Source organism: Camarhynchus parvulus, chromosome 1 (genome assembly GCF_901933205.1).
Source record: "Camarhynchus parvulus chromosome 1, STF_HiC, whole genome shotgun sequence".
Classification (NCBI taxonomy): Eukaryota; Metazoa; Chordata; class Aves; order Passeriformes; family Thraupidae; genus Camarhynchus; species Camarhynchus parvulus.
In genome coordinates, this window is record NC_044571.1 from 73262330 (window position 1) to 73387668 (window position 125339).

General features: G+C 39.3%; 1 protein-coding gene across 1 annotated transcript; it reads right to left on the minus strand.

The window, feature by feature from the left end:
- Positions 1–18277: 18277 nt before the first annotated feature.
- LOC115903072 (probable ATP-dependent RNA helicase DDX10) lies at positions 18278–80108 on the minus strand. Its single transcript, XM_030947219.1, has 6 exons — positions 80037–80108; positions 76189–76302; positions 73835–73996; positions 59763–59819; positions 29585–29718; positions 18278–20184 (listed from the first exon to the last, which is right to left on the minus strand). The coding sequence occupies exons 1-6, from the start codon at positions 80106–80108 to the stop codon at positions 19995–19997; spliced, it is 729 nt and encodes a 242-aa protein (XP_030803079.1). The 3' UTR covers positions 18278–19994.
- Between the last annotated feature and the right edge of the window lie 45231 nt (positions 80109–125339).

Sequence of the window (125339 nt, forward strand, 5' to 3'; positions counted from 1 at the left end):
ACCTCTGCTTGTTTAATTGCCTAATCAGACAGATGCTTTCATTGTCTCATTTGTGCCAACATTGAGATTGAACTTAAGATTCACATCTCACAATTCCTAATTTTATCACATTAGGGCTCAAACAAGTTACAGCAGCCCAGACCCTTTCCAAATCATAGCCTGCAGGACTCCTTTATGAATTGGGTTAAAAAAGACTTTTGATACTTTCCTAATAGATGGCCTTCATTATTTACAGATTTCAGAATGACAAAAAGGATTCACTGCAGAGCTAAAGCAAGCTGACAGGCTACATTTGAGGTGTATTAATAGATGAGGAGACATTGCAGTACAATAGACTTTAAATATTTCCGCAGCTCTACTCTTCAACACATTTTTTAGCACATGGAGAATTTACCACCCTCCTCTGCTGGAATTTTGGTCATAAGGAGGGTATCTTCTGGGGCAATTCCTTTTCCCATGTACTCCAGACATGGTCTAGGGCTGAGGTGTTTTAAAATAATTGAGAAGGCGAAAACAGGAATTTAGTGAAATTGTCTTTTCTTCTGCTAGCTAACAAGGCAAGAACAACGGGGGCCTTGCAGGACTATTTTCTATTGAAACCCAGAGTGTCACATCCAGTCACAGCCCACTGCTCTTTTGATATGGCACAACATGCTGTCCAATGGACTGACAGCAAATACTGGACCACAGGTCAGAGGACATTTTTCCTACTTTTTCTTTTTCCATCAGGAGTGGTCATTAGCTATAATTAAGTGTGCAGTTATGCACTTTGCTGTTTCATGCTTCCTGGCAGGCTAATGTCATTTTATCTGGAGCAGAGGGTGCAAAGTGGGGAATTTAACTGCAGGGCCTTTGTCAAATAGTTGTCATCTCTTCCACATGCACAGTCTTTGGGATATAGTAAATCCAGTTAAATGAACAGGCAACAGGTTTTCTCTCCACATAAACCAGAGAATAAATGTAATCAATGCCATCTCTTCTGGTACTTAGGCACTAAAATTAGAGTTGGTAACCAAAAGCTGAAGAGGGATCTTTGCTTCATTAGCACCTGGAAACCTCAGCCAAAGTGCATGTGCCTCATGTGGGCGAGGCCCTCACCAAACAAATTAACAAACCTCAGTCAGTCTTCCAGCATAGACAGCTCAGACAGCCTGGACAGGGAACAGAAGGTAACTGGGACCAGAAAGTGGATGGCAAATACTTTCTATTTTGCTACACCTCCATCAGGCTCTCTGATTGCTCCTCTTGTATTGATTTCTTGCTCATTAAACGTGAAGGATACAATTTTCAAACACGTCCCTTTATCTAAGGTTCCCAAGTCCCGTTTATAAATGGGATTTTTGAGATACTTGTGGCAGACAGCTGTTTGCCCAGGCCACTGAGACACTTTGAACATTTTTACCCAGACACTTACTTAACCCAAGAGGTGCCACACTGACATTGCAGCCTCCCTCTGCTTCACCCTTCCTCTGGCCCTCAGGTTTTGATCAGAGAAGACCAGGCTCAGGTGCACAGCACCACAAGCACCACCAGAGAAGTACAGCTCAGGGCTACTAACCACAGAGGAGAGCATCAAACCGTGTCTGGGGCCACAAGGGTTGGTGGTAACCTGGGGTCTGGAGGGCAGCAAAACCAGAAGTGATGCTCAGACAGCTCAGGCTCTTGCTGACCTTCCCTTGGCTTGCTGGAGCAGGGCTCCTCTCACCTGGGGAGAACACTTCTCAGACAATATCTCCTCTGAAATAGTCATTGCCACTATTTTTCCTGGACACCTGGTTACTGTTTACCCACCAGCACAGTCAGGAGCTGTGTTAAGCCCCATTGCCTAACACATTTTTTAGTACAATACACTGATGGCCTTGCACCCTTCTCCTCTTTTAATTCCCAAAAGATATCAGGGCAGAGCACCAACACAAAAGAAAAAGATCCTAGCAGGGCAAACAGAAGCTGGCAAGACACAAGCTGAATATCCCTGGAGTCCTTTTCCCTGCTTCTGTAGGAGAAACCAAGCAAACTCTTCCTCATCCATCCCCTTTGTGCCATTGCACAGGCAGCCTGGCTCACCAGAGCAGGTCACATTCACACCTGTGCTGCCATGCTCTAAAAACTTGGGCTTTACTGTGTCCAAGAAGTGGGGAAAGAAGCCTGTTAGGTCCTTGTGCATAAAGTCACAAGAAATGGTTAGGTGAACTACAGCCACCCTGTGGAACACCTTTGATAATCAGGAGGGGGTCTACTCCTGGCAGCTCTGCTCTGAGGTTGCACAGTGGTCATTACTGTCACAGGCATGTGCAGTGGGAACAAGGGGATAAAAGTACACATAACCTCCATTTCCCATTGCTCCCCATGTCTCAGGAATCCTCAGAGAGCTGCCCTGCACTGTGCTTTGCAGGAATCAAAAGAGCTATCTCGTTCTTAACCTACGTGTCACAGCTTGGCTCTTGCATACATCATGGTGTTATCTGTCTCCTTGTGAAAGGACAGAGATAACATCCTCCTCCAGCTCATCAGCACCAGTGTGTCCCCAGATAAATTAACCACAGCAGCCACTTTTGGTTTTCTCAAACAAATTAAGATTTTGTTCTTAAACTAGGCTAAAGGAAGAACATGTACAACATAGGGACAGAGAGATTATGGGCTTCATTCTCAGGCTGCTTATTGCTGCTCTGCTCCAATGTCATTTCAAAGGATTTTCTCTCAATTTCCAACAACATGACAGTGATCAGAATCTCAATGTGCCCCAGTTCTCCTCCTGGAGAAGGTCAATGAGTTTCTGTCCTAACCTCCGCTACACAAGAAAGAAGATGATGCTTCACTCCTGTGATGATAAATTGTTCCTATAGAGTCATTCAGGGTTTGATCCTTAGAGCCAGAGCTGGCATTAATTTCCTCAGATACAGATTATGACCCTCACCCTTAGTTGTGCAAACATGAGACCTCTATTTAGTAGAGATGACACAGTGGTTAAATATTTGAAATCCACTTCTAAATAAGGCTGCCTAAAGCAGCCATGCTTTCCTGTTAGTTCAGTAGCATAAGGAAATAATGCTCCTGGGTTAAATGGAGTGCTTTGTGTCACTAAGAACTAGATAAGTGAAATATTTATGGTGGCTGTTATCCTGAGGTCACTGCTCACTGCACTGTCCTGTTGTTGTGAGGTGTTTTTCACTTCTCTATGTGTATGCTTTTGCCTGCTGCCTTTCCTTGAATAGTGAAGCTGGGCAATCTCCATCCTTGGAGATGCCTGAAACTCAGCTGGACTGAGCAACCTAACCTAACTGGAACCACTTCAAGAAGGGGATAGGACTGGCTGTTCTCCAGAGGCCCCTTTTAAATTATTCTCTGATTTGTTCGCAAGCATGTGGAGCAAGAGTTGCCAGTTCTTTAATTTGTCAACACTCAGCTAACTGGCCATTTATTGACCCCAAAGTCAGGTAGCTTTCTTTCCCTGACTCAATGTCATGGGTGTAAGAACAAAAAAGTAAATGAAAGGGTCTTTTCAGGGAAGACACGCTGCACAGTACATAAAGCAAACAATACATACCAGTATTACTGACATTAGAAACAATAAGGCTCATAGAAGAAAGAAAATTATGGACTATGAAAATGGATTCCATCTGCCAAACCCAATAATTTTGTTGAACACATTACCTGCAGCACTAGACACTGTTCCCAGTTTTGCCAAAAGGCAAATCTTCACCTGAGGCAGAGCACTGGGTCAGCACTGTGGAAAGTAAAGGGCAATCTTCCTCCAGGTGAATGCTGAGCTACAAATGATGGAATGCTGAGTCCTGCATTGTTGTTTCCACCTTTGCAGAGCTGTCCTGTGTGTCCTTGTACTCAGATTGATTCACCTCCGCTAACTTCAGATATCTAAATTTAGTCCCGTATGTCCAGGCTCTACCTGTACCAAATGGAGAGTAAAACACCTCCAGATTCCTCCCTCTGTTTGGCTGATTCCTCCCTCGGTTTCCCACTGATGGTGCCCACCTCTCACCCTTCACCCTCCTTATTTCTGCACTGGCTATGGAAGGTGTGTGCTCACCCTGCCCACTGTGCTTGCAGCCCCCTGTACTGACCATTTCATGTCCAGTTTCAGTCTGGCACACAGAGGAGCCTTTGTCCTTGGCTGGACACAGCAGGCACACAGCCCTGCCATGACCATGAGCAGTGACCAGACCCACAGCACTGTCAGCTCTGTCAGCAGCAGCACAAATCCCCAGAGGAGGCACCAGGAGACCCAGCAAGGGGAGGAGGCACACACCCAGCATCCCACAGCTCCTGGGCCTGCACCCTTGTGCTGTAGAAGTGAGAGCTAGCTAAAGCTTTACTGGCAAAAGGACTGGTCTGATTCTATTTTATGTTCAATTACTTTGCTCTTAAAAAAAAAAAAAAAAAAAGCTGGAGTAGAAGACATTTTGGTGTTCAGCCTGAAATGGTGCTTTATCATAAATTCCCTGCACAGTACCAGAAATGTGGGATCTGCACTTTGAATAAATATTTAACACCTAAAATGGAGACTCCAACTTTGATCAGGGACCACACTTGGGAATAAATTGTCATTGCTTTTAAATTGCTGCAGTTTAGCTATAACAGGTTATATACAGCAGTTATATAAAGCTATATACAAGGAACAGTTTCTATGCCACCACACCAGGAGCAGAGTATGAGTTATACAACACTTAAACTGAGGCACTCTGTCCAAGGGAAACCATATTGCTCACTGTGGGATTTCATACTGGACATTTATACCCTGGCTAAGAAATATTTTCATGGAAATATATATTTGTAATCTTATATTCTTGTTCAAACAGAACATAAAAATGTACAAAGTATTTTTAAAGCCAAATTAGAATTTAATTGCCTTAACTGTTCTGTTTCTCTGAAAAACCCAAACATATCCATGATATTGTGGGGTTTCAAATGTTCCAATTAATCCACTGCTTTTAATTGTGGATATGCCAAAGTAGCCATAGTGTCTGTTATTTAAAGAGCACTGGCGACTGGTAATGAATACCAACAACATGGTTGCTGACTCTAGGTCCTTTCATGACAGTAACTCCCAGGAAAACCTCCTTTCAAACTCTCTTACGCATGTGTGAAAATAACCACTGGGAAGAAAAAAACAAAACAACTGTGATGTTGCATCAAAACAACAGAGTTGTGCATCACAGAACTCCTACATGCGTTGGCAGTCCTACCTCCCCAACCTGCCCTAGCACCATTTCTCCTGGAAAACTTCAAGGAGGAGAGAAAGAAATGAATAAACGTACTTCCCTCCCTGTCCTAACAGAAAATAGGCACTAACTGAGGGCACAATGCTAGTTGGTACCTAGCAGATCTGGAGTGACAGAAATCCCTCAAGACATTTCCAGTGGGGGAGATGGAGGCATGATTCAGTCACACCTGCCCCCATTCCAGGGACACAGCCCCACGGCACCCAAAGTCACCTCACTGGGACTGGCTGGGGCACCTTGCTCACCTCCAGGCTTTCCTCTGGCAGGGGCTTCCTTGAGTCCCATCAGCCAAGGAGGATGGAGCCATTTGGGAGTGCACTGGTACCATATTCCAGCTCAGGAGCTGCAAGGATAAGAGGAGCCCCAGGTCTCAGAGGACTTTGGAAAGACTCAGGCTGAGAAGCTGAAAAGCTTTTCATCCCCAGGCTGAAAAGGAGGAAACCCCCCAGGTTACACACACCAGGAACTTGTCAAAGCTGCATGGCTGTAAGTCTGTGCTCATGGTAACATGGGAAGCCACTGAGAAAGGAATTATAGTATTGGCTTCATGAAGATTTACCAAAAGAGAGCATTTCCAGGAAAAAACATAAATTCAGTTTCACAAACAAATTCCTTGCCCAGACAAACAAAACCAAAATCTTTTCTTAATGGCTTTTTGCTGTTGGGCAGAAACAGAAAATCTTTCTGTAAACATTGAGGAGATTCTCTCTCCTCTTGCAGCTGCTCAATTGTCAGAGTGATGAGATTACATGTGAGAGGGAGAAGAGGTTAAGTATTAGCAGCAACCAAGGAGCAATGTCTCAGGAGGATGCTGCAGCTACCTGTCAGAGTATGGGACTGATGCCAGCCGTCAGTGATGCCCTCTGCAAGACAGTTCTGCTCTTTCAGACTCCCCCTCCAACAGTAACTCCTGGAGGCACAACTGGAATTTATCAAAACAGGGCTACAGCAGAAGCAACCCTGAAATGTAGATAAGCTCAGCTCCTAGGAAGGTAGCCAAGCTTGCAGGAGCCAGTGAGCACTTCCTTGGGTAAGAGATGCAGAAGATCACCCTGGGGGGAGCCTGGAATTACCTGCTGCAGGTGAGCTGGCTGCAAACTGAGACTCTCCTCCAGTGTCAGGCACTTGCAGGCTCTCCAGTCTGCCCAGGTGCTGCTTGCCCCCAGCACAGGAGCAAGGCAGGACGGTACAAAATGGAATGCAGGAATCCCAGCGCAGCTGGCATGGTGCACAGCACAAGGGTGTCCCAGGGAGCAGAGGAAGCACAGGCTGTGGCCAGGATGCTGCTGGCAGCTGCTGCACAGGCAGAGCTCCAGCGACTGCAGACACTGACAGAGCTCTGCAGAGCACAGAGCTCATCCGAAGGCAGGTGGGGAGAAATAAGAACAGGAATCAATTACAGAAAAACAGACAGAGCTCATACCTGCCACAAATGAAAGAAAATTGGAAAACAGTCACAGCCTTCAATAGTAATAAAAAGAAAATAGTCTGGTCTCTGGATAAGAGGCTGAGAGCAAACCTTGCAGAAGCACACAAGGATAAGGCAGGGCTGCTTGACTTTGCTCTTTGCAGGAGAATGGACATGCTGTGGGTAAAACTCACCTGCAATTTTCAATGAAATCCTTTAACCTTGTCATCAAGAACACCTCCTCTCTAGAGAAATCAAATAAAAGCTCCAACATAATAAACTGAAAATACAGGGAATTCTTTGCCAGAGTCATCCAAAGCACTGGAGGAAATTTGGAAAGATAATTCTTCATATAGCAAATTGGGAGGCAGATATCAGACAGCACAAAATTAGTGTTTGGATCCATCTGAGGAGATGCAGATGTCTACACCTGAGCTAATCATCCCAGGTGCTCTGTGTGCTCACTGGTGCGTTTTCATGGCAACAGGTTCCTCCTGTCATTCCCTCTTTCCCTCCCCTGTGAGCAGTGCAAAGCATATGCACAGAGATTACACATATGAGTTATAGGAAAAAAATGGATGTTTTATTTTATAAGGTGAGAAACATGATCATATCAGAAAAGATATGCACTGTAAGATACCATGAGTGGAAGAGTTTAGGTTCCCTGATACACTTGTACTTCTTTGTGGCACTTTAATAATTCCTTCTGCAGAGTTTCCAGACGAGGCTGCACATGGCACATGCACACACACGTGTCTGTGCTGGTTAGAGGGTGATTGACACTGAATAATTAAAGTGCTGCAGCCTCTCTCCAGACACTTCACTGGCTGACAGATAGAGAGAGGTGTGTGTATGTGACAGAGCACAAAGGGATTACACACATCTAGGTCTTCACTCTTTCTGGTCTCGGCTCCTTGGCAGTCTCCTCAAGTAGCCTATGTCTGTAGCCAAGTTTTAATCACTGTTAAATCACACCATATGACTTGTGCTTTGGAGCACTTTGTCAACATCAAAAATAAATATTATTCCCCCAAGGAATCCAGCTGGCCTCTAATTAGCTTTCAGAATATATCAATTAAAGTATAATGTGCTGTCCAGTGATGAAAGCCTCTGTCTCACCAGCTTCTGCAAGATCAATACAACTGTATTATATGAAATATCCACCAATTTATTTTCATGGCAAATGAATCAATATGGCAATTTTAATGGGACCAGTCATCAAATAAATATTATCAGTCCTGAATGAGTCCCAAAACCGAACAACATCACTTGTATACATTCAAGCAATATTTTTCTTTCTGGTACTTATTATTGAAGAAAAATTACACTTGTCTTAGCAGCAGCAAAAGCACTAAAGTTGATAATCACTGTCCTGAGCTGCAATCTATGCAATGCATGGCAAAGCTATTTTTCTGAGAAACTCTCTTCCAGTGCTAGTTTGATGCCAAAGAGATCTGTTTGTAATACCAGGGAAAAAAAGGAAAATGACAAAAATTTGCATCTGCCCACAATCCCTTTGCATCTGCCCCACTTCCCTCGAGGAGTAACCATACTTCTGCTAAGAGAGTGGCTATTAAAGTTCACTTTGTAGAATTCCGTGTACTTCATGGCCATCTGAGCAGCATCTGAAACTCCTTGAAGCCAGGTTTGCAGGATTTGCACTTTGTTTTGAGGCTCACCTGGGTCTGTTCCAGATGTCTGTTCCTGTCAGAGCAGGCATGAGCTCAGCACAGAAGAGCCTTGCTCTCAGAGTGACACTGTCCAGGATGTGCAATTTGAGATCAGCCAAGAGGTTGGTTCCCCATAAAAATATCTCACAGAAATGTTTCTACCACTAAAGGGAAATCCTGGAAAAATCTCTCATCAGCCTCAAAAACGGATCACGAGTCAGCTCAGCTAAACTGAGTCAAAACACTGCAGCAGCGAGTTGGCTGTGTCAGGGCCTGTTATCACCTGCTATGAAGTACTTGTCAAACCAAAAGAAAAGCTGAGACAACAGCAGATTTCTCATTTTTCTGGTAAGAACACATTTGCATTACTGCTACCAATGAAGTATCATTAGTGTGAAGTGTTTGGATACATGCTGAGAAACAGCAACAAGCACACAGGCACGGCAGTAACATCACAGATCACAGGAATCAGAGGGCTTCAGAGTGTGCAAATCCCAGCATCCACTACAGGGCATCCCCTTCCCCATCTCTCCTTGCTCCCTGGTCATCTGGTCTCCTGCCAATCTGTTTTGATTTCAGTCCCTTCATCTCCTGCATGGAAGGCTCCAGGTTTTTCCTAATGTTTCACATTAACATATTGAGCAGAAAAACCCATGTCTGGTCTAAACTGACACGGCTCCATTTGGGGTGATGATGGTAGACACCAGGTCCACTTCTGGATGGAGAAGAAACAACACAGAAGTCTCCTGGCCCAGGCAAATGGGATTTATTCCTTTGTCAGTCTTTTCAAATGTCCTCCTTAGCAGCCTATTCCTCAGAGGTTGGAAATACCCCTCTGGGACATGGCCACCAGTGCCACCTGCCCTGCAACTTTCATCTAGGTGGAGAATGAGCCCAGAAACAGCCTGACTGGATTCATGTCTCCTGTTTGGCAGAGCCTCTCTTATGTTTAATATATAAAAATTAAGACCAGCAGCAGAATGGGGATTAAGATGGGTTTTTCACATCTGAGCTCAGGTTTTTCAAAGGCAAAATCAATCCCTTGTCTCATTCCAAGAGTTTCTGCATCCTAGTCTTGCTAGGCACCAGCTTCAATGATAAACCTGCTGTTTGCTCCAGAAGAGAAAGAAAAATTAACTTGGAGTGAGCTCAGGGTCTACATTCAACTCTAATGTAGGCTGGTACTCCCCTACAGTAGCTTCAGAGCAAGGTCCTGTTATGAATATTTTCAGACCATGAGCTAATCTGCCTCAAAAACAAAGAAACTTTCTGTTTTCTCTCCTGAATATAAGGCACCTCTGAATAGCTTCTCATTTTTAACATTACAATGAGTTATAACCCCTTTGTGATTGCATGTAATTACTTTTGCACTTGAATTGCATATGTATTAAGTGTAAGTTCCTGAAAGAATAACAAATACAGAAACTGTTCCTAAACAAAAGGTACAGGCAGGTAAATTTAACCAGTCAACTTCACAATTGCATTTCCAAGGTACAGTCAGCGTGTGCCAGAAAACAGCCAAGTACTTTTCCCTCATTTAAAAACCATTTTTCCACCAAATTCAGAAAATTACTTTGACAGGTCACCAATAAGTGATGAGAAAGAAATCAATAGTGTCCCTAATGATTTACAGGTTATTTTTGTCACTGGCCATATATTGCTGAATTCTTGCAAGGCATTGACAAACTTCAAAGCATTTCAGCACACAGCTTGACCTGAGCACACTCACCTCCTAATTTGTTTTACACAGCAAATGGTTTCCTTCCCAATAGCCTTCAAACAGCCTATCACAATCTGGCTGATGCTGCTGCTCAATCAATATATTAAACTGAGAAGTGTTATTCAAGCAGAATTTGGTTTATAAAATAAAATTCTTGTAATGAAAGCTGAAATCCTGCTCCCTCCTCCATCTGGGCCTTCCCACCATTGCTGATACAACTGAACCCCTGCCAAGAAAACAAAATCAGTTCCCCAAAGCTGCCCCCTAGACAGCTTCACTGGCTGTTTTTTCACTAACATTTCACTAAAATGTTTTGGCTAAATATAGATCCTTGAAGGCAGCTCAAACCAGTAAGTGCTGCTCCTCGTGAGCACAGGTGACAGGTCACAAGCTGGGAGATCATTTCTATGGAACTGGGGTCAAAAGTGAAGTCTTTTTTTCAGCAACATCAGCCCTGAGGCCACCTCTGCTCTTAACAAATCAGCAGGAATTTTATCACTGACCCTGAGGCACAGAAAGTACCAAACATTTCAGAGGTGACCCAGTCCCTTTCAGATGCTCCAAGCTGTAGTTGAAGCACTATTTAAATACACAGAGAGTTCCTCCTTCATCCTGCAGGTTCAAACAAGGGTACTAGGCTGATGCCAGCACTTCTCCATGCATGATGTGCCCAAGAGGGAATTGCAGGCAGACTCTCCCAAGGCAACAGACGTGATGTCTTCTTTTGGAAGAAAAGCCAGAGGCCCCTGCAGGTTGTGCACCTAAAAGACCACAGCACAAAGATCCATGTTCTCTTCCCAACTCTGTCACCAGCTCAGCATTCACTTAGGGACAACAGCCCTGCCCATACCATCCGTAAAACCCTCAGCAGAGACACAGAGTGCACTTTCATTAGCCACAGCTGAATCCCAGATTGGCAAATAGCATCTGAAACGCCTATTTTTAATTGAAATGATGTGGCAACTCAAACACATTTCATAAAGTGAAAACTTTCTCTTCTTTATCCAAGTGAGTGGCTGCTCATTTCCATTCTCTGTCATCTTTCTCACACTGTGCATAACATCAGCCTCTTAAGGATGCAGGTCATTTTCTTGAGGCTTGTCCAGGAGTCTCGGCATCCCTGTAGGGCACCACTTGTCTGAGAGCACCTGTTGCACCAGGGATACACTGTGGGGCTGCAAAATAAAACCAGGATGTTCTCTTAACAGTTCTCACAGCAGACCAGAGATCACCTAAGGACAGTGGTGCTGCTGGAGGGGACACTGTATGCAAGGGAGCACATCTGCTCCTCTGCTCATTAGCTGCTGCTTCACTGAGTCTTACACACTTTTCAGATGACACATGATGGGCAAGAGTGAGAGCTGGCAGCGAAGAGGTGACACATTTCTCACTTCAAGCACACATGAACCATGATGAGCCTGCAAAGTTTTATGTTGTTATAAATTGAACACACAAATAACCAAAGCCACTGTCCACAGACAGCAAATTAACCCTTTGCAGACAGACCATGAGCTGCCTGGAGACTGATCCTGTCCTGAAGCATGCAAGGACTAAAGTGGGGGAAGATTTGCCTCTGGTGAAAGGAGAATTCACACCCCTGACCTGGGAGGCAGCAACCCCACATTTCAGAAAAGGTCATCCTTGCACAGGCACACATATACAGGAGCACTGCAGAGGTTTGCAGCATCATCCTCTGCCCTGCACAGCTCCAGTCATTCTCAGAGGAACCCCTCAGCCTGGCCTGGATGGTTGCACTTGGACAGGGACCCAGCACTTCCTCAGGGAACAAATCCAGACAGCCAAAAGGAGCCAGGGCAGTGGCAAACACGCTGGGGAGGGTGGACAGGCAGCACCAGCCCCTCACTGGGGAGAACCATAGGCAATTTTTTGGGCTGTCACTGAGCAGATATTTCCTGTCAAATGCGCAGTAATGCTCAATAACATATATAAGATTATAAAATGGGGAGATAGGGGGCTGAGAAGAGGGGAGGGGGTATTTTAGAAGACTTAACATAGGGGATCAAACACTGAGCTTTGCATTTCCCTAATAAAACACTCAGCATGTGATTTTGTGGAGCTGCTTGTTCCAGCAAAATCTGTGCCTGCTGCAGCCACATACATTAACTGAACACAGAATGAATGCTAACATCTCTGCAGAGCTAAATAGACAAGCTCATATTTTCACTTAGTGGAGAAAAACTGCCCCTCTTAATGCTTTATGACTTGAGTGACAGAAAGGAAATTTTAGTGTCTGTGCAGGCAGACAGGAATAGATGGGAAAAATAATGAATATTTACAATATAGAGGAGAGTATTTAGGTGAGCTATTGAATATTATCCAACAGAAATGTGAGTGGAATTGTTGTTAAATGTATAAAATCTTACATTACCACAGAGGGAGTTGTATTTTGAAAATTCAAAACAATTCTGAAGAGCTAATTCAATAAAAGAGCTTTTGCAAATGGCATAGCTGGCCAATCACACTCATCAAAAAACCAGAGAGGATTAGATTGAATTTTGGAAAAGACTAAGTGACCGTATTGGCACTGGTCACCATGGCAGCCCTGTGGGATAATTGCACAGCCTGTCCCCATGGCTGCATCCACAGCTACAGCCACCCCAGAGCAGGCAATCCCTGACAGCCAGGAGACGAATGTTCCCATGGCCAAACCTATTCAAATCATCTCTTAGGGGCCCAGTCAGGTTCCTGCAGGCAGGAGACAAGAGGCCACCTCCCACCCCAACATTCCCTGCTTCCAGCTTCCCTGTCCTTGGTGTTTCCACTCTTTGACCCCCCAGGGGTTTTCCCTGTGCTGTTTGTCTGTGTGCAGACCCCACACTGCTGCCAACACCACTGGTGGGAGCTTGGGCATGTGCCTGGTGCCATCCCTTGGCAGAGCAGCGCTGCTGCCAAGGTCCCACCACAGTGGGATTGTGGAGCTGCTCACTCCTGGGCAGAGTGGGTTGGCAGCAGGCTGAAGGTGGCCAAGATCTGCACTCCTTTGCTTCCACATCAAACAGAGATGTGGAACTGCAACCTCAGATGCTTGGCAGGAAAAAAAGAGAGCTGAATGCAGAATTTCACCCTCCCCTGATTCTATTTAGCAAGTTTATGGAGGAGAGCTGTTCTTTTAGCCAAGGGAATTCTGCATCACTAACAGATTGGCATTGTTTATGCTGAAATTGGGTGCTGAAGAAGCAAATCAGTTTGCAAAAAAAAAGTATCAGCATCTACAAGAAACAACAGAAAGAGTAAATGGGCTTAATTAGTCATTAGACAAGGAACTGGATTAGCGTGTTCTCACATACATTTAAGAAATACAAGCTCTTAATCCTACCCAGTGCACTTTATTCCTTGTGCTGGATAACTCATCTTTATAAAGAGGACTCTTTGAACAGCTGTGTGAGTCAAGGACCATCTCTCCCAGCAGCCACAGCCACTGAGCAGATGCTGGACACGAGCTTAGCCTGAGGGAAGGCAGCAGTGGAACTCTGTCCTGCACACCAAGCTTCCCCTGCACGCTGCTCCTTTGCAATCCACTGCCTCTCTGCTAGGCACTGCAACAGGAAAACAAATTACAGAGTTTTTTTTTAAAAAAAGCTGTCAGTGAGAGGCTTGGAAAAAAGGCTCCTGGGCCAGCCCCTGACAGCTGACATCCTCATGTCACCTCATCACTGCCTTACACTGCAGCACACGGGTTTGCCAAGGGACATCAGCCAGAGCACTGTGCTTCTGCCTGGGACTGCTCCTCCCCTGTGACAGGCGAGGAAAGGTTTTGGCAAGAGAATGACAAACCCAAGCTTGGTAGCTCCCGATATGTTCTTTTGAATGTTATTTCCCTGATGGAGGATGGAGAGATTTACAAAGGAAAAGTAAAAAAATAGACAAAGAGAAGTATCATTCTTTATCTCTTGGAGGACAAAAAGGGCTCATGGGCACTGCCCTGTGCATTCCAGACAGTCAGAGTGAAACAGGATGATTGCTGCTCACTGTAACCTCACAGCTAATTCAATATTCTGACTCTCAACAATGTCCCAGGTCTTCACCAACCAACCATCTCCAAAGTCAGGACTACTGAGGACAAGCTTAGCAGCATCCATGCAGAAATTGTGCCATTTACCGTGACTTGGGATTTGAGAGCAGGACATCTGGTTTCCCTTTGGAAACAGGGTCCACCTGCAAGCTGACCTGCCATCATTTGAGTGTCTGATATTGAGTGGAGTGACACCAAATAATTTATTTAATTACAAGAATTTCTTTGCTTTCTCTTCACACAGTAATGAGCATTTCAGTCAAATAGATCAGGTTAGGTTTGCACAGACACTCTGGGCGTTTGATTAAAGAAAAAACACCCTAAATTTTTGGGAAACAGGTGCAGGTAACACTCAAATGAGGAATCACATCTCCCAACTGGATGATTATCCGCTTTCTAGTGACAACAAGTGTCTCCATTGCAAAGGTCCTTGTGGCAGCCTCTTCCCACCCATGAGGAGCTTTTATTGGCAAGCAGGGCACCAGTTTGAAGCACACTGGCACCTTTCTGAGTGCAACTGAGAGTGTACTGGAGTAGACTCTCCTCATTGCTAGGGAAAGGATTCACGTTAGTATCTACTTCAAGAAGAGGAAAAAGTCCTCTCAAAACCAAATTCCACAAAGGACTGGTAGCCTCTTCAAATAGATAAGAGCTGTACTCAGAGAAATGGCATAAAAAGCCTGTAACCTGCTGAAGTGTGATTTGTTGAGACATTTGTGATAACTAGCAAGCTCAAATTAGTTCCTAAGCCATACTCATTAGCTTTCACTGAGCTCATGGGATAAAAACAAGTTGCATTTCAGTACAATCAAATGCATTTGGTGGGAGGGATCACATGAGTATGGCCATTAACCTTCCAGACTAGAGGAACTGTTTCACTTCCTTAGGGAGTGCAGCACAATGTATATATGATGGACTTGCAAAAACTGGGCTATATTCAATATCACCTTAAGTGTGACAAGCTCAAGTACATCAACGTGCTTAACAGCAAGTTCAATTTATAGCAAGTTCAATTTACAGCCTGTACTTACACGTTGCCTTTTTTTTTTTGTAGAAGCTTAGGTTTAGCATCAGAAGGACAAGCTGTGCATGACAGAGAAGACTCCTGTAGTCCCAGAGAGGCCATAGCCAGGAATATTATCTTCCTCCAGGACCCCATATGTGATTAGGAGAACAATGCTCATTAGTTTCTTCTTAACAGTTCTCTGTTTTTCTGAAATCTCAGCACAGCTACATCTCAGCATGAAAGGATTTCAAAAACTGCTCAACAAAACTAATGTAGTTTAATTAAACTTATCTACATTTTAGAGACCAAGCACATCTCAGACAATGTGTAAAACTTATAGATAGCATTGGCCCAAGAGATTCCACTCCTGGGTAAAGCTGCTAGCTGATAGCCCAGTGTAATTTAAGCAATCATTTTTACATGACTGAATCTGATGAATAGTTTTCTTTGTGAAAAATGGCTTCTGGCCAGACATGGACAAAAATAGACAATGAACAAGGCATTCTTGGAACAGATCAACTTCTTTCTACTGATTTAATCATAGCAATACCTCCTAACAGACCTGAAAGAATGTTCTTCTGCATTAGGCTTTCTAATTCCTTGATGGTTTTGACTGACTGATTTGCCTTTGAAGTTGAGGGAGCATTTCATTATAAAAGTGTGCACTACTTTATAATGAAATGTCCACATGGTATAAACTAATGCCTTGATAGCAATTTTTATGACTTACAGAGATGATGGCAATGCATTTTTCTGGCATCTACTTCCACCTTTAAAGATAAAATTTGCAGATCCTTCTGAGAATAAACCACCAATTTGGAAAGGTGAGACTAAATTCAGAGGAGCTAGGAACACCAGAGAAGAGAGTAGTATAACAAAACAAATCTAATGAAATGTGGTTCAAAAGTGAAGGTAATAGTCTTTTCTCACTAGAACTGTTTATTGCAAATTGTGTGTCTCTTGGAGTTACCTTAACTGTGTTCTGGATCTTGTAGCTTGAAGCAGGCTGGGTGCAAGGTTTGACTCCACTCTGCACAGGGTCTCTATCAAATTAGCAACAGAAGTGGCTGCTGCACAAGTGTTACTGTCCTTCAGCTGCCTATCACAAGCCTTCTGCCCAATTCCCAAAATGAGCAGCGTAAGGAGTCATCTCTTCCAGGACAGAACCAACCAGCATATTTTAAACCTCAGGTTATTTGCCACAGGAAGGTTACAGCTGGGGCAGTGACCTGCAGCATAAAGCAGGAGCACCCTGAGCCACAGTGGCCATTTCTGCAGCAGCTGCAGCCTACCACAGCTCAGCATCCCTGCTCCAAGGCATACTCCATCTCTCACAGGATATAAGCATCAATCAGGTCAAACCAGAGAGCAGCACGATAAAGAAAAATACCCATTAGCAGCCTTTACTAAGAGACATTTTCTTCTTGTATTTAGTAGCCGTTTAGTCATATATATCCAGGATTACAGGAACCCACAGGGTCACTTCAGTATCTTCAGATCTTGTACTATGTTTTATAGCCTGAAATGAATGTTCTCTACCACAGCTCTCTGGTTTTTAATGTGTTGCTTCAGGCATTTCTCTCTCTTTATGAGTATGGCCAGACGGCAGGACACACCAATCAATGCTCCCGCTGAACTCAGTCAGTGGCAGGAGAAATTATTTTTTATTTCTATTCATTTAATATTTAAGGAAAAATACCCATGTAAAATTTTTAATATTAATTTGCAATGCCTTATGTTAGAGCCTAAATTTCTTATACTCTTCACACAATTAAATGTGCAGCATCAATAAGGTTAAGGTCTTTACAAAGTGAATGCTGAACAGAAACTTCTATGATGCTGCGGTTAATACTGCCTCTGCCATGACACACTTTATGTGCCTCATGAAAATACTGCAAGCTGGGGGTCTTCAGTAGCTAGCACATCTAGTGTCAGTCCATTTAACCCATCTAAAAAACCCAAACTCTTCAATGCTCTCCTGACTTTTACCTGACTTCCAGTTTTCATCCAAAGAGGCTTCAAACAAATTGCAATAAATTATCTGGCAAACAAAAAGCTTCATTATTTTGTAGACAACAAAGAGAAAAGTTGATTCTGAATAAAAGCTGACCAAACTATGTCATTACACAAATGCCTAATGTATATCTTGAGAATTAGCTACATGTACTAGATCTTAATAAATACTATATCCAGCTATAAATCAACACACTAGAGCCATTCTAGCAGCAGAAGGAAATCAACCACTATTAAGATAATACAAAAATGCAAACTGATCTGAAAATGCATTAATTAAAACAAGACTTCCTGCTTGGCAGTTTAAGAATGTCTCCTGGCCACTGGCCTTGGAAAATACTCAGCACCTTACTCAGACTCTTCCACCCCTCCTGAAGAAGTCTCCAAAGGGGATTTTCCATAGGTTGCAGTTACAGGGGTGAAGAAGCCTAAAACCCATCCCAGCAGACACTGCAACACCTGAAGGTTACAATTCTGAACAGAAGGCAGTTCAGATGCCAAGTGGGAGGGTGCTCTTGGTAAACCACAAGTGATTTAGGAGGTGCAGATCAACTACATAAAGTTATCAAGGAAGCCTTTGGCTATGATTTCCCCACTTCCACTTCTCCTGTGTAAGCTGGGACTATAATGCTATGAAGTACAACCTTGCGAGAGCCTGGGATTTATTCTGATACTACAGTGGCATGCCTGGGACCAGGAAAAAAGGAAATAGATGATGGGTGGCATGCCCAGCCAGCCTTGCTCCACCTGCCCATTAGCCCTGGACACACATGCCAGGTTTTTTGGCATCAGACTGAGAGGTCCCCAGGTGCGAACTGAAACAAGCTCCCTGGAAAAAGTCCTTCAGTCAAGTCAGTCCTGAGACTGGTATTTGTTTTGTCTATTTGTGCTTCTTTGCTTAGACCAGAAAAACACTGCTAAAAGCAGGGCTGGTGAGGAGCCCCTTAAAGCAGACCTACAGCTGACAGGAATGACAACCCAGAACCACAGCTGCTTCCCAAAAATGCTGAATTTTTTCGTCTTAGCATTTCTAGCATATGCAGCAGTTACCTGTTCTTACATACACTCGTGGCATGGAGCATCTGCCTTAAGCCCCTTCCCTCTTCTTTTTCATTCTTTATATACACACCAAAGGATGGACACATTTGAAGTAGATGGGCAAATTCATAAGGATTCAAGAAACAGTGGCTTTATATCAAACAACACAAATACATTAGAAATTTCATTATATAGAAATACAAAAGTAAAAGCACTTGAAACAATTATTTTTATGCAGACAATTAAAACACCATCACAAGATGTGCACCACAATACTTCCAGTATGTATAATTTAAATTGTAGTCTTATTGTTTAGTAGGTAAGAACATCTCTCTCCCACTTCGGCATACAAGAATGTTCTAGTCAGAAACATTACGTCTTTTGGTTTTTTACTTGCTTGCCTCAACCACAACTGTTCATGCTTCTTAGAGAAAAGCTTTGATTTGAGAGACATCAGGTGATGTACAAGACAACTGACCACCACCAAGTACACTATGGATCTCTGAATATCTCCAGGAAGTACACACCACTGTATGTGTTGTCATCCATACCTAAATGATCTTTGAGCAGCTTTCTGCTGGTGGAGCTCTCTGCACTGCAGTTCTCTGTCTTCCTCCACAGCTACAGGAGCAGGAGCTCTGCTATCCCAGCACAGACAGATATTTTGCTGAGGCTGCTCATTACATTCAGTGCAACCATTCACAGGATGGCACACGGGACACGTGGACCAGTCACAGCAGCACCACAGCAGATCCTTCTTCATTAACAGATTCATCAGTGATGCTGGTCCCAGATCACAACATTTTCCAGGCCCACTGTGGCACTGTAGACTAAACAAACACTGTGCATCAGCTGCCAAGCAGGTCCCATCTTTCATGTTTAGCTGTTTGTGAAACTCAGTCATTTCTTCTCATTCCACATTGTCAGGAAGGAGCAGATGGCAGATGTGCTCTGCCTATAATATTGTTTTTATGATACCCTGCCTGCTGGCAGAACAGTGGAAGAAACATTTGGAGGCAAGAATTTGCAGTATATTTTCAGTTTTGGGTAACTGAGCTAAAAGATAAAGTATAGGGAGAGGCGGAAAGGGTTGTACTGAATAGGTGATGATAGATTCCTATGACAAAAAAAGAGTGTTATTGACAAAAATGGAGTATTTAATATGTTCATATGGACATATGGAAAGACCAAACAGATACTACTATGAGACAATGTGTTCTCACTCATATGGGATTCAAAGACAAGACTCAGTTTTAGCTTCTAAATGTTGTTTTCTGAATTGCCTAACACCAGTGACAGAATCATAACAGAAGTGATACCTGAGGGATAAATATAAGCTTTCATAACAAAGCTGAAAGAGACAGTTAAGTTTACATCAAGGCTCTAGAAATTTTTATTAAAATATTCTTAAAACATGTGCCTTATACACAGAAGAAAGTACATACTTCATTTTTAAGTAATATGATCTGAGCTGCCAACAGCATTTCTTCCTTAAAAATTTTAGTACACATATATCTTCCAGAATAACAAACTTGGCATGGTCAAGAAAGGAACATCCTGTTTTCATTTAAAGCAAGATGAAAATAAAAGAAGGTAATTGTTTCAAAACTTGGAGATTTAAAATTATGAACAGGCTACTGCAAAATGACACCTGGGGATTCAGGATGAAAAGTTCATTTAGAAAGCCTTATAAATCAAACTAAACGTTGTCTATAACCTATGAGCCAATCTAAGGCAATCCCATTGCACGTGGAACCCATTTATCTACATTCACGGGGATCCAGCTGCCCAGATGCCAAATTCATTTTGTGTAAACTACTGACAAAATTGTGGAAATGTCCCAGAGAAGAAAACCTGCAGAAAAAATAATTAGTTGTGACTGTTGAGCAGATGCAGTACAAGCTCTTCATCCTCTGCCAGAGAAAGCCCAGTATCTAAGGGCAAACAGGGGTCCTCCTCGTGGCTGAAATGCATCTTTTTTCTTTTCAGTGGCATTTCTTCTGCTGTGGCAGTGTTGCTATAGCTTCTCTTCTTTCTTCCAGTCTCCTCCTCAAGTTCACTGCAGAAAAAAATCAATTAGTCTTTTTAACAACTGTGGTAATCAATATCATCATGTAATCTAACAATTCCTTTTAAACAAGGCAAATTTGTGTCAAGATAAGAGCAAACAAAATTACAATTCAAAAGGGTGAAGAAATGGAAGCTGATGAACTCTGAATGCCTAAGTTAGAGCTGCTCTCAGACCGAAGTGGTGGTGGATGTTCTGCTGTCTTAATTGATTACAGTGTATCAGGATATTGCTATAAGTCTTATCTAATATGTGCTGCCTAATACAGCAACAGACAACTTGACAAAACTGATTTCGTGATGTGCCAGTGGACCTTGACCTGCATTCAAGATATTGCCAACAGTAAATATGCACCAAAAATAAAAATATAAGAACTGTCCTTTCATTGACAAATCCTACACTTAATAGAGTTTTGATCTGAGACTATCTCATTTGATCACTCTTTCCCATTCTTTCAGACATTTTCCTTGGAAGCTACTAAACACCTCTTTGCCATGAGAGGAAGAGGAAAACCCAGTAATTTTCCCAGGTGAATTCCTATTTCTTCTGCTGTTTTAAAAGACTTGAATGAACTGCCTTTTGCAGCCTTCAATCTGGATGAAACAGCTGCCAATCTGTTTTATCACCCTGGCTTCTACCACATGCCATGTGACAACAATGGGAGGAAAGACAGAGCTTTCATGTATCTTCATGTGTTTTTTGTCCAAAACATTCTAAAAATGCTATAAATCTTCTTATCTAAATTTAAAACAATTGAATAAAATCTATTCTAAGATATATCTGTGAACAGATGTATACTGTAGGGTAGCATTCATACCCCAAAACTAGTAAAATGCAAACCTCCACACCCCAAATCATTCCATCCAAACAAACTAACTGGAACAAAACAGCATTCTCAGCTTTTTGTGTTTGTATTTTTTAAAATATAACAAAAATTGAAATGGAGCTTCAGAAACGGAGTTAAGGCTTTTCTAAAAAAGTTGGTTAAATTCAGATTTTCAATTAAAATTTGTCAAATTTCTACTCAGAAAATTCAGTTTACTTAAAAATGTTTCAACAACATTTCATTTTTTCATGTCCATAGTTTTTACAATGGCTTAAATGTAAATGTAATGCTTGTGAACAGTTCCATTCAGAAATACTGTTTAGACATTTAACAATTAGAAACAGCAGTTACAACAAATAGCTCTTTCTGGGGAATACTGTCCTTAGAATCAACACAGCAAAGGAACCCAAAGCCCAACTCAACCCACCTTCAGCTGCCCACTTAATTTTTTCCCATTAATAGGGCTAGTTAACAGTCTGTGAAATGCTGGTTTCACCACTCACTAGAAACCAGCCTAACCCAAACATCAACCTCAAACACAGCAGTTTTCAGCGAATTCCCAAATGCTCTCTGAGAGGGATCAGCAGCACAATGCAGCTTGTACACTGTGCTTTCTGGCTGCCCCTCCACAGAGATGAAGGAATTGTTACAGGAGATCTGATGGCCTTGTACTGATGGGCTGCACAAGTATGACCTGCCTCCATCTTTGATCCATCCCACCTTGCACAGAAGAACTGTGCCATCTCCTGCCTACTCATTACAGCCCAGAGGAAGGAGGGAAATCCTATAAGAAACACCCTGCATTTCCACAATTAAGGCAAATGAAATACCCTACCTTTATATTGTTCTTCCTTGCCTACCCAAGAGAAAGGAGTGTAAAGAAACGTGGCCTAGTGAAGGGTGTCCTTGCCCACGGCAGGGACTGCTGGACCTGGATGATGTAGAAGGTCCCCTCCAACCAAAAACATTCAGTGATGATTCATGAATAGATGATGACTGCTCCAAATACTCACTCTTCCTGCAATTCACAGGATATAACAACTTTGCTGTCTTTGAGCTGTCATTTGCATGGGGGTGGCTTTTCAGGGCTTGCTACCAACATTTTATTCCTTTTCTGGGGAAAGGAATATTTCTCTCATATTTCTCTCTGTAGTGCATAAGATATCCCATAAATGCTGAAGCTATACTGACAGGATATGAAAATATACTGAAGCAGAAAGAATTCTCACTTTTCCAAGTGGACAGTGTGGGTCTGGGCTGGAGTTTCATGGTGTTCACTTTGATCAGGACAGACTGTAGGGGTTCACTTTAAAAGCTCAAGAAAGGCCTCATTAAGTAAAAGCATTTTAGCTTGTTTGCAAAAGAGCCAATTATTTCCAGTCTTTGAACGGACTCTGAAGCCCAGTTTGCATTCATAATTGACTAATGCTTCATCTAGGACATTAGTTAAAAACATCTGAGCAATTAAAACCCTGAAGAAACCTCACAAGCTATGCATTTGTACCTACAAGCTATGAAACAGCAGACTTTAAACACCAAAAATTATAATCACTTCTGGAGTTTCAGAGACCTTAGGCATAGATATCTATAAGGTAAAACATTTAAATATAAAACACGTTCAGAAGGAACTGAACTGTGAGATTCCTCAGCTTTTTCCACAAACAAAAGCACATCAACACAATTATGAATAATTGTCATCATAAGTTTTGTGGGATAATTCTGCTGAGTCAGGCTGCTCCTTACTGTTACTGAGGGATTGTGCAGCTTGATCAGCAGTGTAAACAGAAGATGCATCTACACACAGGCAAGCGTATTTTCACACTAATTTGACCCCAGCTGGGCTGTGACCTGGAGAGGTGAATAAAGAGGAATGTATAACACAGGAAGCCGCAGCAGCAAAAGCAACAAGCAATGAAGAGAGCAAAATAGCTGTGTTTTCATAATGCACAAAAAGTAGATGCCAAACAGTATTTCTTAACAACAGCTCCAGCCGGTAAACAGAGAATCATGTGAAATGTATCAATAAGATGTTCCTAATTTTCAGATGCAGAAGGAAGACAGACTGACTGTCCACAGAATGATTTGAGTTGAAAGGGACCTTTGAAGAACAGCAAGTCCAACACCCATCCCTGTTCCTCCAGGATGGATTTTTACCAGCACTGGTTTGGGTGGTGTGGAAAGGGCTCTTAAGGACCAGTCAGAGTTGTGGCTTTTACAAAAGGTGATAGTGGCAATTTTAAAAGGGAGATGAAAAATGTGTGGCATCATGATGCTCAGAGACATCTTGTACTCATTCAGGGTGCTTTTCCTTAGCTGTATGAACAGAAAGCTCTTTGGAGGAGTTGTAACAGGGATAACTCTCAGTTCCAAATGTGAAAGGACTCAGTGAGCAAAAGCAGCTATAAAGGAATAACTTGTGCACTTACTGTCAAATGAATTCCTCCTCAGTCTCCATTAACTGAAGGCCTGTCACCCTGTAAAGCCAGTCCTTTTGTCGTTTCCATGGACATAAATGGCCCCTCATTCCTTACAAACACACAAACTGATGTACTACCAGCTCGTGTTCACAAATTGCCAACAAAAGTTATGCTAAGGTAAATTATTTTCTAGCAGAACGACTCAGTTAGAAAGCAATCCCCAATTCAGATCCAAACCAAGGCCAGTGCATCCTTTTGTCTTCTACTAATAACATTTCAAAAGTGGCATGTGCATCTGGCTTACAATTCCTTCCTTTTACCATCTGGCGAAATTAAGCTTTTCAGCTGCCTGAACAATCCATGCAGTCTGAGGCTGCCTGATGAAAGGATTTACTTTGTGTTTACACAGGTGAGGAGCTATCAATAGCCAACTTATCAATAGGCACAGTAATTTCTGTGGCCACCATTTCCTCAGCTGTAACACTTAAGTAAGATGCTATCATTTGGTAGGAAATATTTATGACTCAAACATTAAAGTACAGTTTATGAATCCTTTCCCTGAAACACCAGTGTATCTGAATGGCATCTGGGAAATGGGATCTAACTATGACCCTGACAGTTATATACCAAGAAATTCTAAACTACCACAAAATAAACTCACAAGTATATTTTCAGGTAATACCAGGGAAAAAGAGAAAACTTTAATTGTTAGTATTTAACTTGCTTCTGGGCTGTAAGCAATGTCTTAACAAGCTGTAACATTTAGATTTTAAATGCTTGAGAATCAGCCATTTGAAATGTGCAGTCACACAGCCAAGTAGCTGTTGTTTAAACAACGTGATCCTGGCAAGATCTCTAGACAGGCTCTGCTTCACTTAACATTTATCAGAGGATGCTTTGGAGCATAGGATTACCAGCATTCCTCTGGAAACAAACCACCCTCGCCACCGAACTACAGGCCATGAGTCAAGTTTCCAGGCTGCAACAAAGCACACAAGCTCTTTCGCAAAGAAATGTACAGGAATAATGAATGAATCTGCTAGTAAAATACAGTTCAGAAAAGTTAGGAATAATTTATCCCATAAATTTTGGCATTTTGCTAATCAAACATGCTGGGCCCAAAACTTTTTCCATGTAATAAATTTTAATTCACAAGGCCATGGCAGCAATCCTAATGAAGATTAATTACTGCAGTCCCTTCCATAAAGCCCAGTGCAGCTTCTTCCTTACTTGCTGTCAGAATGCTACAGCACATAAAAATGGTAATTAAAATATATTGTGCTGTGTTATTTTCTAGATCTGGACAGGCTGGATGAATGGGCTGAGGCCACCTCTAGGAGGTTCAGCAAGGCCAAGGTCGTGTCCTGCACTGGGGTCACAACAGCCCCAGGCAGTGCTGCAGGCTGGGGGCAGTGGTTGGGAAGCTGCCTGGCAGAACAGGACCTGGGGGTGCTGGTCAACAGCAGCTGAACATGATCCAGAGTGTGCCCAGGTGGCCCAGAAGGCCGATGGCATCCTGGCCTGGATCAGCCAGGCTGTGGCCAGCAGGAGCAGGGCAGTGACCGTCCCCCTGTACCCAGCACTGCTGAGGCCACAGCTCCAATCCTGTGCTCAGTTCTGGGCCCCTCAGTGCAAGAGAGACATTGAGGGGCTGGAGCGTGTCCAGAGAAGGGCAACGGAGCTGGGGAAGGGTCTGGAGCACAAGTGCTGTGAGGAGCAGCTGAGGGAGCTGGGGGTGTTCAGCCTGGAGAAAAGGAGGCTCAGGGGCACCTTACTGCTCTTCAAAGCTGCCTGAGAGGAGTGTGCAGCCAGGTGGGGTGAGCCTCTTCTGCCAGGTAACAAGTGACAGGGACAAGAGGAAACAGCCTCAAATTGCACCAGTAGAGGTTTAGATTAGATAACAGGAAATAGTTCTTCACCAAAAGGCTTGCCGTCAAGTCCTGGAACAGGTTGCCCAGGGAGGTGGTGAAGTCACCATTCCTTAAGGTACTTATAAGACTGTACATGTGGCACTGAGGTATGTGGTTTAGTGGGACTTGGCTGGGTTAACAGTTTGATCTTAAAGGTCTTTTTCACCCTAAATGATTCTGATTCCCTTACTGGTCATTCCACTGATATAAATCAAAACGCCTCTAAAATCAAATATATAAGCCTCTATCAAGAGCAATTCAATACCTCAATGTCCAATTTTGCAGCTAATCAGAATGACCAAGGCTTTTAAACTGAGACCTTTTATAATGTCTCTCCTATGGTGCTTTTCTGGCCATCACAACATTAAGTTCTGGCCTTCACAAAGTCACAGATATGACCTGAACAATCCATTTTAGAAGGAGCACCATGATTTGCTGATAAATCATCTCAAAAGACAATGCAATGTGAACCTCATCAAGAATGACCTAAAACTTAGCAGGTCATCATCAGCATCCTGCTGTAAGAAGAAGCTGTAAGAAACTGCAATTTGCCCATAATTTTAATAAATAAAGGAAGGCACACAACAAAGTAGCATTGACTACTAACTTGCACAGTTGTCACCTGGTGACTGTCCATAAAGTCACAAACAAAACAGCACCAGAACTAAGATGTTTCCCCTCATGTCCAAGATCTTCTCCATGCTGATCTAGGAGTTAATGTGATCAGTTGCACCCATTAAAGATTTAAAGAAGATAATGATGAGGTCAATCTGAATTTTGCTCTTCCTCAATACTTTTATTTAAAGAAGCTGAAGAATTAGAAATACCAAAACCTCAATCTGATTGCAAAATGAATATTTAAGAAATCCAGCTGCTTTTCTTTTGCCTTGTTCTATATTCTTAGATTTTTCACCTCATTAACAATTTACATTTGATAGCCTTAAACCAAATGTGATGAATGTTGCTAGATACACAAAAATTAATCTCATATTACATGCTTGAAGTCATTAATTACTCTGCTTATAGAGGTATGGCTGGAAGGGAGTTTTTATGCAAAGGCAAATTTAACTCATGATTTGTACAGCTCCCCCAGTTTAAAAAAATTCTGTGGGAGGACAGAGAGAAGATTTTGACTTCTGAAACCATGGACAGATAGTCTCTTTTTAAAGACTCTTGAACGAAGACACCCTAGGTCTCACACTTACTATGAATTATCCCTTTTAGAAGCTTTTCCCCCCCTTAAAGCAAGGAGCAGCTAGTGTAGCCCAACATATTCCTATTTTAATCCAACTTTTTGAGCAAAATCTCTGGATTTTGGAAATATAAAACAGAATAGGGTTGTGTTTTCTCATCTCAAAGCCCAATGTGACTCTCAGCTGATTTGTTTTTGTTAAAATCATTAGGTCGGTATTTCCCAGCCCCAAAAGCAACTCATCGTACAATTCAATAGCAATTCTAAGAGAGCTGCATGAGGCATGACTGCTGATTTAACACCTCAAATTAATTTCCTTCACTGTACCTTGCTCTTTCTCAAAAGTCTTCTACAGGGTGCTCAGACCACCTCACCAGACATATCTACACTGAGCATGAAAGCTTTGGAGCAGCTGCAAACAGACTTTCTGTGTCTAAGAGTGCCTGAGTGGGGTGTGTTGGAAGGCAGCACCATTGATGACTCTGGTGACAGTGCAGCACGTGATGGATAATCCTGTGCTGGCCATGGCCTGCCCAGGGAGTATCAGTCATGCTGTTACAGGTTAAATGGATTTGGGCATGGTGCAGTCACAAGTATTGGCGTTAGATTGTCCACAACTGCTGCAGCTTCACATGGTGCCAACTAAAGCTCTTCTGGGCAATGTCTCAGTATTTTGGTGCAGTAAGATAGGCCAAGGACTGTTTCCAGTAAGCAGTGTTGATGAAACCACATTTCTTCAACGTGTGTAGTGGTCTGTTCTCCAGCTCCAAAGGCAGCTTTGATGCTCAGTGTATGTATGTCTAGAGATACATTAAAGGAAACCTCCCTGCTTTCCTTCAGTGTATGTTCTTTCTTTCCTAATCTACTCCACAGGAAGGGAAGATTATCAAGGACCTTGACTTTCTTTAAGTCCTTGCTCTCCTTAAGAGTGCATGACCTGACTCTAGGGGGGCCAGATCAGCCACTGATCCAACAAAAGTCTGTACTTACTACCACCGCCAAAAATCTGTCCACCTCTGTCAACTTTTATTCTTAAAGTGGAGCTAATCTTGAGTCTAACTGACATTCTGCGGAAAGGATCAATACAAAATGTGATGTATGAATACATACACCCCTCACACAAAGAAGGAGAGATTTACTGCTGCTCAGAAAAAGCAATGCTTTTCCCCATCCTTGTCAGTTCTACTGGCATTCACTGGTGAACAGGCTCCAAGGGACATGGCCACCAGCCTGTTAACTGAGGGTTATCTAGTCCTTAAATCCATGTCCCACAACCAGTCCTGCATACTGACTCCACAACACACAGTGACACATGGGTAAGGACAATCTAGCCCCAGGATTCACTCGATTCAGATGTGAAAAGCAAGAGCTTTATGAACTTAGACATCTATGCTCCCATTTAGGTGTCAAGATCATCCTTCTCAATCTGTTACATGATACATTGTTTGTCAGAAACACACAAGTGGCCTTCTTGTTGCAGTAAACCACAGGACTTCATGTTGTATCCCTTCATCTTCCCACAATATGTTGGCATCAAGTACAGATCCTCATTCCCACCCTGTGCTTTTCTATTAAACTACATGAAACAAATTCTTCTGCTTCATACAATTATAAACACTGATTTGAATTAATTTATTATTATATATTTGCTTCTACTCAGAGTCCCCTTCGCTTGAGTCTTGAAGAGTCTGAACAATACTGAATCACAGAACTTATCAAGTTTTACCCTGAACAAATTTATTTAATACAGCACAGGTGCAAAGGGATCATTAAATCCTTAAATTACTTCAACATTTTTCCTTCCACCCCGCAAGAACCTGTAATGTGACGGAAGAGAAATGCATTTCTGAAACAGGACAGATGCACTACTGGCCAAGGCTGAGCCCATCAGTGATAGTGGGAGTGCCTCTGGGATAGCATAGTTAAGGAAAATAAACAGTGCCAAAGCAGCCAGGGAGAGCAGTGAGAATACGTGAGAGAAACAGCCCTGCAGACCCCCAAGTCAGGGCAGAAGGAGCTCTAGGCATTGAGCTGAGATTGCCCCACAGCCCATGGTCCAGGCCATGGTGAGGCAGCTGTGCCCCTGCAGCCCATGGAGCCCCAGAAGGCTGTGATCCCTTGAGAAGCCCACACTGGAGCAGGGTCCTGGCAGGACCTGTGGCTCCATGGAGAGAGGAGCCCATGCTGGAGCACGTTCACATTTGCTGGCAGGACTTGAGTCCCCACTGGAGGAACCTGCTCCTGATGGACTGTGTGCCATGGAAGGGATCCACACTGGAATAGTTCATAAAGAATTGCAGCCTACAGGAAAGAGTTGAAGAAGATTGCGGAAGAAGTCCCCTGTGGGAGGGACCCCACTTGGGAGCAGGGAAAGGATCCTCTCCTGAGGAGAAAGGAGTGGCAGAAACAATGTGTCATGAACTGACTGCAACCTCCATTCCCCATCCTTCTGTGTGGCTGAGGATGAGGATGTAGAAGAAATTCTAAGTTAATCCTGGGAAGAAGAGAGATGTGGAGAAAAGGTGTTTCAAGATTTGGGTTTATTTCTCATTACCCAACTGTTATGTGATTGGCAATAAATAAATGCATTTCTTCACAAGTCAAGTCTGCTTCACACATGACAGTAGCTGGTGAGGAATCTCTCCTGGTGTTATCTCAACCCCTGAGATGTTATCTACATTTCCTCTTCCCTGTCCAGCTGAGGAGGTCAGTAATAGAGTGGCTTTGGTAGGCACTGGGCATCCAGAGAGGGTAAGACCACCAGAGAAACACATGAAACTTCCACAGTATTAGTCAAGATTTTTGCATGTGAAACAGTCTCACCAAGATCCCTTCAATATGGACTCAAAAATCATTCTTACACAACTTCACAAAAGAAAATAGTAACCTTTAGCTCAGATTCCTCTTCAACACCTAACACACAAACTTTTATAAGTCAAATACTAAATCCCATGAGAAGGAGGACTGTAAGACGAATTCCTAACATGTAAACAAAACAGTTTATAAAAACCATCATTTTAAAATGAACATGGAAGATGGTGCATACCTATAGCTGTCTTCACTTTCTGAATCCTGCTCTGCATCAGAGTCTTTGAATTTATCAGGATCTGGGAGAGTGCTTGGATCAAACTCTTCTTCACTTCCACTGTGATCAAGAAAGGCCACTGTTTCCTCTTCAGCCTGTGAGGTGACAAATGGAGAGTTACTAGACAAGCAAACAAGTCCATGTTACTTGTCATAACCCCTTTAATAGGGAGGCTGTAACAAAAACCACTGCCCCCAAATGCAGTCAAATACCACCAGGATCATAGCCAGGAAAAGAGAATCATTTCTGTCATCATGAGTACTCTCCTCAAAGGCTGTTTGTTAAAGATTGAAGAAACATTATTAAAAAAGGAAGCACAAGGATTTATGTTCAAATTCTACTTTCCAATATTGTAATCTTAAATCTACGAAATCTAGGAGAAATCCGGGCAGCAACTAATCAACAGCCATCTGAGAGCAAGTGTCTAAGTAATATGCAGCTTTACTGTCCCTCAGAAACACACTGGCAAAGAGACACTCACAGGTGGACACATAAATCACTGCTGTTAGGTGGATTTAATGAAATAGTCTGATTTAAAACTCATCTGGGTGTCCTTGCAGCTAAAAACCAAAAAGCTGCTTAAGCTGAATTAACTGCTTTAAGGGAGTTTCACCCATCCTCTGCAAGAGATCCATGTTCTTCAGGTGTCTTCCCAGATCCCCTCATCCTTCCTCTCTGGGTCTCAGGCTCCCTCTGACCCCACAGCACATCTCAGATGAGCTGATGGCATTGGCAAATTTCCCCAGGGTGCAGCAGTGCCTCACTAATTCCTTAACAAAGAGAGCACAGAAGATGCTGCTCCACAGAAGTCCTGGATAATATAAAAAAGCTGGCTAATTTTGCAGATACAGGTTCTGCTCCACTTAATCCTGAACTGATGGTACCACTTTTGTAAATTTTTGCTAGTAGGCACAAAGAACCATATACACTGGAGGGCACATGCAATTGTATATGCACACATAAATGCAGACAGCGAGCTTACAGGCATTTCTAAGTAACACGAACCCTAGATCCATGCATATTTATGCTGGAAAGCAAAAACGAATTCCAAGAAATTATAATTAAAGACATTGCTACCTTTTGTTTATATATCTAATCAACAGGCACACAGCTGAGTTTCTAAAACAGTACTCATTTAAATGATCTTTCATTCTATGAATAACTTCACATCATTATATATTTAAAGTTGATTTTTGTTTTGCTTTTTCACCATTTCTATCATCAAGTTTTTAAAGAACAGTCTTTATGTGGATATACCTTCCTGCAATAAAAATAAATTTAAAAGTCAAACAGAAACCATACCAATGGTCTCTTTTATATCTGCATACACAGTGAGTGAAAGGCAATGAGCTGGTGAAGGATAAGATTAGTCACCACTGCAAGAGTCCATTCTTGCTTGACTAGTGACACTTCTGCAGTGTACTAAAAGCAAGTAGAAGAAAGGGACAAAAGCCAGATTTGCAGTCTGGCAGAGGAAGGCAGAAGAAAAACATAGTGAACACACACTTTGTTCTTCACTACTTTAAATACCAGTAAAAGTATATATATAGTTGGGTGTATAAAATGACTAAAAGCATTGTCAGACTCCACCACTGTAAGCTTCCTAAGGTAACAACCACCAACAGAAAAGCATGTTGATTCTCGGGAACTTCAGGTACCACTTCACAAGAAAGTTGGTTTTGGTTTTGCAGGGTTTTTACTTACAAAAAAAGTCTTCAAGCTCATCTCTTTGTACTATCTTACAGAGCATTACTAACTCCACAGAAAACTATTTTTAAGGTCACCTTTTTGCTAATGAATTTTCTCATTTGAAAATCGTTCTGCATTAAATTATAGCTTATTTTAATTTCTTACAACATTAAATATTTGCTCTTTACTTGTCCTTCCAATTGCACCTATTCTTTTGATATAGCTGGTGCATACCAATCTTATATTGAAAAGAAAAGAGAAAGAGAAGTAGCATTCAAAGCTCTTATATGAAATAATGTATTTTTAATATGTATGCGTGACACCATGCAACAGAGTTCTGTACTACTAACATTTATTGGCAGTCATCTTTTAAAACTTGGGGCTGTTCATTAATATTCTCCATTGTGACACACAGACCAAACCCTCGCTTTAATTACATATTCATATTAATTTTGTCCAGCAGAAAATATGCAGAGAAGTGTTAAACATAATGCTTGCTACAGCAAAAGAAATAATTGGCAAAGATGCCTTTTTCACTCATCAGGAATCACGAGGCTGTATTTCTTGTAAGTATCACTGCTTACATATTCATTAAAATATTTCTAAGACCCTGAAAATGTTAAGAACCTGAGCAGGAACATTTATCATCCACAGCTGAACAACAGAAACTCATTATTTTTCCTCTCTCACTTCAAATGAATATCAGCCAGTCAAGAAGAAGAAATCTTGTGACTTCACATTACTCACCACAAGAGCTGGAGAAAAGAAGTAAAATCATAGTTCAAAATAACACGTGTAAAAGTTCTTCAGACACAACTAGGATGCAATTTACAGACTCAGGACTAGACTTGTCCTAAGGCAATCACCATCAAAAGAGTTTAGAAGAAGAGATTTTGATGGCCTATACTTCATGTCTAAGGCTGGCTGCAATGTAACACCCACTTTGGAGTGTGTACTTATTGTGAAGCTCAGCTGTGGAAGGAAACATGCCATGCTTGACATCAAAGACATCAAATTAGGCTGGCCAAGAGAACTGAATTTGGTGGCAATCATCTTTTGACTCTGTTCAGGGATGACAAGCTCTCTCTCTTTGTACCACACTAGGCCATGTATTTTGTAATTCTAGTTCCACAGAAACCTGCACAAAGACTTTCAGTTTGAACATGACACTGAGATGCAATAATTTTTGCATTCACACAGTCTCCCTCTGAAGAAGAGATTCTTCTTATGCAAACTCAACATCTCAGAAAAATCCAGCAAAATTTCTGCGCTGGAAGTTTTGGAAACCTTGTTGCCGTCAACATTCCACATTGTACCAAGCCAACAATCACATTTGACTTTATTGCAGTCATTTTGAAAACATACACCCTGTGACACAGACAGGACAGGCTCCTCTAGAGCTTTTGCCATATTTATCAACAGAATACCTCCAATTCATCTTCTGTCTTTGTTACAAGATGTAATGATAACTTCCCCTCCTCCTAAGGGGGCCTGAATGGCTGATGGAGCTCAGGTAAATGAGTTAGGCAGGCTAAGAGAAACTTAAAATTAAGAAACTGATGCACCTCAGACACCCAAGGGACTTGAATGTTCAAAAAAACCAGAATGATCTCTCATTTCTACCAGGCAATAGGTACTGAGATGGCAATTATCTGACTACCATCAGAAGAAAAAAAAATAGCAGAACTTCTATCTACATGAAGACCTGTAGATAGAAAAATACTGTATTTAGATTTCATTTCTAAAATACATATTTATTATGGTATTAAATTTATATCTAATTTAAGACAGTTTTTTTTTCTAGTTTAAGAAGTTTTTTTCCCTCCAATTAAATTGTCTAGAGTTGCACTTTTGATGTTCAACACTTTAGGCAATTTATCAGTTTCTAGCAACCAGGTTGAGAGGGGAGAAATAATTGCTTAAGCACTATCAGTTCTGTAGATAGTACTTGACAAAGCACAGTGGGAGAATATTTCCAATTAGCTGGAAACAAAACTCTTACGGTCTGGTTAGAATTTGATCACACTTGAGTCCATCACACTTAATACTCTGTCCTTTTTGAGCTATGCCACCCTTTAGTTTTTGCTATTATGCCTCTCCCAATAAGGGATGCCTGTGATTGTAATGCCAAGAAAAGCTAAGTTCTAAACACTGCTAGGAGGTTACCCAACACAGGTACACAACTTTCAGAATTTTAGCATATTATGGCTCATATAACAGGATATTTAAAAATAAAGAATCTTGAAAGATCTGGCAGCATTCCGAATTTTCTCAATTTTCTTCTTTTTGACAATTAGTTTTTAGATGAAAACAGAAGTTGCTTTTGCATCACGTTTATGATGGAACCCATTAATACATACAGAGAGGTTTTATAACATTCTCTTTAAAATGTGTTACTGTAGGTTCACCTGATCACCTCACAGGTCTGGGTTTTTTTCACAGCCTATACCCCAACCCAACACACTGTCCCCAGCTGATGAATGATTGCTCTGATACTTCATTATCTACATTGCCCTAGAGGAATACAGCTTTTCTGGCAGTTCAGAAATGAAATACAGCCTTTGATGTTGCTAGGGTGTTTGATCCAACAGTTGTTTTGAAGATCAAGACAAAAGCCTTAGCATAAACTGAAAACTGACTGGGAGCCAGTGGAGCAAACTACACACAATCTGACAAACACAGAGCCGTCCAAGCTGTGCCAAAACTCACAGCTCCCCTCTTTATCTTTATCTGAGGTGCATCCATGTTCCATGGCTCTGGCCAGATAGGCTGGTAGGCAAAAACTGGGGAAACCAAGGTTCCAGGTCAGTCAGTCAGACATGACCCATGCATTCAGATGATCTCACTGATCTTTGGGCTCTGGAATGAGTCGGTCATAGTTGCTGGTTTTTACAACACTTCAGAGAATTTGATTCCTGGTTTTCACTAGAAGGGACAGATAATTTTTAGCCTCATCTTCAATCATTCACCATTCCTGATCACTAGCAGTCACATCAAGGTTCAATTTCATGCAGTAATTTTTTATTTCTTTTAAGTCATTAGAGATCTCAAACAATAGAGTATGCCTCGTTTAGCCAGCAGAATCTTACTTTTACTGGTGCTCTCACATAATGCACATGAGAATACTTAATTTTCTTTCTTGGCTTTCCTAAATCCCCACATTTTATGGTCAGTGAATGGGTAAGCCTGTGTTCCAAACCAGCAGACATTGATGCATATATTCTGACATTCAAATTCCTGTGTAACTATAGCAAAGCAATTTGTGCTGGAAATGGCTCCTGCCACAAGCACAGTTCAGAAGCACTGAAAACACAAAACTCATAGAAATTGGTGAGAAGTTCTAAATCTACTCAGAGACCTTTTGTTTTAATGTATTTGGATTTCAATTATAATGGATATGTCTCAGAGCTAGACCTTACACTTCTCCTTTTCAATTTGTTCTTCTACGACACACGTAGAATCCTTACTGTAAAGACAAGCTTCTTCAAGTTGTTATTTAGCCAATTAGCAAGGTGATTTTAGCAATAGGGAAGACTAGTATCAGGATAAAACAACTACACTGTTACCTTAAGTGTAATTTATGCTACAGACATGAAAATACAACAGAAAAGAAACTAAGTTGCTAGGTAGGTAGCACTAGAAGCAAAATACACACTGAAATACATTATATTCTGGAAAGTAGCAGTGTTAAAACAAATTACAGAAGTCTGAGAGAATTAGACATGCCAGCATACTTGTCCAAAAGTCTAAGGCCATGTAAAAAAAAAAAAAAAAACCAAACCAAAAAAACAGCTAAACTCCAACTAGAAAACTACAGTGCAGAACAATGTTTTTGAACTTATATTCCCAACACATAACCCTTGGACTGTCTTTAGACTCCTCCTTTCTCTCCACTTTCATGTTCACAGCAGTCATGGCTGTCAGCTCAAATACCCAAAGTAAGTCTCCAAAGTAGCGTCTGTGGTCAAACATTTCAACACATCCGCCTTCTCCAAGGAACCTCAGCATATGTCCAGAGATAGCACCTACATGAGACAATCTTCTCTGTATCACTTTCCAGCACTTCTGCACAAGCCTGGGGGAGCTGCAGCCCTGCTGAGACACAGCAGTGTCCTACCACCAGCACTAATCACAGCAGAGACCGCAGGCAGGAACCACTCTTTGCTTAGTGATGGGTATTTTTCAAAAAGGAACAGATCAACAGCAGCACTGACATGAAATAATTAGAAGGGAAGCCTTTTAAGTCACGGAATTCTATAAACTGGTTAGTTCTGCTCTTTTCTTGAAACAACTGATTTGTATTCAGTACACAACAAAGAGCTACACTGCCATTAAGTGTTTGTCCAGTGACAGCATTTTTATGCTTTCACTGTACTGCTTAAGTCACGTACTCTAAATGCTTGTACAAAATATGCATATAGAATAGCATACTTACAGGGAGAAAAATATGAATCAAATTAATTCCAGGCAGTGAAAGTTATTTTAACTTCTGGTGGTTTGACATGAACTAAGGAAAGGAAACACAGAAGAGGAATCGCTGCTCATGGCACTTAGTCAATTGCTAGCTGTGAGAACAAGACCTGGTGTGCCTTTGTTCCAGACCTATGTGGCAGCTGCAACAGTTTCATGTTTGTTCAAGTTTCAAAACAACTAACAAGTAAATCAGAAAGCACTGGCTGATGCTGCAGAATTGCAGGGTCATTTATTATTAATCGCTTTTGTTGTTGTTGAATTCACCCTCTTAAGCCACGAATCTCTGTCTACAAAATTTTGCAAAAGACAACTGCTGGCACAAAAAGTGCAAGCTCTGCATAGAAGCCACAAGAGAGCAGATTAATCCAGACTGATGAATGACAAGGAAGTAAGCTGCCTGGGGAAGATTTGAGCAATGGGCATGACACAGAGAGAGACCTGCCCTCTGGTATTTCCACAAGCATTTCTGCAAAGGGGAACCTCAATGAGGAAAATGAAAAAGATTCTGAGGTAAACTGGCAGCCATCCACCAGCAGACAGAAAATTATAATATCCCCTGATAACAATTTTATCTACATGAAAAAGTACAACAGGCATGTCTTTAAAATGACAAGCATGAAGAACCTGAAAGATTTATACGAGGCAAGATCTTTTAGACCAACTAATTGAAAGAAACAAATTTTCAGGTCTAAAATAATGTAAAGCAACTTTGAAGCAAAAACTTCAACTCAAATTAAGAATAATTGCTGAGTTAGCGTTACTCAAGGAATTGAATAAAATGTCATAATATATATGCAGCAGGCTTGAGGAATGCTAGTACAGGGAGAACTTACAGGAGAACTTTCAGGAAGGAGAGAACACATTTGTCATCTGTGGTAAATGAAAAGACAAACAGAGAATTAGGAAGGATTTCGATAAGCACCAGAAAGTGACCATGGCAATGCTAAGGCATAGGCTGAAGTGAGATAAAGTGGTCATACACAGAATGACTGTGAAAGAAGGTAGCAAAGAAGCTCAAATTTTTTTTTCGAGTATTGCCTAATCCATGAAATCTGTCAGCTAAGATTTTAATTTAGGCAGAAAGGCAGAGTTGGAGTAGAGAAACTGAAATAAGACTCCTGAGTACAGACACGAATTTGTATTTTTCTCCATGAGTAAGAGAAGGGAAAAAAGCAAAAGGCTGTGCATCATCACAGAAGGAGACTGAATATTTTAAGATTCCAGAAATTATAAAGGAGAAGCCACAAGAGAAGAGAGAGACACCAGAACAGAGTGGTCACATTTGCAAACCCTCTAAAACTGGAGTGGGTATGGAAAGGCCAAGTGAATGACCAACAAATCAGAGGAAGGCTGATGAATGTTTGTTGAGTAGAACTAAAACTGAAACATGTCTACATTGTAAATGAACAGAAGGGCATGAAGAAATGTGGCAGCTCAAAAAATACAAAAGACCAGTGTGGAAGTGGGAATCAAAGACAAACAGGGAAGACTAGTAAGGCAAAAGTGAGAGGGCCTAAGAGAGGAAGACTACCAAGAGAAGATCTGATGGAGATTACAGTGATGACAAATGGAGTCAAAGGGGAGAGAAGAGCTGTCTAAATCTAAAAATGGAAGAGAGTAGGAAATGGGGAGAGTAAGAAGGCATGAGAATGGCACAAGAGCTGATTGCATGTCTGCAAAGAATGTAGAAAAACAGCCAAGAGGAAGAAGTCCCAGGTATAGAAGAAAGAAATTGACAGCAACAGAACTAGAGAATGCATGGTGGAATACACAAAGGCACCTCTTCTCTTTACCAAAGCCATGAATGTTTCACTGAAGTATTCAGGAGTTTACATGGGCTCAAAAAGTACGTAGGTAACAGTAATAAAATATATCAAGGCATGGTAAGGAACAGCAGCGCTTTGCCAATAACCCAGGAACTCTCTCAGCTTCAGAACTCTTCAGCCACAGAGGGGTAATAGTCACAATTTAAAAATCACTCTACAGGTATGACTGCAAATTTCTCTTCAAACCAAGCAAAATATCTGACAGAGAGAAGGGAAGCAAGTCACCCTCATTTCATGGAAGCCATTATTTGTTCCACCACTGTTCTGTTTTCTATCAGTCTTTTAGGGCTTCTCATACAAATACAACAGCTTATTAAATGAATCTGGTGAAGATGACTATCTTGTTCTCAGCAAAACCGAAATGTTTGGAACAATGCAGTGAGGGAAAAATTGAAAGCTGAGACAATTTTCCATCAAAAGCCTGTGCCTAATTATATCTTATGCAATGGCTTGTTGAAGAACCTAAACTGTGCTATCCCTCAAACAGTCTTTGGGTTTTGTACTGCTGCCAAAAAGTTTTACCCTATTTCCAGTGACCAAGTAACAACTCTTGGATTCAGTAAGAAATACAAGTGGTATACAAATACTCATCTGTAGATGTAATTGACATACTACAGACTTCTAACAGAATTTTTGCTGCTCCCCAGAAGTCCACGCTTGCAGCAAATCAGCTTCTAACTTGCTGCAAGCATTGAAGGCATCTATACAAATTTTAACCTATGAAATTGCAATTTGCAGCTCATGTAACTTATTACAACCTAGAGTGGTCATGTGCTAGCCTGTTCATTTCAACAACATCTAAAAAATCTTTATACTGCATAAATAACGTACTATATCCATAACAACAGGATGCAGTACGCTGTATGATTGATTACCTTGGCATTTAGCTCCTGTGGGGACAGCTTTTGTGAAACATGGCTCTATCTAACTCCCTGCAAATTACCTTCTGGTAAAACTGTCTGAATGATCAAACTTAGGTACGGTTAGACATAATGTCATTAACATTGCACAAGCAGATACAAACTTTCCCTCTTCATACTGTACTAAAGCAATGCTTTTTTACATCCGTTTCTCCAGGCATCAGAGAGAGCAACATCAGGGGCATCAATTTAAATCAGTGATTTGAATCACTAATTATAAACCCCATTAAAATAAGGAAGTTTTTAATTCTCACAGTTTGTTTCACATGTAATCACTGCTATGTTTTTTTAATGCCAGTATTCTGGGGCACAGTTGTTTTACACTGGACTTAACACAAGGAGTGTACTGCTATTTTATGCTAATAGTTTAAATTCCTAGTTTTTCCTTTTGCATTAGCAAATGATAGAAGAGCCATCACTTTTTCGCCAATTGATTATTACTCATTTTTTAATCATCATTAGGGTCAAGCTGATTCCTATTCCATCTGAAATTGAAACGGATTCCAACCAGAATTTTAATTATTTTCTAAAATATGTATATTGTGTGCATATTATTTAAAAGTTACTATTTAAAGAGGACCATCTTAAATACAGCACATACATGTAGGCAAAATTAAGTTGATCCAAGCAGATGCTGTATTGTAAGTTTAACATTTATGTCTACATTCTCTGCTGCTAGCAAAATTTACTACTTCTAAGCATCATATCTTATGAGATTTTGGTACGGCTAAAAGACTCAAACCTAATTTACATTCACTGGCTGAAAGAGGATGGTTAGAATAAACAAAGACAACCAGTTCCTCAAATCCCAATATGTTTTTCAACTTTTAATGGCACCTTGAATTTAACTTATCAAATAAATGAAGTATTTCAGAACAAGGAAAGGGTACAAGTTGATATGAAAAAGCAGTTAGTTTTCTCTGTTACTGACTGTTCTCTAAATCACATCTCTATCTGAAACTTAATCAGCAACTTGATTTCTTGAATAATTTTTTAGATTTTTCTAGCAAATTTTTTCATGGATCATTCCTTAATATTTTCATTTTAGCCACCATTTTAAAGTTCTCAAAAATAAAAAAATGTATCTAACAATTTAAAATATGTATTTTAATAATTCTTTTTGTTATTGAGTCTGTGATTTTTATCTATCATCTTATTAATAAATATAAGATGGGGTTTTTCCCCATTCCCCTAAATATTTGCAACATATATAGAATATGTGAAGGAAATTAAAACAAGAAGGATAAATATTAATCTCTCTGATTTGAAAATAGATCACAACATGCTTAGAAAGCTGTCAGGAAAAGTCATTTTAGCTTAACTTTACCACTCATTCTGAACTCCATTGCGAACAGCTCAACTGCCCTTCCGACCTCCTGGCGTTACACAGTCTACTTGCAATCACCATTTGCCATCCACCAGTAAGTACTGAGGACAGAACAAAAAATTCAAACAGCAGCCACTGGCTGGAGTGGAGACACACTGCCACATATTGCCCTGCTGGGGTGTTCCACCTCTGGCAGAAATCAATGCTTAAACTTATTGTGCTTAGAATTTCCTGAACTGCTGAGGGGTCAGGCAGGGCTTCCTGTGGCCACGTTAATTCCCCCCTGAGACCCATCCTCAAGGGTCAATTCGAGTAATTGGTCCTTAGTATTTCAGTCTTGATGAAAATCTGAAGGGAGAAGCCATAACACACTCCAAAAAGAGAAATTATATTCAAATGCTACTTTCTCCACTACCTGCTGTGGGTAATTTAGATTTGCGTAATCCTTCAATTCTTGACCTAATAAGAAAGGAAACACTTTTTTTCCTTAGAAGCCTTTTGAATCTGTTATAGTAGATAAAGACAGTCAAACAAAAGAACTGTGACTTTTAAACTGATTTCAGAGACACTGCAGTATTTCTCCACTGAGAAATGGTGGGCCTGGTTCTCTTTGGAAAGTCACACATTTTTGCACAGAGAACATTTTATTTTCAAAGTAGGATTTTTGCTTTCTTCAGGACTACAAGTCTTTGCCACAGAGAAGTGTAGGATTTCAGCATTATGGAGTTGCTAAAATTATTTCTGCCTCAGAAGAGCAACCTGATTATAAAATCTAATTATGATTTGATTGCATCCACAAACCTATTTCCTTACGCCTGTATCTTAAATGGCTTACGCTTCCTTTTTAAGTTCTTGCAAATTCACAAAATTTTGAGGATAAAATTTAATGATCTATTGAAAATAAATAAATAATTTGTTATATCACATTGTACTTGGCATACAACATTAGCACAGAGAACATTTGCTAGAGGTACTGTTAACTGAATATCCTTGTTACATTATGCATGACTTCCCAAAGCACTGAGTACATAATATCCATCATGAAATTCAGAATATATAACTGAATTTAGAAAGAAGTATATTCAGACCTATGATCAGCATTCTGACATCTCCAGTTATGAGTTTTAATTAAACTTGCTTTTGTATTAAGTCTATTTTTATTAAATAAGTACAGAATCCTGCTTTATACATTATGTATCAGTAAAAAAAAAGATTAAAAAGTAATTTGTAGATGCCTTTTCTTAAAGCATAATTCAAGTCACTGCTCCATAACTCCTCTTCACAGTTGTGATGAAGAGGCACCACTGCTGAAGGTGATCAGTTTCTTTGAGAGCTTCAGCATCTTGCTGGCAATCCATTTTAGCAGCCCAAATACTGCTTCCAGTGACAATAAGCTGATAAATGAGATCAATGGGTAACAGAGGGCACAGATTATTTGTAAATTTTGAAATATCTGAGACAGGCTGTGCTTCCAACCATTCTTTCTTTTGAAAGCACCTTGGACAGAGGAGACCTGTACTCTTCTTTTGTTTAAATGTTTCTAGCTGCAAACTAATTAAAACTAAATTTAAATTAAATTACCCCTATTAAATGGTCTGCAATTTAAGACTCAAAAAATATGTTTAAAATACAAGGATATTTTACTTTATCTTAAGAAATCTTAAGCCTTAATCAGACACCACGTGACCTGCTCAGGAGTGTCAGGTTCAAGCTTCTCTGCTAGGAAGCTCACTGTGTCTCACTGAAGAGGCAGCCACAAGAATCAGCTGAAGTATTATTTAATTTATAATGTTGCAACACTCCAAGAAATATACTACAGAGCGGGTTTTTTATGAACACCTCATATAAGTAAAATAAATTAAAAACTGTTACCAGCATACAACTATTTTAGTACAGTTATAATTAAAAAAGGTGCCATAAGGGCATATGCAAAAAACAGTTTAATTTGATAAAAAATTATTCAGGATAACATTTGGATGACTGGAGGCCAGAGCAACACCTTCAACTAAATGCATTTGCATCAAGCCACTTGCTTAACAACTATGTTTTCTCTTTATTTCTATGAAGTGCTACCCTGTAGACTGATGATTTTTTTCAACTGGAGCTGAATTTAAATAGGCAAGGTCACAACTACAGAGCAAATAAACCATTTCAAAGTGCTAGGGCTTTTAACATCAACAAGAAATCGCCTACCCGTATACAAAAATAATATCAGGATTAACCATTTCAGCTTTTTTCTTGTCTGATTTTATATATATATAAATATATATAAATATATATATATAAATAAATAAATATAAATATAAATATAATAAATATATATATATATATAAATATATATATATATATATAAAATTGGAAAAGTGAGAAATTAGAACACCTACTCCAATCATGTTTTCAGGTAACTGAGATTAAAGTACAGAATATATTAGGCAACTGGTTGTATTTTTTAGTTAAACTCTGATACCACTGAAACAGTGAATATCACATCCAGAGCAAGAATATTTATAAGCAGTACCATGTCAGAAGTTCCACTGCTTCAACAACATCTTTATCTTTTATTATGTAGAAACAACTCAATTGCTTGAAAAAAAATCTAGATAGTATCAAAATTCAACTGATGCAGGAATGGAAGGCACAGACAGGCACTCCATAACAACCTTGCTGCCACATGCTAGGACACTTAGCAAAACTTTACAAGGCAAAACCTCAGATCCTGCACAAGTACCAGAAAACACAACTATGAAATGCCTCAGAAAGATTTTTCCTAGTTCTCATGAAAGCCAGGAATTTTTAGAGGGATATTTTCAGAGGATGCTGTTCCTCTAATTACAGAGCAAAACAAAAAGAAACCCTCAATCCTCATGATTCAGACGGGAAGAAACAGATATATAAAATATCTGGTGACAGGCTGAATCCTGAACCGAAGAGCAAAATGTACCCCTGAGGTATGTCTAAAAGACTTCTAAGTTCTCCTCACAATATATTCCAACTTCAGTTTCCAGAGGAAGCAGAAAGTCACAAGCGAAACTTAACACTGGAATGTATCACTACTCTATTAATGTGAAGCATAAACACATAACTTGCTTTTAACTTTACTCATAACTTAATGACCTGATCACGGAAGTCAAACTAATGTATCTCATCCTGATTCTCCTAAATGAACTTTATGGATACAGTTTTTAATAGCCTCTCTAGCCACCTAGCCATGGAAATACATGCCATTTATATGAATCATTTAATTCCTTTTTAAGACCATTTTCAGCTAATAAATCAATACTGTTGTTCAAAGACAACTATTACTACTATTAAGCTACTTGAAAATATTTTTTGTACAAGAACATATAATACAAGAAGATTTTGATTTGGAAAAAACCCAGCCTGTTACTGTCCAAATTAGTACTTTCTACTTCTTTTGGTAAAATTAAAGTTTATCATCAGGTATTAAAAAAATCTAAAACTATATTCAAGCTCTCCTTTCAAAAACGCATTTAAAAAGAGCTTCCATAAAGTCAAGGCCTTATCTTCAATCGTGTGTTAGGACAGAATTTTTCATTTTAAATAGCTTTCAAAACTACAAGATAGGACAGATGAATAAACTTATAAAATAGATACACAATAGCCAAAAATTACAAAAAATTTCAGTTGTTCCTCAAACTACTAGATACTGCCTGATGACTATGAACAATACTCCTATGTAATCTATCCCACTGTCTTTTAAAAACTATTCTCGGAAAAGATGACTCATGAGGATGCTTCACAAACAATGAGAATGCACCAAAATTTTAAGTGGTCTGACTTCCCTGAAGAGTTCCAAAGAATCCTCATCCAAAGGAAGAGTTCAGAACATTTCAGGCAAAACAGTAAAATATAAGTTACAGCCTCTGTCCTCTCCTTCATATGTACTACAGAAGAAGCTCTGTATCCGAGCCTTGAGATTTTTTCAAGTATTGCAGCAGCATTTTCTATACCTTTGCAATTTGACTCTCCAAATGAGAGTAAAATCTATCACTGACCTTGAGTACCATGTTTTTTCTATTTTGCTGGACTGACACTGTGATAAGTAAACTTTACTGTCATAATAGGGAATAGTGCCATAAAAACACTGGCAGTCAATTAATGAAAAGCTAAGATGGCTATACAGTATCCTAACTGGAAAGGATTAATACATTTACACCAACGCTTCTTGTTTTCAAGAAGCCACCATAATCCGTATCTACACTTTTAATTGTAATCTGCACACATCTGACAGTTTGTATGGTTCGTTGCCAAATAACTGACAAAACTGTTGAAATTCTGATGCCCACAGTGCAACAATATGTCCTGAAAAACACTTGGAAATACTTCTCAACAGGAAGGTGACGTTACCAGCAAGAGATACAGAGAGCAGTGGAAACCTGACTTACCTACAGTTACTGGAGGAAAAGCTTGTACCATCTTCACATCATATATACATTGCAATTCATTTTGAACTCCATCTTTCTATTGTTTCTCTTTTTACAAGCCCTTCAGATAAGAGAGAGGAAGGACTGTCAAGCAAGCAAGCAACTAGCATGACAAAAGTGGGAAAACCTACTCAAATCTCTGCTCCAGCCCCAAGTCAAAAAAAAAAAAGTCTAAGGAATTCACTCAATATGTCCCACTGCTCTTGCCTGCACATGTGAACAGAAGTAAATCCTGATTAGAGACTGCTGTGAGGAAAAACACGCTGAGAGATCACAAGGCACTTAGTACTAGTCACAAGGTCAGCAAAATTTAAAGAGTCTAACATACTGGACAACAATTTATTAACTTGTCAAGGTAGCACGCAAGGAAAAGCTTTTCAGAATTCAAAGCTAAATGGCAATTTAAAAATTCAGTCCACGAAGACTTACATAACACTATTTTAAATAACACTTGTATTCACCAGCAATGAGTGTTCTAGAAATACCTTCAGTTAAACTTATGGAAGACTCATTTGGTTTAGAAGCTCCTTACAGAAAGAAAGCTTTTCTAAGGCCAGCCTGGAAAATATAACTAGAACTACAGAGGACATTTCCTGCTCCTTCACTAAATTAGATGGTTGTTGGTATTGCAATACAGAAGTTTATCACCAGCCTTTGACACAATTTTCCAACAGGCAACTTATCTTTGCTTACAAATACTTTAAGTGCCTGAATTTTAATTACAGTAAAGTCACATCTGTAGTGGTTGATGGACAAAGAGACTTGTGTGCTGGCATTTTCAGCATTTTACAGCAGCCCAAAAGCAAAAACAGACTGAAAATATTTCCATTGAATGGTGAGGGTAACAGATGAATAGCTCTAGCTGCTATAGATCTACCTGATGTTTCAAGCAACCAATTAAGAGCCAGGAAGAGTGCAAAAGGTTCTGGAAAGATGCTGTGTGGCTTTCTTTTATAGTGAAACATATCAGGGCAAAAATATCAGGGCAAGTAGACCATTCTTTTTAATACTGTTTATGACACTATTTCATTCTAGTATTGAGCTTGTGACTCAAGTATCTGAAAAATGCTTGAGCTAAAAGTCTGAGGACAGTACTACACTAAGACAACTTCAAACACGCTAAGCATCTTACTGCCAAAGGTTATTTCAGACATCAGTAAGCAGAGGGACAAAGCAAAAGTCCTACTCAACATCACCACAAAGCAGAAAAAACAAGTAAACAAAAAAGCCAAACTTGAAAATTGCAATTTTGCGCTGTATGTTTGAAACTCTTCTCTTGTGCATATTCTGGAGATACTATTGAAAACAGCTGCAGTTTGCTTTGAGGTCTACATGATATACACTAAGAAAAATTACAGAACTGCCGAGCAATTTATGTACAGCACAGATTTTTCACTATGGCCAAATCATCTTTGTCTAATAGCACACATAATTTAAAAATACTCTTCTTTTTGGAATACTTCCAGACTTACTAGAGGATGTTTCTAGAGAAGTTGTGGATTCCCCATGGCTGGAAGTGTTCAAGGCGGAGCTCTGTTCAAGGCGGATGGGGCTCTGAGCAACCTGGTCTAGTGGAAGGTGCCTCTGCCCATGGCAGTAGAGTTAGATCTAGATGATCTTTGAAGTCCCTTCCAACCCAAACCATTCTTTCATTCCAGGAAACAGGGAAAGCCTAACTGCCACTACCTACTGATGAAATAGTTGGCTCTTCCTCCTGGGACCCTGCTGCTCAGGCTGCAGCCAGAAGACACCCAGAATGCATGAAAACAGAAGTCTATAGCAGCATTTCTCACACACAGTGAAAGCACAATGTTTAAGAGAATTGGTATTTTATTAGTACTATGATTAATATTTTAACTTCAGGCTTAAAATGAGACAGGAAACAACAGAATGATCAGTAGGAGTCACTGTACCAGATTAGAGAAGGAACTAAAACTCACTATACAACAACTCAAGCTGGCTAGAAAGCTTACACTGTACTTTGCCTTCCTCCAGAAGTTACTAAAAGAGAACATCAACGAGGATTAAGTGAATCACTTTCCTAGTTTCTACTTGTCAATTAGAAATGCTTCAGTAGATCCATTCAGACCAAAGCTGCTTATCTTCTATCCCAGCCAGGGGCACTCCCAGTGCACCTGTAAAGTCACTTTGATCTACCTCATTTCTCCAGAGGGACTTACAGACCTGCTCCAAAACCAGCATACCATTCACAGTCTGGAAAAGGCTTCACTAGATATTATCCATCAGTGAGCCATGGGTTACTGAGTCAGCCATTATCTTTGTTCTGGCTATCAAGAACCAGACCTGAGCAAGATTTTTCTGATTCCTCTTGCTAACATAAAAAGCTAAAAATTGGAAGCAGAAAGAGAATCCTCTAACACAGAAATCCATCCTTATATTCATAGATTTTAAGACGGAAAGCCTCTAGAATAATATAGGTCTCAGATGACCACAAAATGATCCTTGCATTAAGTCAATACCTGCTTATTGAGACAGATCAGAGCCTTGGATTATACAGTAATTTATCTATCTAATATTCTTTTAACCAATTTTTAACAGGTGCAGTGATATTTATACATCTTTTAGGTAGTTTTACAAAGGGATATCTTTCCAGATGTCTAGAATATTTTGATGCTACTGTGAATGCTCTTAGTGACAAAAAAAAATCCCCAAGCACTTCTATATATGCAGGCTGCATTAATCTTTCTAATGTTCTTTATGTTCCTACCAAGAAGCCTTCTAGGAGTTTAATTCACTCAGTGTCTGACACTCAAATGCAGTTAGCAATTTGCAAAATTACAGAATCTGTAAAAATCTGAAAACAATTTCAACTGAAGACTGGATTTGAAATGCAATGCTTAATGAATTACACAGGGAATTGTCTTTCAAATGCCTTTCAGAACAAACAATACAGGTTATTTTCTTTAGCACCTGAAAAACTAATCTCATCGATCTGTAGTAATGAATTAAGTACGTCAACTCACTTTAAGCAGAGCAAATTAACAGAATTCATATTTTAGTTGGTGAATCAGATATATGCACTAATCTCTTGCTCTCTGTCTACATTTAGGGGCTTTCTGAATTTTTTCAGTATCATTGGCATTATTATGAGAACAGAGACATTAAAAAACAGTTCAAGCTGAACTACAGCAGGAACTCACAATGATCCTTCACTTACACTACCCAGAAAGTGCTTTAAACCCATGGCAGTCAGAGCAGCCCAGCCTCAGAATGGCAACTCTGAAAAAGGGAAAACAAATACAGGACCTGTCTTTCTGCCATGATATAGACAAAATCTGCATTCACTGGCAACAGAGGAAACTGGATGGAATTCCCTCACAATTACACTCACTAGAAAATTCCTTTTTGTGATGCAATACTATGGCATCAAAAGTCCTTTCACCAACTGCATCATAGAGATGAATATTTCTGATAAGCTTCTAAGTAAACTACCTTCAAAGTTAATAAATATTTTGTCTTCCTGTCTTGAGGCGGAAACAGTGATCCGGTCCTTCTGTCAAAAGATAAATCTGAACAGCCTGGCCATATCAAGCAATTTTAAAGACATGTCAATTTTTATAGACTTCAAAACAAATTTTAAATCAATGCTGTTCAGCATGACACCTTTTGCTTTTCTGTGAACTTTGTCTGAGCCACAGTCTGATCTAACAAATACAGCAAACCTAACTGACAGAATTAAGCATAAATGTGTTGCTTGTAAGGTCAATCAGACAGCTTCCCATTCTCTATTTTTACCTCTTCTAATTTTAGGTGTTTCTTTGCTTTACATTTGTCAGCTGGGTCTCTGTCTTGGGTTTGCATGACAAGGTTTTGGTAGCAAGGGGAAGCTACAGTGGTGGCTTCTGAGAGAAGCCAGCAGAAGCTTCTTCCTGTTCAACAGAGTCAATGCCAGCCAGCTCCAAGTAAGATCCACCACTGGACAAAACCAAGTCCATCAGCAATTGTGGCAGTGCCTCTGGGATAACAGAGTTAAAGGAAGGAAGAAAAACTGCACAGTTGCAGTTGAAGAGTAGTGAGAAAATGTGAGAAAAACAGCCCTGCAGACATTGAGCACAGAAGGATGGGGAGGAAGTGAGTACCCTGACACCAGAGCAGAGATTTTCCTCCATTCCATGGTGCCAACCATGGTGAGTCCACCTACAGCCCATGGAGCTAAATGGGGGAACAGAGACCCACCTGCAGCCTGTGGAGAACACCAGGTCACAGGAGATGGATGCCAGAAGGAGGCTGTAAACCCTGTGGGTAACCCACACTCCAGGAGGCTCCTGGCAGATGTAGCAGGGCTCTTGGAATGTGGTCAAACAACTCAAACAATGCCCTGTTTTGCAAGATATCAGTGGTGAGGTGAGAGGAGGCATCATGTGCTCGGTTTGGTATTGAATTATGCTAAAACCAGTCTGTCTCACCAACCCTGAACTCAAATCCTGACAGCAAGCAAAGACTTGGCAGGTAAGCCCCTAAGGTGACCTGAAGACATATGACTGGCAGTCAATCACTTGACACTCTAACAGTCCAATCCACTTCCACATGTTGGGCTCTTCTAACATACTCTTTCTTGGAGTGCGGGTATGAAGCTCCCTTCTTTGAAGTGGAAATGTCCCTTCACAGATACTCCTTGTGGGTGAGTGAAAGAGATCTGCCCACAACTGTTGGTATGGCGAGTTACATCAATCTCTAATTAATGACTACTTCTTTTTGCTAGTGTTAATATAATTGTTTTGACATAGAGTACTATACCATACTAAATGGTACTAGTATTTTTAGCTTTTAAACTGTGAAGTAAATAATTCTGATTAAAATCTTTTATCTAATCATTTGTCATAATAAATAATTAATTTTACATAAATGTATCTGATTTGCCATCTTTAATCCTGTAGGACAGAGTAAAAGCGCTGACAGTCTGGGACTAAGACCAGATCCAGTCTTACCCAGGCTTCTCTCTAAAAAGGAGTTCAGAAAGGAAGGGAGTCCTCTCTGCACCTCATGACTCAGTGGGATGGCTTCTCTAGTAAACTTTGTCTGAAGGTCCCCCCTCTCTTACCCACAACAACAGGACCTGTGGCCCCATGGAGAGAGGAGGCAAACTGGAGCAGGTTTGCTGGCAGGACTTGGGGTTCCATGGAGGATCCACACTGCAGCATCCTTTTCCTGAAGGACTACACCCCATGGAAGGGACCCACATTGGAGCACTTTGTGAGGAACTGCCGCTTGGGGAAGGACTCATGCTGGAGGAGTCCATGGAGGACTGTCTCCCCTGGGAAGAAACCCATGCTGGAGCAGGGGAAGAGGGTGAGGAGTCATTCCACTAAGGAGGAAGGAGCAGCAGAGTCAATGTGTGATGAACTGACCACAGCCACATTAACAGCCCACTCACCCTGCTTGGGGTGGAGAACTCAGGATTGTAGTTAAGCCCAGGAAGTTGGGAGCGGTGCAGAGAAGGTGTTTAAAGATGTTTTAATTTAATTATCCTACTCTGATTTGGTTGGCTATGACTTGAATTAATTCATAAAAAGAAAGCTTTGGTTTTATTCATAGAGTTACGCTGTACAGGTACCTAGGAAAGATGAATTTCATAAATTCTGTGCGTTCCTTAAGTTAGTAAATACCTTGAATAGTTATAATGACCCTTAGCACTGCTTTTTGTAGATATGTAGTCTGCTAGAATATTAGGTGATGGGAAATTAAAAATGTTAATAACTTTTGGCATTTTTAACAGCATATGAATTAGCAAAGAAAATGGACTTAGATTGCCATTTATTATGAAACTTAATGATCTTTATGAGCTTTCACCTTAAATACCCACTCACATCATGTAAATGTACGCTTACTGTAATTAATCAATCACCTTCCCCTGTCCATCCAGAATTTTTCTTGATGAAAATTTCAAAGCCTTGGCAGATTGTCCAAAAAGAATGAAGAGAGGAGAGTAATATACTTGTATAAACCAGGTCTAATCCTATTACATGCTGCTGACTGCCTTACCGACATATGTTCAACTTACCTTATTATCAGTCATAACAGTTTGCTTTGCAAAGCTGCTTATAAGAAAATTCTACCTATTTGTAAGTATTTTCCTTAAAGTATGAGGAAGGATCAGCTGTCAATCTACCAAAGTTCCCACCATGGCAAACTGTGAGAAAGGAAGCAATCCCTTATACACATGCAGCTCCAGCTGTAGGAACACATCTGTACTCTGTGCAAACCTGGGACCTGGACACTGTAAAAGTGGTGCCTCCATAAGAGAACACTCCAGGACCCCCACCACAGAGAAGACCAGAAGAAAAAGGGCCAGCAGGATGCTGAAGGACCCATATGGTGGTGACTTTATATCCACTTATCTCACATTTACTGTTAAATAAAATCTGTACTCTTGACTTTGGCATATGGTCTCATTTGCACCTTCATTTGAACAATGCATCTTTTAAAATGTGAATCCTAGCAACAGCCAAGCAAAATATTACCACTATATATTCATTTGAAAGAACATCAGAAAAATATGAAACCTTAGGGTATGAAGAAAACAAAGCTAACAAAAAAGCCCCTCAAAAGTTTTCTCTGAAAATACTGCACACATTTCCTAAGGCTTTGCTACTAGATTATGCTATTATCTTTCTTCCTGTTATTCCCCTTTGCTACTCCTCTTGATTTCCTCACAGCAGAAAGTAACCAAAGAGAAGCAATAGCAGCTTGAAGTTAGCTCCTTCAAAAGAAACAGAAAACAGGATAAAGAAACAGCAAGAGATAAGAAACCTGTAAGTCCACAACAAATTTCATGAAAGACCAGAGAGAAAAGCAAAACAAAACAATACAAAAAGGAAACATTAGGCCTTAAAGAAAAGGAACATTGAGCTTCATTTGGAGGAAGTATGAGCTTACCAGATTTCCCATGAGGTACTAAATAACCACGTGTTAGTTACTAGCTTGGCATTTCTTATTAACAAACTGCTTGGTTTATCAATGCAGCTGATAGTGTGAAAGAACAGAAAACTTATTAAAATCTCTTCACACTGTGGTAAAACAAGGGATACTGCACTACTCCTGATCTAATATATTTGGCACGGGAGGACTGACAAAGCACTAAATCTTTAAAAACTCTGGAAAAAAAAATGTATTTGAGAGAACAACCAAGAACTTTTTCTTTCTTTCTTAATGCTCACTTAAGATTCAGCATAAAGCAACTGGAATCCTGGTGACTGCATGACCCCAGAGCATTCTGAAAAAACAACCATCAGAAGAATTTTAAGATGTTGGTAACTGCAGCATTATCAGTCAGAATGCAGATAATGGTTTTCTGATTGCCCAAATCAATTTTCATCACTAGTAGCAATTACAACTGCTATAGCAGTCTATGTACAATACTGCAAGTAACACATTCCAAGAATATAAACAGGGGGGGGGATGCTGAGAAAACAGAACTGCTTAATTTAAAACGAAATAACACTGTGTGCTGCATGAAGATGTCATCAAAACACATCTGAAAGATTACCCCTGCTCATCAGCCAATTAACTCATTCTGAAGTTCACATCTGAGATATGGAGCAAAGTAGAACTCCTGCATCTGAAGTCTATAATCTAAGAAAGTTTCAAACACATAAGGAAAGCTGCAAAGCAGCTCAGAGTACTACCAGAACAAACCAAGGTGAAAAATAAACAAGTCTGAACAATCTGATACAGCTTACTTGTGAAATGCAATCACCTGCACAATGTTTTTAACAGATAGAATTGAGGAATGTGAATACATCTGGCTTTTCACAATGGAACAGGAAAAGACCTCTCAATCCAGAGAAAATACCTACTTCCCAAATAAAAGCTTTGTGTGAAGGCTGCTGTAAGCCTAAGGCCATTATGTCTGCCTTGGATGGAGTTTCTCACGTCAGGATTATGAGCAGAGGTGGAAAAGAGGGTGAAGATCTCCAGAAGTCCAGTACCAGGCAATTCCTCTGTACTGTGTTGATTATGGCATCAAAGGACTGTGGTGAGCCAAAAGCAGGAAGAACTCCACACTAATATACAACAATTTGCTGCTCCACACAGGTATGGAACACAGTAAATGAGCTTGGAGTAACAGCTTTAAATTTTGTGCTTTAGAGGGAGAGAAATTTCAAATACTGGTTACTAAGCACTATTAAGGAGTAACATAGAGCAGATAAGCAAATGAAGTATCATTACAATTAATTTCATATAGTGGTCTATTTACTAAGAAGAAAATGCTCAAAGAAAGGTTTATAACATTTTAGAATAGCTTTTTTTTTCTTCTTTTCATACTGCTGGATCTGCTGCTCCACCACTGTCTATTGCCTCTTATTCCATGGCCAGAGTCAGGGAGGGCCAAAAATTCTTCCATGTGCTGCTCAGACAGAGACTATTGAGGAGGGTGTTAAATCAGTGAAGAAACTGAACAAGAAATTTTGGAAGCCAGGAAGAAATTATGCCACTCTGCAAGGCTAGCAGAGCTCTTGAATTGCTCTCCCTGTGCTCCACCACACTGCCATATGCTGGCAAACACCTGATGCTGGAATCCTGCTCCTAATAGCCACAGAGGCAGACAAAGAGTAAAAATGAAGCAGATTAATATATACCTTCTTTGCTCTAAAGAAGGATGGATGTGAAGCAGCAACTCAAGAAAATGTTCACTTCTTTGCTGAGCCCCATCCAAGAGCTTTGGTGGAATGGTGCCAAAGCATTCCTCAATTCTACAACTACCAAGAGTTATTTGTGATACAAATAAATGATTATAAACCCACATAAGTAATGAGGAAGAGTAAAAGGCATACTTATTCAGTTTGCAAGTTTTATAGCCTAAAATTTCAAAAAGAAAACATAAGTGTTCCTTTTTCCCCTCAAAATGCCAATTTATTGTTGATTGTGAAATAAATAAAATTGTGTAGTCTTCAACACATTGAAAGCTCTGAAGCTCAGCAGTTGTCTCCAAAACCTCTGTTCCAAGCAAATTTACACAGACATTGTAAAAACAAAAGGTTTTCCTGAAGAACAACAAATTAAACAGTGTAATATTCCTGGAGTCTACTGGAGAAATTTCATCAGTATTGCCCTAGAAATTTTCAGCAATCATTTACAATCAAGTAAGACAATAACCTTTGTGCTCCCTAACATGCCAGAAATTCTGTTACTCTGCTCTTAAAAATCCATATTACATATTTCATCAAAAGCTCCCCTAGAAATGTGCCACCAATATTAGAAAAAAACCCCAAAAGTTTGAAGAAAAAAGAAGGTTCCTCTCTTCACCATAAACGTGCAAGTGAATACAAAACAAGGAATAAGGTATGGGTATATCAGACATGATAATGAAGATGCACTTGTGTGATCCACTGTGCATCCACCTCATCCCAGCAGACCTTCAGGGAATAAGAGAGTATTTGCAAGGTCCACAGTCCCACTACCGTGCTTCTGCGCCGGGTCTATGAAGAAATCGCCTCAGTGACTGGTAAAACATCAGCTTTTGGCATGTAGAGCAGCAAACTCTCATCACATACACATATTATTAAAAATAACAGTTGTGAACATTATACTCACGAAATTCAATTGCTATAGCCATGGTCAATTAGTTTAAATGGTCAATCTGATAAATATGTTTGAAATCCTCAGTGTGCTGTTGGATGTAATGAAAAGGTTTACAGAAGCATGGGTAATTGGCAAATCAATCCATCAGAATTCTTACTTGAAACTTGTTCAGGGTCACAACACTGAAATATTGGTTTAATCATATAAATTCTTAATTGCAGAAAAGACAGGACTTATTACAGCTTTACTTAAAGCAATTCAATTGTTATATTAACTGGAATCAATGTTATTTTCAAAAAGAAAAATACAGGTAACATTTCCATACAGGCACATAATACCCATTTTCAAATATTAACTTAAAATATTGCAGAATACCTTGATTTTACAAAATGTTTCAGCATACAAGTAGCTCAGAATCAGGAATTCATTTTCCATTTCCATGACTTGACTTTGAAATGAAGTTCCTAAATTAGTATGTTAAGATGTTGATATCCCAAATTACTCTGTTTATTCACAGAGCTTGTCAAGGAAATTCAAAACACTCAAACCTTGCACTGAATAAATAAAGTTACTTACAGCTTTTGGATAGGCATCCAGAACACAAGAATTAACAGATCAGAACTACTTCTAAACTAAGGTTAATGAGATTGCTTTAAGAAAGAAGTCTGACTTATTAAAAGGGATCAAATTGACACAGTAATTTCAGTTGTAAGCTCCTCACATTAAACATACTGCAAGTTTTTGTAGATGAACATGACCTAATTTTTTGCCATTCTTTGTGGTTTTCAGAATCAAAAATAATTATTGATGAAGAATAATGTTAAGGCCTTCACGGTGATTATCAAACAGCAGTGACAAGACATAACCTGTCCTGAGGCTACACCAGCACAACACAACTCTCTCCTCCTTAAGAACAACAAACTCCACAACCTGAACACCCTCCAGACCATCAGAATGATCTGGCCCTGAAACCCTGCTCCAGCTCCAGAAATCACAGGGAGCTAAAGCAATGCCTCCGCAACACCATCCATGAGAGGGTCATAAGAAATGACCAAAACAATCCATCTTCACTATTAACCACCAGTTATCCCATGAGACTTTCACAAGAATACTCAGTGGCCCCAGTGATCAAGGGGATTTGGGAACCTGGATTCACAGCAAAGACAGACCAAATTCCTCCTTCACTCCTGTAAACCCCCTTTCCACACTGAAATTACTGTTCACATTCACACTGAATCCAGTGTCTCCAGCCTAAGCACAAGCTACAGGCTAGATCTCAAGAAAAGGGAAATTTAAGGCAGAAGCAGAGGTGCTATACACCCAGTAACTACAGGAATTATCCACATTTGATGAAGACTTTTCACAATATTCTGAAGTATATATTTCTATGAGTGGATTATCAGCCACACCTACTCAAGGGACTTGACTTCCCCCTTATTGTTTAAATTTTCCCACATGGTGCAAAGATTTCTTGAGCTACATTTGGCAAGTGTATCTCAAATTCCAGGGTGGGGGGGGATGCTGGAGATTAAAACAAAAGGGTGGATTTAAGCATTTTTCTAGTTAAAATCTCAACAGACTATGGAACAAGGCACAGAAAAGAGAATGCTACATTGAGCATTCTGGGAGCAGCTAAAAAGGTCTGTGCTTCAGGGGTGCAGCATTATAGCATTATAGCTTGCAGAGATGTGATATAGGCAGGGATCAATGCCTGAATCTGCCATATCTTTTGAGTATATGCCCCTTGCTCACCCACGTATATTTTGTAGATGTGCTCACAGCAGAAAGATTGTGACTCTGAAAAATCTTAAATTATATATATAGCATATATTTTGTAAAATCTCATACGCAAGCACTAGTTCCTGTGGGAACAGCAAAATATATTAGGGAGAGGACAGGAGAGAAAGGAGGAGAAAAGTTAAAGCATATTTATTATCCTGCTGTTGCTGTTGATCTTTTAATGTTCTATAATTATTCAGCAACCATTCATTCCCGAGAAAAAGCATCCTTGACAACTGAGCCCTTTGATTTCTTCCACAAGTCAGTTTTCCAGCTGGGTAAGAATCCCCACCTTCAATTTTGTCCAGTGGAAATAGGAAAAAACATCTCAGTAAGGAAAATGTGTTCAAGCTGGATTTCTCCAAGTTTTCAGCAGGCTAATCCATTTTTCTTATGGACATTGGATAAACAGCTTTTGCTCTGCTAGTCAGAGCTTTTCCAGGTTTTTGTTTTGCTTTGGACACCAGCATGGTGTAACTGCTACAGGACTGCCAAAACCTGAATTAATGCACTGAACTGCCATGACTGAGCAAGTTTTACCTCCTTACACTGCTTACAGATGACATCCAAATTATTTCTAGCAGACAGCAATCAATGCCTTCTTTTAAGGACCAGGTACCACTTCCTGCATGATGCTGGGAGCTGATAGCTGAGGATCACCTAGCACATCAGTGCTGGGCAGGGAACAGCACCTTCTCATGACTCCTGCTCTGCTCTCCACTCCTGAAGCACAGACCTGTTTAGCTGCTCCCAGAAAATTCCTTTCCTACAAAAACAATTTATTTTTTTTTTTTAAAAGAAATCAAAATCTTCCTCACTTCATAATTCTCAGCACATCAGTAGTGCTCTAAGGCATCAGGGTAGCAAAGACTAAAATCACTAAAGAAGAAATACAGTCCTGTTTAGCTTCACTGCAGCTAACAGTTGCTAGCAGGGCAAGGACCTTTAAATACTGCTTGAAACCTGAAAGTACTTTAAACAGATTAAGAAATCCGTATGTGTAGATTCTCGAATAAAAAGTAGAAAGTCATGAGCACAGGGATGTCCTGCTTGGGGCCAGAGGCTGGCTTCACCAAGTAACACCCAGCTCCCCTCCTGGAGCAGCTGTCGCTCCCTGCTGCTGCTGCTCAGTGCTTCACTTCTTGCTCAAAAGACTAATTCTTGCCTAGTTTCCTCCAGACTCTCTTCAAGTAAACAGTATTGAAATTTGTTGGAGGGTTTGAGAACTATAATTTAATGAGTACTGAGTGAGAACAAAGTATGTGCTTCTTTTTATCTTAAAACATTTCATTTGTACATATCACATCAAATTCTCATAAAACGGGAGACAATTAAAAATCTTAAGATTAAAAAAAAAAAATCCAAAACCCTAAATTTCCAGTTTTTCTTCAATAAGAATATATGAGAAGACTTCTTTTATCTGTTTCCACAGTCTTTTGCATGAAAATTTAATTAATGGTCATAAACACCTAGAACTACTTTCTCCAAAGCATCCTTTAAGAGTCTTCACTTCTTACTGAGTTTATTTATTGCATGGAGATTTATCCAAGGTGGAGTCAATAACACTGCAGCTACCTACTCATCTAATCTCCTGCTCAGGCACACTCAGCAGAGCGTGCCAAAATCTGGTTAGTCAATTCCAGTTGCAGCAAGCCTGGCCTGTCCCAGTATGACAAAGGCTGAGCAAAATCTTCCCTGCAATTGCTCCTGCAGCACCAGAGGAAAAGAGAGGACATCCTTCTCTCCTGTAATTTTTCCTCTCTTTTTTCTCCCTAAATTCACAAAGAATTGTTATTTAACGCTAAGAATGGGAAAGTAAATTTCTGGTTTGGTCATGTCAGACCTGGCAGGCTGTGCATTACTGAAAGACAGCATAATAATACTTTGTAACCCAAGGAGTTTGTAACCCAAGGGAGACAATTAATAAAACAAACAAGAGGATAAAGCAGATAGATGTGGAAAACAAATTATGACCACAGCTGCTCTGAAGTGACTGGCTACTCATAATTGTTGATCTAGTCCTTTTCTCCAGCTGCTAAACTGCATAAACATGGCTAAAAATACCTTTTCTACTTTTTTTGGCTCTCCTTATTGCCTTCCCTTTCAAGAAAATATTACAAATTACCAAAGGAGTAGTGTATAGCAGAGTAAGTGGGTCACAAGCCATATTATGAAAGCACTAGTGAAAATGTTAACATTTTCTGAACTCCTTACTTAGGGAGCATATATTTTCTAAACTGGTTTATGTTTCAATAGTTTCTGTGTTTTACCGTTTCCTCCTCCTTTATTCCCCTGGGTATCTTGTACAAGCTGCTTGAGTCATATCCCACACAAGCTATGGAGAACTTTAACTACTATGGCCTCATGTCTAAGATCCTGAGAAGCAGGCAGTGTTCTTAATTAATTCCTCAGACACCCAGCAGACAGAAACTGGCACCTTTATCTACTGTCTGCTGCTCCCTTCCACTTCCAGGCGTGAACAGCCCAGGTCCAAGCTGGCAGCCTTTCCCAGCGGAAGCATTTTCCCTGAAATGAGCCACACTGAAAATGACAGGACTTGGCTGCACAGAGTTCTGGCAAGAATAGCCTCTAAACAACAGAAAAATCCCAACAGTTTTCATCAAGGAGACATGTCAGTTCCTGAGGCTTGCACCTTATTGCAGAGAGTGAGCTAAGTGCTTCCAGAATAAAATGAAGTCAAAGCAATATCAGCTTTACACAGCTGGTACCCTCAAGGAAAGCATGTGCCAATCTCACACCAGACCAGCACTAGTAAATCAGCTTTCCAAATCCAAGTGCTGCACAGAAGAGAGGCAAGAGTGCATAAAATTGTGGGCTTGGGGCTAAGGCCCCACATTTAACAAGTACCATGCCACAGGCACACAACCCTCCCTACACACAAATGATTCCTCAACAGGGATCAACTTCATTCACTTTCCAATAGCATTGACAGATTCATTCGCTTGGCCAAGAACAGGATAGGAGATGTACATCAGCAAGCAGATAATTTTGAAAGAAATTGACTTCTTTCCACAGCTGCTGAATAACATTTTATTCCCTAAAAAGAGGCAAAATTAACAAACAGTATTCATGAATGTGATACAGCCTGATTTGATCAATGTTTTCTCCCTTTATTAAGATGTTTGTTAATTATTCATTCCATAATTTTCCTAAAATGCTTGCTAAATGCATTAAAAAGTATGCATCTTTATACATTCAATTACAGGCAGAAAATTTCTATTGCTTGATTGGGGAGTCATGATGCCAACAGCTCTCATAGCTTGCCATCTTTGAAGGCAGAATCATACTTAAAACTGAGCGTAACTAGGCTTTTCATCTGAAACTGTAATTACTTTCCACTTCAGAGTAACACAATGGAGCATCTTCCTATACTTAAGCCTCCCAGAGCACAGCCAGCTTGCAAAAATCAGACAAAGAACATTATCGATTTTCTCAAGGGAGTAAGATATTTGCCTACTGTCAAGAAGAAACTGTAACTATTCATGTGTAGCAAAAGTAGATGCAGTGTCACACATCCCCATGTCCATATTCCAGAAATCACTGCAGCTGAACGAAACCTCAGTTTATTGCAAACCAAGCAACATGAAAAACAGAACAGCTTCTTGGAAATTAGTAACATATACATGAAGAAAAGGATAGCACGGGTTTTGTCTGGGATAATGAGAGGAAGGAATGAACTTCAAGGTAAATACTTGCTGTTTAAAAAGAAGTTCGGCAGAAAAAGGTCAGAGCAAGATTTGGCACACAAAAAATAATCTCACTGCCTACAAATCATAAACATGACCCAAGTCAGAGAAAAAAATGGCATCAATACTTCAGCTGAAATTGCTACTCACCTGATATACATAATGAAGAGGATGAAATTCCAAAAGGCTTCCACACATTTTTTGATATTTATACACACACAAACATATATATTCATGCTTTATCGGAATCCTTCTGTACCAAGTTATTACAACCACATCAGAGGAAGGGAGTAAGAAAAGACAAGCAAACAGGAAATGCCTTTAAAGAGCAGCTAATCACAACACTGCTTATTAAAGAAAGGAATGAAATAATTTAAAAAGCATTTCAAACCTCAACCAGTAGCTTGATCAAAACAACAAAACCCCTTACCTGTGCATTCTTATTCCTGGCTTCTCTCCTTGCTGCTTTTTCTTTTAGCCTCTTCTCCTGAAACAAACAAGATGTACAGTTTTAAAGCAAACTCCTGCACTGTTCTTATTTTTCTTTAATATTTTAAGATTAATGTTGAACCATCCAGGTATTTTTAATGTACACATTAGACTAGTGGTATTCACCCTACATGTTATTGAAAACAATAAATGAAAGATCTGAATGAGACACTATTCATTCTTCTTGTTCTTAAAGGAAATCATAAAACTACAAGAATGATTGAAGCTCATATTTTATCAAGACTTGTTACTCTTGAAGGAATAATGCAGCTCAGTAATTTAACAGAGCTAGTATTTGTAAAATAAGGTAGCTAAAATGATACTAAGATATCCAATTTTTCTTATTTCTCAGTGACTTAAAATGAAATAAAATCCACTTAACAAACTAAAATAAAAATTTTCCTAGCTTCAGAATTGCTTAAGTAACTGGGAAGTGAAAGCTAAAACATCTTCTCCCTTTCATATGTCCATTACCAACAAACACTTTACAAAAGCATCTGCTTAGTAATTGCATTGATTCAGAAACCATAACAAAGCTCTCTTAACCAAAAAGATTCTGCTACAGGAAAATTACCTAAATGCAGATAAAACTCATCCAAAGCCGCCTGCTAGATCTGTCAGTATACAGAAGTGCCCAAGGTATTTAAATCAAATGACATTTATTGCTGCTTGTTTTGTTTATTATTACACCAACTAAAGTATTCTCTCTATATTTATACTGTCAGGTCCTTGTAATTGAACATCCCTTAAATTCTTTATTTCCTGTGGAAAAGATAGAAATTCAACTGAGAGCACATCCTCTAGAAAAGCACATGGCTCCCTGTTCTTATCTTAGTGATCCTGATGACATTGGTATTGAACCTCTTTTATGCTAGCATAAAAATGTTTCTGAAATACAACTCAGTTTCTCTGAGCAATACAGGCCACCCTGGCATCAGCACATTTAGACTCAAGTCCACATAAAAGGAGACATTAACATCAGTCCAGGGTCAGCACTTGAGCACAGAGAAGGCTGAATTGCAGTTACATATCAGCTCACTCATGGGAGTAAGGAGAAAGCTACAGCTTCAGTAGTCTTGGTCCCATTTCACCACAATGATGCTGCTAAAACATATAGGCAGGTATCACACAAAGTTGTTCAGAAAAGCAGTGTTTGACAGCAGGCATGGGAAAAAGAGAACACAGCCACCAAGATTTTCAAAGTTGGTGTCTAAATCCAGGGCCTTTTGAGACATTTGCCAGGTATGTGCCATTTTCTAGTCTCCCAATTGCCCACACTACAGAAGTGTTAGCTTATTTTCAAAATCCCTTTCTGTGTAAGTCAACCTGTTCTCTCCAAATCAAAATTAAACTATTCCCCAATGCTTTGTGCAAAGCTGTCTGACTCAAACAACTCAATACACTCAGGGTTACATACCAGGGCCTTTAATGCATGCTGTGAAACTAAAAAAAAAAAACAACAACAAAAAACACACTACTGCAGACAGATACAACATAGCTGTATTATTATTTTAGGTGTGTTAAAGTATATAAAAAATGTAATTAAAAAAAGAAAAAAAAAGAGAGGGAGAAAAAAAATGGCATTTAAGGCCACATGTGCATCATATGTGACAAGAAAAGCCACCAGGACCAAGTAATGTCTGGTCTACATGCAGTTCCTCCAACAAAGTAGTCCTATACAACATGGTCATAACATGATCATCCACGCTATGATTCCTTCTCTCCCAAGTCAAATTTATATATGTTTCTGATCCCTTTTACTTACACTTTTCTAATTATTCATTAAAGTTTTCCATTTCTTCCACTCCATATGGTTTAGCTGCACATTCTCCATTCTTTGAGGGAACCACTGGGTTTCTCTCATTTTTCTGCTAAAACTGTTGTAATATTCAAACTTAACCCCTCAAAACCAGAGAGAACATAGGCAGAAAGTAATACACCATATGTTATAAAGCAGCTTTTGACTGGGACAGTTTAGAAAATTTTGGATAGAAAAATTCTGATAGAAAAATTCCATGGTGTATGAAATGTTGGTGTTTTAACTACAGCTACAGGCTTGAGCAAATATAGCAGCAAAGTTCCTGCTCAAGGGAATTATAACAGAGCCCTGAGAGGACAGCTATGAAAGAAGACTGACATAAGGACACAGAAGAGGAATACACAGGCAGCATTATAAACTGTAGTCTCTAAAGGTCAGTGAAGACACAAAAAGATTCTAAAGTTAATAGGTCCAGAGACTGAAATAAGGAGCACAAGAGAAAAACAAGACAGAGAGGCAATCACCAGGAGATGCTGTCAAGACCTGCTTTTTTTTTCCCAAACAGAGGGGAGAAAGGGTTTGGATCCCTGCCAGTGAAAAACAAGAGCAGATTTTGCAGAGGGTGCATGTATGCTGGCCCCGAGCTGGAGCTAGGAGTGCATTTCAGAAGCCAATGTCCCCATCAGGCTGCTTCTGCTGCTTGACACTAACACACTCTGAACAACACTGGCCATTCACAGGGTCACAGGATCATTCCAACTGGAAAAACACCAGGAGGTCTCTGGTTCAACTTCCTGCTCACAGAAGAGTCAGCTCTGAGGTAAGGTCATGCTGCACAGGGCTTCATCCAGCCATGCCAAAATCCCAAGGCTGGAGACTGCACATCATCTCTGGCCAGCCCGTGCCACAGCCTGACTGCTCTCACACAGAAAAATTCCCCATAAATCCATGCTGAATCTCTTGTTTTAACTTACGGCCATTGTCAGAGGTTCTGGTCCATTTAATTTGTGACATGTTAATTTACTAATCAGAACACTCAAGCGAAAAGCCATGTAGAGATTTCAGTGTATTCCACAGATGTATTTACAAACAAAGTTCTGCTCTGACAAAAACATATAACTCACTATACATCTAATTTTTACAAACTCACACTGGCTAGTATTATATTCTTTTCATTTAGTTTTTCATTTATAGTATATACAGCTCAGAGATCGTCTTGGACAGCTTTTCGAATTTACTGCAAATTATCTTTTTTCCTTCACTCTTACAAAGCTATTTGAAAAGGATGGTTAGAACCTCAGTAATCAAAGAGATGAAAATTTTTAGTCATCAACATGTAATATGGCTAAATCACTTGGCTTTAAAGAAGAGTTCCAAACTTTCTAACTTTTTTGCAATAGAACTGACAACAGAAACAGCTCTGCCTAAAAGGAGCCCAAACCATGGATAAACCTGTGTCTAATATGTGGAAGAAATACTCACTGTTCTTAACCATGAAATTAAGAAGTCTGACACTGGCTTCTTTTCACATTTAATCTCCCCCTCCTTCTACTGCTGGGTTTTAAAACAAAAACTCATTTAATTCTTAAAACTCCAACGCACTTAAATAAATGTTCTAACATTTTCATTCCACGTTCTCAACTTGAGGCAAAAAAATAATTAACAGTAGCATGGCAGCTCTCTCTAGCTGGTGAGGTCAGGAATATGTGAAAGACACATTAATAGAGAGCTTAAATCCCAAGTTTTTAGTAACAAAAAAATTAAGTCCAGCAATACTGAGAGATCTTTCCTCCCAAAGGAAATCCCCTCCTCCTTGAACCCTCTTCTTTCTATATTTAGGAGTTAATTTTACATTGTACAAAGGGTTTACTGCAATATAAAAAAATACAGTGTTTATTTCTGATATTTCTATTATGAACAGCTTTGTTTCACACAGTAATTTTTCTTTTAGCTTTTCTGAGTTGTAGAAAATTTGTACAATAAAAGTCTCCTTTCTTTCTTTTAAAGAACTGATGCATAGGTCAGATTTACATTCAATAAATTCTTTCAGCTGCTGTTTTTCCACCCTAAAATTTCACTGACCTCTTATGTTTCCTTACCTGAAGGCAAATAAAAGTTTCACTCAAAAAAACTAATGCGTATTACGGCATATTGAGCTCTGAGAGCATTAAAAAAGCCTGTGGCAAATCTATTTCCTGGAAAAATTTCATGCTTATCTGAGTTCTCTGAAGTCTTTTTATTTAAATACTCAAGAACTCGCTCAGGTTTTGATCCATCATTTTAACACTAGATTTTTAGTAACTATTCCTTTACATACTAATGCCATAATTTGGAGCTACCAACCCATTCTATTTAACAGCTGAGGTAATGGTCTACCACACAACACATCCTCACAGGTGACCAAGTTCTGGAACAAATCACTCCATTGCCTGGAAAAATCTGGCTGTCATTTGCAAATACATGTTGGTCAATAGTGGAACCTTGTCTTGGTATCCAACTGCCTTTTGTCATTTTAGTGGGACACAGCTAAACTCAGACAGTTGTGCTGCAGAAAACACAGAGTTGTTCAAAAATTCAGAGCAGCTCTCATACAGTGGCATTGCAATAGTCAAGAGCTGGTTTCCACCAGAATTTTGAAACACAAATGTGCTCAGAAAACTGACTTAATAAATGTGTTTCCCACAATTTTCTTCTCCAAGATTTCACACTAAACTTGAATTGTTTCTATGCTCATGGCTCATTGCTACATTTATATTGCTATGTAGCTTAATATTTCTCCTTACAGAAACTAGAAAACCATCTACATGCAAGCACTTCTCCAACTAACATTCCTAACAAACATTCCAAAACAAACTAACATTCCTAACTCAAGCACTGAACTGAATAAACTTATTAGTATTTCTTTGAATACTATTTTTTAAAAAAATCTGGAAGTTAACTACAATTTTGGTAACTATTAAATAAATCTTAATACCTTCAGGAAAAAAAAGCAAAACCATTGTCATTGTTTTGTGTTTGTTTTCTTGTGAGGTTTTTTTTAATCTCAATGTTTGGTTTTAGAAACCTATTAAATGATCTCATCAAGCGATAAGGTACATAGACATAATGATATAAGCCTCATCTGGTAAAGCTGACGTTTATTTAAAGGCAGGGAAACTGAAATACCTAGTAATCACCAATTTAAGGCAACACAGAGTAGGCATCAAAGGCATGAGAAAAACAGCACATGGACAATCTTAATCATTAAACAAGAACTGGAAGAAGTCTTAGAGGCAGTGGAAAAAAGGCATTCTCATTAAAAAGAAGAAAACAGAAGCTAGCAGAAACTGACCCTTAAAAGGACATTCTTGTAACAAAACCAACACAAGAAACCAGTGGACAAAGATCAAAAGGATTCCTTTCTCCACTTAGACCTGAACACAGTGAGTAAATTTTAAGGATATGGAAGTTTTTCTGAAGCTTTTAAGTGAGTTGGTTTAAATATGTACATGGATGAGAGGCTGGCCATGAGCTGTCAGTGTGCTCCCACAGCCCAGAAAGCCAAACGTGTCCTGGGCTGCATCCAGTGGCGGGCAGCAGGGCCAGGGAGGGGATTCTGCCCCTCTGCTCTGCTCAGAGCCCACCTGCAGAGCTGCATCAGCTCTGGGGCCCCAGCACAGGGAGGACAGGGACCTGCTGGAGTTGGTACAGAGGAGGTCAATGAAGGTGATCTGTGAGCCAGAACAACTCTCAATCGAAGACAGGCTAAGAGAGTTCAGAGTATTCAGCCTGGAGAAGAGAAGGCTCTGGGAAGCCTAATTGTGGCCTTCCAGTCAGTCAGCTGGAAACGAACTTTTTACAATGGCATGTATTGGGCAGGACAAGGGGTAAAGGCTTTAAACTGAAAGAGATTTAGATTAGTTCAGATTGAAGATTACAAAGAAATTGTTTACTGTTGAGAGTGGTGGGACTGAACCTACACACACACAAACACATACGGTGCAAGATAAAGGTAGCACTAATTCAAAATAGAGCTACAACAGAATTACATGATGAATGAAGGTAGATAGCGAACTAGTTAGTTAATGATTAAAAGTAATGTTTAAAGCTGTGAACTAAAATTTTAACAAAAAATCAATGGAAGCCACACTGTAAACCATGCTAGTATATTCCAGAGAAAAATAGAGGAAAATTGGCAATTTTGTGGCTGCTTTAGCCTTTGACGGGATGATGCCAGCGGAAAATTCATTATCGACAGAGGTCACAGGTTCCGGAGCTGTCTTAATGCAGCCACCCATAAGGAAACACCCAGATCAAACACAAGGAAAACTACAAAGCCCAGGGCTCCAAGCACACTGCAGCTGCAAAAGACATGTCAAGGGGAACACAGAACTGCCACAACAAGGCTCCCTCCACACCTTTCTCCTCTGAGCCAGCCTTAGCCCAAGGCTGCTTCTACTGCTCTGCCTAGGCTTAGGGTTATGCCTAGGGTTGGGTTCCGCAAACCACAAAGCCCAGAGCTTCTGAGAGAAGGCAGAGAGGTCCCTCACGTATCTGTGCCTGCTCATGCAGGCACCCAGCACTACTGGGATCCTCAGCTAGCAAAGGGTGCAGCTCCGGCCAGAAGCTGCCAGGCTGCCTCACAGAGCCTTGCACACAGAGGTCAGCATTTTGGGCTGTTGTTCCAGTACATCCTTCAGCAGGACAAGCAGCCTGGCATGGAAGCTCCCTTACAGCACTAGGGCTGGTAAAGGCCCACTTTAAGGTTATGCCTGAACTACGTCTGCCTTCACCCACAGCTGTGTCCTCCCGGCATTCATCTGACTAGTGTGTACACAAACCAGCTGGTTGGAGCCTGGTGCTAGTAACATCAAAGTTGTGGGATCAATTGCCATATGGACCATTCACTTCAGAGCTGGATTCAATAGTCCTTGTGGGTCCCTTTCAACTCAGAATATTCTGTCACCTGTGATCTCGTTTTCTTATTTTTCACATCAATAAAATGAGGTCAAGAACTCTGATTTTGCTGCAAGACTCTCAGAAAACATCCAAGGACACTTCAAGCTCTAAGTGTAGCCCATTCAGCTGTTGAAGTGAAAGATAAACAAGCAAGCCCTTGCCTCCACTGGCACCACAGGGAGACCAGATGGATGCTGCTGCTAAGGCTGAAACAGGATGCTTCTCAACCCACTTCTCAGTGTCCATCCCCCTTATCTTAATAGCTGTGCATCTGGAGCATAACAGCAGCACTGCCTGCACACAAATGCTATGGAAGAGCTCAGACAGGCTTTCTAACAAAGTAATACTCCCTGATTTATTTTACACATCTCTCCATCTATACTTCTTTGCTGTTCAGCTGAGCACTCCTCTCAGCAGTAACCTCCTTCCCTTTATATTTCGCTCCTACGCTGGCATACTCTTTACATGAGAGAATTTTATCATTCTCAGCCAGCACCACATTAAACCAACTGTACACATGGTCATCTGACAAATTCCACCTCAAAGTGCAGGACTATTCAGGCGCTTTATTTAATAAAGACCATAATCCTTCGTCGCAAATTTTTTACCCATTCAGATTACTTCCTTGGAAATATGATGCAACTTTCTTTTAGAATTAATCTAATGACTGATTTCAAACTAAAAATACTGTTTTTCATGAGAGCATTTATACTCAACCATACTGAACGGCTTGTGTTATATAACATCTATTTTATAAAATAAAAAAAATCCCTGCGGAGTCTTTTCCATTTCTTGAGCATGATATATGTTATTCAACGATTTCTTACAACACACTACAACTTTCAGAATTATTTTATAAAACTATAAACCAAACATGTTTAAATCATAACTACTCTGCCATCGACAGAAATCACTTGCAAAAGCAGGGAGGCGGAGCCTAGAGTTCCATTTGGAATGGGGCTGCTGAAGGAAGAAGTCCCAGCGACACACTGATGGTAGGGATACCTGAACGTAAAAGTTCAGGTTGCAATGATAGCCTGTTCAATGGAGACAAAGACAAGAAGGAGAAAAAGCACTGAAGTGAATAGGAAATACTCTAACCCTAATGAGCAGTAAGGCAGACAGTAGCAAAAGACGCGAACTCATAAGTCACTGACAGATGAACACTAAAGAAAGCACACAAGCACAATCTTGGGAAGATGCACACAGAACTTTCTAACCAGTAAGAAAAAGAGAAAGCAGGTTATCTATGCTTATCAGCCTCATGGGAAAGAGCAAACTTAAAATGGAGCATTTGAAAGGTACTATGAGACTGAGCAGAACGACCAGCATGAGGAAAAACCCAAGGTCAGTGACTACACAAGGGCCCTATGATGTAGGTATGAAATGAGACATATTTAGGATCCACTCTACTATTTAATGTGTTGGTGAGTGTGCTTATCAATCAAAGGAGTGAGATCTGCTTAGTCCTGCTGGTGAACATCAGCCCTTATCAGTCAACAAGAAGAAATAAGCTTGTGCTGCCTGTGCCGCGCATGTTTATGTGAGTGCAGCCTCTCTTGTCTCTGTGGATATCCAGAGTGCGCCTTGTGTGTGCCCCTCTGTGCAATACACGCGCAGGGGGCTCGCTCTGCAGCCTGGAACAGCAGCAGGCTTCATCAAAAACACCTGCAGATGAAACTGCCTGAGTTCAAACCCATGGGATTTGGGTCCCATGGGATTTGGGTCCCTTACCAGTCTGCAATCTCCCATTTCCAAAAATGAATTTTAATCATAATTCAATATATTCTTTGTGAAAATGAAAGCTATTTATTTTATTATAGTCCTTACCTAAGTCTGGTACAAAGAATTTTCTCTTTTAGCCTTGGAAACAGTTAGTAGAGTAATAATATTTGGGAGAGCAAACACACAAAGGGTGAAACATTGCAGTGTTTCCTCCTCATTAAAATCATGCACTATCCCACTAACAAATGCATTTAGGGCACAGGAGACAAACTGAAGAGTGGTATTCTGTTTCAGTACAGTTTCTAAAATAATTCTGTATTTTCTACTGAACTAAGAACAGCATAAGCAAAACTTTGAGAACATACAGCCCTAAACACCAAGTGGTACAAATCTAGATCATTTCAGTGGCACAAGGGCCACAAAATATCTCCAGATTCCTTAGAGCAACATCAGTATCCCAGGAAGATTGTGCAAGGAGCCTCAAAAATACAAAATATATATTATATTTAAAATACAAACTTGTGGTACAGTGCAGTACCTTCTGAAAGATCCCCCGTCACCCGCAGTCTAACTGAGTCATCTCTCTATAAATATATTTGTTTAAGGTCTTCCAGGGAGGTACAGAAATACTGCATCTTGCAGTATCAGACCCCTGAAGACAGTCTCTGCTTGACTTCTACTAATACTGCCCAAATAAAAGTATATTTTAAAAAATATTCTAGCTTTCTTCTCACACTAACCATTCAAAATTCACAGCATATCTTACTGGTGGGAAAGAGAGTTAAGAAATAAGGCTCCTATTCATTTTTTCTTCATTGCCAATGGGCATTTTTCTGAGCTTGAGTTAGTACAGGGAAAGAGAGGTTATTAAGAAGTGAGATGAATCCCTCTCTGCCACTATTTTCCTCATAACAACACTGCATTTTCAGTTGAAAACTTGAAAAATGGAGTGCCAAAACATGTTCTGAATAGTTTCTTCACTTTTCCCTTTATTGTTGTTTATAACATTATACACATTTCAAATGGCTTTCATTAAATAGCCAATTAATGCAGAATTCTTTTCACATCAACTTGATCAGTGTTACTGTCCTTCCCTTGTGCTCAACCACTAAAACTTACTATGCTTCCAAAACTTCAGTAAGTAATAATTACACTACAATTATACCTCAGAGTTTTATTTACTTCTATCCATCTGATTTTCAGTTCTTCCATATCTGCAGAGCAAGGAGAGGATAATAAAATGTGAGACTCATGAAGGAAACCTAATTATAATGCAGATGCTTTGCAAGTTGCCACAAGCCTTAAGGCGCTGCAACACACAACTCCTCTAATCCGAGCATCTCATGAATGCATCAAAACATTTTTCTGATCATACAGGAAACTGTGCTCATTTAAATTACATTCACAAATGGATTTAAAAGCAATGGCCTGTGGATACTTCTGAATAGTTTTGTTCTTCATCAGAAACAGTTTTGCAAGGAAAGTTCACAATAAGCTTATGTGCCATATTCCCTTAAAAAAAGCTATTTTAGAGATGTTTTGATTTTAAGAAGTTCACTTTTTTCCCAGAGACCTCTAATCTTCAAGATTATACTGCAGAAACCTTAAGAAAGGGATTCTCAATTGAAGATGACCTATAAAAGTACAAGTTTTATGAAAACACTGCTTTTCCTACTCATTATCTAAATCAAAACCTGAACCCACCTGTAGATAAAAAAAGCCTGATGAAATAACATCTGCATTTATAGCCTTCTGTAAATTGTTTTGTTATTATAAGTCACCATTTCAAAGCCAATGTAGAGACTTATTAACACACATTAAGCTTGAGGGGACTTCATGATTATATGTAAATAACCAAGTATCAGACTGCTACATTTGATAAATTAGAAAGAAAATGCATTTTTCTCTAGTGGTCTTCTAATCCTAATAACTTTAATAGATTTAGCATGTTTCAAAACTTGATTTAAAGGAAAAAAAACCCCAAAAAAACAAACAAACAACTGCCACACACACACACCCCCCAGGAAACTCAACGAGGTATCAGCTGCAGTAGGGAAGAAAAGGAATTACAAAGAGGAAATATGAATTAAGATATATCTGAAACTTGATGTAAGTGAAGGAACAGAAGAAAGTTGAGTTGATGAAAATGTTAACCAAAAGCACAAAGTAAAGATGTAGCCATAGCTTTTTCAAAAAGCTAGGAAAAAGAGAGTTGTTGGAGAATTCAGCAGCTAAGTCAGAAAATCAAGAAACAGAGATGTCACATCTGATATTGGAACATGTCAAATGAAAAAGGTCTTCAGCAATCTGCTTGCAGGAAGGAAATTTAAAGAAAGATAGGAATTAAATAATTAGCATTACTGCAGAAAGGACAGGTCAGATAACAAAGTTCATGTTATGACATGATGTATTTTGGCTCACAATGAAGCACAGAGGATTTAAAAAGAAGCAATGACAGTCACAAGTGATGGATTTAGGACTTTGTATAAAGGGTTCTGCTGAATGCCAACAAAGGGATATATAAGATGGGATTAAAGTATGTGACTTTAAAAAGCTCCTCTTTCAATGACACAAGAAAGGGCACTAAGACATACACACTTACACGAAATCCAAAGTCATGAAAATAAAGTCTCCCAGTCTTTTTACTGCTCTCACATCCTTTACTGGTAACACACTTGAATATTTATCTTTTAGGTTTCACCCTCTCACTCCAAATGAGGGCAAGAAATAACTTAGACCACTTGCCTGTCAGGCTTACATAAACAACCAAACTTTTAATAACAAATTCAGACAATCATCAGGCACCTGATCAGGCTTCCACAGCATAGTCATGATACACAGACTTGCATAGTTCTTCTTCTTTATATCACTGAGATGTTAGCCAAAGATCCAGACTCAACTAGTATCTGCTGCTGAGCAATTATCTTTTGGGAAGGGAAACCTTATGAGGTGGGAAAAATTTTAAATACCATTGGGAAGTCACTTGGAAAATGGCCACGTAGCTCACTTTTATCGTGAGGCAGTTCAAATTTTCCCCTGGCATTCTTTCATTAATGAAGGTCAAATGACTTGTCCATTAACAACACAATAAATTCCAAAAACATCAGTGAAAAAACAATGACTGAAATGGCTAAAATAATGTTTATCTATGACACTTACCTATGATTTCTGAATTATGCCATAGAACTTCCCCCTACAGTGTGAATTTTAAAAATTACACATTTTCTGGTAATGAAAAAATTGAGTAGTATCTTCTCTAGCTAGTAACTATGTAGGTTCTTCATGAATCACTGGAAGAAGGCGTCTTCTGGTCACAGGACCAGTTAAAGACGATCCAAAAAGAAGGAGGTATGCCTGTCTCTCCTTGGATGAGACAAAAGAGCAGGGCTTAGCATATTTTCCCTATAATTACTACTGCAGCTGTTTCCTGAGCAGCAACAGTTGACTGTCAAGAACCCCAAACATAAATGAATGACTTTGTAATAAGGAAGAGCAAGAGAATCAATCTGTATGTCAGCCTTACCTTATATAGCCTGTATTAATTAATACATGAAATGAATTGGTATCCTGAATGTCTTTTGTAGTGGGGAGAGAGATTCATCTTTAACCACAAAGGTTAGTGAGACAATGGGACAGCAAATGAGGTTCTACCAGAGTAACACCTATCACCTTCCTGCCCTTTCTTTCTTTGCAAGTTTCATCTTATTTAAATTTGGATGTTATAATTCTAAACTGTTATAAGACTATTCCAAAAATTAAATGACAGTCAGGTAACTGAATACTTCATTATGTACACAGAATTTACATTTGAAGTATTTTTCACCTCAAACTGTAAAGTTTCAAATAAAAAATCTGAACAATGTCAGATGTGTGTCAGTCATGCAATGACTGAATGGCAGCCCTTAATACTAGACAATAATTTCACAGGATGTCAAACAGAAGTCTTCTTATATTTTTTTAATCTATTTCCTTCTTTTTTATACTATCATTTTTTTATTTTATTTCATTTCATAAAGGATAATAGGTGGAATGTGAAAATACACATGCACTAATCTCCAAGAAGCTTCATGTATGACACTTTCCATAATTAAAAAAAACCCAATGACATTGATGTGGCCAGTCTGTTAATTTTGTCTGTCTCAGTTTTGAAAAGAGGCATTCTCTTTTCATAGTATCTCCACAGTTTAAGTATTTTTCTTCAGTGCAGGGAAATATGTGGTCAACATCATTTGTTTCCCTCTGCACTATAACAATGAAGCTGTGCTAACAGACCAAGAGATGAAGTATTTTATCACTGAAGTCTGATGTCAAACCTACAATGGTGCTACTCAAAGTTTATGAATCTGCTAGAGAATAAGAGATTGACTGCAAAGTCATAGAATCATTCTCTCCTCCCCTATTCATTAAGTGCATCCTTGAAATCTGATTGCATTGTTTTCTGTAAACTTGACTATTATTCCACTTAGAGCACAGCAAACATGCTTTCTTTTCACCTCCTATCAACTGGAACCCTTTGCTAAAAATGATGTGAGATTTTTTGTATTTGTCAAACGACTGCAACAGGACTAGACGAGCAGACTCTAATTAAATGTGTGAAGTATGCTTTGCCATTAGCTAGGATACTTCATAGCCAAAACATGACCTGAAGCTTTCACAAATTCCTTCCAAATTATTTTGTTCAAATTCAAACCCTCACAAACACTGGAAGATCTTGCACTAACTTACAATCAATAGAAAGTCAAACTAAATTAAGTCAGCATTTACAGAACAGGACAATAAAACAACACTTTCTAACACTTTGTAAATTTGAAGCTTTGAGTATAAATCAGCTTTTAACAACATATAGTCCTGGAATCTTACAACCGTCCATTATCTGGAGAATGCCATATCCATCTCACAATCACTAACAGAATGACCCCTGAGCTCAAAGACACAGCTGTTTTCTATACGACAGGTACACAGCAAGGTCAGAAAACCTTGCTTTCGTCCATAACAAATAATAGAGAAGTAGGTGGAAAACTTGTGGTCTGCAACTTTTAAAGGGTTTTAAACACCAGGGAGAAGCCAGGCTGCAGATACTGATCTTTTCAAGTCACAGCCAAAATCATATAACGTAGTTTGAGTAATTCATTAAGTAAATTCTGATAGTCCTAAGCACACTAACACAAAAAGTTAACACTTTGGCCTAGCTGAAATGTGACACTAAATGTTGAGCAAATGGTAGTGTGAAGACATTTCAGAGATGCCTTCCACTGCCAGCAGGTTTTAGAGCGCATATGAGTAATAATACTTTCTTTTGGTGAAACAAACCCTTCCAGTGAACACTGCTTTAAGATACTCTTACTAAATTCACCAAACATTAAAGTTGTAAATAAAATTCCACTGTTACCAACACTTAATGCTGAATAAGGCTTTGTGCTATCCAGCAATTAAAAGTCTTCCTGTGAGCAGTGTAGTCCTGAATAAAACTGAAGAACTTAAATGAACTTGTACTACACTTATTTCACAATGTATTTAAGTATTTTTCCTCACTGAGCAATCCACAGCACAGTACTTCTGTACTTCAGTAATTGAGGTAGAAATTAACTTACCCTATGTTTTTCCTTTACTTTCTTCCTATATTCTTCTTTGTCAAATTTGTCTTCTTCACGCAGGATTTCTTTGGCTTTATCTAGGTTGATACCATTGGCATCATCTTCCTCATCCGCTTGTGCCAAATTGGATTTCTGCACAGGTGGCCACTGCTGCACTAACTGAATTAGAGATGCCAGCAAGAAAAATAATGGTTAGAACCATTTTTTCCACATCACACTTTTGGTGTCTTAAATATTCCAATACATTATTTTTTAACACCAAATAAAAAAGTCATCTGCAAAGGAAACAAATTAATGAACCTTATTTAACACCACATTCAGCTTAAAATTATTTTTTTAAAGTAAGTGTCTCCATTAGATCACATTATTTTTTAGTGAACTCACTTCAATCTCTTCCCTTATTTTGTCCTCTTTCCTGACTAGAACAAGTAATTTCTAATCCTGCTATTCATCTGAGGAGAAAAAACTACTTGCTCTCAAGAAACGACTCTCAGAAAAAGAAGTGAGTAAATCTAAACAGTACCTTTCACATAAACAATCAACATTCCAACATATTAACCAAGACAAAAATTGGACAAGTCTTTATTCCAGAACACACACACACACACAAAAAAAAAAAAAAAAGACTGCAGATTCATGTTTTGAGGGAAGCAAGGAGAACAGACATGGAAGGGTTTTTTGATTATTGTTCTAAGACTGTACTGGAAATGTTTGATGATTCATGCTGATGAAATGTTGGATGGATGACACACTGAACACATCCAGCTTCCCTTAAATATCTGAAACTCTGAATTCAAGACAAAGACTATATATTCACCAAAAATATCCCCATCTATCTTATGACCTAGTAGCTTACACCCCGTGGTATGAGCACACACCTTCAAGGGAAAGTCTTCGTAAAATCATTCTTGCTCATGGATTGGTAGAGTACTAACTCTTGAAAGGAAAGTACATGGCAGAAAATATAGAATGCTTTTCAGTACAAATGCAAAACCAAACACATTTAGGACTCCCTAATGCACACAGGCTGTTTATTTAACAGGTACAGATAAATCCAACCCATTGTTTCACATCCTTTTGTAAAATTGAGTTTGTGCAGTTGTATTTTCTAGAAAGATACATTTTTAGAGGACTTTATCAAAGAGAAGCATGTGGAATAGAACAGTAAAATTTCAATGCACAATTTTACACAGCTCAGGGAGAAAAAAAACAAGAACATCCACAGATGCAAATTTTGTGTTTCTTTAAATGTCATCCCTTTTATATTGTATTGCTTTTCAAACTACAATCTTTGTGATTTGTTTCTCTCTCCATTCTTCCTCCGTTTTGCTTCATTGCATAGATACCTAGAACATTTGCATATGAATTTTAAGTTGAGACAACAGCTTCTGAATATCTAAAAATATCTGACACTGTTTTCAGTCAATGGGGCAACCTCTAAAACCTTTTACATTCTGCCTAATGTTAGTAATTATGCATATGGCTACACTCCCTTCAGCTGTAATATAAAAGGCTTTATTTTGTCAGAAAAAAAGCAAATTATATATTTGTAAAGGTGACCTCTCTTTATGCCTTACTGAAATTATTATAAAGACGGGAAAAAACCCACCCTACTTTTATCTTAGTGCTGGAAATGGAAAAACACCATGCACAGCATCTGAAGCTGTGAAATGAAGTTACAGAAAAGTCCATGGAATGTGGACACTTGCTAGTGAGGTTATTTCCACAGGGAAGCCCTAGAATGACTAGCATCCACAATAGTTCCTTTTAGTATAAAGTCAATAATTTTTTCTATTGCTCTACTAAAAGAACAAATCAAATAACTGGCAAATTTCCAAGCGCTGCTACACCAGCACCAGTAGGCCAAAATTTGGTACTTCCTTAGCTTTTCTAACAAAACTTTTAATCTCAAAATAGTGAATGCTGGGAAGAAAACCAGGGTCTTCTTTTAATTCCAGTACATTAACTCAAGACTTGTGGGAGCTTTGGCAAACAGCTACAGGAAAATTGTTTTACATTTCTGTGAGAAAAAAACCCAAGCTCTTGATTCCACCTGAAACTGAAGATAATAGGCAGAAAAGATACAGTTCTGTACATCCACTTATAGCTCTCATACAAGTATCTTACACATACAAAGATGAAAAAAGGTCAGTGCTCAACATTTCTCTTTTTCTCGCTGGAACTCAATTCTAAATGGAAGCTGAACTCTTCTGCAAAAGGTAAGCCAATTACAAATACCACGCATTTTTCAGAAGCGTCTCTTTTTATACAGATATAAAGTACATTTTTGACTTTATAGAAACTACAACTTCAATTCCCACCAAAATGCAATTACTTTTAAGTGATCTTACCTCTCCATCTTCAGTAAAAACTATTTTTGTGTTAACTTTAAATTTCTTCTTCAAGATTTTTTTGGCTTCTTGGGTCTTAGTTGCTTTTTTCTTCATCTTTAATTTTGATGTGGTCTGCATAAAAGACAGTAAGGTTTCTTATGAGTTTTTTACTAGTCATAGAGTATATACTTCAAACTTTCTTAAAAGTAATTAGATGTATGAAAATTTAATTCCTAAAACATGAGTAAGAATCATTTCCAGTAAAAATCAGCCCGCGAACCTTTTCATAAAAGCACTTTAAGCAGGGTGCATCATCAGAAATTCATTTACTCTAATAAAAATTTAGCATAATTTAAATTCTGCCAGCGCCAGGACACCTGGCTCATTCAAATCTCACTAATCTTTTAAAGACAAGGACACCAGATTCACTAGCTTATGCTGTTAGCAAGCCTCATCAGACAAGAAATCCAGTAAAACGGACTTGAAGCCAGTAACTACAACTGATCAGAGACCAGTTTCATCTCACTTGCCATCACATTGTCCCAGGCACCACAGTAAACCAGGCTGAGCTATCTGTGTGTCAATGAATGCCACAAGTGGCCATGCAAGAATACTCCTACTTCATAACTTTGTCTCTTGCAGAACATCCAGGAGGTGTTTAGAATTAAATACCATTTAAATATCACAAAAGTTACTAGCATCATAAAAGAAAGTAGGGAGAAAAAGTGATGAAGACTCCAGAGCAACTAATGAATGAATCCACAGAAACAGTGAAATCCACAGATGGCCAATCTATGTTTCCCCAAGGCACTCACCTAGTGGCAACATCAAGGAACTAAAGAATGTGGAGATTCACCACCCCCAACTCTTCTTCCCAGAAATCTCCTTTCAAGAAAAAAGGCTGAATGTGTTTGAACATCTACCAGGGCACAATACACAGAGGACATTTTAAGCAGTAACTGACATTACAAAACTATTTATAGCAAAAATATTCAGAGGGAATATGTGGAGACTCCATAGGAGAAGGCCCACAACTCATTCATCATCCCATAAAGACTGCAATCTCTCCACTACTGGGAAGAAAAGTGCCTGAAAAACAGTCACTAAACTGTCTCAACTTCTAATAAATAACAGAAAGCAGTCAAAGCAACAAGAAAGAAAAAGAAAAAACTGAACTTTTTCTCACTTTCATTCTTTATTTTGGTCATTTTAATCAGTTTCCACATTCTATACAAAATCTACCATAAAAAGAAGCAAAAAAAAAAACTAACTCAGAAAGTCATTGTCATTATGGTCAGCACACTAATGCACTGAAATATGAACTATAAAAGAGAAAAATTACAGTCCTTCTAACAGGAAAAATGGCTTGTGACAGCTACTGCCTGTGATATCAAGTAATGACCATATCTATTATAGAAAACAGTAACAGTAGCAGCACTTTTGTCCTCAATATTGTCAAATGATTTTTGCTACATTGTGCAGCTACCACAGGTTAGGTGCATCTGTAACAGCTCAGAAAGCTGTGCTCATTACTGCTGCTTACCCTACAAACAAATTGTTTCAGATGCTGCATTAGCACAAAACCCTTCTGTCAAAATACAGACTACTTAGTAGAACAACAGGAGCTGTCCAGAGGAAGAATTTAAAGAGAGATGTAATTCAAGGTGGTGGGACAATACTATTCACTACCACAGCATTTTCTTTCAGCAGCTGCTTTTGGCTTTCTTTTTTTAATAAACAGACCTTTATTTCAGTACTGCCAGTATTATTGGTATCAGCATAATATGCTACTATAAAACAATTACTGTAAGATTGAAATTGGTACACCAGTACTTTGCAAAATTGTATTTAACTGTGAATTTCAGCTGTTTACATTCCTTAAAAAGGGTTTTCCCAGCTAAGGAGCACAAATATCCAATGAGCTGTCTTTACATGCACAGGTAGGCAATGTTTCCAGTTGTACCTTGTTCCCCCCTCCTTCCTCTGAGTTTGATACAGTCAAGTTGCATGGAAAAAAAATGGGATAGTACAAAATTTCCAACAAATAGAAGGAACAAGAGGAGGAGAAGAAAAAAAATGCGAAGCTAAATTCTCTCACTATAGACTCAAAAAGCATAGTGTAGGATCACTATGCTATCATATCAGCGAGTCCGGCAGATTTATAATATTCCTTGTGTAGCATTACACAAAGGGATCCAAATTTTTTAAAACTTACAGAAAAAAAAGCATGAGTATAAAACATTACACACTCTTTAGATAATTAAACTGTGGTTTTTATTAGGGCACTGCATTGGGTTTGCATGGCCAGCTTTTGGTACCAGGAGGGCTGCAAGGGTGCCTTCCATGAGAAGCTGCCAGAAGCTTTCCCCACGTCCAGCAGGGTCAGTGCCAGCTGGCTCCAAGATGAACGTGCTGCCAGCCAAGGGCCCATCAGAAGTGATGGTAAAGCCTCTGTGATAACATATTCAAGTAGGAAGTTATGGCACAGATGTAACTGCAGCCAGAGGAGAGGGCAGTGAGAACTCGTGAGAGGAACAGCCCTGCAGACACCAAGGTCAGGGCAGAAGGAGGGGCTGGAGGTGCTCCAGGCACTGAGCTGAGAATCCTCTGCAGCCCATGGCACAGACCACGGGGAGGCAGCTGTGCCCCTGCAGCCCCTAGAGGACCCATGGGATGCAGAAATCCACCTGGAGCCCATGGAGGAGATCCACACCAGAGCAGGGGGATGCCTGACAGAGGGCTGTGACCCCATGGGAGGCCCATGCTGGAACAGGCTCCTGGCAAGGACCTGCAGACCCATGGAGAGAGGAGCCCATGCTGGAGCGGGTTTCCTGGTAGGACCTGTGACCCATGCTGGAGCAGCCTGCCCTTGAAGGACTGACCCACACTGCAGCAGTTCACAGGGAACTGTTGCCTATGGGATGGATTCACATTGGACAAGCTCATGGAGAACTGTCTCCCATGGGAGGGACCCCACACAGAAGCAAGGGAAGGACTCCTTTCCCTAAGCAGTGGCAGGAACACCATGTGATGAACTGACCACAATCCCCATTCCCTGTCTCTCTGTGCTACTGGGGAGGAGGAGGTAGAGCGGAGAAGCAGGGGTACAGGGAAGGTGTTTTAAAGGTCTGATATTACTACTCATTATCCTGCTCTGATTTTGTTAACAATAACTTTAATTAATATCTCTAATTTAAGTCTGTTTGGCTTGTGATGACATTTGTTGGGTGATCTCTCCTGGTCCTTATTTCAACCCACGAACCGTTCGTTATATCTTCTCTCTTCCCTGTCCAGCTGTAGAAGGGCATGACAGAGAGGTTTTGGTGGGTGCCAGGCATCCAGTCAGGGTCCACCACTACACTGGTAGTTTAGCTTTCTGAGCACACTTAAAAGTTGATGGCTATCAAGGCTCCTTCAGCTTCAGAGACACTCTGACTGACTCACAGTTTAAGACCAGATGGGCTCAGATATCAAAACATTTTCATCACAGATGTAGGCAAATTTTTTCAAACTACTTGACTTTAGTATTCAGCAGTAGAAGAAGGGACCTTTGGTGCGTTAGGCAGTGGTTTCTGACATAGCTTCCCTGTTCCAAGGGGGAGAATACATAGTCCAGGGTAAGAGTCAGGTTGATCAGCCATGGAGTGTACAGAGTTCTGGGGCTACTGTGGGGTCCCATACATGCTGCTTTGATTCACTTCTGGGGATCTCTTTCACATTCTTCTGGAGTCCCTACATAATCTTAAAGTGTCCTTCTTCTGTCACTTAACCCTTTCGCTCCATGTGTCTCCAGCAGCATCTTTCAAAGGATCTATTCCCCACAGTCTAAGAGCCTCTTACTCCCTGTTGTTTTATATTGAACATACCTCTGCCAGATGTTTCTCCAAGTGGCTTAAGTCTTGATGCAGGATGAGTTGTTTAAATCCATCTGAGCTCATGGCCTCCTCAACGACCCATGACACCCTGTGACCCCCTCATCCAAATTTCTAATGCCGCTGCCTGTCTTTGCTTTGACCTCACATTTGAAACATGAATTTCCCATCGAGCAGGAGTCTGATTCATCTATTTAAAAAGTGAAACACCACTGGATATGAGACCTCAGGCTTTCCTAATCTTCAGTGCTAACCCTTGGTTCCCTGTGTGTTCATGCCACTCTGCTTTCTCATTTCCCATTTTCATCTCTTGTACTGGGAGATACTTGAGCACGGACAAGCAGCAGACTGACATTCTCTAGGGCTTCACCTTTTTTCTTCACTAAGAGTTCACCACAGCAGCAGGCACCACCAACTGCTGGAGGTTGCCAGAAGATTCCCTGTCAGTTGTTAACCTTAAGTTCTGTAGAGAATACAAAGGTAGCAGGAGTCCTGACTCCTCTCTGCCCAGTGAACACTGGAATCTGGGGTCACAGGCTGTGCAGGCAGAAGTATGATCACATCAGCAGATAAAAGCAAACAGAGGGTTTCTACTGACAAGTAGACCCTGCTTCTAGTGCCAGAGCAAGCCACGGGCCTGGGCATTTCAGAGTGAGCTGAGAGGGCACAACTGTTGTCCACCCTGATCAGCTCATTGCAGGTCCTGCTCAACTACTATTTACCTCAGTAAATCCCTTTCTAAAGCTCAATTATTCCACCAGGTAAGCCATTGATCCAAACAAAACAGCATGGGTGATCTGGGTTCAGGTTTTCAGTTGCTGTTAAGATACCAAAGGAATTCTGCATTTGAACTCAAGTTGCAAGCAGCAGTTTAAGCACCAGCTGGTGCACACACCCCTCTCTGTCAACAAGAAGAGGCTACCTGCTGCTCGCCAGCAGGTACATTTTGCCCTATGCCCAATACAACAGGCCTTCAATCTCATCTTTTCTTCTATAAAGATGTGGCAATAGTTAAACTTATCAAACAAAACCAGGGCAATAATTAGCCTCTTTAAAATGATACATAACATTTCAACATTATAAATTAAGAGTCACTAAAGTTTATAAAAAATCCATAAAATGTACGATCAGCTGCAGAATTGGGGGATTTTCTACTGTTACTAATCTAAAGCCAAAATTTCTTTTTCCTTTTGTACATGCCAGATGGTTTGCTGGATTATTTAATGAGTAACAATAAAACCTAGCTCTTACAGGCACAGAAAACTCAAATATTTTGATACAGAATCAGTAACAATACAGCTAATATAGAAGTTCTTTTCTCTTTTTTTTCCAAAAAGGAGCAGGCTTTTGATTTCTGGCTTAAAACATCTGGTATTCTAAAGCTGAATCAACAACAAAATGTTTTCTAAATGAAGATACTGACAAGTTTAAGAAATAAGATTCACTATTTTTCCAATTATAATATTTTCCTGAAGAGACAGGGCACAGAAGCACAGCCATCAGTAAATTTTGCTATTGTAATATTTTTTCTTATTAATACAATTTTTAAGTGAATAGATAGATTTGAGCATGTAATCCTCAGTAACTCAGGATCTAACAACAGTATCTAACCACAAGCAAGACAAAACACATGTACTTTGACCTTTGAAGAGTTTCTCATCATCAACCTACAGTTACTTTGTTTCTAACTACAATTTTCTTTTTCATTTCACCTCAACACACCTCTGAAAGCAAGCACAGAACACTCACTAGAAAAGCTGCCTAAAGACAGGACTACATTATTGTAGCAGGGTAAAATATCAGTAGGAAAGAAAAAGGTTAGAATCAATTCTCCAGTCCTGCAAGCTAAAACAAGCATTACTGCATTTCTAGAGGGTTTGTGGGCTTTTCTTCTCCCTCCTGCTTGTATCATACAATTCCTAGGAAGAATGGTACCATACCTGGAAGTACTTTCCAGTCTCTCCCAACATTATTTTACCAAGAATTTAACAGCAACTGCCTCTGAGAAATAAAAATCAATGTGGGACTCAATTTCACAAACTTGTTTTGTATTTCTTGAAGAAATTGTCCACAAGTATTATCACATTTGCAGTATCACCAAGTATATCGGTCCCTCTGTCAAGCTACTGCGTTCAGACTTGGATGTCATTCCCCACAGAACACTTGCAGACTGAGGCTACCAAACCTTAGACAAAGAAAAGCACTGGGTTCCTCTTTGTGCCATGGAAAGCAGAGATGGTTTCCATCCAGTAGGCACCACAGAACTTTGAAAATACTAACTATCCTCCAGTCACTAATCTAAAGCAGCCTCACCATAAAGCCTTACCTCCCAAAACCATAAACTTCCCAAATTCTGACTACAAGGCTTTGATTACCTATGATGGAGGAGAGAGAAGTTTTCACTTCTCCTGAAAAATATCTAAAATACCACAGAAGCAGCAGTGAGTTACAACTTCACTCCTCACACATAATTGCTGTGGATAAGACAAAAAACATCAAGAGAAGCAAAACAGTCAGACTCTGAAGTCCTGTCCATTTTACTTCAAGCACCTACAAAATGCTAAACACCAAAAAGCTTCCTCTTGATAACAAAATTTGATTCCTATTGAGTATGGAGGACCAAAGAGGCAAAAATCCTAGGATGGGGCATGATCACAAGGGGATGCAAGGATGCTGCTTTTCTTCATGATCTAGGTGGTCTTTATTTTGATTTCAAATCCACTTCTCTAAACAACAGCTATTTCTGTCCTTCCTAACTTGTGCTGACTGCTCACAAATCTTGGCTCATGTTGCACTGCTGTTAACATCAGAACAAGCCAAAGCCACTGAGAAGCAGCAGGGCAAAGCTGCTTCCACAAAAAAAACTCGCTCGATCTTCCCTAGGAAAACAAGCTTCTTTAGTTAGCCTGTGTTGCTGTTCTGCTTTTTATGTAATACAAGCGCGGCTCATTGGCTCATTGTGCTTTGGTGAACTATTCTAAGTTTTTACTTTTTAATTAAATGTTAAAAATTAGGAAGCTTAAATTCACAGACACTATCCAAACAACTTGCACAGCATTGGTAGAAGTCACTGAGGACAGCTTTTACCACAGCAGTTGTGAAAATCTGGAAATAGGTAGACATACTCAAAAGAAAAAAACAACACTCCTTACATGTTTTCTATTTGCTTCTCTATGAACTCTTATAGCACATTAATCAAGCATGAAGATCAATATGATCTTCCATTTTTCAAGTGGTGGCTTAAATTAAAAGGCTGGATTTATGTAGATCTTGTTGGTTTGGGGCGTTTTTTCTTCAGGGTGTTAGTGTGTGTGTTACTTTGGTTTTTTTCAACTAATATCGTGACATTTCAAGCAAGATATAAAAAAGCAAGAAGCTGAAGTTATTGGTTGGTAATTCTTTACATAATACCACAGTTTGATCAGGGAAATTCTAGACAGCTAAATTACCTAGTACATCTATTAATTATTTCCTTTCTAAACCTAGTGACATAATGTTGATTTTAAAAAGAGACCATTTATTTAGGAGAGACAAACTTACATCAACAACTGCATATGGCTTTTACAGTAACAGTTATGAAGGAAAGACCCAGGTCAGCATTCAAAAGAAAAACAGCACTCTTAGCACAAAGAATAGCATAAACATGAATTACTTCAAAATCACAGCAAGAGGAGAAACAAAAGTCATGTAAATAACAAAACATTCTAATAACCACTATTCAGTATTGCTTACTGCATGTCATGATTTAACCTCAGCCAGCAACAAACCACAATGCAGCCACTCACTCACTCCCCCTGCATCAGCATGGGGGAGAAAATCAAGATGCATAGAAATGAAAAAGCTCCTGGGTTGAGATAAAGACAATTTAATAGCTAAAGCAAAGGCTATGCATGCAAGCAAAGCAAACAAAAGAATTCATTCACCACCTCCCATGGGCAGGCAGGTGTTCAGCCTTCTCCAGGTGAGCAGGGCTCCACCATGCATAATGGTGACTTGGGAAGACGAACACCATCACTCCAAATGTCCCAACCCCTTCCTTCTTCTTCCCCCAGTTTTATATGCTGTGCATGATGCCAGAAGGTCTGCAATGTCCCTTGGATCAGCTGGGGTCAGCTGTCCCAGCTGTGCCTCCTCCCAAACTCCTTCTGCACCCTCAGCCTCCTGACTGGTGGGGTGGGGTAAGGAGCAGAAAAGCCTTGGCTTGGTGAAAGCCCTGCTCAGCAGCAATGAAAACATCTCTGTATTATCCACAGTTTCCAGCTCAAAACCAAAACACAGCCCCAAACTCAGTATTGTGAAGAAAATTAACTCTATCCCAGCCAAAGCCAGCACATCACATTGCAGACAAAGACCACCAGCAGCTCATCATACTACTGTGTTCCAGCTAAAATTGCCTTTCAGATCAAACAGGCACATATGAAATAAGCCACAGCAAAGACAGACGTGTACTATGGCAACCACACTCTTACAGGATGGCTTTGATTACTGTTAGCACAAGAGATTACACCTCAATCTGAGTTTCATTACAGTTTTGTGGTTGGGTGCAAGGGTTTGGTGAGAATAGACTTCTTTTACACAATATACTACTGTTCTCCAAAACAGATTAAATTAAGCCAGGAAAGTTGAAAATAACTAAATTTAAGATTAAAATTTCAGTGTTCAATACAAAATGTAGGAGGTAGGATCAGAAAACCCTGCCACTTGCTAGAACAACTGGAATATTCTGCAATATATTTACATTATGACCTTGGCACTGTGTTTAGATAGGAATTTGCTATAATTCCTTCTATTTTAAAAAGGTGTTTATTTAGGAGATTGTTTTTACTTGTATATAGACTATGACAGCAGAAAAGAAGGAGAAACAGGCACCAGTAAATGGGTCCCTGTCCAGTATTTATCTCTAACCACAGACAAGAGCCAAGCTTAGGTACAGAAATCTTTATTAAATAATCCTCCAGTGATAAATCTTTCTCCCATTTCTGATGCCACATAGCAGCATTTCTCTAGAATACTTCTAAAACACAGAAAACAACTAAAATAATCTCCCACTGAATTGGTACACTTTTCCTAGGAATGAATGCATACTCCATATGATACAGGACTCTTCATTCCAGCAGCAGCTGATATCAAGACTAAAAAATGGGAGTTTTGGCAAAGGATAAACAGAGATGGAGGATAAAGTTTCTCTAACAAGTAGGTTAAAAGAGAAAATATTAAGAAAAATATGTTGATATTGCAACACTTACTGTAACTGACTGAACTTATTTTGTCAATTATGACTTAAAATCATATCTACTTACACAATGGTAAAGACACAACACTTTCAACCAAAACTATTATTTTAGGATATTGGGGGACTCCATCAGTAGCTCTGCACTTCCAACTATGAATTTAGATGAGAGAAAGGATTTTTTTTCCACACACTCCCACAGCTCTGCATTAATTTTAAGAGTTTAATTCTATTTTAACCATTTCCTCTTGTTTCTTTACAGGTACTTTAGAAATGCCTGGTTAGAGTTCCTAATCCTGAAATACAATTCCTGAATCCTCACAGTAGCATTAAACAGCTACAAAATTTAAACCAAATCATGAAAATGTATTTTTAAGTGAATTTTCATCCCTACATTCATGAGAAAACTTTCATGCTTTCATGTTCTATACTGAATAATAGAATGTTAATGTTTTACCCTGATATAAAATCCCAGAATACCAGAAGGAACCACGAATAAGCAGCATTGCACCATCAATTTTACATGCTTTTTCTACCCCCCATCTTACCCCTCCCTCTGCTTTTTTCTTTTTACTTTTATATTACATGTTTCCAACTCCTCCACAGAACAGGAAATGCCTTGGTGAAGAGCCAAGCTCCCCCCAGCCCACAAAACAAACATTTGATTTACAGACTATAAATTATGTAATTGTAAACACAACTCTATCTGTATATGCCAACAAACAGTTTTTGTCATTCATCTGCAAAATCACTGCAGCTCATTTTCCAAATCTTTAAGACTACTATACAAGAAATGCAGAGGGAAAAAAAAAGTCTACATTTATTGTTATACGATCTAACATGAAAAAAATCCACTACTTGAGAAATTTGTGAGTTAAAGTAATTAGATAATATCTCACTCTGAAAGATATCTCTATTTAATGCACTGGAACACAGAACTTTTCAGTATAGCTATTGCATTAGGCTGAAAACCTCCATTATCTGGGAGCACAAGCAGCAGCAACACCCCCTTCTAAAGCAATAGCCTTTTAGCAGCACATGGCCATCACTTCTCATGCAGCTTATTTAAGTGTAATAGAGAACGCAGAACCATATACGTATTTCTAGGCAAAAACTAAATTAAGTTATAATCAAGTAAGCATGACGAAATGAAGATAAAGACATTCCAGAATACTGTAATTCAAAACCAAACACATTAACACAGCTTTTGTTAATATTCAGCATCTGGGTTGGTAGAAAAATGTATTTCCAAAGAAACATATATAAGTCAAGATATTCTAATAACTCAGACTGCCTCAGACTGTAAATATCAAAGAAGTATACAATAATGATGAATCCCATTAGTAACTGCAGTGGCAGATCAAGGCACAAAATGCCTTCATTCCACTCCTCTCTGCCATTACAAGCTATGCACCCTTACAACAAAATCTTCTTTTGACAAAATCCAAAATGAGCACACCAATTCTCCAGGACCTCTACTCCCAAGAGAAGTAGATGCAACGTCAATGAACAAGCAAATCCCATTATTTTTTGACTGCTATTTACCCTCCAGAGCTTCATTTTTGCAAACAAGAAAAAGCTATCATAAAGATGCTATTTCCATTACAACTTGGCAAATTAGGAGAGCATGATCATGTATTTGATATTGGACAAAATTACAAATTACTTCAAACCTAGGCATCTCCTGTCTGTCACTTCTAAAAAAAAACCTCAATCAAACAAAACCGCACTCAACCCAAACCCCATACCACGCTAAGGTGCAGCTGAGGAGCTACGAAAACTGCACTTTCTTTGCACCTTTTGTTCTATTATGCATCTCCAGCTACGATGATGTTGAGATATTTTCAAAGTTTTCAGAAGGTGAAAGATTCTGCTTATTCATCCCCCATCAATCTTCCACATGAAAGGCCCACACTCAAAATGGGAGTGAGGGGAGACAAGTAGGAAGGGAAAGGGAAGGCTGCCCTTCCCTTAAAGATGAAAAGAATCCTTAAGTCCTGAGGTGTGCTGGGTACATACTATGTTCTGGACCTTATAAATTTTTAGTTTTGCTGGAAATTGCTCCTTCTCTCTAAGTCCACACTTAATATCTTACTGCAAGACAGTTAAATTGAAATATTCTGAGAAATGTAATCACTGGATGATAGAGCCAGAAGGCAATGCTAAGCTGACATTTAATGAACTGATTAATTTGGGACTTTTTTAGTTAAATAAAGATCGTTGCATTTAATGTGACTATTTTCTAGGAGTTAGGACACAGTTATTCTAAGGAAAAAGAGGAAAAAAATACTTTTCTGCATAATCATTAAGGCAGCCAAGGCTTAAATAAATGTCAAAACATAGTTAAAATTATGGCTTTAAAAGACTCTGCAGAAGAAACTTAGATCAAAAGGTGGGATGAGAAGACCAAACTTTCCTGCTGTTTTTCTTCAAGGCTGAATATATTTTATTGTGTGTAATAAGCGTGACCTTCCTTTCTCTCCAAAAAGCCACAGGCCTGGCCCCAGGAACACAGCAGCAGTCAAGGCTGAAGCTTCTCAAAACATTTTGTTTGCTATGTTCTCCTGATCTGTCATCAGAAAGTAACAAAAACTTTACTTTGCAAAGAAATGCATTATCTCAACTCCCTCTCTCCCTCCTTTTGCACAAGCTAAAACCACAACCTATGCCCATTTAATTGCCACCCACAAAAATATTCTCCACAGGCTCTGACCGCAAGTAGCAAAGACTCCAGATGTTTTGAGAAAAAACCCTGAGTTTTGTTTATTTGACCAGTGTGTATTTTTCAGCAGTAATTAGTGTGATAACCACCATTGTCTTTAAGAGAGCTTTATTTCCTCTTCTAATTGACCCACATGGCACATCCTCCTCCACTTCAGAGGCCTCTGAAGGTGATGCTCCTCTCAGTGCACACGAGCAGACACAAGTGAAGCCATTCCCCTGCCTCCACCCAGACACAGCACTTCTACAGAGAGCAAGAAGAGCCAACACTGACTGCTTGGTGGTCTGAGAGGGTTTATCTTTGACACAAGGCTTGGTCGAATTTTGCTCCCAAACAAGGAGAGCAGAGCCCAAGCGCATCAGGGCCTCCTCAGTAACCCCATGAAAAATACCAGAGAACTGGAGGAAAGAAAAGAAGATCAGCTGAGGGAGCTGCTTACTGCTGCCAAGAGACCCAAGAAGAACAGAGTTGGTTTCTCTCAACCAAATGTCAATCAAGAATAATCTGAACAGACAGAAGCTCTTCATAACTACAGGCAGATGCAGATACCACAATAATAACCAGGAAAGATATTTCACATCTATTATTTCTCTTCTTTAAAAAAGGTTGAGTATTTTGACTTCTTTTTCCATGTATTCAATAGAGACTTAAAATGCTGCCACAAGTGGTCCTGCAGTTCTTTTACACAACTCCACAGCTGCCCTTTGCTAGCACTGATCCTTCCCCAAAGAGAAACGCTGCTGCTCCAAGGATGTAGAAATGGTAGAAAGCTGGCACTAAGACTAGAAGGGCAAAGGCAACTGAGCTTCCAGAAAAGACAATATGAAAACTGCCCACTCATTTGGAAGGAAAAAAAAAAGTAATTTTCCCCCCAATTCAGGCATTAAATGATCAGGTAATCCCCATTAGCAGAGACTCTTCTAGCAGTTGTGGTTTTTTTTTTTTTTTTAATGAATCTTTCTTACTGGATATAACAGTTGATTTAGAAGTGGAAATAGCAACACTTAGAAGAAACAGTGAAGGGCAAGGAAATCGAGCTACTCCAGCCCGTGACAGGCCCTCAGACTGAACTCAAAAGGATGCAAAGCAGAAAAGCAATTTTTAGAGGAATGATAGATTACAAAAATGAAATGGAAATTGGAATAAGAAATACCTTACAGCACAAGAATGCCAAAGGCACATTTGCAAAAATAATGTTTCTTGACTCTAGACAAAGGCATAAAACAAGAGTAACCAATTTAACTTTCTGTGGAACATTTAAAAGAATTCATGCTAAAAAGTAGTAACTAAAGTTTAAAAAATGGTCAAAGAGAGTTAAGAGAGGTCAAGGATTAGAACTGCTACAGTGACTACAATGATCTGTGTTGAAAGACAAATTATCAGGGTGCTACTGATTCTCTTCAGTCAGGCCCATGGTTCCTGCTCTGTGTGCACCCTTAGTTTCTCAGGCCAAGTCAAGATCAATTAGTTTATGACAGCTGTTCTGAAAGTGGAACAAACATCTGTCATTAATAATACACAATGTCTTAAAGCTTATGGCAGTCGATTAATTGCACTCTAACACTGAATCTTTCCTCCTGAGCTGCATGTACAACTTTGCTACAAGCTTTTAGGAAAGCTTATGTTCTGGTTATCTTATCTGAGCCATAATACTCATATTTTAAACATCCTTGGAAGAAAGTCAAGCTGAAATCAAATTAGTAACTATTTCTAGAGAAACACACAGGGCTTTAGAGATGTTCAGAAATTAACATAATCTACTTGTTATAATTATTTCATCATCATAAATTAACTTTGTATGACATTACATACTCTTCTTCTCCCTTAAATTTAACTGCACTAGTTTTAAATAAATGTGGATTTTATATTCTGCATAGACAGAAAAATAAGTCTGCAGGGATAACACATGAAAAAATGCCTTGTTAGCTATTCACCAGAACATATAGCTTAGACCTAGACATTTTTCGTGCTTACTGGAAATCCATAAAAATTTTACAATGAAGTTTCACAAACCAAAGTCAATGGAAATGCATCACTGATTTTAGCAAAAAAATGCTCTGAACCCACCAAAGGGAAGCCATGTGGCAGTGATCAGTCATCCCTGCCTTTTCTTCGTTTTACACCAAGGCCAGCACTGCAGGAAAGCTGCATTAAAGCACAAGCAAAGAGAATAGGAATGGCATTTTGACTGGAGCTCCAAGCACCAGAACATTCACAAGAAAAGGTGCAACAGCTGGAGATGGAAGATATTTCTGCCATCCAAAGAGATGTCTTGATTCTTCCCACTGAGAGCACAGCAAATTGTTGTGAAGTCTGTTGCAAGACACACTGTGTTCCAAGGTCAAGAGCTGGACCAATCCAATTTAAGTAATACAAACTAAACAACATAATACAGTATACAGTAATACAAACTAAACATTCCCATTCCTGAAGCGTTTTCATGAGCGCTGACAAATAAACTGCAATTTGTTCATTTTCAGGCTTAATTCTCATCCTTGCAATTCACACAACATGGTCTCTTGAGAAATTTCTCTTAATTAAGAATTCTCTGTTGAAAGATTATCTCTTGGCTGGACTTCACTTTTGTACCACCAAAGACTTATCCCATTTGAGCATTAGCTAAACTCCTGGGCACACACACAAATTGCTACATTGCCTGAAGTGAAGAAGTAAGCTGGAGCCACCAGGCACAAGAAAGAAAACAGCCTGAAGCCAGCAATACAGTGAGGATACAGCAGCCTATGTTAGCATTACTGGGCCACTGCAGTGAAGTCATAAACCCCACCGCAGTCTGCCCTATGCTCATTCTCACTCCAGCAAGGTGGAAAAGATCACCTTGCTCACCTGGAACAACTTCACACACACTACTTCAAGCAAACTGGTGTAGTGAAAAACCACGAGTTTGAGAAAGTAAATTGAAATGGATGAAAGAAAAGGAAGAAAAAAATGTGTTTAGGACTATGAATCTGTCATCACTACTTAAAAAAAAACACGGAGTAGCTGCTGACAGGTCTCCATTAGAAATAAATTTAGATAGCTAGCTTAAGAAATAAGGGAAACATTCATCTCTTTCAAAAAACTGTTTCTGAAGCAGTTTCAGAGAATGCATGGGTCGTGTGTGGCAGATGACATTTGTTCAGTTAAGAATAATCTGCCTGAAAGTCGACATTTCTAGGATGGTGAGAAATATTTCCCATTTTAACTGCAAGTGTTTTCACTTTGTGCCAAGAGCCACCCAGTGACCACAGCTGGAAGAAACCCAAATGTTGCTTCACTTACCCAGAATGTCAAGGCAGCTGGAGACAGTTTTAACAGCAAAAGTTAGGAAGAGCAAGAAAACCAAGAATAGTAGATTGACTGCCAATGTGGAAACTGGATTTCAAACGTGTGCATTCACATGGACACATCTTATTCTAAATTAAACAAAAACATCCTCTTAAAACCTTTCAGCAGAAAAAAGATTCTACATGAGAAACACTACTGAGTGGGAAGATAACCATGTACTTCACATTGCTAGTGATCTTTTTCTATCCAAAACAGTAATCCAATATGGAACCAAATGACAGAGCAATTTCAATCCCTTTTCTCCAGAGTAAGTATTTTCTCAAACTCTGTAACAGTGATAATGTAATAGAATATGGTTGTTGCAGACAGACCAGTTTGTAAGAACACACAAATTTACCCTCTGCACAAACCACTCAATTTAAAATTACAAGGTCTATTACTTTGAGATTATGCTTTTTTCCTATGCATTTCTTGCATAGATTGATTTCCAAGATGATGAAAGTTCATATATAGATATAGATATATATGTAAGTAATTTTTCCTACAAAATATGCAGAAACAGATGCTATCCCTTTGTATTGCTGCATTTGATTGCTTTGATTTTTCTCAAAAGAGAGAAGATACTGAGAAGAGATGACTTACTCATAACTCTAGTAGGGGAAAAACTTCTGAAATGCTTTTACAAGCACTTTTTACAGTGCTTCCATGCTTGAACAATACAGCTTTTTTATGCTGCAGTAACTTTTTATCATGCATTCAATAGATTTTATTCCTGTAGCCATTTACAAAAATGTGGGTAAGATTCTTTTTATCTACCATTTTCAACTGCTCTGAGGAAAAAACACAAAAAAGCATATCCAAGTTTAGGCTAACACAGACAGGCAGAATATGAGAGACCATATGGATAAAATGTTTTCTGTTTCAGTCTAGTGTGGAACTCTCTTATGCTTTGTCTAACATGGAGCTTTTTTTACAGTATGGGTTATTTGACTGATATACTTAAAAGTGAAAAAAAGCTGCTGAGTGTATTTAGTGGTCAATAACCAGAAGACAAGAAGCCTGATAAGAAGTTCACACTACACTGAAACAGCCAGTTTCTTCCAAGGACATAACCATAATACATTTTCTATCAATTTAGCAGCTTACAGAAGAGAACTGCCATAATTTATTATCTTATTTATCTACTTTGCTGTTTAGAACATCAGTAGGTTTCAGTATTCAGTAGAGTTAAGGGAAAAATAATGAGTCAGCTATGGGCCATCAGTGCAAAGAGATCAATTATCTTAGCTAGGATAAAACTGGAATGTTTAGTAATCAAAGCTACCTACTCACAGAGACAGTCCAGCAGCAAATATTTTTTCTCAATAAATTTTATACCGACATTTAATACATGCAAAGCAAATTATTAATATTCAAAGCCATCTGCTTATTTATTTACACTGCTCTAATAAAATCCACTCTCACTGCTTAAAATAGAATATATGCAACAAAAAGTAATACTTTTTTCTTTTTTTTAAATCACCCAGAAGGCTGCTTTTTAAAAAAACAAGGAAATATTGCTTATCCTTCTGGAAAAAAAAACAATAACGAAAATGGCGGGAGATATTTCCCATTAAAAACATCCTGACTTTGAATATTCCAATTGAAAATGTGAGCACACTTTCCGGAGCACAAATAAACTCCTTTTCAATGAACATTTGCTTAGCCAAGCTTTACTTCATATTTTCATGGACTGCTCACTTTCAAGGACTGTGGTCCAGACAGATCCCATATTTTTTTATCTTTTTGAAATTTGGGGCTGTAAGTCCTTCACTTGCAAAATTGTAGCACTCAGTTTTTCAAAGGAGCCACCATGAGTTTGTTTTCTGGTATGCAATTTACAAAAATCTGTTAAAATTCTGTAAGGATAGTAGGATTTTCAACGGGTGTTTGGGTGGTTTGAGAAAGAAACTCAATTTTAATGGGAATCAGACACAAGACTTTCAAACCTTTTGAAAATCTTATCTGGAAAACAACTACATTTCTAAAAAGATAAGAAATAGAAAGAAATAAAATTATTATTATTTTTCTTCCAAAAAAAAAAGAAATCCTACTTAGAATTTTAAGATCTGCAATACAAAACTATTTTCATCATAACAATGTTCCAGCTTCAGGTCCCACTGCTCCTCCAGCTATAAGCAACTCTTACTGACGTAAGCCAAGACAAAACCACAGGGGTGAGCAGTGGACTGACCAGCAGGTCCCTACATGATAGTTATAAATTCTGCCATCTGGATTATTTATTATGAGATTAGTTTAGTCCAAGACATTGCCAGGACATTTCAGGTTACATCCTGTAAAAACCTGCAATCATGTCCCTTCCACATCTAAGGGGACACTGATTCACCAATCCTTTTGGCTAAACGTAGCAGAAGTTTAACAGCTACACAGCAAACTGCTTCATTAGTGGGTTGGCCCATTCACTCCACATAATCCAGTAGTCACTGTTCCATGTTAGTTTTCAGCTGCAAAGGAGCTGTTTTCACTCTGAAGATACTGCTACAATGCAGTACAAATATCAACAGGGCCAACATATTACAAAGATCTCCTTCTTCCTCCAAACAGTCTATGGAGCAAGGAGCAGGAATTCTGCAGAGAGCAGAGCTCTACTTTACAGACTTGAGTGCTTTTCTTAACTAAGTGCAGAATACGAGAGACTCTCAAACAAAGTAAACAGGAAGAGCAGAGAAGCATGCACAGAAACAAAGGAAAACTATTTTCTCCTTACTACCTCTGCAAACCAAGGGGGTGATTTTAAGCAGGAGGTAAAAAACATCAGGGACTTTGAATCAACTCCTGAAATCACTGAATCCTAGAATCACAAAATAGTTTGAGTTGGAAGGACCTTAAAGGTCATCTAGTCCAATCTGCCTGAAATAAGCAGGATCCTTCCACTTCATCAGGTTGCTCAGAGCCCCATCCAAGCCTGACCTTCAAAGCTTAGAGGAATGAGGCATCTATCAAGTCTCCAGGTAACCTATTTGAGTGTTTTACCACATTCATTGTAAAAATGTTCTTCTTTGTATTTAATCTAAAGCATTATCTTCCTTCTCCACTACAGGAGTAACTTTGGATGACTGGCTGACACAAGCAAAAATTGTAATTATCCTTATGGTCAGTCTTACCCACCCTTCAAGATGTGCTCTATCAGTTTTCACCCTGGACTTCCTCAAAATGCACCAGCTCCTTGTTAAACACTTTCTTCTCTAGAAACCTTCATACTCTTTTCATGCCCTCTCCTAGTTTATCCTCACCACAAAAAGGTGGTGTGATGCTAGACTGCAATACCAGTTCTATTTCATACAGCAGAATTTACCAGCATCAGTCTTTCCACACAACTACCTTGATTCCTTACTATTTTTGTAGTTTTCAGATTCAAAATCAAGCATTCCTTTGGTGAATTGAGTCAAGTTAGCCCACCAGGGCTTAAAGGATGATTTAGGCAAGAAAAACCAAACACTGGATAGATTTAAAACAAATTCACATGAACACTGCAATTTGGGCAAAACTTGGGAACACCACACGTAAGAGAAAAGTGCTCTTGTTTATGTCCCTAATACTCCATTGCAAGATTGGAAAAAATATTACTTGATTATTACTAGAGATCAACCTTCACTGATACCCCCTTAATAGCTGTAATTCCAGCAAGATCCCAAGCAACCACAAATCAAACGCACATGAAAGCTGAGGAACAACTCTCTGTCACTATAATAATAATAATGTTTACCAACCAACACTGCTCCATATAACACAGTCCATATAACTATATATGGATATGCACTGCTACATCCTTAAGGCAAAATGAAAAAATAGTGCACTATAACAAAAAAATGGTATTACAAAATTTCTCTCTGTAGCTGGGCAGATGGTAAATGGCAACTGCAGCTTATTATAACCTCCATAACTGTCTTCATCACCTTGTGTTTCCCCATCTGTCTTTTGTGCCCACCTGATTTCTCATCTTAAACCAGTAGCTCTGCTACAATATATATGTAGTAACTTAAATGCCTAGTGCAACAAAGTCCCAGCCTTTAATTAGAGATTTTATAATCTATGCTAAACAAAATATAGATCACATTTAATCAGGACTGTGCATAGAGCATTTATAATGTACATTATTAACATACACAAATCATGTGGTTGTTTTTTCTTAAATTTAGTTAGTAACAGAAATAGGTATTTAGTGCTCCCTTGCCTGAAAATGCAAGTCTTTTACATTCCATAGTAGAAGAGGAACTACAAGACAGACTATTGCTTTCATTATTTTGCCTTTTCACTTTTCTTCAATACCACTTAGTGTTCAGTTTGCTTCATTCCATAAACATCAGGGATTAGTGTTGGTTCACAGAACTCAGGAACCTGTAACTTGGATGTATTTTGGGGCTGAAATGTTTCACTACATTCTACAGGACTCAGCCCAAACAACGTATGGACAGAAGATTCCCTTAACTCCTAAGATACAAAAACCTCCAATGCTACGGAAATGGAAGGCCCAGTGAAGTACGAGGGGTTTATTTTTATCCTGTTGCTTCCTCCTTGTCAGTGTTGCAATTAGAGTAAGTACTCATCGCCCACAGATTCTCCACCGTTATTTGGCAGTAGCTGCGGTCTGCAGAGAAAATTCTCATTTACTGTGCCACTGGGTGAGCACCTCTGTAAAGCAGCACATCTCCTTTGTGTCCCAACCTCCTTTACTGTTTACAAGCCCTCATTAGTTGTGTCCTGGATGCTGTGCTATATGAGAAAACACAACATCAAATACTGAACCTTTACATCCAGATCAGACACTGCCTTATTGCTGAGCCATTACCAAATCACTCTGCTAAAGTATCACTCTAAATTAGTGAAATACACGGCTAAGACAGATGAAAGCAAGCAATAAATCTCATAGAAAGCATTTGATCAGTTGTTTTAATAAGCAGTTAAAAAGGAAACTGCAAGTGTTAAGCCTTTATATCAGTCCTTTTTTCAAATGCAAACTGCTCACCTGTGACTGAGGCAGAGTCAATGCTGAAAAATCCATCACTGTCTTTGCCCGTACATTATTTAATGAAAGTTGAGATAGTGGGACTATTTACTCTAATACCTTAGATTTCTTTCAAATTATATCTGCAAAGCTATTTTTATTCCCACTGCAAATTTAATATCCTATTATTTCCCTTCTCTGTAAATTTCTGTTAGAGCAATAAATACTTTAGAAATACCAAAGCTTAAAAATTCTAGGGTATTGTTTCTTCTGGAGCCTCCAGCGATGTATTTCCTAAATAAATAGATATTTTAATAAAGTTTTTCATTGACCCAAAATGTTTCTGAAAAATAATATATTCATGAAGGCAGAAATGCAAATTTCAGCAAATGGAGGTTACATAACACAGTAAATAAAAACCACAGCAGACAAATAGCAACTCTGAGAGTAAAAGCCATCTGAAAAAAAAAAAAAAACAACTAAAAGGCATTAATCTAAACAAGCATATTCTCAAATTTCTTTTCATTCTCTAAAAATCAATTTACCCCAAAACATTCATTTGCTTGTTTGCTACTTCTATATATACTATTTGTAGTGTTATTATTTCTCAGACTCATGACTTTTTAATTTCTTTTAAGCAGGAGTTTACCCCACTGAAACAGGAAAAAGATACAAAGTGATAGGAGAGATGAAAAATAAAAAGAAAATAAAATCAATTTAATAGAGTCCAATCAGAAAGGGAACAAAATTAAGATGTAGCACCACAGAGCAGTACAGCAGCTCAGAAGATACCAAACCAACTTCCACAGACAGGAAATGTGGCAAGAAGAGAAAAAAGAACAGGGAAAAAAATCCTCTTTTTTCAAAAGCAACACAGCAGTACAGAGCTAAACTCTAACACCATCTTTACTGAAAGACTTTCCAGTTTTATATACAGGAAGGTTATTTTTAAAAAAGCTAGAATGGAGGTAAACAAATGGGCAAACAAACATGAGAGGCACGCAGAAGGTTAAAGGCACATCAATCAAGACAAAAATACAGAGTATAAGGAGACACACCAGAGGAGACAGACAGAAAGTTAAATATTTCTTCATTCATTTCCAACACAGAGATTCATGATCTGTTAAAAGCTGATTTTAATGTGTGTACCACCAATGATGAAGATTGCTTGCTTGTTTATAGCAACTACAATGGTTGTTTCTCATGGTTTTATTTGCATAGTCTGACAAAAGAGAAAACAGGTCTATGAGATCAAATAAACTTTTTCGTGAGTAAATAAAAACAAATACCAGCCCAAAAAATAAAACAAAACCAGCCCAAAATTCCTACAGAATTTGGGATTAAGTATATTATGCTATTTCATGACCATGCAAAATAAAGATTGATTGATTGATTGATTTATCACAAGAACTAAGATATTATCATTTTCCTACTGAATGTTCTTTTCTTGTTACTTGGGGGTTTTTTTTGCTATCCTTGGCCACCAATGATCAATAATGCCTGATATTACACACACCTGAAAGAATCTCATTTTCTGCTCCCCAGGTGGTACAGAAAGCTCAAAGGAAAAGCTGTTGAAATATGCTAAAAAAATAAGACCCAAATAAAAATGGAATCAAAATCTGTAAGTCTGCACTTTAGGAAAGCAGTTTTTTGGGAATTGCAAGCACTAGCCACAGAGTTAAATATGGCCTGAAGTCCCTGGAGATGGCATTTCATCCTCTCCATTCTCTCTGGACCTATGTACACTTCCCAGATATGGACTATTAGTGTCACAAACTCCAGCACCTACTGCCTGGGATACTCTGAGCATGAAAAATTCAAGCCCCAAAAAGGCTGACTAAGAAATTAAGCAAGTGGAGAGCAGCTGGAGGATAAGTCAGCTTCATTAGAGAAGATGGTTTAACAGCAAGTGTGAAATTCTTAAAAATATAAATCTAAGCATAACCAAGCCTATAGGACTAGAGAGATTCCTGAATAAAAAACTATTACAAGACAACTTACCAGGAACCCTGCAAGTAGCTTAAACAGGCATCCAAGTGAGAAAATAACATCATACAAGTCAGCTAATAGGACTGAAATCACACTGATTTCTGTAAGTCAGCTAATAGGACTGAAATCACACTGATTCCTATGACTGCACATAGAGTAAAAACAATAATAGTGGAGTTGTTATGCAAGTAGAATATAGGATTACAGAATATCAAAATGTGCTTTCAAAACAATACAGCATAGTCACATACAGAGCCAGGAAAAATAAGAGCAACCACCACCAGCTGACTCAGTGGGATGAAAGGATCTGAAACAACATTTGGTGGAAACAGAAACAAAAGACATAAAAATACAAAACAGGGCAAGATTCAGCATGGGTTGACCAAAGACACCAGGCCAAACCCATACTCTTTAGCTATCAAAGAAATTTATTTTAAGAACAGAAATGTGTAAAATACTTTTGTTCAATAAAGCTTTTGATACAACACCACGTGGAAAATCCCTACTTAAACTGAAGAGACAGTGGTGTAATTTAGCCACGAGTCCTCTAGCTGTACTGAAGATAGCACAGAGGTGTTACTGCAAGCTTAAGAGCAGGACTGTAGAGGAGGTTACACAACCCTTAAGCCTAAAAAAGGCTTGCAGGCAGCACAAGTAAATGACAGCATAAGCAGCCTATGGTTGAACCTCCTGAAACAACACCAGCAGTTGCCACTGTATGATTTGAGACTCCCTAAACATAATGTAAGAGAAAAAAGAAAAAGCCAAAATTCATCTGTGGAAAGGTATGGAAACCTGAACAAATGAACTGCTGACAAAATGAAGTCCTACCAGCTTGTTTGTAGTAGAAAAGCACAAAAAAGTGGGAAAGAGTACAAAGTGAGGAGCTGAACCTGTCCGGCAGATTGATGCCCATCTTCAGCCTTTCACCTGGGGATTATCTCCCTCCAGGCAGGATTATTTGCCTCCAGTCTTGCTCAGTGAATTCCTGCCAAGAGGCTCCCCCCAGCCTGACTTTCCTGGCACAGCCCAGCACCCTCTTGCAGCTGCTTCTTTAAGAGAAGTCAGCACTTACATCCCATTGCCCACCACACACATCCATCACTTCGGCAACTGAAATATTAGTCGTGGCACTGCTCTTCAAAATTCAAATTACTTGCTTTTGCACAAAGACTGTGTTATAACTCTATTTGATGAGGAACAAGATCAGAGAGGCAGCAGCAGCTGGAAAGACCAGGAAAAACCATTATAGCATGAAAAACTGCAGTATAAGAGGGCAGACCCCCTCATACACTGATAAAGCATTAATTTATATAAGAGTGAAAGACACTTTTCACAAAGTGGGCTGCTAACAGGAACTGCCAAAAATTTCAGTTAAGACTTAAAATGCTCCACACATTCCCAAGAAATTTTGAAGCAGGGGTGAATAACTGGGTTAGAAAAATCTGTCAACAACAAACTTCCTGAGAAGAATCACAGTGATACTGAACTTGAAAACAGAATGATGTACTGAATAACAGAAAGCACAAATTAATGCAGAAAAAATGGCTATGTAGCACCATTCACACGCTAATGATCTTTATCTACATCACTCCTTAAAGATCTCAAATTACTGTGCATAAATTTTCAAACATGAGCTAACCACTTACATGCAATCAAAAAGGAAAATAAATAAAGAACAAAACTGAAAACTAACCAATATTTTTATTCATGATACACTGCATTCTGATAGCTACATCTGCTCCAATCATCTTGCCTAAGAGACATGGACACTTTGCAAGAGATGCAGAATAAAGCAACACAGATAATCAGAAGTATGGAGCAACTTAAGTACAGAGCAACCATAAACAAATCCTGTATATTAAACAGACCACAGGGATCAGGGTAAGATTATAAATCTCTAAAAACTCTCACTCACACAATTTAGAATCAAACAATATGCCCCAAAAATTTAAAAAGTAAATAAGAAATTTCTGTCATTTAGATTTAAAAATAAAGCCTGCACAGGAACAGATAAATATAATTTACACATAAAATAAAAAACAATTATGCTGCAAAGCAGAAAAAAAAGAGATTATGTTGATTCTATATGGAAACATAGAAACCTGAATCCTGAAAGCTGAGTTCATTCCCAGATTGCATTCCTAAAAATTTCTAAGATGATAAAACGATTTTAAATTGCAACAGTCCATAAGAAATATGCTGCAAATCCATGAACTTCAACCAAAACACAGGAAGAAGTTAAAAGAAGTGACATGAAGGAAAAAACTTCGAAGTGTTTAGTGATAAGGTGACAGAGAATTCGGTGTGACCTTCCAGAGTAGAAATAACAGTTATATTCAGGAAGAGAGATAAGGATGTGAAGACTTGACAGACCCAGTATTGTTTCAACACAGATCTGATACTAGAATCTTCTTGCCTCCTAGCAGAATTCTAGAAATAAACCCTTTTTGTACAGTAAATTTAATTTGTAGAATGATTAAATTCAAACTATGCTATTTTCAAAACTGCATCAGATAGCTAGGTAATATTTGGAATGTTGTGTTGCTGTCCAGACCCAGAGATTTTATTTCTTCCTTCCCTTCGGTGATGTACCTGTATTTCAAGAAAGAGAGAAGTAACATCCTGGAAAAACTGTGACAGAATTTAGTGCTAAAGAAGACCTCAAAGAGCTCTCCAGATTCTTATTATTGCAATTGTTGTATTGTCTGAAACTACTGGCTGCAGAAACTCTTCCTGCTTTTTTCCCAACCACCAGCAATGACAAATAGTCCTGCATAAAAGATTAAATGCCTGACCCAACTGGATAGTTTTATTTGAGCCTAACAAATCCTCAAGTAAGATACTGAAAACCAACTGCTTAGCTCTCAGAATCCCATTACGGGCCAAGCTTGCAGATGACTGCCATTTGGCTGATACCACCAGTGTCAGCTACACTCTTGCAAAGTCAAACGCACAGCTGGAGAAGTATAATAATTTCATATTGCTGTGGATGCTTAAATTCCATGAAATACACTGGTGTGGATTGTTCAAAGTTAACTGTATATTGTAAGCCCCACTTCTTGATGCACTGATTGCTGCTGGGCATGCTGTGAAATAATTTTTCATTACTGATCCCAGTCTTTTGTTTTAAGAGCCTTGAAGAACAGAATCTCATCTGAATATCTAATAGGAGCATTGGGTATTCAAATTATACATTTGAAGACTCATAAGCAAATTAGAGCAAACAATTATAAATCCTTGTCTTCTTTAAAGTAGAAGTCACATTTCAGTAGCATCCCAAGATCAAAAATGAGAACTGTATTACTAACTGCAAAAACATGCAGTGAAAAGACACTGACCTTGTAAGAGAGAACAGTATGCTTAGAAGACACGGCCTGAAGTAATCTCATAAGGCAAGGACTAATGCAGAAATTCTCCCAAAACCTCTCTAAGCACAGTGCACTCCTTTGTTTGCAGAGAAAGGGAGACAACCTGGTCCCGGGGAACACAGTTACAACACAGAGCTGAAGAGGACAACATTCAGAGTTGGCTTCAGTGCAAGAAAGACATTTTCAAGCCTACACTGCCCATCAGTCATACTGGGACATCCCTCCATCCTGAATGCCTTCTGTAATCACTGCCAGTACTCTACTGGTTACAGACTGTAAGTGTATCATACTACTGACATACAAGCTGCTCACTCTTAAGTATGTGCATGCATTTTTGTGGGCATCCATATACACATACTCCTCTAACTGATACTCTGCTAAGAATGAAGGAAATTTATATGGTGCATCATGGCATTTTGCACTGAATATTCATCAGTGATAATAAAAATATGTACTAAAAAAGTAAGACCTAAAGTAAACCAAAAAATAGACCATCAGCATTACAGAGTGTGTCTGATCATTCCTATCTATTATGTTTTGGTGGGCATACTACAGCAGTCTTGAAGCACACAAAATGGGTTCAGTTTGGATGAAACAAGATTTTCAGATGCCCTTAGGAGTGCACCTTACATGCTCTGACTGCCTATGGGCAGGAATAGACTGAATCAGCCCCAGGGTCAAACCCCACACAAGTGTGCTGTAAACATGGGGTTCACTCTGCAGATCCACCCTTGCTGCATTACACTGCTTCCTCTGCAGCCAGAACCACAGATTATTCTGTTCTTCCACTCTACCAGCAAGATATAAGATAACAGATTTCACAGATTTTTAATGTCTTGCCAGTTCATATGTCCCCACTTGTCCCCTCACAGTGCCAGCTTGGTATACAGTCTTCAGCAGAACACAGCCCGCCTACGTGCTGTCACATACGGGAGAAAGTGTTAACATAGTGATCTATATTTTAGTGGAAACAATCATTTAAGGGCTGGAGACCACTGAAAGCATCACACAGTATTTGCTAGCCAAATTCATGCACACACCAAAAAAAGCCTTGCAACCTGCTGACAAAGTTTATTCTTCCAACTGCAACGCTAGTTCCCATGAAACTAATCCATAATAACTTAGCTCATCACAAAATCCACCCCATGCACATGAATTAGTACTCCTGAAGTATCTGATATTGGATACCAAATAAAATAGGATCAGAGGATTTTGGAGAACCAAAGACAACATAGACAATATACTAGAGATGGAATTTATTCATACATCAATAGGCTGCCCAGGGAGGTCATGCAGTGTCCCTTTCTGGAGACACGAGACATTCCAAACCCACCTGGATGTGTTCCTGTGTAACCCGCTCTAGATGACCCTGGATTGCCAGAGGGATTGAACTAGATGATCTCAAGAGGTCTCTTCCAACCCTAACAATTCTGTGATGAAACACATGGGTCTTACTGGGGTGCCCTGCTAGAAAGGTTTATAGTGATATATCTAGAATTAACCAAACTATGTTAAGACATGACCTTGTTAGATCTCAATTAAGCAGATTCCTGACACAGTAGATAATTCCCAAGAAAACAAAGCAATCCTGGAACAGGTGGAGAGCAAGCATGAATGCTCCAAAATGGTCTTAAGGATTGGATGTTTAAAGATGACATTTTTCCTAATTCAAAGTGAAAAGAGCACCTCAGATTATTAAAATTCCTGGTGTGTTTTTTATAGGCACAGTGTGCTTTGTCAGACTCCTACTCTTCCATTTATACTTTGCCTATATAAAACATGTCACATAGTCAGAAAAAATAATTCAAATTAAATATTTTGAAGCTTAATAGGATTACACATGAGCATCCTGTAATGGAGAACGGCCAGGGAAGCACTGGCCTCCAGAATCTGTTTGTACAATCAATATATGAGAAAGATCCCTCAGCTTTCATACAGATATATATACACAATGCACACATACATGTATGGATTTCAATACTAATCATCTCCTCTTGACAAACAGCAAAAAGAAGAAGAAGATAAAGAACCCATTTTTCTTTTAAATTCATTAAAAGTTCCAGACTGAACAGGGAAAACAAAGAATGTATATCAGAAGGCCCACAGTTTTTCCTTCAGCTTATAGTCTTTTTAAATATCAACAATTTCTATTCAAAACAATTTCCTTGTAAAGAAAGCACATTTTCATCTCATGAAGAAAACATAACTAGCTTTAAGTCTCACTTTGTACAGTTAAACTTCCAAACATTTAATTTAATTTCAGCTAGGTTTTCAATATTTATGAGTGGAAAAGGTCCCAAATTAAACACATATTATACTGCTCTGAGAGCAACTTGCTTACAGTGACACAGGTTCAGGGGATGCAAGCTAGTATTTGTTTTCATTTATGCAAAAGATTTTTCTGCTACTTCTTAAATAGATACAGCTAAAGGCAATTTAAATAAACTGTCCCATTCATGTCCCTAGGTTCATTACTGGGGAGAGGAGAAAGTTTAAAAATGAGAATGGCATTTTAAGACAGTTGTTCTTGGGCTGCAATTAACTTAAGGGTCTGTGAATTTCTCCAAGGACCCACCCTGGCTCTATCATTTAAATTCTATTAAAATAAAGGCACCATTTACAGGAACAGAAATTTCACTAGGTGCTCTGAAAATACAATCAAACCTGTGTGATTCTACAGTAGCTCTAAGTATCTCTCTGTAACACTGAAGTACCACTTGAAAAACTCCTCAGAACAAACACAGCAGCACTTAAAAAGCACAATTTGCCTTCAAAGTTAAGCACAGCACAAGGCTCTTGATTTGGTTTGTTGACTCAACGCAGAGACAGGTAAGTGTTCTACAGAATCAACACAGCACTGACCCAGCGAAACGCTTTGTTCTAATTGTTCTGTGGAGTAAAGGAAATCGCAGCAGACTAAGTTAAAGTTACACTGTTTAACATCAACAAAGGGAAGACTCATCATAAGCACAATGAAAAATGTCTTCAGCCCCATGTTTTAATGGTATACCATTCCTTCAAGTAAATCAGTAGGCAAAATTAACCTCACAGATTTATCATCAGTACTTCAGGTTTTTCCAACCACCCTTCTACAGTCATGTGTGTCACCTTATAGAATAACCAAATAATTCCAGCTTGGTCTTGAAATCCACGCAATCTCAGGGAAACCTAAGAAAATCGCCTCTTTTAAAAAACTTCATTTGCACAAAAATATTTCAAAGCACTGTATTAACAGAGAATAAAGTATGTACAGGTATGAAAACTCTTTTTAAAAGTGTCAACATTTACCTTACAGATCCTTTTAATTAACCATCTTCAAAACAACTTTGAAATTTACTACTCCTATCCTTCCTGAACCTCTTTGAAAGGACAGAAGTCATTTCTTTTGGTGTTTTCATTGAAAATACAACATTTTCTACTCTATTTTAGGGGCAGTCCAATAATTCTGAAGGCTTTAGTGAGATTTTTTTTTTTAATATACTCACCACTTCCCCCCAGTGTCCTGAAAACAGCACAGTGGGGAAATGACAACCTAAATAATCAAAACTCTGATTCCTAGCTTTTAAGTCTACAATCTCAACTGCAGCATTTGCACCTACATCTAAACCAGTATGCACAGTGTCTGCACCAGTTTGAACTTCTACTAGAAACTGGACATTAAGTCAAGAAAAAAAGAGCAACTGTGTAATCCTAAAACGCACCCCAGAACCCTTTTGAAAACAGCAGCAATATTTGCTTTTTGCCTGCATCCCTGCAATTGAGGAAATGAAGGAGTAAACAACTCCAGAGCACGCCTGTGTGTCAGGCTTGCTCACTTTTTCTTGTCAGACCCTAATGACTGGGGACAGTGGAGTCTCAGCTCAGGACAGTCTGAGGTCGGCTGTGTTGCCTGCCATGTTCATGCCACAATTATGTATACAGCACTTCAGTCAGCAGCTCCAGAGTTTTTGCCAAGTGTACCCACATGGTTTTTGGCTTATCAAAGTGTCTTGCTTTATCCTGAAGTGCCAGACCAGAAATCAGAAGCTGACTGTCAAGTATGTGAGGCATCCAGCACTGATGGCTGTGCTGCAGCCTGAAGTCATTCCACTGAACAGCAGATGCCTGGGGGCCCTCACTACATTTTTGGATACTCCTGAAACTCCTGCCTGTCCATAAGGAGTATTACCAATCTGCCAAGTAACCTCATCAAAAAAGAGTCAGGAAGGACTTCAAAAGATGATCTGGTCCAACCTCTTCTCATGGGAAAAGAAGCCAAGATGAGATTATCTAGCACACTGTTCAGACATCTCTTGAAAATATCCAGCTGTGGGGGACATTGTTCCAGGGATTGCTTGACCACCAAATTGACTGTTCTCAAAATACATTTAAAAAGATTTTACCTTGATACTGTACAGCCCTGAAAACTCCAGCAGAGATCATGCAAATGCCTAAAAGAATGACAGCCTTTGTCCCAACAATGCTTCCATTTAAGACAGCAGGCAAACCTTAGCTAGGCTGGCACACTGGCAGAGTCAAGAGCTCCTCCTGCTGCAAGAATTTCCATGCTGAAACCAAAGCAGTCTCAAATGACAAACTACAATCCTATTGACTGCACTGCAACATCTAATCAAAGCTGCCAGTTTCACTGGCACGGAACTGAAAACTTGCTGCAACAATAACCTGATCTGTTAATTCTAGGCATAAAAGCACCACATTTTTAAACCAGAAAGTACTCAACAAATATACATTGTACTTGCTAAAGATTTCTGTGACCCTTATGCAAATATTTCACAACGCGTGAAAAGACCAAAGAGAATTGTAGTTTGAGCCATTATCACAAAGTCAATACCTACGACTACTGTTCCATAATACAAAAGAGCTTTCCCTAATTTAAGTTTCAAGATGTAGCCAAAAGTCTAAGAAGTTATACACATTTGCAGGCTGGATAAGCCCATAAATATATCATGGAATACATCAATAAAACTACCCCCAAATGCCGAGTTCTAATTTTCCATTTGCCATTTTAATTACATTGCATTAATAAAATAATAGTCTCAAACCCTAGGAATACAATCCAGTGTTGACTTTGAATAACACTGTCTATTCTGCAAATTAAAATCTGCTTTTTCAGCTATGACAAATATTTTTTCAGAATAATGAAGAGGCTTAATACAGCACAAATCTTCTCTCCTTTCTTCTCTCGACCTGACTTTTCTGCACCAGTCAACGTTTTTAAAAACTACTTGTACCAAAAACGCTTTTACATATTTGTGTAAAGAGAGAACAAAAATTGAACATTTGTTCCTGAAATGTCCTAGACAACCTTAAAGCTGTATTTGGACCACATATTGGCATTACCATTATCTGGGATACACTCATTTTACATCTCAGAACAAAGAGGGAGGATTTTGATATACTTATTCCGTATCTGTGGTTATCAACAAGTAATTTTTACTTCTGGGAGACAGAATCACACAAACTTTGGCCAAATACCATAGTGCCACCCTCTTGAATGGTACGGTAACACAATGTGAGGACTTGTACAGAGAAAACCTAAATGCTATAAAAATTTAAAGAAAAGTTAACTTTTATCTTTTCATACACTTTTACCAAATCAAGTTACTCTACAAGTCTCTTTTGAAACAGACAGCATACAAAAGCTTTCCGTTTTACAAGGATGATGTAGTGAACTTTTTCACTATGCCACTTCAAGAAACATCACAGATCACAAAAGCATTTTTTCCTCTTCACAAATTTGAGTGACTCCAATAAATGTTTGTTGTGAAACAGATTTAAACAAGCCAGTGCAAATAACATATGTTCAATTTCATTGTGATTCATTTTGTCTCATTTCATGCAGAAAAACAAGCATCTGTATACTTTTAGCTTAAAACAGATAGTCACATGGAATTTATACTGTGCTCATTAATCTTTCTGCCTGCATTTAAATCTCTGAAATTACCTTATTCTTCCTACAATTGTACTGTTCTAGCTTGATTTTTCCATTCACTCCATACAACATGTAAGACTGGGCACTCACTGCTCACAGAAGGACTCACATTTTTCTGTACCTTCCTGACCCTGCTGTGGCACAGCCACAAACCATTCCACCTTTTCCTTTTACTGAAATCCTTCTTAGTATCTAATTTTTAAATAGATCAACTGTCAGCACTGAAAACAGCATTAGAAATTATTGTTATTCCCCTTGAGAATACCACTTAATAGGCTTATGCAAATTATGTAACTTTTATTTACTGCCCTAGACAAACCTAAAGGGAACAGGTTGTCAGAAGCAGCTTTGTTCCCCAGTCACATGCTCAGCCCACTCATCAGGGATGGCTGAGCGCTGCACTTAGATTGTCATTCAAGAAATAATAAAGGATCTCTTGGGACACATTGCCAAGACAAGTATACTCATGGAGTCTTCATAAACTACAAAATTACAAACTCCATTATTTCCTGAAAATCTGAACAAGCAAAGTGCTTTAAAACTTTTGGGTTATTTGAAGTACATCTCCACATACAAGTGAATGCAAGGAAATGCACCCATAGCTGCTTCAAGATGGTTGCTACCATAGCCATTGAGGAGCACTTCTGAAGTGAGAATAATCACACTTTTGGTATTGCTGTATTTAGATATCACCTTTAAACTTTCCAGTTTCAGATGCAAGTACCAATTCTATTTCAAAATCATGGGACACAGGTCAAATGAGCCGAACAAGGCTAAAATGCAAGTTCATGCACCAAGAATAAACACCTCCTGAGAAAGTCCTGAGTCCTTTTTGGGCACTTGAGACTGTTCAGAGAGAGGGAGGAGTTTTCAAATTTCAAGCTACTCATATACGGGCATACTTTGAGCGCTGAACATTCTAGCAAAAGTCAGTGCACATGCAGCAGTCTGCCAGCCTCACCATTTAAGCATGTAAGATCAGACTAGTTTTCCAATTTCTGAGCATTCCAGTTGCCAAGACCAAGGTATTATTTGCTATATAAGTTGCCGTACTGCAGCCTTTGTCACAGAGCTGATTTATGAATCTGATTTATAGAACCACAGAATCATGTAGGTTGGAAAAGACCTTGAACATCGAGCACAACCATTAACCCAGTACTGGCAGCTCCACCACTAAACCATGTCCCCAGGTGCCACATTAAGACGCCTTCTAAATATCTCCAGGGACGACAACTCCACCATTCCCTTGAGCAGCCTATTCCAATGCTTAACAACCCTTTCCAGGAAGAATTTTTTCCGAATATCTAAACTCAACCTCCACTGGTGCAATTTGAGGCTACTTCCTCTTGTCCACAGGCAGGACACCTTTCACTAGACCACGTTGCTCAGAGCCCCCCTCAGCACAGCCTTGAACACATCCAGGGATCGGGCAGCCACAACTTCTTTGGAAAACCTGTTGCATTGTCCCACCACCTTGATGGTGAAGATTTTTTCTCCTAATATCTAACCTAAACCTACCCTCTTTCCAGTTTGAATCTATTCCCCCTTGTCCTGTCACTACATGCTCTTGTAAATACTCTCTCTCCAGCTTTCCCGTAAGCCCCCTTCAGGTACTAGAAGGCCACAGTTAGGGCACCCCATGCCTTCTCTTCTCCAAGCTGAGGAAACCCAGTTCTCTCAGCCTTTCCTCACAGGAATGGTGCTTCATCCCTCTAATCATCTGTTAATGCACTCAGAGAAATAACCATCCAAGCATAAGCACATACATTAAATACTTTGCAAAAGGGCAAGAAGGATTTGCTGACCTGCTCTAGGCCATTCAGAAAGGCCTCCAGCACTTCTTAAAGCAAATTTTCTCTCCTTCTCAAGCAGTTATTTTTTTTCACCTCTGTGTCTACCCAAAAAATTTCATCCACCTTAACCCATGTACCACAATGCCTTTAAAAATATTTAAAAAAAGTAGTAACCCCTTTTGTAGCTTCAAGAACTGAACAGTTCATCTCCCAAAAAAACACACTTATTCAATGCAGCACCTGGATGCACTCAGTTTGCCAATACCTGTGTGGAGAGTAAGGGATGCTGCTGTTGTCTCAATGTTTCTTCATTCTGCGCTGAACAACCATTAAAAAAATATTTTATGCACTTTCCCCCCCACCCCAGACATTATCAAAAATTGTCTCTACAGCTGTCTACAACTTGTCACTCTGCCTACAGCAGTCAGCTGTCAAATGCAGGTCTGGGACAGCTGGCACATTACTCTGACTACACAGCTGGGATTAGCAACACTTCTTGATTTGAAGCTCAAGAGGGAGTTCTCTGATAGGGTTTTGTTGTTGTTGTTGTTTGTTTGTTTGAAGATTCTTTCAACTAAAGTTTTAAGTGCTCTCATCAACAACCCATCTATTAGAACAACCTAATTAGTCTAGACCCAGTATTTAGAAGTGATGCCTGCTATGTATGCAGCTAGCCACCAAAACTTTCCAATACAAGCACAACCCATTCAGATCTTAGAATTCATATATTCATTAACAATTTGGGGGGTTGCCAACTCAATATTAAAAGTGACAGATGTTCATAAAGTAATGTCTAACAACTGCAGCAGCTTTCTGATAAAACAGAAAGTAGGTTTTCACTGCCTTAACTGCCATTAGCATATCTGACACAAAGTAAGGAATACAGTAAAAAGGTGAAGTATTAACAATTCACACATTTTAAATTAGCTCATGTCCCGAAAGTACTAAAGAATTCTAATTGCCACTGGTAAGCTCCCATTCTGTTTGAGTGTCAGTGTGGTTCTATCTTCTCTCTTCAAGTCTATTATCTCTACATACTTTTTCTGTATATGCCTTTTGGCTATCAATATCGTCTCTGAAATTGGCCTTGAATAAAACAAAACCAAAAAACTCAAATCCCTTCCCTCCCTGTGAGTAATTACAGCTAATGCTTAGCAACAGGTAGGTGACTCCTGCTGCTCCTGGCACACAGTGGGGATCTGCAGAAGTTCCAGCTACTAACCATAACCACATACACTGAAGGAAATCATGTTGGTTGAATGGCCCAAAAGGGATGAGTTGGAGTTCTTTCAGTCTAGCTACTCACTACTACATATAGGCATATCCTCCATGTCTCAATGTACACCTGAAGGTAAGGTGGATTGCTTATGTTACAATAATTTCTGCAGAGTGGTTCAGGAGCTCCTACCACTGTTCAGAATGTATAGGAAACCTTTGCATTCAGCCTTGCTTATGTGTAAAAATGAGCTCAATATGGTATCAACTCACTCTCTTTTCTAAAAAGCTGACAACAAACATTCAGACCAAATACAAGACTGACAAAATCCACAGATTTATCTTTCTACACAAAGAAGACTGATTGGTGAGAAATTCTGTCTCCCATGTCAGCTAATTCCTGCATTTGTGACAGAGTCAGCAATAACAAAAACAACATAAAGGCAGTATGAGAGAAGGGAACACAAAGTGAAGCACAGCTCGTGTACAAAAATAGGTTTATTCTATAACCACCAACAAGAGCAGTTTAGGGCTGTCTGTCAGCCTCTGTCTGAACATAGGAGAACAGCAGAAATTTGTCCAAGGACAGCGAATCTCAGGCATAAGTCATTGATTTAGGCAAGAGAGAAAAGATTTCAGAGAACTCCAAAGATAAAACATAAAGCTTTTCCTTTTTATATTCAAAAAATAGTAAATAAAAAAGGTAAGTTTAAAAAACCTGAATGCACTGTTCAAACTCACATTATAGATTACCATGAGTCCTGAGCTTTCACCTTCAACAGTTTTCTGTCACTTTGCAAATGCAAAGACCCAGCTCACAAATACCAGACACTAAAGTACACAGAACTGCTCCATGAATTTTAAGTAACCTACGTGTAAACAAAAAAAAAAATTTGCACAGCATAGAAATTAAGCTCATAGAATTTTCTCAGAGTAAACAAACCAAATAGAGGAAAACAAACAAGTTACAGCTTTATAATTAGAAATAACCTGGTTTCTCCCATCACCGTAAATGTCCTTTACCACTATATAAGCTCTCATGACTGAAGAACTTGAGTCACCATACATTAACATCATCATGCTCAAACACAGAGCTATACTTGTGAAAAACTTCAAGTCACCCCTATCTTAACAACTGGTTTGTTGTTATGTTGAGCCACCTCATTAAACATTCTCAAGGTAAATCCTGGCCAGTGACATCTATAAAGGCAGTATTGAGCTCTGAGAGCTTCGCACCTCTTTCCAAATGTATATACAGCTTTCAGCAACATATGGCACTTTTTGTGTGAATCACAAATGCCTGCCCACCACATGTCAAGGAGGATGGAATTCTAAGGGAATTGATGAAAAGGGTAAGAGAATTAAGAATATGAGGTTTGGGTTCACTCCTGAAACAGATTTAGTAGTTGTGGCTTTCAGAAATTAAATACTCACTATTTCACTGATTTTGTGGCAACATTTTTAGCCTAGTGTGCTGCTTTTGACTGGAGGAGAATTATTTTTTTTCCACAGTAGGTAGTATGGGGTTATTTTTTGGATTTGTACTGGAAACAGTGTTGGCAACACAGAGATGTTTTAGTTACTGCTGAGCACAGTTTGCAGAGAGCCAAGGCCTTTCCTGCCTCTCACCCCACTCCACCAGTGAGTGGGTTGGGAGTGCACAAGAAGTTGGGAGGGGAAACAGCCAGGACAGCTGACCCCAAGTGACCAAAGACATATTCCAAACCAGACAGCATCATGTTCAGTATATAAAGCAGAGGGACCAAGAAGGAAGAGGGAACATTCACAGCAATGGTTATTTGTCTTCCTAAGTCACTGGCATGCATTATGGAGCCCTGCTCTCCTGGAGATGGCTGAACACCTGCCTGCCCATGGGGAGTGGTAAATGAATTCCTTGGTTTGCTTTACTTGCAAGCACAGCTTTTGTTTTACCTGTTAAACTATCTTCTCTCTCAACACAGGAGGTTTGTTCACTTTAACTCTTCTGATTCTCTCCCCTATTCCACTGAAGTGGAGTGGGCAAATGGCTATGAGGTGTTTCATTACCAGCGGGGGTTAAAATCTTAAATTCAATAACTCAGTTTTAAAAGTTAGGATAGTTAATACAAGCATTAACCTCCCAAATATGTACTGAACATCCATATGAATTTATATTTAATCTTGCTAATAATACTTTAATGCAGATTTGAGCCTTCCTGCTGTAAAAATGTGAACAAATTTAGTTGGCAATATGTCTTTTAGAAGCACTGCATTGCTCATATGATTAACTAAAAACAAGAGATAATGATTCCTTAGTTGTAAAATCTTTAGACACAGTTATATGTGCAGAAAAACTGGATTTGCTATTTGTTTTTAATTTCACCAAGCTTCCTTATTACCTTCAGACTTGAGAGAGAGGAAGCAGCAGTACAAGCACTATTCCCCCACTTTAAATGCTTAACTCCTTGCCATTAATGCCCCTTTATCTCAGGCGGTGCCTACCTTCAGAGTTACCATATAATCCATCAGGAATTAGGTAACAAAGTCACCTCTTCAGGAGAGAAGGAATGCTGCAGAATTTGCTCCTGAAGAAAGCTAAAGCAGCAGACAGAGATGAGACAAAGGGAAGAAGAGATGTCTCCTGTCAGGGTAGCTCGACCCCTTTAGTGCCAGAGGTCAAGCGCCAGTTTCAGCCCTTAGAGCCCGAGCCCTGAGTCACTGGCAAAGGCCCAGCCCTGCCCACTGAGCCTGTCACTGCAGCAGGAGCCTGCAGCCAGGACAGCACAGCTCCTGCAGCCCAGCCCCCTCCTGCCTCCCACCACTTGCTGCATCAGCTTGGGAGCAAGCATCTCACACGAGCAGGAAACATGCCTTTTTCTAGATCCCCTCCTAAGCTCCAGACAGGCAGAAAATCATAACGTAACATAAAATCTCTTCCGATGTACTTCACATCCTTTCTCCAAGAAAATATCTGAGGAACTGCCTGGCTCTAGATATTACAGTCCAGAAGTTCAAACACCAGAGAATATAATGCAAAGGCAAAGGAAATCAGAGATGCCTGAACTGACACAGATGCAAGGAATTCATCAAGCTGAAGACCCACGGGAGCAGGACAAGTGCTACCAGTTTTCAACTACATCCATCACTTCCCATCCCAACACCAGCCCAGTGTGGATCCCACGACAGCTCTATCCATTTCAGAGACCACAGCACTCATGCTGCACTAAACTGAGCAAGTAACAACAGCATAATTTGAAATACCTTTTAACTATTATTTCACTAACTAAAGAAAAAAATGAAAACAACATGCCAGCACTCGTGCTTGATAAAAGACTCAAGCTAAAATTACATTCCAATTCTCTGATGTTTTTCCACTAAAAGAATTTTTCTTATACCACTATTTACTAGTTAGTCTCTTTTCAATTTACCCAGTAAATATTCCATTATAACCATCTTGGTTTTAATCACTAGCAGCTATTCTACATTACATCATTAAATGTTTTAGAAGAGTATTGTTGGTTGTGAGTGCTTCAAAAGTGTTCACAGGAAAAATAAAATATAAATGTTATTTTTCCAAGAGCAAAAGAAGATTAGCAGTAACAGAGAAATTTCAAGATTGATTATCTTCAATGACCCACTGAAAAATTAATCTGCACTAAAAAGAGTAAAACACTTCTTGAAAATGTAGAGAAGTCCAAGTAATTTATGTTTTAAATTTCCTACGTTAAAAAGGGATTGTGAAAGTAGAGCCACAAGAACAAAAGTGGTTAATGAAAACAACATTTCTTTGGCTTACAGTACATGCTGATCTTACAGCCAAAGAGAGAAAAATTACCTGCAGATGTGATACATTAAATTTTTCTCTTTCTTTTAAGGCTTTTCTTGTTAAGATAATTATAATACTTGAACCAGCAAGGAGCAGAAATTTGACTCAAGTTCACTCAGTCAAAACATAGATCTTCAACTCCCACACTGCCCTTTCCACACCTAAGGAACTATGGGAGGCCATCCAAATTATTTTTGCTAACATTCAGCAACAAATTGTCCATAAACTAGAAGCTGCCTTAATTTGCATTTGCACACTGCATTTTCAATTTATATCATGTCATTCACCTCCTCCATAACATTATCACATTTTCTTCTCACATTCTTCTCTGTGCTAAAATAAAGTCTCTCTTGTAGGCCAAAGGAGTATTTGCTAGAATATCTTTATTCTCCACTGATGTCCTCTTATTATATCCCTTGTTGTCTTTTTTCTTCAATCCCATACCCACCTCTTCAGTACAACATGAACATATGAGTTAAACCACTGGAAAAAGTAACTAGTTGTGGCAGATTTTACATCTCTTCAGAACTAAAAAGGATGCCTTTTGAAAGGAACACTTATGCAAAATTCAAGTTTTGCATTCAATACAGGAGTGATTGAGTAACACAACATGGCTATAATACCCAGGGAAGTCAGACCAGATGACCACTTCCTTTTACATCTATAAAATGCAACTACTGTAGCACTAAAAAGCTGTAGAAAAATAAACCACATATTAGTAGAACAGTCAATATTCAAAACTGTGGTACTGAGCAACACACTAACATATATTCAAATAGGACTGCAAAAGAGGTGGTATAAGTTTTTATGAAACATGAAGAGAGAGAGGAACTTGCAGACAGTATCCTGTGGGCTCCCCAAGGGTCAGGTTCTAAAGACACTTCATGGATTTGTCACACCCATACAAAACTACTGCCTTTCAGCTCAGGTTTCTCACCTTATTCTCCTTTCTCCCTTCAATCCCCTCTTGACATTGGTCCCAATAGCTTCTGTGACAGCTGCTTACAAAGCTTTCCCTCACAATGCGCCTCCATCTTCAAACACAGTTTCTAAACTGATGTAAGACCTACATGTGCTAGAAACTCCCACTCAGAATTTGTTCCAAAGCTGGAGATGACTATTTCTTGTCAATCCACTGATCAAAACACACACAAAATTTTAACTTTAGTTTGCAATTATGCTTCCCATCTATGTGTCAAGCGTGTCTCAAATTTGAACCTGAAGCGGAAACCTCAAGAAACAGGACATGAAAAAACACAGCGAAGACCTGTCTTGCAAATACAGTACTCATCCGTGAGCCAGGACACATACTTTCATGGAACTCCTTGGAAGTTGCTCTCTTCCCATGCTCAATTTCACATGAAGCAGACATCACAGGAAATGACAGCAACAATTCACACCGAGTTCTTTAGCAGAAATGATATGATTCTAGGTCAGCAGGCTATTCTCAAAATACACAAATTGGTGAACTACTCATTTCTGCAAGCCCACATCAGTGAGTTCCTGTGGTTGGAATATAACAGAATCCATCAGAACATGTGCTTATTGCTTTGCAAGCATGTAAATAGCTATGGCTGAAGTACATTTTGGTATTCAGTGCATCTCAATGCAAACAAGCCTCAGATGCAGCTGTCCATACACATTTTAGTATTATCAGCTTGTTTTCCTCTTCCCTTCCATTCAAAAACAAACAAACAAACAAAAAACCCCAAAACAAAACAAAACAAAACAAACCCCAAAAAAAAAACAAAAAAAAAAAAACCACCAGAAAAAACACTTGGGAATAACACTGGGATTTTGGGATTTGTGGCCTCACCAGAAGGACCCCTGCTTTGCATTAGCGCAATCTGAAGTACCCAAATGCAAGAATATCACCCACAAGTACAGACACCAAAACTCAGACTAGAATTGTATGTATTTACAGCAGAGGAATAGTGACTGCAAAAACTATCTTTCCCAGAAGTAAGAGGTATCTGCAATACATGTGTATGCATACAGACCTGTGGAGAAAGAAACACATACTGTCATTTTATGCTCTGTAAGATGTGGTCTCTGTTGCAAAGCTACTGGAAAGCTGCTACCACACAGCTGGTGTTTCGTAATTCTCCCACTCCTACTCAGGTAAGAGTCAACAAAAATAAAACATCAACTAATATTAATTTTGCTCAATGTGGAGATTATGGAAACAAGAAAGGCACCTTCAGCAACTCCAGTTTAAAATGAATGGTGTCAGTATTGGCTACTCTATTAAATGGGTATTGTCTTGTGCTCCCCTCCCTGAGAACTCACAGCAAGATCTGCATTGCACAACTACCTCAAACACACTCCTCTTCTACTCTGCTAGCAGGTAAAACTAATTTCAAAAAACACAATACTAGTGGTTTCATGGCTTGACATAGGCTTTTTTCTCCAGTGGCCCACATGTACAGCCTCTCTGCAAGAAGCACAGACAATATTACCGTAGAAAAATACCATGAAAGACAGTTTTAAAAAATGCTTTGTGGTCTTGGTCACAACAGGGGACAAATCTGAGGGAAATTATACTGCCATTAAGCTCCTCAAAAAGCTTCATGTGTTATTTTGTTTTCCCACTCAAGGTCACCCATCTATGCTTTTTTGAGGGATTTACTAATGCACCTCATGTTCTTGAGGCATGGTTGCCAGCCATCTCTCTTTGCAAGCACAACCCCATTACTTCACAGAGGTCCATACAGAACATATGGGCCATAAGGAGCAGGCAAAGCAGTTTATCTTTGAGCATCAGCTAGATGAAGATTTCTAGCAAGAGGAACAAACACACATGTAGCTCAGGCAAAGGAGAGAAACCACCCTGCACTGAAATACATGGAAAACTACCACAGGAACAGTGTGGTAATGAAGAATGAGAAGACCTCTAAGACTTCCCCACCAGGCTAGCCCAAAGAGATTTATACTTAATTTGTTTTTTAGCAAAATAAAGCTAGAGGCTGCAGTCTTAATTGGTTTCATTTCCTTTCAGTCATTCAAAGTAATGCTCCTTTGAGAGAATGTTATCCCCACAGGATGCAGGTACTGCTTTATCCAAGATGGGGAGCAGAGAGACCAGGCTGTAAAAAGTGAGAGACTCCATCCCTGGGATGCCAACAGTACAACTCCTCACAGCTGGGACAAACCACAGCCTCATGGAAACATGGAATATCTGCTCCGTGCAACTAAACAGAATTCCTAGCTCCTGGTCAGTCAGCAGGTTGCTATTCCAAAAGAGCATACACATTTTTCCTTTTTAAAATAGCCATTAAATTACAATCTGCACAATGTCAGCGATAGTGTAATGAATTACCCCAGGACTCACTTTGGTTAATAGCTGATGAATCATCACCCACAAATTTTATTTTCAAATTATCAAATGATTCCATCTGAAAATTACACAGTTCAGACAAGAATTCAGAAATGTGCCTCAAAGTATTGTTTAAAATGTGCATGGGTAGTTTGTTAAGCAATGCTTACAGTAGCAGATGTCTGTATTAGAGAAGCCACTCTACAATAAAGAATAATTCTCAAAATTTTAACTTTGCTGACAGATAGAAGACTCCAGCAGATACATACTGGATAGCTGGTCTGCATTATTACTATTTCAGGAAGCAGCATTCCTATAAAAATTAGTGCTGTATAATTTCTAGTAGTATTTCACAATTTCAGCATTCAACTTCTAGAACACTTATCCAAAATTATGTCATAGTTATAAATATTTACAATGGCATCACTCAGCAACCATTCAGGGACTAATGATTTTAAAGGAAACTGTGACATTTTAATAGTTTACAAATCCTACGGATTTAGAGAATACTGGTCAAAGCTAGGCAGAGATTTAATGCAGAGTATTTTGCTCATTCACCCTTATCTATGAAACTGCTGCAATATATTAAACAAGGCTATAAATCAGTGATAAAGAACAATTAAAACTGAGGGTATTAGTGCAGGCTTGAGTAACCTACTAGAAAAATTAAATTAGTAATTAGTAACATTTTAGTGAAATATTTCAAGTCGTACAAGTCATACTGTAATATTTCTTGACATACAAGACCATGCATCTCATTCATTTCAGGTCTATTCAACTGAGAGATAAAGCACACACCTCATTTCAGCCTGAATTCACACCAGATGCTGAAACCTGAGCATGCAAATAATAGCCCAGCCTGCTCAGAGCACTCTGCACAGCATGAATCATCAATAACCTGAAAAGATTACAGAATCACAGAATTTCCTGAGTTGGAAGGGACACCCTCAAGGATCAGAATCCAACTCCTGGCCCTGCACAGGACCATCCCCAAGAGTCACACCATGCACCTGAGAGTGCTGTCCAAACGCTTCCTGAACTCTGGTTGATGCTGTGACCACCCCATGGGGAGCCTGTTCCAGTGCCAAGCCACCCTCTGGGTGAAGAACCTTTCCCCAATAACCAAACTAAACCTCCCTCAAGACAGATTCAGGCCATTCACTGCTCACACAGAGAACAGATCAGTGCCTGCCCCTCCTCTTTCCCTCACAAGGAAGCTGCAGATGCAATGGTATCTCCTCTCAGTCTCCTTCAGACTGAACACACCAAGTGATTTCGACTGCTCCTCATATGGCTTCTCCTCAAGGCCCTTCACCTTCATTGCCCTCCTTTGGAGACTCTCCCATAATTTAATGTCTTTTTTATGTTGTGGCACCCAGAACTGCCCCCAGCACTGGAGGTGAGGCTGTCCCAGAGGAGAGCAGAGCAGGACAATCCCCTCCCTTGCCCAGCTGGCCATGCTGTGCCTGATGCCCCCAGGACAGGGTTGGCCCTCCTGGCTGCCAGGGCACTGCTGGTTCACGTTCAACTTGCCACAGACCAGGACCCCCAGGTCCCTTTGTGTGGCACTGTTCTGCAGCATCTCATTTCCCAGACTGGCCGTACATCCAGGGCTGCCCCATCCCAGGTGCAGAACCCAGCACACTTTCCCTTGCACAACATTATTGCCCAGCCCTCTCATTTGTTGAGGTCTCTCTACATGGCCTCTCTGCCTTGGAGGGAGTCAGCAGCTCCTTCCAGTTTTGTACCATCTGGGAACTTGTTTAGTATATCTTCCATCCAGGTTCAAAATTCAGATTGTTACACACAAGTTTCAAAGCACTTCTGTGAAGTCAGCCACAGAAACACGCTGCCAAACAGCCTCCTCTCCTTAGGGCAGTAAATTATGTGGTACTTCAGCAGGTCCCACAGAGGCAAGGTAACTTTTGAGGCTGCTTCAGGTGGCACATGGAATGAAGGGGTTTAACTCATGGCTTCAGTAGCTGAAACAAGGAGGTGGCACTGCCTGGTTCAGAACTGTGCTACAGTGGCTACTAACGTGTCAACATCCCTTGCTCTAGATGGCAAGCAGTACATTTCAGCCAGCTGGAAAAGCCACTGACTTGTGAACAAGCCCCACCAGACCTGGGAAAGCCTTTCCTGGCTCAAATCAGACTCCTCAAAGCAGGTTTCCTACTCATCTACCATCTTTCTACGCCTGATTCCTACTTACAAGAGTAACAAACGCCAAGAGGACAGATTGTGGGCATCAAAAGGACCATTATTCACAGTGGTTCAAAAGCACCCCAACATGTTACATTCTCCACAGAAGCAAAGCCCAGCACATCAGAATTATGTACTCCATAACCTATGATACAGGAAGCTAGTATCTGTGACAGGGGCTGATATATCAAATAAAATTCATAAATATTCATAAAAACCTCATATTCTTATCCAGGTTTTCAACATGATTCAAGTATGTAGGATGACAGTCTTGAACAGATATCCTTTAAGGGATATATAGCACCCATTTATTTCAAATACACCATTTACCAGTAATTCCAAGACTTCTAATTGTAGATTTTTTAAAATTAACCTAAGCATCACAGGGATTAGCACAAATACCTTGAGTGTTGTCTTATAGCTATGAGAAACCTAAAAACTTACAGGGATTTTTTCAAAAACTACAGAAAGCCTTAGTAAGCTGGTAAAAATGGAATTGAAATAGAAATCTTTAGAGGGAAATTTGAAGATGCATGTGGAGCCAAGAGAAGAGTGCTGAAGCAGCTAACTTGAGAAAGCAATGAAGAAAGTCTAAACCAATGACTGATCTACGGAGCTGGAGCTTATGTAGGTAATGGGTGTTCACAAGGGACTGCCTGAAAAGCCTCTGCTGCACAGTTTAATCTATAATCTAGCAAGCAAGTCATGAGTGTTCTACACAAAAATAGTAGAGCCAGGAGAATGAATTTTTCTCCTGGCAAATCCAAAAAGTAGAAGTTGTCCAAGAAAACAAGTAAATGTGTTTGCTCTGTCCTTTTTGTAGCTCACAGAAGGAGTCCTGACTAACAGGACTTTTAAAAACTACATAGAACGTAAAACTGGATACCATAAACGTACTTTAAAAAACAAGTCTTAGTTGTATTGAAGTTACTGAAATTGCTTTAAAAGAAAATGTGATTTCTTTAAAATTTTCTATGCAGTTCATAGAATGTGTTCTGTGATGACTGCTCTGCATAAAGAGGCTTGAGGTATCATCAGTAGGTTTTATCTCCATTCATGGGTGATAACTTTTTCTAACATTAGAATCTTGAGGCACTCTGGCTAATATCTAAATGTAGGCCTAGTTCACTTGTATGCAAATATTTTGTTCTTCATATAAATTATTACTTGCTGTAATTCAACTAGAAATACATTAGCACTCTGTTACTGGGCTGAGAACCTCAAGCACTTACATTCTTTAGGAAAGAGACTTTATGGTATGTAATGCATCACACTATTGACTTCTATTTAACTTACAAATAAGTAACTTCTCTATTTTCTCTGCCAGACTGCTCGCTTTGCAACATATCTCCAAGGAATAGCGCTCTCTTCAGAGCCAGCAGGCTGCCCAGAGCAGCTTTCTTCTCTTGGACACAACACACCACTACAGCAGAAGCAAAGCAGGCAACCCCGAAGGAAAATGCCACTGCCAGAGCCAGCCAGCTTGTGTCCTTGCTTCTTCCATCCTTTGGGTATTCTTTACCTTGCTATCCCCTGACAAGCTTCAAGGAGACAAAGTCAACTGCTTAAAATATATTAATATGAAAGGATAAGAATAATAGCTAGTAAGAGGTGCTGAGAAGAACGAGATGTTTCATGTCAAAAAAAAGCAGTATATAAACATAACAGTGGTGAAAAGCTCTCTCATAACAGTAACAGGAGGAAAGAAATCCCATTCAGAGAGAAAAGACAGTGTAAGAGAAGCAATCTAGATAAATCACATCTCTGAAAATTAATTTCAATTTCTGTAGAGTGTAACAGGTTTCCTTCTCAACATCACAGAAGAAAATTCCAGGGGACTATGTCCTCATTTTGGTGCATATTACATGATGTTTCCCTGATCTACGTGGTATGCAAAGTCCACATTACAAGGAGCTACCATTCTCTGTTTCTTGGTACAGACTCACCCATCATCGTAGTTAGGGAGATTTACCTTTGTCTCATTCTTTCCTGCTTTTATCAATATGTACATATCCAGGTCATGACAAGCCAGTTTACAGTGTCTGTTCCGTGTGTTTGAGAGGTTAAGAAAATTTCACTGAATGTAATAATAATGGATTGCAAGGCAAGCCAGATAGCTCAGACAGAATCACAGCACATAAAATAATTTCCTTCCATAGCCACAACATTCAAACAGCACGCTCTTCAAGAGCCAGACTAGCTCCAAGGAAACTGCAAGAACTATTCAAGGCAGCCCCCTGTATGCTTTTGCTTGTTACAGTGTTCCAAGCAGCAACTGTTGAATACATCTGAGAAGTTTTAGGAGTCCATAAAACAAGGGATGGGGAAGCAGGGAGGAAGCCAGAGCAATTCTAAGAATTCAGTAATGTTTCCTCACTAAAACAGAAAATGCAAGAGCAGAAGAGAAGTCTGACAGTATGTAATATGTTTGACAAGCTGACTAAAATTAAAGTATAAACAAAACCAACAAAAATATTATAGGTTTAATCTTAGTTCTCAAAATAAATAACGATAGAAGTTGAACAAGTAGAGCCTTTAAATTGCCAAATGCAAAAAGCAATTTCATAAAATTAGCATTAGAAACAATGTTTGTAACCAGGGAGTACTTATGGTCTTTGCAACATCAATACTGCTAATACTGTTAAATGCACTTTAAAAGAATAATTTCCATAATGTTAACACAACAGCTAAATACTGCCTATCTGCTAATGGCTCTATGCATATAGCTGACCTTCTTTTTATGCATAAGAACACTGTACTTATCTAAATAAGTCCCATGAGTTAGACCACCAGCTAAAAATCCTGACATATCAAAGTAAAATTCATAAATAGAGCAACCGATGACTATCTCTTAAAAAAATGAGCTAGGAAGCTCACAACAAAATTGCAGTATCTGCCAAGGTCTTTCAACTTATCCAAGGTTTCTCCTTTTATACAGCAATGCAGAAAACAGATTTTTCTTTTATATGTCTTATCACAGAATGACAAAGTACACATGCAGTCAAGGGACACACACCAAGAAAGGCAAAGAGTGAAATTGAGCCACAAGTCACACTGTTAGAAGGATTAACACTGGATGTGTCATGCTTCACACCATAACCTCTTCTACAGTTAGGCTGGGTATCGTGTACATTCATCAAAAACAAACTGTTCTACGAAAATCCCACAAATCTCTTTTGAGACCGTCATCAGTTTAAATAACCCCTGCTCTTTTTGCCCGGTTCCTTTCTCTTGGTACAAAGATAGATGAGCCAATCCCACATGCAACCAAAGGTCAGGGTTCTACATCAGAGCCAGCCTAACACTTCCCTTTGCTCCTTCTTCCATTGGAGGGACTAGGGTAGAGACAAGGATGAGGAAGCAATGGTGTCTAACAACAGCAATTGAAAAACTGAAACTAAACCTAATGTTTCCATTTACAAAAAATGTTCTGGAGCTCAATAATCACAGCAGGACTGCTTTGGAACTGCTTTTAGGATGAGACGCCTAAAGCAGGAATAGTGAAATTGCACAATCAATTATACCCATTAAAAGCATAAATGCAAACTGAATTCAATCTTGGTGGACATATTCGTAAACCCCAAATTAGATAACCACATGCCAGGGTTTGCAAAGGACTCCTATCTTATTTAGCACACAGAACAGATTTTCTAAAAAATCCTCCTAACTAATGCAGCTGAGTATACACTCTATGTTCATACTCCTAGACTCTCTGCAGCCTTTCCTAGTACTAATTAATGCAGCAAACTGGTTCCTGAGTCCTTCCTAGAAGGACACTGCAACACACAGCACCAGGAAAACTGCATTCACACTGCTCAGTGCTTCTCACACCCCAGAATGCTAATGCTTTAAATATTAACTGATCTGTCTTAATGCAATAATAACCACTTCAGAACTTCTATCAAAGAAATAAAGAAATGGGGAAAAAATATAAAAGCTGTTGCACATAATCAAGACTGTTTTGTCTTAACAGTCAGAAAATGAGGTGCTGAGTTCTGTCAAATAAAAATGCACAATGTCCAAGTCTTTTAATGTAATTTCTACTACGTTGCATTTCTATAACAAAACTTTAAAAGTTAGTATGGTTACTGACAGAAACCATTATTCTCTTATTCTTACTAAAAATAGAATCCTTGCATTTAAAGCATTCCGTAATTTATCAATAATTTTCACAGTATCATATGGTAATAAACCCCACACTACTGCATGCACTGATCAAGCTAAGCAGAGTATGCTCTGCATTTTGACTTTCTAAAAGCCACATATTTCACTACTATAGGCATTTCTGCAGGAGTTTATTTAAATATCATTTAAGTTTTTAATGACACTGATCTTGAAACTTTCCATTTTTTTATTCTCAGCTGCTTAGAAGATAAACTTAGTATTTTCTTCTTATGCCACCATATAACAGAGCTTTCAGGTGGTACAAAGTCTTCTGCACTTGCACACCAACCATGAACTACTAACCCTTACAGCAGTTATTCCACACTTACCACAGAAAATAATGTCTGAGTTACCTGAACATAAACTAAACTATAAATGCTTAATGCTGGAAAACTCTTAAAAGGTTAGCCAGTTTGGTTACAAATTACTTTCTAAATCACTTATACTTTTCATAAAATTTCTTCTGTTCATTCTTTTACCTCAGACTTTCACCATTTCCTCAACAAAACCTTGCAACATATTAAAAACAGCATTAAATTGTTTGTGTATTTCAGCATGCAAAATTGTAGAAGCAATAAGAAAGCTATGAGATGATCATTCTTTAAATAAGGCACAGATGTTTTACTACTTCTTTGCTTTCAAAACACAAAGTTCTTTTCACAGAATCACAGAATCACAGAATTTCTAGGTTGGAAGAGACCTTTAAGATCATCGAGTCCAATCCATTTTCTAACACCTCAACTAGATCGTGGCACCAAGTGCCAGATCCAGTCTTTTTTTAAACACATCGAGGGATGGTGACTCCACCACCTCCCTGGGTAGATGATTCCAGTATTTGATCACTCTTTCTGTGAAAAACTTCCTCCTTAATTCTAGTCTGTATTTCCCTTGGCACAATTTGAGACTGTGTCCTCTTGTTCTGTCTGTTGTTGCCCAGAGAAAGAGACCGACGCCCAGCTCAGCACAGCCACCCTTCAGGAAGTTGAAGAGAGTGATAAGGTCACCTCTGAGTCTCCTTTTCTCCAGGCTGAACAGCCCCAGCTCCCTCAGTCGTTCTTCATACGGCTTGTGTTCCAAGCCCCTCACCAGCCTCGTTGCTCTTCTTTGGACACGCTCAAGCATCTCAACATCCCTCCTAAACTGAGGGGCCCAGAATTGGATGCAATACTCAAGGTGTGGCCTCACCAGTGCCGAGTACAGGGGAAGAATGACCTCCCTGCTCCTGCTGGCCACACCATTCCTACACAAAACTGAAATTTATTAAT

Excerpts from the sequence above, each read along its gene's own strand:
- LOC115903072 (XM_030947219.1), bottom strand. The coding sequence starts at position 80,108 with ATGAGCTCAGATGGATTTAAACAACTCATCCTGCATCAAGACTTAAGC. Across the intron at positions 76,303-80,036 it reads TGGAGAAACATCTGGCAGAG|ACCACATCAAAATTAAAGAT; the intron begins GTATGTTCAATA and ends TCTTTTATGCAG. Across the intron at positions 29,719-59,762 it reads CCAGGAATAAGAATGCACAG|GCTGAAGAGGAAACAGTGGC; the intron begins GTAAGGGGTTTT and ends GTCACCTCACAG.